General features: G+C 39.0%; 7 protein-coding genes and 1 long non-coding RNA gene across 20 annotated transcripts; 6 read left to right on the plus strand and 2 right to left on the minus strand.

The window, feature by feature from the left end:
• Positions 1–434: 434 nt before the first annotated feature.
• Positions 435–15,458, plus strand: lin54 (lin-54 DREAM MuvB core complex component). Of its 2 annotated transcripts, none has more exons than XM_040007156.1 (14): positions 435–557; positions 2,517–3,289; positions 4,905–5,016; positions 5,159–5,289; positions 7,789–7,944; positions 9,838–10,030; positions 10,126–10,199; positions 10,284–10,481; positions 11,421–11,512; positions 11,692–11,763; positions 13,052–13,154; positions 13,246–13,383; positions 13,485–13,687; positions 14,527–15,458. In XM_040007156.1, exons 2-14 carry the CDS (start codon positions 2,546–2,548, stop codon positions 14,726–14,728), a joined length of 2,418 nt encoding a protein of 805 aa, XP_039863090.1. In that variant the 5' UTR covers positions 435–557; positions 2,517–2,545; the 3' UTR covers positions 14,729–15,458. The 2 variants fall into 2 exon arrangements, with proteins under 2 accessions (XP_039863090.1, XP_039863091.1); XM_040007157.1 differs by lacking the exon at positions 435–557 and adding an exon at positions 601–2,008.
• A 3,409-nt stretch (positions 15,459–18,867) lies between these two features.
• Positions 18,868–48,375, plus strand: sec31a (SEC31 homolog A, COPII coat complex component). 7 transcript variants are annotated; one of them, XM_040007149.1, is made up of 28 exons: positions 18,868–19,089; positions 20,220–20,299; positions 22,317–22,440; positions 22,534–22,732; positions 22,833–22,928; positions 23,807–23,947; positions 24,054–24,196; positions 24,610–24,709; positions 24,829–24,990; positions 25,656–25,808; positions 25,907–26,137; positions 26,233–26,307; positions 26,401–26,442; positions 29,494–29,793; positions 30,705–30,819; positions 31,344–31,522; positions 31,605–31,731; positions 31,915–32,060; positions 32,851–33,024; positions 34,089–34,325; positions 35,200–35,301; positions 35,781–35,883; positions 41,816–42,217; positions 43,803–43,858; positions 44,961–45,209; positions 46,103–46,222; positions 46,309–46,380; positions 46,918–48,375. In XM_040007149.1, the coding sequence occupies exons 2-28, from the start codon at positions 20,221–20,223 to the stop codon at positions 47,095–47,097; spliced, it is 4,107 nt and encodes a 1,368-aa protein (XP_039863083.1). In that variant the 5' UTR covers positions 18,868–19,089; position 20,220; the 3' UTR covers positions 47,098–48,375. The 7 variants fall into 7 exon arrangements, with proteins under 7 accessions (XP_039863083.1, XP_039863084.1, XP_039863085.1 ...); XM_040007150.1 differs by having other exon boundaries at positions 44,964–45,209; XM_040007151.1 differs by having other exon boundaries at positions 41,816–42,172.
• Positions 48,376–49,996: 1,621 nt separating this feature from the next.
• tmem150c (transmembrane protein 150C) lies at positions 49,997–56,145 on the plus strand. Its single transcript, XM_040007164.1, has 8 exons — positions 49,997–50,131; positions 51,222–51,336; positions 52,434–52,487; positions 52,566–52,601; positions 52,698–52,765; positions 52,985–53,112; positions 53,226–53,403; positions 54,855–56,145. The coding sequence occupies exons 2-8, from the start codon at positions 51,263–51,265 to the stop codon at positions 55,040–55,042; spliced, it is 726 nt and encodes a 241-aa protein (XP_039863098.1). The 5' UTR covers positions 49,997–50,131; positions 51,222–51,262; the 3' UTR covers positions 55,043–56,145.
• A 331-nt stretch (positions 56,146–56,476) lies between these two features.
• LOC120718610 lies at positions 56,477–62,740 on the minus strand. Its single transcript, XR_005692530.1, has 4 exons — positions 59,790–62,740; positions 59,421–59,710; positions 57,981–58,803; positions 56,477–57,259 (listed from the first exon to the last, which is right to left on the minus strand). It is a non-coding gene; the product is annotated as an uncharacterized LOC120718610 (long non-coding RNA).
• Positions 62,741–62,778: 38 nt separating this feature from the next.
• On the plus strand, positions 62,779–66,541 carry enoph1 (enolase-phosphatase 1). Its single transcript, XM_040007163.1, has 6 exons — positions 62,779–63,083; positions 64,062–64,163; positions 64,461–64,663; positions 64,836–64,968; positions 65,188–65,311; positions 65,622–66,541. Exons 1-6 carry the CDS (start codon positions 63,000–63,002, stop codon positions 65,759–65,761), a joined length of 786 nt encoding a protein of 261 aa, XP_039863097.1. The 5' UTR covers positions 62,779–62,999; the 3' UTR covers positions 65,762–66,541.
• Positions 66,542–67,230: 689 nt separating this feature from the next.
• Positions 67,231–73,861, plus strand: hnrnpd (heterogeneous nuclear ribonucleoprotein D). Of its 5 annotated transcripts, XR_005692529.1 has the most exons (9): positions 67,231–67,770; positions 69,206–69,374; positions 69,739–69,900; positions 70,009–70,140; positions 71,322–71,418; positions 71,789–71,944; positions 72,030–72,123; positions 72,471–72,572; positions 73,373–73,861. XR_005692529.1 is itself a non-coding variant. In XM_040007161.1 (8 exons), exons 1-7 carry the CDS (start codon positions 67,604–67,606, stop codon positions 72,095–72,097), a joined length of 951 nt encoding a protein of 316 aa, XP_039863095.1. In that variant the 5' UTR covers positions 67,231–67,603; the 3' UTR covers positions 72,098–72,123; positions 72,471–73,861. The 5 variants fall into 5 exon arrangements, 3 of the variants coding, with proteins under 3 accessions (XP_039863095.1, XP_039863096.1, XP_039863094.1); XR_005692528.1 differs by having other exon boundaries at positions 72,030–72,572; XM_040007161.1 differs by having other exon boundaries at positions 72,471–73,861.
• On the minus strand, positions 72,881–76,250 carry si:ch73-234b20.5 (uncharacterized protein LOC449923 homolog). 2 transcript variants are annotated; one of them, XM_040007165.1, is made up of 4 exons: positions 76,124–76,250; positions 75,694–75,775; positions 75,142–75,312; positions 72,881–74,265 (listed from the first exon to the last, which is right to left on the minus strand). In XM_040007165.1, the coding sequence occupies exons 2-4, from the start codon at positions 75,694–75,696 to the stop codon at positions 74,128–74,130; spliced, it is 312 nt and encodes a 103-aa protein (XP_039863099.1). In that variant the 5' UTR covers positions 75,697–75,775; positions 76,124–76,250; the 3' UTR covers positions 72,881–74,127. The 2 variants fall into 2 exon arrangements, with proteins under 2 accessions (XP_039863099.1, XP_039863100.1); XM_040007166.1 differs by having other exon boundaries at positions 75,694–75,733; positions 76,124–76,235.
• A 1,799-nt stretch (positions 76,251–78,049) lies between these two features.
• Positions 78,050–82,817, plus strand: mat2al (methionine adenosyltransferase II, alpha-like). The gene is made up of 10 exons (XM_040007159.1): positions 78,050–78,178; positions 78,362–78,457; positions 79,391–79,468; positions 79,863–79,985; positions 80,085–80,197; positions 80,953–81,096; positions 81,206–81,424; positions 81,518–81,700; positions 81,821–81,954; positions 82,034–82,817. Exons 1-10 carry the CDS (start codon positions 78,172–78,174, stop codon positions 82,134–82,136), a joined length of 1,200 nt encoding a protein of 399 aa, XP_039863093.1. The 5' UTR covers positions 78,050–78,171; the 3' UTR covers positions 82,137–82,817.
• Positions 82,818–100,943: the final 18,126 nt, after the last annotated feature.

The following is a 100,943-nucleotide window of genomic DNA, read 5'->3' on the forward strand; positions in this document are numbered from 1 at the left end:
CCCTGGTGAAGACATTTTACTCCCATCTTGGCAGTAAAAACTGGAGGTTGAAGTCTATCTTGTCTGTTTTTCTGAAGTGCATTTCATGTGTTTTACCACTCTTATAGTAAGAGAAACTACAGGACATGTAAGTAAACATGTCCACCATCTTATTATTTACTGACTACCTGACAGTGGTACGTGAGACTGGGCACTTAGTGAGGCTACTGGGCAGTGCTCTGTCAGATTTCGGTAAATATCCAGCACACGAGCTCCAAGGCTGACTGTGTTGTTTGTTTTTTTATTAACTAATAATAGTTTTTATTTTCAAAAAAATATTTTGTAAAAAAAGAAGAAGAAGAAAAAAAGCATTAAATAGTTTTGTAGAAACAGTCATAACTTTGATAATGCAATTGTGCTGTAGCTTTAAGTGTTACGTCAGTGTTTCGTATCGCATGGAGGGCGTGGCCGGCCTGTGAAATGTCAGGGAGGAATGGCGCTCGGCGCGGTATTTTGAACAATCGTCTTTTCCTTTCCTCCCTTTTATCTGGAAACGCTGCTTAGCTTAAAAATTTGGGGTAAGCATGACTATGCAATGGCCCTTTCTAGGATTTAACACACTATATTCAACATAAACACTCACATTAAAGAATGTATTCAATGTTGAGATATAATGTTGTGCTAGCTAGCTCGGGTTAGCAAGCTCAGCAAGTTTGCTAGTACAGTTGTTCTGCCCGCTGGGCTGTCTAGATGAGACTGCTGTTGCTGTCTTTGATGATAACGATATTTAAGGATACACTCTGGTGAAAAAGCAGCATAATATTCCCAGGATTTGGTTTGGCAGAGTATTTACAGCGCTGAAGGAAAGTTTCTCGTGCACAAAACAGGGACTTTAATAACATGGTGTAAATATCATGTGAGCCGGCCGCTAAGTTTACTTACTGCAACGGCAAATGAAAAGTAAAAGCTAAGTTAGCTGCACATCGAGTTGTTTTGACATACTGGCGAAACGTCTAAAGGATCATAGATATTTTTATATGTATGTAAAATATTAGAAGGCACAAGTCAGCAGTTGCATTTGCTGTTAGTTGGTTTCATATTACTTTAGCTGTTGACCTCGTAACATTCTTGGAATTTACGCTTTTCTGGTTCATTCTCAGACTATAACTCAGTCAAAATATGACTTTCTTGAGGTTAAACTAAAACATCATTTTGAACTGGTTAGGCCACGCTAACTCCAGCCCTAAAACACAGACTGTAAATGCTGTTAAGGAGATCTATAATAGCAATCGCAATAATTGCATTGTGGAATTAAAATGTTGTATTTCCTCCTATGTCAAGTGACAGGAGAAATTATTGAAAGCAAGCATTGTTTACGTTGTCAGAGTCTGCAGAGTTTTGTTGTTGTTATTTGTGTGTGTGTGGGTGGGGGGGGTTTACTCGCTAGAAGCACCCTGTTAACGTCAAGTCTTATCTTCAGCGATTGTTTAGTTATGCTTGTTTTGCAGTGAACTGTCAGTGTAAGTGTCTCTGCTTGTTACCAATATTTATAAACGCTTCCCCTCAGCATAGCTTAGCGTTAGCCGGGCAGCTAACTAAGCTGATGACGAGGTAAAAATGGCGGATCTTTCGAAATCCAACCCCGGCCTGAAATAGTAACGCAGCCAGCAAAACAGCTTGTCGCTTTTTTTTCTCGCTCTTTGCCCCAGTCAGGACCACTTCTGGGCATTTTTAAAATAAACGAGTGCAACTCAGCACAGTTTTCTTTTGATGGCTTTCACCTGGGGACGTGAAGAGATTCAGCTCAGTCAGCTCTGCGTGTGAATGTGGTATGGAGTGGGTAGGGTTCATATGTGCGTTTCGGTGGATTAATGTTGAGTAGAGTGCAGCAGGACAAAGATACGGCAGAGATGATCGTTGCGGCCTAGCATCAGCTGTCTGCTTCAGTCAAAATCAGCACAAGTCAAACGTTACTCATTCCCACCTCCTTATTTATTACATCTCACGTAATTACTGAAGTCATTTACAGGTAAAGTTATGACAATCTGGCACTTCTACTGCACCTACATGGCTAGCTCGCTAGCTTGAACTATCTTGCTCTATATTCTCAGCACAGCTTTTAGCTGTCTGTCTGCATTATAATCCAGTTATGTATATTGTATAAATGAGTAGAGGAATACATTTTTTTAAATGAATTGCAAACACTGACTGCAATTAAATGCAACAGCTCTCTAAAATGATGAATGTATATCCTCAGAATTTTAAAATTGTATTATCTTTGTCTGTCTCTCCCTGTTCATGGTGCATCTAGTGCAGTAAAGGTAAGCTTCTAGGTCTTTCAAATAATATAAAAGTGATCAAATACAACAGAAAACCCTCCTGCCTAATATAATAGCCAGAAAAACAGATTTGACCTGCTGGAGTTTGAACATGTGTGCCTGTATTATAAGTTAAACTGACAGTGGTGTTAATGTTGTGGCTTACTAGTGTTTGTGATGTATTTTGCAATGACAATTAAATTGTATTGTTTTTTTCAGGATTAACAGAAAGCTGAGAGTTTGCAAGCATGGATGTAGTGTCACCAGAGCTCAACAGCCTCCTCCCAGATGAGATCATGGATACTGAGGATATAGAGGATGTTCCTCACTCTCAACCTGGCACCACTGCAGTCCACTCAGAGCCCAGTGATGATGCATCGGTCCCAATGGAAACTGATACACCCGTGGCTTCAGAGAACGTGAGCCTCTGTTCAGATGCCGCTTTAACCGAACCCACTAAGGCTATGACCACCTCCACGGCCACAGACTCCATGCTTAGTGCCAGCCCCAGAAGTCCGCCTCCTGTCTCAAATTCCAGCACATCGTCTCCTCTTCTTACCATCAAACCAGCCTTGGCTACTTCGACAGCCACAACCAAAACCACAGACAGTGTTACTGGAACTAGTGTGACTACAAGTGGATTACAGAAGCTCACAACTCCATTTACAATCTCTCCTGCAAATCGCCAGATTATTCTCAATAAGGTGGCTTCTCAAGCCTCAGAAGCAGCAAAGTCTGCAGGTAATTCACCCCAGGTCATCAAGCAGGATGGACAGAAACTTTTGGTTACAGCTATAGGAAAATCGGGGCAGCCTATAGTGCTTCAGTTACCCCACACAGGCAGCAAGCCTGGCATTTCACAGACTGCCGGAGACACCAAGTCTCAAGCTCCGCAGTTTAAAGTGGTGACTATAGGTGGGAGGCCAGACCTGAAGCCAGTGGTGGGCAACCAGGTGACCACATTACAGACCCAGCAGCTGAAGACTGTCCAGGTAACAATAACCTTTTGTATTATTAATACATTTTTACAAAAATATTGCTTGTCATGTTCCACATGTTACTGTTAAATTAAACATAATTACTACTGTAAATGATTGCTTCAATATCAATTGAACATACTGTGTACAAAGTTTTTCAAGTTATTAGATAAGATCTGCTTTGACCGTGATCTAGGCTGCCAGTAAATGTAAGCTAACAACCGTGTACTGACTAAGTACAGTTTGGTGTTTCAGAGAAGATGGAGTGGGACTGTGTCTCAGTAACCACTAGAACCACTAGGAATCTAGTGTGGAACTATAACGCACAGAGCTCAATTAAATGTTATTTATACAATTCCAGTCACCTCAAGGGACTTTGTATTGCAAGTTAAAGGCTTCTACAGCATTAGTGAGAGAATCCTGATGACATGATGATCACTTAGCACATGACGATGGTAAAGTAGAAAGTCTTTTTCTGAATAGAAAGAACCTGCTGGTAGAATCAGGCTCATGGAAAGCCTAACATGGGCTTTGACTGGTTGGGAGATGAAGGGAAGAGAAGGTTAAAAAAAAAAAAAAAAAAAAGGAGCACCACTTTGGTGAAGATTAAGAGGTTCAGCCATGTAGTTTGAATGTGGAATGTAAAGATTCCTTGGTGTTTAGATTTGTAATTCCAGGGTATTTTTTGTTAGGATCTGGTTAAAACCTCTTGGCAGGGGGTGGGAGTTGTCTGACTCATAAAGTACAGACGTAACAGGTTTACATTATAGGTTACAAACAAATTGGTAAATCTCCCCATTCAACTGTTCTTCGCCTGTCTGGACGTTGTTTAAATGAGCAGTTCTCATATTTGGATTAAAAATTGTTACCAGTGACTGCTTCACTCTGTGTATAAGGGGTAGAGCAAGCATATACACTTGGGCATGTTTGTTTGGGAGTTTTTATCCTCTTAAATAATTAAAAAATTTGTAGGGAAACAAGCACACTCACTCTCAGGGTTTAGATGAACATTATTAGTGCGCTATTTATTTAAGAACTGAAGTCAGATCATCTTAACAAGCATAAAAATTATATTTTTGTCTAAAATCATAGTTCAGAAGAGAAGGAAAGGTATATCCTCTTTTTATCCTACATGTAGGAGAATGGTTGCAATAATTTACCCCCAGTAAGATATTCAGATTTAAAAATTTTTTTTTAAAAAAAGCCACCGGTGTTGCTGTGAAATGAATACCTCAGCTGGCCTGTCTGGCTGCATAAAGTCATGTTGCAGAAGTGCTGATATTGTGTGTACATTGAAGAAAAAAAAAAGTGTCATAATTTCACAGTTGCTATATCAGAGCACTGACAAAGAATTGTCTTAATACTGCACATTGACCAGCTCAGTATGTAATCTTACAATATCACTGATGACCTTTTTCCCTACGAATATAAATTCAGTTATCACCCTCATAAATCCAGTATCAATTAAGTTGTGCAACTAGAGCTCAGGTATCAACATCAGTATCAGTAAATGAAAATGCAACAGAACTGACCAAGCTAGGACACGCCAGTAGTCGTCATCTGCAGAAAGAGGCAATGTTTGGATATTGAATGAATACGTTTAAACATTTCTGGCTAATTGTCTTTTCAGATTGCCAAGAAGACACCAGCATCCTCAGCTGCACCGATCAAGTTTATCATCACAAAAACTGTTAACAGCAAAGGTATAAGTGCCCAGACATCAATGCCTCCTGTGATCACAGGTAAGTCTAAGTAATAACTTTTTGAGGCTATTTTGTTGTTTCAGTTTTTAAATAATTATCAAACCACATAGTTTATTGCTGTTTGTTTTCTAATTATGTTGTAATTAGCTTTGTCATTAAACCTTGCACTGTCTGTTCATAGGACGGGTTCTGACCCAGAGTTCACCAGTGATGCCCCCGAGGACCATTACTCTCTCTGAGCCCCACAACACTAATTTACAAAGTATCCCTGGCAAAAAGATTGCCATTTCCCCTCTCAAGACTCCCAGCAAGGTGATATTATATTTTTCTATATTTACTTTAACTGAATATGATCAAGTGGCTAGAGACTAAAACTAATAAGTCTATAGTTTAATTGTCACATAATTACAACCTGTTACTGCAGGTAAAGCACGAGTGTAATAAATCACCTCGAAACCCCCTGCAATGTTTACTCAAAAATGTTTGGAATCACAATGATATAATAATGGTACTTTGATCAGAGAAGGATGTTTGCTAGCTATTCTTCTTTAAGGGCTTATCTGTTTACCCTCAGTTTAATTGAGAACTGACCTCAATTAAACTGAGGTGTAACACACTTTTGTAACACACTTTTCAAAATATTAAAACATTTAATAACACTTTGAAAACACATCAGATCTTAACTGGAAAAAAAAATCATGCTGAAACACAGGTAGAGAGTATTTTGTATGGGCCCCTACATGCTTGCATTCATGACTGACAACATTGAGGAATTAACCATAATGAGACGATAGATGGTGTACTGGTTAATATCTTCTTAGATGTGAACCAGTGCATCACTGAGCTCGTGGAAAGGAGGCAACATCGGATGGACAGAAACATGATGTCCCAGAGATGCTCTATTGAATTCAGGCGAGGATGGGGTCCAGTTAATGGTATCAGGGTATGGTCTGACAGTGGGTCTGGGGATTTTCTCCCAGTATGTAATCACACTCAGGGTGTAATGCCTAGCCTGTAGAGGTTTGTGCGTCCCTCCATTCCTTCTCAGACCATCACTGGGCCACTACCAAACTATGCAGAGTCTTTGCAACTCTGAAAGCCTTCGTGTGGTCAACAACACACACGTTATGCCCATATCGTGGTCTAAACCAATCAGAGAGAGAGATACTCAGTTAGAGGCGGGACCTCTCTGATTGGCCGTGGTCCAGATATTCCTGTAGGCCTACGTTTGAAAGTGCAAGCAGATAGAGAGAGGTGCGTAGCCTAGGCCTGATAGTGGATGTAGCTGTGGGTAATGAGAAAAGATGAAAAGATAACTTTTTTGTTAAGTTAAGGCCTGATCTGTTGAAATTCATAGCCAATGCTCTGACAACCTCTCAGGTTAAGTCTAACACTGGTGCAGAGACGGCATCGACCTCTGAGCCAGAGCACACTGAAAGTAAAAGGGGGAAAGTGCATACATTTCGAAGAGAGTGGCTTGACCAGTTTCCCTGGCTAAGATACAGTAAAGCTGCCAACATTATGCACTGCATTTACTGTCGTGCGTGTAGAAAGACCATGCCCGGCAATACTGCATTTGTGACTGGTGCAAATACGTTTTGAATTGAAACGCTGAAAAAGCACAGTGTATCTAGAAAACACATTATATGACACAATATAAATGCACTGCCCAAGTGTCCCCTCTCTCCACTGCCTTTCAGCGGCAGGCAGCAGCAAACAGGTCATCAGAGGAGGCCAAATGATGATTAAGTTTAACAGTGCCTACAATATTGCAAAGAAGAATTTCCATTCTCTAAGTTGAAGTCCGAAATAATTCTTCACAAGAAAAATGGCTTGAACGTAAACTCCACATACAGTAATGATGTCACGTGCGCCCAGTTTTTGTGAACCTAACTTTTGTGCTGATGCACAGGCGCACCAATGCAACCATGGCGAAAAGTTAGTCTAGAGCCCTGGGGTATTATCGTCACCCTACTGGGCAGGGGGGTGGCATGGACACCTACATTTGTGAATGGGATAACGTAGACGCTTCAAGTTAATACTATAGGTGTATGTACTAAAAATCTCAGAAGAGTTCAAATCTCAGTGACTTTGACCTTAAGGTCAAAGGTGAAGTTTTATGAAAATCTTGTGACTGCGTAAACTGGAGAATAAAATTATGTAGAATTTTGAAATTGATCCCATAGGTGTGTCTGCTAGGAAGCTGAGAGGTAGCGTTGGTGGTTGGGCCGATACTGTTGTTTAAAATAACAATTTGATTGTCTTTGTTTTTTGGAAATGTAGTTATTAAAAAATGCAGTAGATGTATTCACACTCTTTGAATATTTAGACAGCCCACAACGGATTGATGTGTCACAGTACATAAACATCAGCCTCTGGCACTAGTAATCATCATCGTATTTGCAGACAGGAGTTTATATTATATTATATTATATTATATTATATTGTATTATATTTAGTGCTGTCAGTGTTAATCTCGTTAAAATGACGAGTTATCGCGAATCGCCCGGTGCGTGGGGCTGGACGGCGTTAACGAGCTAACCGTGCTAACGCGTTGATGCTGTGTAGCCCCACGCACAGAGCGATTCATGAGATTAACACTGACAGCACTAATTATATTAGATATTTCTTTCACTCCCACTAATTAATGAATATGTATACATAGTGTTTGCAATTGCCTTGTTATAGAATGTTGGTTTATGTGACATTCCTGTTACCATACGTAATGGCAGCTATATTGCCATCCAACTAGGGTCTTTGTTTAATCAGGTGAAATTTTCACAGCTCATGCCGCTTGTCTGTTCCTGCCAGGTGACTGTGGTGTCTGTGGCTTCCCCGACCTCCGGTGCTTCTCAGAAGTCTGTAGCACTGCCTGTGAATGTAGCACTTGGCCAGCAGATCCTTACAGTCCAGCAGTCAACATCTGTATCTCCAGTCAAGGTGGCCACTAGCCAATCAACAACGCAGGTAACATGAAAGCACAGAACAGTCAGTTGTAGTTGATACCATCTGATCTGAGGGGAGAAAAGGAATTATTAAAAAAAAACGTATTCACCTTGTTTGTGCATAAGTGTCATTTCAGCTCCGTATGAGAGTCAAGGAGTTGCAGCATACTGCTGTGATGTGCAGTCATGCTATTTTCCTCCTCTCTTCTTTCTTGCTCTTGAGTGCACCTCATTTTACTGCTACACACAAACAGGCCGCATTTAGAATTGAGCTGACAGGAAGCAGGTGAAGACGGAGACAACTCACTGTTACTGCAAGTGCAGTTTTACAAAAACAGAACAAAACCTCCCAAACTTCCAAATAAGCATCACACTGATGAATGAAAACAAACATGGAGCAAACATGCAGTTAAAAGCTGTGGAAAGATAAAAATAGAGTGAAATGGCTTCTTCTGTGCTATGTTAGCTCTTGAAATAATAATTGCTGCTGTGTAGTGAACACAGAAAGGAAGTGAATAGATTTAATCACTTATATCCGATCCAACCTTTTTGGGTCAAAATGGAGGAAATCCGTTCCAAATATCAGATTGATACATCTGCAGTTGGTGGGATTGTTGTTTATAGTCTGACACAGTTTGTAGTAAACAGACTGCTCATTACTCAAAATGACTGGCTCAGTTGTGCACTGCATGCTTTGATTTAAAAAAAAAAAAAAAAAAAATTCTCTCAAATTTGTACCATTATGGAAATATTTCACTTTTTCTGGTAATAAAGTTCCATCTGTGAATCTCCACCTTATCGTGGTAGAGCAGCGGTCCCCAACCTTTTTTGCGCCACGGACCGGTTTATGCCCGACAATATTTTCACAGACCGGCCTTTAAGGTGTCACGGATAAATACAACAAAATAGAACTAGTACCGGTACCGAAAAAAAGATTTATTCATAACACACGTGAAAAGACCCAGGAAAACAGAGTTAACGATAAAAACGATAACAAAATAACGCTGAAAACTGATTAAAAACCCTGAAAACCATACATTTCACACCTGAGCCTCAACTCTTGCGGCCCGGTACCAAACGACTCACGGACCGGTACCTGTCCGAGGCCCGGGGGTTGGGGACCGGTGTGGTAGAGGATTCGCGTGGCCCAGGGATCCGAGCAGCTATGTTATTGGGTGTTCTTTCGCCCCCTGGCAGGATCTCCCAAGGCAAATTGGTCCTGGGTGAGGGACCAGACAACAGGCAATTCAAAAACCCCTATGAGTGAAACCGAGGAGGGTGCCTGAGGGCGAGCGCCTGTACATTGGAGTCCGGTTTTTCCCACTGCAATTTCTAGAGAAACTGAATTTTCTTCTTTGTATATAAAACAATAAGTTGTGCAGTTATTTTTGTTCAACTGACTGCATTGCTAAAGCCATGGCCATCTGATGCAGAAAAGGCAGGACAGACCGTGTCATGTTTATCTCAGTGCACTATGTGGGGCACCAATGATGATGACTTACTTCGCATGTAAATTTTACCTCCATACCAATATACATTTTTGCCAGAAATAAAATGGTTGTGTAAGATTGTTTCCAAGCAGATAGAAAGATAATTAATACTCAAAACAATTAAATGTTTTCATGTGACCACCTGCCCCAACAATGATATAAGATTGTTTTTATGCATTTTACATGTATAACAATAGATCAGCATTTGGGGAGCTTAATCCTGGCCTGCAAAAAAGAAACTGAAGTGCACTTTGAAGATTGTATTGCCAGTAAAACGGGCAGCTCTTAACAAACTGCTTTTAGGATGAGGTTCTTTAGGTTTTGTTGTTGTTGTTTGTTTGTTTGTTTGTTTGTTGTTGTTTTTTAAATTTTCTCTTCTATTACTGGCTTCAGTCTGTTTCTCCGTTTGATGTGAATGTTTTCAGAACATTAAACCTGTGGCTGTTGGAGGAGTGGGAGGTTCCCAGTTTAAAACAATCATACCCCTGGCCACCCAGCCCAACGTGCAGCAGATCCAGGTGCCTGGCAGCAGGTTCCACTACGTTCGCCTCGTCACAGCAACGACAGCGAGCAGCACAGGACAGCCCAGTGGTCCCAGTACCAGCTCTATACAGACAGGTGACCTATGAACTTGTTTTGTTTCCTCTGCTAACAAATACAGGCAGCACTTAGTAATTGCGCTGTACCAACTCGTGATGGTGCTTATTCCACAGCTAAACCTATGGTGGTCAGTACAGCAGCGGTCAGGATGTCTGTCCCAGTTGTCCCAGCACAGACCATGAAACAGGTAACCTGGGTATCCAAGTTCATTCAAAGAGAACTTTCTCTGAAATGTCCCTTGAGCTGCATTCATGGTTTTTATTCCCCGTAGGTGGCACCTAAGCCCTTAACATCAGGACCACAAGTAGTAACCACCACTCAGACTCAGCAACGTTTGATCATGCCTGCGACTCCACTACCCCAAATCCAGCCCAACTTCACCAACCTCCCTCCAGGCACCGTCCTGACACCAGCTCCAGGAGGAGGGAATGTGGGTTACGCGGTTGTGCCAGCACAATATGTCACACAGGTTAGTGAATTATCTTTGTGTGCTTTTTGGTTTGACGGGTTTTTTTTTTTTTGGTTTTTTTTTTTTATAATTCAAGTATTTATTAGATTTTGCATTTTATAACAGCAAATACAGAGATGCAGCAACCAAAAGCAAGAAGCAAACAAACAAAAACAAACAAACAATTTTTTTTTAAATAAATAAAATAAAAAAACAAAAAAAACCCCACAACAAAACAAAACAAGTGAGGTTTTAACATATGTTGTATTAAGCTCAAATGTCCAAGTCAGGTAGACATGTAGGTGCAAAAATTGTCCCACTGTTCCAGCGCAGCTTCCGTCACATGATGTATTTTTCCCAGCATCTTTTCGCATGCAACATTCCCAATCATTCTGTCTTTCCACATTTTAAGCGTTGGAGTATGGGAGTCCTTCCAGTGTTCCAAAATGACACGGGCACATGTTACCAATGCAGTACTTAACACTCTAAACTGGTGTTTATTTAATTGCAGCACCTCTCCTTTGTCTCCTAGTAAACATAATTTAGGTGATCTGGGTAGGTTACAAAGTGTCCACCCCTGCAAATAATTCAGTACAGTGTTCCAAACTGGAAAAACCAGCGGGCATTCCCAGAGTACATGTATCAGAGTACCTTTGGCTTGTTGGCATTTCCAACACAAGTCATCTCTACCAATCCCCATTCTATACAGCCTTGAAGGAGTATAATAGTATCTGTTAAGAATTTTGTATTGAATAAATTTCCCCCTGGCTTCCCTAATGTATAATCCATTGTTCGACAATATAGAATCCCATGTACCTTCATCCATTGTACGCCCTGGTTTGAAGGGTTTTTTTGTTTTGTTTTGGGTTTTGTTTTTTTGTTTTTTGTTTCTTTGTTTTTAAAAGATTGATTTCCTTTTCCTGAGTGAGTTTCAATATCGTGTTTCTGCTTTTCTCATAGATCCAGCAGCCACCATTTGTGACGCTTGCCAGCAGCTCTAGTTTTTCTGCATCCACTGGTATCCAGACTCAGGCCAGATTGCCTCTTAATGGGTAAGAAATGGTAGAAGCCATCTTACTATGACTTTTGTTTTTATATATATTGCATTGAAAGACCAACTAAATGATATCTGTTCTATTTAAAAAGATGTTTACCAAAATATTAAAGTGATTTTCTTCATTTGTTCTCGTGACTGTCTATAGTTTAATCTAATTAATGTTCATTGGTTCAGTTTGTCAGCAGCAGAAACAACCTCAAGACCAAGAAAACCATGTAACTGTACCAAGTCACAGTGCCTCAAACTGTAAGTGTAACTGTCACTGATAATGTTTATCCATTGGATAAATCTGTCCAGGTGTAGCTCAATAATTAATACATGTTTGTATACAAACTATATGTTTGTAATTTCAGCTGAATATTTTGTAAAGTCATCTGTGACATTATATTTTAGCTTTTTGTCTCTGAGTCAGAAAGAAGAAACCAAGTTCCTGTTTACGCTCCATAAATATTGATGCATATTTTTAATATTGTAAATATTTTTTTGCTCATCTGGCAGAGGGACAAGTCTCTTTCTTAAAAAACATTAAGACAAAAGTTCAGTGGACTTGAGCTTAATTTGATTTGTTGGTCAAAGTAGGGCTGGGTTTTTATTAATGAACCTGTAGAAGGATTATCAGTTGCCTGCAGCTGCCTTTGTCTCCAGATTGCTCAGGTTCTCTAACCTGGTATGCTTTCAGTATTTGTGACAGTTGGCTTTCTGCGTTGGCTCTCTGTTGTCTGCTTCCAGCTGCTGTGTAGGTCTCCTGAGGCTCACAAGCCCACTGCCACTTGCGGCTAGCTGTGTCCTTACCTGCACCCACAGGCGTCTTACAGTGGAGGCCAAAGGCTGGCAGGGAATCACGTGTGCCCTTGCAAAATGAGATTTATGGTCATAAACACCCCATGGTGTTTTTAACCCTCATTGTATTTAAAGTTCAATAAAATCTCAGTTCAGTGACTTTATTATGTTTACTTTAAGGAATAATCATTGTTAATAATATAGATAACAGTAATCAGTATTATTATGTTTGCACTAATCTAGCAGCTTGCAGTCATATTAATCTCATACACAAATGCCTGGGTAAAACTCTAAATTCATGACCTTTATTTCCAGGAGGTCAAAGAACAACTTTGCTATGAAATCACCATGGTAAATGATAAATGGACTGGTATTTATGGTTTTTATAAGTGCTTTATACAACATGCCTAATTCACCCTTTCACACAAGCACTTCTTTCTACACCTAAGTGCTCTCTGATGTGTTTCTTATTAACACTTGGAGCATAACTTGGGGTTCAGTATCTTGCCTAAGGATACTTTGGCATGCAGACTGGAGCAGCAAGAGATTTAACAAACAAACTTCCAATTAGCTGACCTGCTTAGCTGGTAATGGCTAGTTTAAAAAAATGCTAATACAGTATTATTTTGCGGTGGAAACCATTTTTCCTTTTTATCAGAGTTTAGGAAGCACTGAGAAACTTAATGTTGCTGAATCAAATTACAGTTGACATGGTTTTATTAAATGGTGGTTTTTTTTGTTTGCCTTCCTGTAGCTACTGTGACTGTTTTGCAAATGGAGAGTTCTGCAACAACTGTAACTGCAATAACTGCTTCAATAACCTGGAACATGAAACTGAACGTCTCAAAGCTATAAAGGTGAGGCAGAAGTCCACTTTCTGAATTCTGTTTTTGGGCTGAACTGCATCCTGTTTGACTCATAAATTGCTGCACAAACATGTTTTCACAGACTTGTCTGGACCGAAACCCAGAGGCCTTTAAACCTAAAATTGGTAAAGGCAAGGAGGGAGAGTCGGACCGTCGACACAGCAAGGGCTGCAACTGCAAACGCTCAGGCTGCCTGAAGAACTACTGCGAGTGCTACGAGGTAAGCTCTCCAGTTTTCTTTTTTTTACAGATTTTTTTTACACCTCCATTCATTCTTCTCTTATTGGCATTTATTTTCTTCATTTTTGTTTCTCTTCACAGGCGAAGATCATGTGTTCGTCCATTTGTAAATGCATCGGCTGCAAAAACTTTGAGGAGAGCCCGGAGAGGAAGACGCTAATGCATTTGGCAGATGCAGCAGAAGTGAGAGTTCAGCAGCAAACGGCAGCCAAGACCAAACTATCCTCACAGATCTCAGATTTGCTCATGCGGACGACGCCTGTGATTTCAAGTGGAAGTGGCAGGTACCTGAAACACAGTTCACACATTTTTCAACATAAAATCAAATCTGCAAAGAGCTTCTTTTACAGTAAGCATATGATATGTACTTTTGTAGAATCTTTAGCTTTAGCTAAAGTGTTGCACAAGTAAGGGCTGCAGGAGATTGACTGACAGATTGATACAGGATCTGCAGTGATGCGGACACAGTACCGCAAGAATTAGAAATGATCTTCTAGTGAAGGGTGGCTGGATACTCCTTTAGAGAGAGGGTGAGGAGCTCAGTCATTTGGGAGGGACTGGAGTTGCATCTTTTGATGGCTTATGAAGGCCTTTATGTCACCCTGCAAGAGGTGTGCAGGAAGAGGGAGGTTTGGGTGAATCTGGATCCTGATACTCAGGAGAGATGAGTGAATAAAGCACTTATCTTTTATTTTATTTCAACAATAATGGCTACATCCCAGATACATTGTAAGGAAGTCTTCTTTTCTTGCAAGGACCAACTTATGTCTAGGCATGCACCCTGGGCACCAAACCAATACCAGTGTTAAATTAATAAGCTGTATAGAAGAAGACACTCAGAATCTCTGTCATCTGCAATGCAACATCAAATTTGACCTAAACTACCTAAACTTTAAAACTTTAAGTAGAGACGTACGCGCTTTCAGAAACTGTGCAAAATGTGTGTGTTTCCTGTACAAGCTGCAGGAGTGTCAGCACATCTATATGAAGCTATGGAGGGGGTCATTAAAACTCGTGTCTGATTGACATGGAGTCTCCACGATCCATCTGCTTACTACTGCTGAGACCAGATAATGATGGCTTTGTTGTCAATACTCAGACTTTTATTTTGCTTTTCCCCCAGGCTCCCGTATACGTTTGTAACAAAGGAAGTGCTTGAAGCAACATGCGAGTGTCTGCTGGAGCAGGCCAAAAAAGCAGAACAGACTCACCAGCCTCAAGTTGAGGCAGAGAGGATGATTCTGGAGGAGTTTGGACACTGCCTCATGAGGATAATCAGCTCGGCAGGGAAAGCCAAATCAGACTGTGCCTCCATCAACTGCTAGGCCGAGGCCTGTAAAGGCTCTCCACCCTCTAACCCTCCTACCAGCTGTGGAGGCTAAGAGCATGGATTACTTTTTGCACTCTGTCCTAGACCCCAGGGTTTCTGGCCTGCAGGGAAACAGGTTGTCTCCTTCATCAAAAGGCAGAACAATGAACTGAAGGCAGGCAGATCCCACCCCCACCCCCCTGCCTTAGCCAAGCTGAGGCCAGCTGGAATAATAAAAAACATGGAGCAGTTGTTTGCACTGTTCACCTATGCTAACAGAAGGAGAAATGGACTGGCTTTGAAGACGTTACCATACTTGTCCACCTGAGTGTGATGCACACAAATGACTGAACAGGAATACAAATGTTCTTTCACTTGATTTTCTTTTTTTTTTTTTTTTTTCCCCCCCCCCAAATTTCCCTTCCAAACCTCTATCAAATGTTTCCTTCACATTTGCTCTTCCATTTCACTCTGGGGGTTTTTTTAGGTTTGTTTTGAGGTTTAAAAAAATGCCTGTAATTTTATGTAATCCGTATATTTGTGCTTTCAGTAGACAAAAAAAGAATATGTATCTTTTGATATTTATTTTCACAGGTATTTGTAATCATTGTCAGCGCTAATATTGTGTGGCTTCAAATGCTACAACATGTTAATTATTAACCAAGGCTAGGCTAAATTGTTTTAATGAGAAATAAGTAGATGCAATCTTTGGTTTTATCCTAAATCCAAATGTAAGATGAATGCATACACACACACACACACACACACACACACACACACACACACACACACACACACACACACAGTACAGAATAGTTGTAACTTGGTTACACTGACAGAGGTTCACATTTTTCCTGGTGCTGTTTTGTTTTCTTAGTTACATGCTTACTGTACATTAAAGACCAATTACACCCACGTGACTTGTTTAGTGTTCTTTCAGATATCTGGACACGATAGCCTGAGTGTTAGTGTTTTCCAGCCCTGTCCACACCTGTGTACCTTTAGACCCTCTGTCTCAGTTTTAGTCTGGCCTAAGCTATAAAGCTGAGACTTGTGAACAAGGGCTAGAAGAGCTGCTTGTTGTGCTTTTAAGTAAACAGATGTGGGCAAAGCTTGTTTTTATGTTTGTTTGGTTTTTTTTTCTATTTAGGTTATAAACTTCAAACAGAAAAGTTATTCACGGAGTTCCACGGGAACACTGTCCCAGTACTGTCAATGAAGCCAGACGACACAAATCAATTAAAATACAGGACACTCTGAGAAACATAAGTGTTGTAAAACCCATTTAAAAAGCATTCAGCTGATCCAAAACACTACATCAAGTATGCTAACAGGAAAAGAGATCATATTTCTCTTATATTGTTTTCTCTTTCTTGTTCTGCCTTTGAGCACCATTACAGACCTGCTAGTTCTATTATTTTTCATTAGTTCTCTCATGTACACACTCATATACAGACATGATATATCTGTCAGCATACATTCAAGTAATCACTTCAGGCTTCAGTCTGCTGAAGAAGGCTCATTAACCAAAGCATGCTACAGCATCTGCCAAACATGCTGGAGGTGGAAGCATTGCTATGGCAACTCTGTATACCTGCCATTGGAACTAAGTCACTGGTGTATATTGATTATGTGACTGCAGATAGAAGAATTCCTCACTCTCTGCTCAGACTCAGCCAAAACTGACCAGATGGTGTTTCACAGTGTAAATGGATAATTTCTTTGCAAAGAAATGGGCTGTCCTTCAAAGGATAGGTCAGTCGTCTGATCATACAGGTTACTGAAGAAAAAGGGGAAGCAGAGAGACGTTACTGTGTGCTGTGTTTTTTAAGAAAAAGAAAAGAAGAAATGTCAATTACTTCTAGACGTCAGGCAGTTGTTGACTGCAAAAGATCTTCATGCAACTAAAGAGTCCTTAAATTTGAAATGATGTCAATTTGTCCAATAACCTTTGAACATATAAAAATAGGCAACTTTGCAAAGAAATATTTGTAATTCCTAAAAAGTTAGCAGAAAATTGTTTTACAAGTCACTGAATTAAAGCTAAAAGTCTTATTATTAGGTAGACATGGTACATGCAGGTGCGATTACTGAGACAAAACAGTGCAACGTGTCGGATGTGTGAGGCAGAAAGAAAGAAGGTTGAGTAGATTTTAACTGGGTCTATTACAAATATAAAGCAACGGGGGTTATCAAGTTGTATTTCTTTATGTTGATTTTCTGTACCACTTGGTGGCGACAGTCATTGGTGGTGGCAATCCACCACTTCGTTGTTTGACCGTCGAAGAAGAAGAACAGCAAGAAGAAGACACGCAAAGAAGAAAAAGAAGCAGAAGGAGAACCATGAGTGTTGGTGTTGGCGGTCAGTATCATGGCTGGGAAAATAAGGCTCTCAGAGAAAATTAGTTTCTGAAATGCGAATTGTTATATGTACCTTAAATTGCATTATCTACACCATTCCTCTAGGTTAAATGTGTAGACGGTTTGGGGAGTTAGCTCACTTCTGAACGTGATTTGAAACGAGGTGTGCCATTGAACGTTAGCCCAACTACTCTGCACGTGTGGAGAGAGACTAGGTTGCAAACTTTGCTGATTTGGTGAAAAAGTAAAATGTTGATCAAGAGTCGCCGCCAGCAAAATAAGCCAACATTTTCTGAAACTGGAGTAAACGCGTAAAAAAAAAAATCGGCGCACATCCCATAATTGTAATTCTTTTTTTTTTTTTTTGCAAAATACAACTGTACGATAATCGTATTTTGCAGGCAACTTATGTTCTGATTCGTGTGCTGGTTTATATAGAAACTAATTGATTTTGTTTTCACAGGTTAGCTGCAGAAAAGAAGTTCCCTTGAAGTGAGCCACGTGTGGATGTGACTTGCATGTATGTATGTCTTCATGCCCAACAACATATTGTGAAATAAATATCCTTCCCAATGATTATACCAATCACTACCCATCTGACCCATTCATATGTCTGGGGAAGATTATACACACGCTTTCAAATGAGGGTGTTATCTTATATTTTCTTAACTAAAGTGCACCTCTACTGTTAAATTTAACAGTTTATTTTATTACTCCGATTGTTTTTACAGGGTTCAACTGCTGAAATGTTTCCCCGAGTTCAGGTGATGTATTGATATAGATGCATAATGACCTGACTGCTTTGCCTTCATGTTACTTTAAATTTGTTGTCAAATAAAATCAACTTGTCAAGAAAGTTTTGTTTTGTGACATTCATTGGCTGTTGCTACCTTTTTAGTACATATATTAAAACAATGCAGAAAAATACATTGCCTCTGATTCTCTTTACTGTTAGCATTGACAGAGTCAGACGGCTAATGTTGTAGATAAACTATAGTTACTCTAGCTCTATAGTTACGATTTTGTCCTACTGCTTTATCGCTATTTGGTGCTAATTTGTTAAAAAAAAAAATTGGATTAATCCCTCCCCAAGATATTTGAACAGTTGTTAAGTAGGTAACTGAACAAGATTTAATGACAATTTGAGTCAAAACAGGCAAAAATATTTTATAAAATGTTATTTTTGGCCTGTGAGACTTCTTTTGTAGACTCAGCAAATTTGGACCTTTTTCTTAATAGTCACTCTGTTAGTAACCAAGTTTCTAAAGATAGAATTTAAAATGTGCTCTTTTCTATTTTGTATGTTATGTGCAAAAAATTAAATTCCATGTAGTTTTTATGTATATAGCACCAAAATATACACCTGTTATTTATTCCTATCGCTTAGGTGCCCTTTTTATGAGTGTCAAGTGGCTTAAACAAACAAAAAGGAATCACTCCTTTCAAAATGGTGCCGTACAAGAACTGAATGTGACTGAAAAAATAAAACCCTAAAAGAACAGCAAGAATGCCGAGAAAACTACAGCTCGAGTCACTGGGAGCAAAATATAAATGAATGAGGGGTGGCTAAAGATTTTTGCATATTACTGTAAATGAAATGCTGAAATACTTTAAATGATATAAAGACCGGTTCGTTACTATTCCTACTCCTTAATAAAGAAACACTTTAAAATGATAAATGCTCACATAAAATAGTTATTACTAATATTTTTAGCGTTTATTATAAAAATCTTAACATTAGCATAAGTTAGCAAACAGGGAGAAGCTCCCCCGGAAGTCGTTCTTCTTCGTGGCAGGAGGAGGCTGTTGCTTAGTGCCACGTTGATGGAGACCAGTGGGGACGTGGAAATCTGTCTCGAGTCCGCAGCCGGGACCCGGTAGCCTCTTCTTCTGTTTCTACAGCTGTAAATCCCTGAGCAGAATCGAAAGGGGAACCTGTACGGGCGGAGACAGTTAGTGTTTGCCTACTGTTTTTTTAATGTGTGCGTTCATGTGAAAAGAAGAGAAGAAGAGAAGGTAAGCTGCTTTAGTGAAGTAATAAGATCTGTGTGCGGGTTTGTGTGAGTGTGTAACTGTTTCTTCTCTCATATGTTTCTGCAGGTAGCTAGCAGGCTTCTAAACGCAATATCTCATTGCAGCTGCATTAGTCCAAGCTGAACCATGTCGTAGTAAACATGTACAAGAAGTGACAATAAATTTACGCGCATTTCTCGTATTATTCGAGGCTCATAAACGACACGGCTGTGTGGCTTTTAATTGGTCCACCAGCTGTTAGCTTGCTGCTAGCAAGGACTTTTATTTTGTAATTTTAACCAAACGACTGCAAAACTTCTCGGAGCTTCTTTTAAAGCTAAATGTAGCATTTCTGATGTCCTTTCCCGACACAGCCCCGAGCTACACAAAGCGTGTGATAATTAGTGCCAGTCAGAGCAGGCCTTTGTTACTCTGTAACTAGTGTATTTATTACAGCAGCAAGATGAATGGGAAAGCGTGTGTAAAACTGTAACTACTTGTTTATTAAGCGGTCCGCTCCCCTCGATGTAAAAGAGACAGATTCACACTTTTGAAAGTCGTTATTATGGTATTAAATGGTATGGTATTAAAATTCTTTGATATTGTTAGCACACCTAACGGAAAATAATCCATAGCAGTCCTGCAATAAATGCAACTCCATGAAGGTGTTGTGTTGTGGTTGAACTGATAGAAAAGTCAACACATAAAAAGTTATCAATATAGATTTTTGTTTCCACAGCAGATTTCTGCTTATATATCCAGCCTGTCATAAGTGTCTAATGAACACTTAACAGTGTTTACAATGTGGTAAACGATGCTATAACTCAAATAAACAATTCAGTAAGATTCAGCTGGAACCTCTAAAGTGATCATACAACCAAGCCAGTACCTTGGGGAAACGCTAAGAAAAAACTGCACATGTTAACCTTTATAAAGCTACCATTAAAAAGCATTGTATTTAGCCACTTCATTTGAAACTGATCGTTTAAGCTCTTTTTTATTGTCATAGAAACTAAACTACATGAAAGGATTCAATATCTGGTTATTCTGAACGCTAAAGTGAGAGAAAAGTGTCATAAATAAATTGTAATAATCACTGCACAGTCGTTCAAACTATGCCCTTATTTCTCAAGGATGAAACTTAAAGTGATCAACCGCACAGCCATCCAGAGCTGGAGTCCTGCACAGCACCACCCCATCTACCTGGCAACAGGTATGAGCATGCAGAGAGCATCAGTACAGGCGTGCATCTGCTGCCGTCTGTCACTTTGACATGAAATTACATAATTTATGTCAGTTACTTCAGCCATTTTCACAGCCTCTTTAAGTGGAAAATGACATGTTTAGTGTTGTATATTTAGGGCTGCAAGCATGTGGGACATTTAATCATGTGAGGACGATGCAGGCTTCAGAATTCTCTATGAAGTTGTCCTTATTATGAAAATAGCAGGAGGCCAGGGCAAATATTTGTAAAAGTGGGTGCTATCAGTGAACTTTTAACCCATATTCACTAAATAAGAATGAATGATAAATCAACTCCGCACCTCTGGAGACAGAGTTGTTATGGTGTGACTGTACAAACTGTAGTTGGTGTTAATGAATAGAGCATTTTATCTGTAAATTACACTTAAATGTGATGCTACCACGTTTTCTATTGTCAGGACTGTAAGGCACATGAACTAATACAGTCTCTCACCATCCATTTCCATGGTCTTTAAAATGCTCCGCAGCTCTCGTCAGGTTTTTTTTGAATGTACACCAACAGAAAATGTTCTGTCCCATTTCAGCTGGGTTTTCTTCTGTTTCAATTTTAGCCATCATACTGTTGTTTAATCCCTGTTTTACATATTTGACATGATATAGTAAATGTATTAGATAGTAATTGATCATATGAGCTATTCTTATTAGTAAAATACACTTTTAAAAGAATTTAACTTATTTTTGCAGAAATAGCTGGAAGGTTTTTTTTCCTCAAATAATGAGCAGTACCATGCAGATATGTAATATCACAGTTTAAGAATGGATGGATACTAGAAAGGCAAAATTTGCCAAATAAATGATGCTGCACATCCCCAAGAATCAGTTGTATGAAGGATAAAATGCTCTGGACTGATGATATAAATAGAGCATTTATCTTAACAGCTTGTTTTGTTTCCTTGTTTGCATATTATTTTTCACACTTGATGCTGTTTCAGATCATCAAACAGGTTTTAATATTAGATAAAGATAACTCAAGTAAATACAAAATGCAGTTTTTAAATGATACAAAAACATTATCCAAACCTACCTGGCCCTTATCAACCGGGTTATGCAGCAGGACAATTTTCTAAAACATACCACAAAGTCCACTTCTGAAAGTCTGATTCAGATGGCAAGGAATCGGCTTGTTTAGTGACCTTAAGTACACAGTGAGATTAGGAACGCCTCAATCGCTACAAATAAATCTGGTAAAAGCCAGCACGTCTCTGGTAAACCACTTAGTATTAGTGTTACAGTTAGGCTGAATTTTATCTACATGCTGAACAAGCATAGTTTCTGTTACCTTTCACATCTAATTTCTTACATACATTTTGACTTTAGAATCCATTTGTTAGAATATTCCCCTACAGATGAAAATGAACGGTCGAAAAATAAACAAGAAAACAAAAAAATAAAAAACAAGTGAAAAGCTAACTTGCTTACTTAAGCATGGGTTCTCAGAAAGCTATGAGACACAGGAATGGAGATTTCCTCACTACTGCAAAAAACCTTTCTACATAGTATAAGAGTTTGAAAAAACAAGACAACTGCACTTAAAGTTTTGTGAAGATGTTTCATCTCTCATCCAACAGGCTTGTTCAGTTCTGTGCTTTGTGAGTTCATTATTAGGGAAGTAAAAAGAGGAAGAATGCTAAATGATCACAATAACAATCCCCTTCACAAATATTGAGTGATAGTGGATATATTCATCCAGTGGTGCAGCTATTGTTGAAGATCAGAAAGCAGTGACAAATATCCATAACAATTTTTAATAAAAAATGGGACTTAAAGGCTTTATTGTTTTTATTTTTATGTGATATTCTTCTAACTTCAATGTAGGACAAGAAAAAATGCAGATTTTTACAGCAAACCAAAGATTGTAAATTGTTTGGATTATGCGTTGGAAAAATGGCTTAATCTATAAACGTAGCTGCATATAGATTTTCTGTTGCTTTATTAATTGTTGATGTTTGATACCTGTATTCCTGCAGGAACATCAGCTCAGCAGCTGGATGCCTCCTTCAGTACCAATGCCTCCTTGGAGTTTTTTGAGCTGGATTTGGCTGAGCCATCTCTGGATATGAAATCATGTGGCAGCCTTTCCTCCAGTCACAGGTAGAATAAAGAACTCTCCACAGTAATATTACTGATTTTCTATTTTCCGTCCTGCTGTTAATCAGGGCTTCTTCTTCTTCTTCCTCCTCACAGATACCACAAGTTGGTGTGGGGTCCATATGGTATGGACTCCCAGGGTCATCCCTCTGGTGTTCTCATCGCAGGTGGGGAGAATGGCAATGTTATCCTGTATGACACTGCAAAGATAATGAGCGGAGAGAACGACGCCATCATCGTTGAGAGCGACAAGCATACAGGGCCAGTGAGAGCTCTGGATGTCAACCCTTTTCAAGTATGGTGCTTTTCACCTTGTGCAAAGGATTTCAGCTTGAAGCTGGGTTTAAACCCAAGGCAGTGACTCATTTGGTGTTTTGTGTCCTTTTTTCCTGCAGACAAACCTTGTTGCATCAGGTGGAAATGAGTCTGAAATCTATATCTGGGACATGAATAACTTTGGCTCTCCAATGACACCAGGACCTAAAACACAAGTATGAAGAATTTTAGCCCTTTTAGTCTAGAACTTACTCAGCTTGACTCGGCTCAGCTGAACTTGGTTTTTAGGGTTTTTTGATAGGTGGTAGTATCTCTTACTAAGTGCTTTTTTAGCACCTATTCGGCCGGGGTCTGAAGCGATCTGAATCAGTCTGAAAGTGTAACGTCAACAGATTGCACGTCACTGATTGGCCAGTCAGGGGGATCACTTGATGAGTCATAAGAATGACTCCTTCACAACAATCAAAACTGCCATTTTTTAAAACCTTCTAACAAGGGAAATGGCTATACAAAAACCAACACCGTGGTGCTCAGTTGTTTTAGAAAACAACCAAAACTGAGTTGAGCCGAGTAAGTATTAGTGGAAAAGGGCCATTACATAACAACAAAATAAATATCTACTAATGGCATTTTCCATTTTCACCCAGTTGCATTTTTAACCAATGTCAGTCTTCTAATGATCAAATATGACTAAAATGTTTTCCTTTTCAGAACTTTAACTCTTTAAATGTCAGTTTGTTTACAACATGCCATGGTTAATTTTCACTATACTAAATGTGAGGCTGAACATTTTGGGAGAATTACTACAGTTAGTGATAAATCCATAACTAGAATCAGCATTAATTTGGATGCTTTTTTGTTGTAAGGACTACACAGTACCTTTCCACTGTCATTTGTACATTTCGTATACTTAAATGTACCATTTAGTGCTTTTTTGGTATTATTCTGCTATTATATCATCATCTTTCAAATATTTTAGTTGTCAGTTTTATGTTGGGCACAGTTTTTCTCAATTCATGTATCTAATTAACATTTGTATATGACACTAATGAATGAACAGTCCATATGAATGTTTTATGTTTTTCTCTTAAAGCCAATGGAAGACATCAGCTGTGTGGCTTGGAACAAACAGGTCCAACACATCTTGGCCTCAGCCAGCCCGGGGGGTCGAGCTTCAGTGTGGGACCTCCGCAAAAATGACCTCATTATCAAAGTTAGCGACCACAGCAACAGAGTACGTTGTCAGAGAAACCCTCAACATGCTGCATTTTCTCCCAGTCCTTTGGCTCTGTCTACTCAACTTAAACAGTCTAAGATCACTGTTGCGTGTTTCTTTCCAGATGCATTGTTCTGGCTTGGCTTGGAACCCAGAGGTGGCCACTCAGCTGGTCTTGGCTTCGGAGGACGACAGGATGCCCGTCATCCAGATGTGGGACTTACGATTTGCTACCTCTCCTCTCAAGATTCTAGAGCATCACTCAAGGTAAGCACTGATAAATCAGTCTAAATCTAATCTGTTTTATACTTTTTCTTACTGATAACAAGTCTCCCTAAAGACCAAAGCAGACTAAATGTATCTTTATAACAAGCTTTATCTGCGTATCCAGAGCCCGATATATCATATTCCTTTGATCCATAAGCTAATATAATTCTAAGATATAGCAAACACTTGAGCCCACTTACTCTTTCTTGCTGCTGGAATACTCAATGTAGCATGATTGTTAAACTGCTGCCGACTAGTCCATAAAATACAGTTTCCTCCTGTCTGAGCTATGTTTGCGAAAACCTGCAGTGCTCAGCTGTACCATTAGAACCATTAGACCTTTAAATAGTGTTGATAATGTGAAAAAAAAGATTGTAACTGTGCTCTTTTTCATCTGACGGTTCATTTGACAGGGGTATCCTGGCCATTGCCTGGAGCTTAGCAGATCCTGAGCTGCTTCTGAGCTGTGGGAAGGATAGCAGGATTTTGTGCTGGAATCCAAACACAGCAGAGGTGAAAATTCTGTGTGTGTGTGTGTGTGTGTGTGTGTGTGTGTGTGTGTGTTTGTGAACTGACAATTATCATTTCATGATTGCCACTGAGGTTGGAAAGTCATTTTCTTGAATCCTCAGGTTCTGTACGAGTTGCCCACCAGCAGTCAGTGGTGTTTTGACATCCAGTGGTGTCCCAGAAACCCCGCTGTGTTGTCAGCCGCGGGCTTCGACGGACACATCGACATCTACTCCATCATGGGAGGGAGCAGCCAGGCACAGAGCCAGAGGCACGCTGACCAGGTAAGATTAAGTCTCCTGAAATAAAAGTATTGTTTGGTTTTTTTTTGGCATTTCGCCTTTATTGGATAGCAGTAGTGAAGATATCTCCAAAAGTTGATTCTGTTCATCTGGACGTAGCGTTTTCAGTGGGAGAAACGTTTCGTCACTCATCCAAGTGACTTCTTCAGTCTCAGCTGACTGCAGGTTTCCCCAATCTTATAAACAGTACATTTGCATAATGAATGAAACCAGCCCACTGAAAGAACAGTGGGCTGGGAGTGAATAGTGAAGATAGACAGGGAAGCGGAGAGGGAGGGAGAGTGGGGAAGACACGCAGCAAAAGGCTGCAAGTCAGACTCAAAAGCTCCCAGACTGAGCTAAACCGACGACTGTTAAAGTATTGTTTTAAAAACAACATTTAAACATTTAAAACAACTATAAGAGTAGCATCATTTATATTAGACTTACAGTTGGGTCCCTGAATATTTGGAAAATGACACAGTTTTTTATAGTAGCTTTGCCTTTGTACACCACCAGGGGGATTTTAAATAGTCCAGAGCAAACTTTCAGTTTAATGTCAGCTTGAAATTAACCACACTTATCCTTTCTCTCTTTTTTCAGAGCTGTGAATTATTTATTTTTGTTCATATTAATTTGTCTACCTCGGCTCTGTGTGTTTCTTACAGATTAGCAACTCGTTTGGGAACATGGATCCATTTGGGACAGGGCAAACATTGCCTCCCCTGCAGCTGCCTCAGACTCCAGCTACTCCAGCTGCAGTCAACCCCCTGAAGAAGCCACCCAAGTGGATTCGCCGACCTGTGGGAGCCTCGTTTGCAGTGAGTTCTGTTTCTTTAAGCTTTGATCAAAAGTACGGTGAGACTGCTTTTATTTTTTTAAGCACACTTGAAATCTTTTTTGATTTGTTTCCTTTTAGTTTGGTGGGAAGCTGATATCTTTGGAGAATACAAAACCAAACCCCCAGCAGCCTCAGCAGCCCACTTCTCACGTTGTGCACATGAGCCAGGTTGTTACAGAAACAGCTTTTCTGAAGCGCTCCGACCAGCTGCAGGCCACTCTGAGTTCAGGTAACTTCGTGGACTTCTGCCAGGAAAAGATCGACGTGGCTGAAAATGAGTTTGAAAAAACTGTTTGGTCTTTCCTTAAGGTATGAGGAAGCATTAAAAAACACAATTTTTAATCAATAATGTTTTTGCTGAAATTTGTGTGGATAATGCTAATGTGGATGTTATGTGTTTTAAGGTTAATTTTGAAAGTGACATCCGTAGCAAGTACCTGGAACTTCTGGGGTACAACAAAGAGGAGCTGGCTTTAAAGGTGCGACATGTTATCTGTTCATCTGTATGTGAAATATGATGCTACGCATGTTTTTCAGTTGAACTTGTGATTAATTTATCCATTTGTTGTCAGATTTCAGCAGCACTAGAGGAGCAGTCTGCCAATCCCCTGAAGGTAAGCTTGTCAAAGCAGCTAATCTTATATTGTGAATTTTAAAGGAGTATCTCAGCATTAAATCTCTTTATGGGGTATCAGAGATAAAGGATGCCACTCTGATGTGTGTCCTTTAAAAGTGAATAAAGATGAATGTGAAAGTCAATACTTAGTGTGATCACCTTTATCCTTTAACATAGCCTGAAGTTTGTTAGCAAGTTTTCTTGTCATTTCTTTAACTGCTCTTAGTAGCTTTTTTCCGTTCTTAGTTAAGATGATCCCACACTCCGCCAATAATGTTGAGATCTAGGTTCTAGGAATGCCAAACAACACTGATACTGATAGTGTTTTTCTATCCAGGTTTGCTTTTACTGCACTGGCAGTGTGTTTGGGATCATTGTTATGGTGAAAAATAAAGCTGGTGCAAATCAGATGCTTTCCAGGTGGTATTGCATGGTGAATCAGAATCTGACAGTACTTTTCTGTGTTCATAATTCCATCAGTTTTGACAAAATCCCCAGCACCACTCAGTGAAATGCAGGTCTAAACCATAACATATCCTCCTCCATGTTTTACAAAGGGCTGTAGACACTCTCTCCTAACCTCCTCTGTACAAATTGATAATGATGTGAGCCAAAGATTTTAAATTCAGTTCTTGTGTAATTTGGCATACCTCAGCCTTTTCTCCCTGTTTCCCCGCCTTCTTGAGAACATTTCTGATGAAGCTTTGTCAAACAGTAGACGGATTAACTGAAGGGCCAGATGTGTCTCTCAGGACCTGTGTCAGGTCTTTGCTGGATTTATTTCTAATTCTTAATAATGTGATTTTCCAATACTGTTTATCTGCTGAAGTTTTTTTGGGTTTTTTTAGATCTTCTTCTTTTGTCCTCCACTCTTCAGTTTCCTCAGTCTTTTAAAGGATACACTACACACAACCTGTGTAATAAATACTGTTTTATTCTTGTCAAACTGTAATATCTTTGACATTTTTCATAGATTTAACTTAAATATGAAATGGGAACAAATGATATGTTTTTGCGATGGGCTGCTAGTAACAAAGTGCATATGCATGTAGACAACACCCTGAATGAAAAGGAAGCAAAAAGTTTTTCTGGTACAAGGACTGATAATGTGTGAAAAAGCAGCCAATGTCCAAAGACATAGAGAAGCCCGGAGAAGTACTTCTCAAGGCCACTCATTGGAGAGCCAATGAGAGACTTTTGCACAGTACTGCATGCACAGGAAACTAGTGGGAAACACACTAACTAGCCAGCTAGCATCCTCCTTCAGATATTTTTATGTCTGTGCTTTCTGAGCTGTGCTTTCTGAGCAGTCCAAGTTTGAAGTTTTCCTTTGGTGTAAAATTGCTGGAAAAGGACTATTGGCTTGCCACATCAGATTTTCTTATTTAAACAAGCGTCATGGAGATTTGTAATTTTTAAGTCTCTCCTGAGACTCAGCCTATCCATTTATGTCCTCTGTAATGGACATTTGTTTTTGGTCTATATCTTTTGACTTAAGTCCCAGTGTGCTTTAAATAGGACATCCTGGCCTTTACAATTATATCTCATCTGTTTGCTCCAAATAGGCAGGAAATCACCAAAAAGTTAAACTGAAAGATATTTTTTCCCCTCAATCCTCACAAACAAAAGCAACTCAAAAAAGTCAAACCCTAATCCAACAAGAACTCCTGCTTTTTCAACTTTGGAATGAAACCTTTCCAGGCTTTTCCTAGTAGCAAGAAAGAAATATGGATATCAAAACATTATTGACATGATTCTGGCTCATCTGACATTTCATTCTGTGGGTAAAGCAGCAAAATTATATCTCAATTGGTGAAGTTAATAACAATTTGTAAAAAAAAAAATCATTAAACATAATGTTTGCAGTCTAATGATGAATAGTAGCAGTTTTATACTGGAAAATGTATCACTAAACCGCTGTTCAGGTTTCCAGACAAGGACTACACACACAGTGTCACCAGTTTCATAGCAGGAAGACTTAGCAGCTCAATAATGTAACATTTCCTTCAGGTTTTGTTGGACTCCAAAAACTGAACTGAAAGACCGTATCCCATCACGCTCACATTTATCAGGTGCACACAAATGCAACACTACATGCAACATTAAACATAATGAAAAGCTGCTACAAGGGTCAGCCTGCCTCTTTAAAAGGATGTAGCTGTTACCTTCTAAAAAACTTCCTATGGTCTTGAAATGTTTGTCTTTCCATTCCAAGACCATTTCTTAAATGAGCAAAGTTTTACATTGATGTAAACTTTTTATTTGCTCCTCACGTGTATTTTCACGACACTGCTATGCTATGCAGTCCATATTTCACCCCACATTGGTCTCCATTCAACTCAGCCTGTTCTGATCTGTTCGCATTTGTTCACTGACAGAAGAATAAAAAAGTCTGACTGATTGCTGCTGGCAGTAATTACAGCTTGTCAAAGCCTCAGTTCATGGCGGAAAAGATGTAAAGTGTTTGTCTCTGTCTTATGGTTTGCAATATGGGAAGTGTTGTAAGCAACAAAGTCGTGTTTCAATGCTATAAATTCAACTTCGCTTTTTGACATTACTCAGAGGAAGCTCGACATTTGAAAGTTACAATCACAGCAAAAAAGTGGAAATTCTTGAGTCTGCAGTGCCGCACACTTTAGGAAAGCACTCTGTCACACGCGCTTGTATGCACTGCTCACTTTCTGTATAAATGTATTGCAGTGTTTATGCATCTGCTTCCAGCAGTGACCTCAAATAGGAGCTTTACTCCAGTGCTAAATCTAGTGATTTTGCTTTTGTCTTCATTCTCTGAAATATGGAAAATAATATTGGTCTGACTTAGGTTCTGATCCCAGTTTGAAATTCACATTTCCCTAAATGTTGATTTAAATACACTTTTTTTTTTTTTTTTTTAGCTGAAACCAATTAAATAATATATGCCTGACCTGACTGCCCCCCAGTAAGCTGAATCCATACTGTTTCTGGTGATGCACACATCCCAGCCTCAGCCTGATGTGGCAGATCATATTATGCAGTTGACTCTGAATCCATCTCCGCCTCTTCTGTTCAGGTGGATGTGCCCGCTCCAGCCACGCTGCAGCCATTAGCAGACCTCAGCTTCATGCCGCCTGCTGACACTCCAGAGGCAGCATTTGACATGATTGCTGCTGTAAACCTTCAGCCTGCAGCCATGCTTGATCTCAATTCCACTCCTGAAGCAGAGGATGAGGATACAGCAGCACCAGCGGCAGATCCAGAAGATGCTCTTCGCAGTGAGCCATATGCAAATTTGGATCAGGTTCTCCCAGAGTTGGAGGTGGATGAGAATGAGAATGAGGAGGAAGAGGAGGAAGAGATCCCCTTAGCTCAGGTACACCTTTGTTTCCCCATTAAAAAGAGCTGAGCAGCAAAGTTACAGGAGTGCAAACTTTTTAGCTGTTTTCAGTAATGAACTTCAGATAATTTGAGGAGAATCAATACAGCATTATTTCCACAGCTGTCCATGAATTAGTAATAAAATGTGATTAAGATAATACATTGTTTAAATTTATAATAGAGAAAACTCACTGAACAAAAAATAATCCAAAATCATTTTGGCTGTAATGTGGAGCTGTCACCAAATATTAAAACAACCTATTGGAAACTGATTGAACACTACGGAAAGCTGAAAACACCTGTCTGGGTGTGCATATTTTTTTTTATAATTAATGAACCATGTAATCTGATTACTAACACTGTTTGACTCTTCATGCAGGAATAGATGGATTCTGGGTTGGTTTTAGGCATGCTCAAGGGGTTAGTCCAAACTGAAATATCTCAGAAAAAACTGTATGAATTGTTATAAAGTTTGGTACGTATACCCTTGTTGCTATGGCAACATTTACTTGATTGAAATAGCAAAAATTTGGCACGGGTATCCACTGTGCCAGGAAGGTGGAGGGCTCACTAAAGTTATCATGAGACTGGCAGTTGTTGTTTTAAATGAAATATCTCAGCATCTTTGGGGTGGCCTGTCATGAAGTTGTTGATCCCATGACTTTGCATAATCTTACATTTCTGAAATTTACAAAACTAAGGACATTTCAGTGAGTCTCAGCTGCACTTTATAATGCTAGTGAGCAAGTGTTGGCATGGTAACCTGCTAAATTATGATTATGAAACTGTACTGTTACTAAGTTTAGCCTCAGGGCCTTTCATTATGTTAGAAAATCTTTAGTATCCTGGAACACTTGAAGGCTGGAGAAAAGATTGAAGCATCATTACATGTTTCTGTTGTTACAGGAGATGACAGCATCAGTTGATGAGGAGCCCATTCCTGCTGAGACATTAGCCCCTATTGAGGTCCGAGCTCCAGCTCCAACACCAGCAGGAGGGGTCAATCTCAGCATTAGTCAAGGTAACAGCACTATCAGTGTTTCAACACATTAACTCAGTAATTTGTTGTTTGCCCTGGGATTTTAACCATCATCAAATTGTAACGGGTATGGATATGTGGCAGGATAAATCCAAAGGTGTGTATAGTAAGGCACCAGAGAGTTGAAAAAGAAATCCACTAGGAGGTGGATTTAAGTGGGAACTTATACTCTTCTGACTCATTATTACTAGTATTTTCTTCAATATTAAAGTAATCTAGTTAGAGATGTCTGAACTTTTAACAGCTAAGTCTGCTGCTTTTGAGGATTTACTTTTCTTTCAGTAGAGGAAGAAAAAGCAGCTCTTTATAAAAGAAAAGCTCAGACATACATTTAAAGCAGACAGCTGTTATATGATTATAAATTGGTTGAAGGTCTCACACCAGTAAAGACAGAAGCCATTCGAGGAGGGCTTTGTTTGTTGGACATGAAGATGTCACATTTATGAAGCTCACACCTGCCACTGGGTTTTTTCCTAAACATAATGGGGTTTTTTATTTCTTGCCAGATGTGGATGGGCTCATCACACAAGCTCTGCTGACTGGAGACTTTGAGGGAGCTGTGGAGCTTTGTCTCCATGACAACCGATTGGCGGACAGCATCATATTGGCCATTGCTGGAGGGCCAGAACTTTTAGAAAAAACCCAGAAGAAGTATTTTACAAAATCACACAGCAAGATAACCAAGGTGACAACTGGGGGAAACTTCCTTGAGTGTTTTTTGATTAAGAACGTGTTACTGGTGTTGTAATTGTGTATTTGTCCTGCAGCTGATCAATGCAGTGGTAATGAAAGACTGGCACGACATCCTGAAGACGTGTGACCTTCAGAACTGGAAGGAGGCTCTGGCAGCCGTCATGACCTACGCTCAGCCTGAGGAGTTCTCTTCCCTCTGCGGTTAGTTCACATGTATTTTGTTGTTGGATATCAGGGGGTCGATCACCTTTTTTAAGGTGAAGACTTACTGTTTGAATTTAGTATTTAGATTTCTTCTCTATCCAGGCATTTTGTAAATTCTATATAAATAAATCTATTTTCTTTACTTACATTCAGTCCATCCTGATTTTCAATTTTTTTAAGACCTTCTCGGGGACAGACTGGAGGCATCAGAAGATGCTAACCTACAATCCCAAGCCTGTTTGTGCTACATCTGTGCTGGCAATGTGGAGAAACTTGTCTCTTGCTGGACCAGAGTGCAGAACGGACACTTTCCTCTCTCACTGCAGGTATAGAAGCTCTGCTGCTCATGTTTTCTTTTTTAAATGTGTAGTGGCACATGTTTAGCTGCTTTGTAGGTGGCAGAAACAAGCTTATTAATGCTTTTCCTTTGATTGAACAAATTTGTCTTTTATCTTTCAGTTTTGTTTCTTCCAGGAATATGTCTGGCTTTTTAGCTGCTAAACACTCCTCTATGTTCACTAGCTCTCTCCAGCTGTGTCTTTCTGCTCTTTGTTGATTAGCAGGAATTAAACAGTGGCTTATTAGAGCTTTTACAGTGGGAATGAACCAAAACAATCCTATTTTGAGCTTAGGACAGTCACTACCTTTCATTTCGTCATTTTGCGTTATATTATGAACAAAAATATTCATTTTACTTTAAATCTGTGCTAACCAATAATTTTTGTATTAGTAATGACTCAAGTGATAAGTCATTGCAAAGAAATTCTGAGGAAAATCTTCACCTAACCCTGCAGTGTCCCTGCATTTCCATTCCAGGACAAAACTATATGCTACCACTCCAGCACCAAAGAGCACACAGACACAAGTAGCAACTGGCTGGTGAAGACTGTGAAGTGTTTAGCAGCTAAAGAGACAGTTTTCTGGAGACAAAAATAGAAAGCACCTCCTAAACATGAAGCCAAATTAAAGTAGATAAAGTTGCTGGTTAAGTAAACAGGGAGCTTGTGGATTATGAACTGTTTATAGTTGGTAATAAGCCAATATTTCTCGAAGTGACCATTGACATATTTAATTAATGACGTTGTCGTGCTCATATATTGTGCCTCTGTGCCTCAGGACCTGGTGGAGAAAGTGGTGGTGCTGCGGCGTGCAGTAGAGCAGACCCAGCGCTCTGGCCCCGCTGCTATCGGCATCCTGCTAGCTGAGAAGATGAGCCAGTATGCCAACCTGCTGGCCTCCCAGGGCAGTTTGGCCACTGCCATCACCTATCTGCCTGACAACAGCAACCAGGTATGTACACAGCTGCTGTTTGTTGCACCTGCTCTCTGAAAAGTGTGTGTGTTTTTTTAAATATTTTAATATTTGGGAGTATTTGTCCTTAATGAGATATAAATTTCCATGAATACACTCGGCCTAATCATCCCTGCTGTTTTTCATTGTTACTGGTTATAGGTTTGTTTTCATGACCATGAACAGGGTCTATGGTATTAATTAAAAGCATCAGTTTAAACGAAGCATCACTGAACTGGACTGCTCCACCATTTTAGTGCTGTTCTTACTTAGGATTACATGTCTGTCTGTGCAGTGCACCTGTACAGGTTGAAATGCTGCTTGCTCACCAAGCTTGTTAGTGTTGCTGTTAACAGGACTCTTAACAGTTTTACATTAATAAAGTTCTTCTCCATGCAAACATCCAGACATTTAAATGACAGTAAATGACCTTTTTCACGTTCAACAATAGAAATTTAGATTTTTATATAGTCAGTTTATATTTTTTTTATAGTCAGTTCTTATATTAAGACATCTGAGGGATTCAATGTGTTGTTAAACCTCTTAACATTGACAGGTTTGGTTCATTTAAGGTTAAAGGGGGCTCTATGAGACCCACAATGTGAAATGAGTTTGACATCACAGGTTTGGACCATCAGACCCCAGACAGACATGGTCAAATAGAGGGACTTAAGCGAAAAACCTTACTAAGCTCATTTCTTTTTTACTTAAATAACAAATGGAGTTATTTAATTTGTCTGTGTGCAAAGCAATAAAAATGTATAATGTTTTTCAGTCTGTTTAGTTTCATAATTCTTAATCTTTTTTTTTTCTTAAATAATAACAGAGGTACCAAACATACAAGCAGTAAAAAACATTTTATTCCAGTATTTTTTTGATGGCATGCACACTTTTTATTGTGCTCAGTTATTGGAAACTGCAGAAGGAAAAAAAAATGAAGTGATCAGTTGAGAAGTATTGCTGTTACTGGTGTTTTTTGAAATCATTTATTATAATTTAATATGCAATGTAGCTTTCCTCATCAAGAATGACAGGATCTAACCCAGGTCTTTTGCTCCATTCAGGTTGCCATTCAGCAGCTTCGTGACCGTCTCACTCGGGCTCTTGGGCAGCAGGGGTCGGCTCCTGGAGCTTCAGTGCAAACCCAGAGAACTCCATCTCAGCTGCCTGCCCCTCGGGCTCAGCTTCGGCATCCTTACACCCAGGTCCATCCCACCATGGTGCCTCAGCCCACCCCAGCAGCACCAGTCCCCATGCCTACATCCGCCTCCGCCCCAGCACAGCCACAGTATTACCAGCCAGTATGTTCCGCAGAGCTGCCACTACATCTCATAACAGTGTTTACACACAGATCTGATTTTCTTGGTTCTTATCTCTCTATCATTTACTCTGATTTGCATTTGTTATGATTTTATTGACAAATTTTTTATACAAATGTATAAACTACCCAAGAATAAGATTCTGAAATCCAGCATAAACATACACAGATGCATCGTCTTAACTACACTGTAATAAAAAATTGGATTTAAAAAATAGATACTGCAAGTAAGTGATCGCCACATTTTCCCACATTAATGAAAACAGATGTATAACCATTTTCATACAATACAATACAATTTCATAGAATATAGTTAACATAGTTTCTTTTCTTGGGAGTTTTGTTTATTCAACAATATCTGTCTTTAAATCTAGGAAATGAGAAGATCTCTCTCTCTTAGCCTTAATTTACAATTCCAGTTCATGTGTGTGGATTAATCTGTTCTTTGATGTGTTCATGTTGAATCTTGATTTAAGTTTATATCAGACCTGAGGGCAGACTGGTCTATTTCCTGTTCTTCCTCTAAATTTGACATCTCCACACTTACTAACTACCTGACAAAGTGCTCATTTTAATTTCCTGATGTGTTGTAGTCATTTCATCATTTGCCAGTCCATTCTTGCCAGGGTTTAAATGACAAGCTGTGGGTACTTTTATCAGCATCTGGGCAATTTTGTTATTGTGTCTAAACTTTCTTTCAGGATGTTGTGTTCTTGTAATTTGAACCTTGGCTCGTATAAAGTCCTCTCTTATGTCCACCCGTCCAATGTTTGTGCATTGTGGCGTTGTTTGGTGTGTGCTCCCCTCCCATGCTGCGGCCATCATTGGTATGTGCCGTGTGTTTCTGTGTGCTTCAGATGAGGGCAGCCTCCACTGTCACCTCCTGGAGTAACCAAACTCCCACAGCCCTCCCCAATGTCCCTCCTCCTCTTCAAGTAGGCAGCGCCTCTGACCAGAAGGTATACTGAGCATTACCGCCCATTCAACCTTGACACACACTTCTTTTTGCAATTTAAAAAGCTTCACTGAGCAGGCCAAAGGTCCACATCCCAAACCTTCCCATGGCTTCCAACCCTCATTGCTAGCTACCATCACTGAACTTCCTGTTAGTACTTCCGTGGCTACAGTGCATTCAAAAGCTTCATTCAATCTGTTTCTGCTGCCGCCTCATAATTAATGTGAATCACTGCATGATTTATAGCTTACTCTTCATGGTTTAAAACAAAATGCATGCCCTTCTGCACAAATTAAGCTTAACTGAAGTGCGGTTATTGCATCACTTTTATCTGTGAAAGCTCTTTTAACATAAGACTATTCTGCCCTCTAGCAAAACTAAGCTTTATTATAATCACTACATAACTTGCTTTTGTAGAGCACAGTGTTGATTCTCAGTGGACAGAGGAGGAAGAGTTCAGATTTGTTGTCCCTGCTTTTTCAGGTGGAGCCTTCAAACCCGATGTACGGGATTCCAGCCTCAGGCACGGCTGCAGCTCCTCCAGTCTCCTCCCCTCCTGCCTACATGTATTCTCATCAGTACCAGCGTAAGTGTTTTCACTTCCAGAACTTAGCTGTCTATCATGAGGGGCATTGGCTTACGAAAAAAATAGATTTCATTTTAGTAAAACAACCTTGTCTTGCACATTAGGCCCAAATTTATTAATATGTATATATATATATATATATATATATATATATATATATATATATATATATATATATTCTGTATTACTACATTAATACACACACATACCCTTGACAATACAATGCACAGTTTGTGCTTCATTTGGTGGTTTCAGTAAGAAACAGTTTACCAGCTTGCACATTTCAAACACATTTGATACAGTTTTATTCAAGTTTTTTTTTTTTTTGACCTAACAAACAGGAATATTCCTACAATATGATCCAGTTAGTAGGGGTGCAACGATACACAAAATTCACGGTTCGGTTCGGTTCGATACTTTGGTGTCACGGTTCGATATTTTTTCGATACAAAAAAAATGTTCATGCCTTTTTAATTTGTCATTTATTAAACTTATAAATATATATTTTAACTCAAAAGTACAGTTTTTAAATTTAATGTTGCTGAAACAAAAGTAATTAAAAAAATTAATATATCTCAGGGCTCTCAAAATGTCAAAATCCCTGGTAGCCCTTCGGGCAGGGACTCTTCAGTTTTTGGTAGCCCAAAATAAATGTAAGTAGCCCGAATAAAAAAGAGAGCAATTTTTTGATTGATGTTTTGTTTCCTTACAATATTACATTAAGTATACTTTAAGGAAACAAAACATTAATCAAAAAATTGTTGAAACACAAATTACAACATTGTATAAAAATTACAATCATCAACTCAAATACTTGGTTCTAATTGAACAGAAATTTCTATGAACTTGTAAGAACTGTGTAGGACATGAATCAGTCTGTGTCAGATCCTGAATTTGAAATTTGCCACTGAAGTCACAGGGTAAGAGGCAAGTGGAACCAAGATCGAGGCCATTTGCTTTTTGAAGTTTGCAAAGACTGCTAAATTTTGCCAGTGGTAGTTCACTCTTTGCAACATAGTACGCTGTTCTAAACAGATTTTTCAGGTTTATTTTTAGTATGTTATTTGCAATTGGTGTTTGTTCTGGGAAAGATATTGCAGACTGAGCAATAATGTGTTTCTTGCATTTCTCATGGGTTCTAATGGGGGCCTTTCTTAAAATGACTGGTCCCAGTAACAAAGGCGCTTGTCGACTCAGAAATCGAGAGAAAACCAACAACACACCCGGCAGAACATTATGTTATTTACACGGGTGCACATAAGTGGTCCGCATGTGCGCATTCGCTGTCAAAATAAAAGACGCGCACCAGATAAGAAGTTGCAACGCGCGTTCTCGTCCATATAAAAAGCACTGTTTTTGTCCGCTAGAGTGGGATTTTCACGACACATTCCGCACCACATCTCTGTGCGTTCATCATTTGTTTGAAGCCAGCTCACCTCCTGCAACCACTTTTCCGAGAATACGCGCTTCTTTTGTGGTTCGGACTCCTTCTGACATTTGTTTGGAGGTGGAGGAACACCAAAGTAATTGCTTAAAGGAGCTTCTTCGACATCTTTAAGAGTTCTAAACAAATGTCTGTCCTCCTCCAGAAAATCTTATGTATGCAAACACGCGTTGCAACTTCATATCTTGTGCGCGTTTTTTTTTTTTTTTGACAGCGAATGTGCACCTGCGGACCACTTATGTGCAGCCCTGGTTATATAGCTCGTCATATTGCAGCCACAGAAATTCTTTTGTCCATGAAACCATAAAGCTGCACTTTCTTTTTGCCTTATAGTCTGATTTGTCATAACTTTTCCGTTTTGTGGTAAGCTTTTCTTTGGCTGTCACTTCTTCACCCTGACCTGTCTTATTTGGCTCAGCAGAACTAAAATAAATATCCTGCTGCTTTTACACACACACACACACATAACGGTCAGCGATTCTCTGCGCGATCAACCTCTCACATGTTTAAGCTTGCTGCGGGAGATTTCACTTGTCATGTTTGCATAGTAAGCTAACGATTAATAAGACGATGTCAGAGGAATTGGTGCGCAAATTATCATCACTCACCAATCAGTGCTGTCGCTCTCTAGCGATTTTGCAAGCCCTGTATCTGATTGAGGAATCACTCATCTTTGGAAAAGAGAGTTTATTACAGAGAAATGGCGCTTTCCAAAATAAAAGCTATACTATACGCTTCTTCTGGGCTATATTCTCAGCAGCATATTGTAGCGGGTCAGGGCTGTTCGGGGTTCTGTTTGTACAGTTATGTTTTGTTTATGTTGCCATAGTGACGGGTGACGCCCTCTCGCTGCGACGGTGTGTCCTTCCGGGGTCAGAGGGCGCCTTGTGTGTTGTTGTTGTTGTTGCTGTGCGGTTGCCGCGCTGAGCAGTTAGCTAGCGGCAGTGTTCTTCTGCAGATGTCAATAAACGGCTGTGCTCCCTGGCTAGCTCACGGGAAGCAAAACCAAACGACACCTCAGTCTCCTCCTTGTCTGAGCTCGCCACATTGGTGTCAGAAGTGGGATGATGGTGGCACCCCATGTTCTGACCCGAGTGACTTTTCCCCCGCCGGTCGTGACCGGCTGGTGCGCTAAAAGAAGGCACCTGGACATTTGCAAAGTGAAAGCAAAAAACAAGCGCAAATTCAAACGCGATTTCAATATGTCACATATTGACAGTGGCTCACCGATGCCAATGACATAATTACCCAGCTACATTTCCGAAAGAATGCAAAAGCATTGACATATATTTTTCCTTCCTACAATAGCCCGACGGACAGGGCAGAGATAGATTTTGGTAGTACGACTGGAAAAATCGCTAGCCCCGGGACGTCGGGCTAGCGATTTTGCAAGCCCTGTGTTACAGGCATGGCCCTTTAAGGATGAAGCCTGATGGGAAATGTATTCGGGATGTGTGTAGCGGGACTGCCTGGTGTGTGTGTGAAGAGAGAGAGCGGAGAAGGGGAAAAAGTAACGGTTAGCTACAGAAGAGACGAAAAGAAAATAAATAAAAGGAATATAATAACTCCCTCGACAGCCAGAGTTGTGTCGGCGATGCTCGCTGTGAGTAAACTGTTTCAGCCCACTGTACGCGGTGTTCGTGCCTTAGAGAAGTAATAAAGTTCGGTGAAGCAGTTTCCTACGCCTCCTTCGATCTTTTTGCTAGCGGAGTTGACCTGTATAGTAAGCTGTTGCCGGCTACGAGTCAGTTACGGAACCTTCAAGTAACTGCCAGAGGTTTCCTTACTACGGTTCGGGGCCGCGGATCTGGCGCGGTAACACCTGTATCTGATTGAGGAATCACTCATCTTTGGAAAAGAGAGTTTATTACAGAGAAATGGCTCCTTCCAAAATAAAAGCAATACTATACACTTCTTCTGGGCTATATTCTCAGCAGCATATTGTAGCGGGTCAGGGCTGTTCGGGGTTCTGTTTGTACAGTTATGTTTTGTTTATGTTGCCATAGTGACGGGTGACGCCCTCTCGCTGCGACGGTGTGTCCTTCCGGGGTCAGAGGGCGCCCTGTGTTTTTTTTTTTTTTTAACTTTATTTAACAAACAATGAGTATACAACATACGAACAGATGAAGTATACAAAACAACAGAACATGAACACAAAAAGCCATGGGTAAAAGAAAAAGGTAACAATTATAGGAATACACGCAAAAATTCACATACATATATTGTTTTGAGAGCCTTTTTGTTGGTGGAGTCTGATATTGATTGTATGTACATTTCCACATGGGCGCCCTGTGTGTTGTTGTTGTTGCTGTGCGGTTGCCGCGCTGTGAGCAGTTAGCTAGCGGCAGTGAGCTAGCGGCAGTGTTCTTCTGCAGATGTCAATAAACGGCTGTGCTCCCTGGCTAGCTCACGGGAAGCAAGACCAAACGACACCTCCGTCTCCTCCTTGTCTGAGCTCGCCACATTGGTGTCAGAAGTGGGATGATGGTGGCACCCCATGTTCTGACCCGAGTGACTTTTCCCCCGCCGGTCGTGACCGGTCGGTGCGCCAAAAGAAGGCACCTGGACATTTGCAGGACTTTGTGTGGAGTAATGGGGTCGTCGGGGACGACTGACCCCTTAGGTGGGGGCTATGTAGCGGGTCAGGGCTGTTCGGGGTTCTGTTTGTACAGTTATGTTTTGTTTATGTTGCCATAGTGACGGGTGACGCCCTCTCGCTGCGACGGTGTGTCCTTCCGGGGTCAGAGGGCGCCCTGTGTGGTGTTGTTGTTGTTGCTGTGCGGTTGCCGCGCTGAGCAGTTAGCTAGCGGCAGTGTTCTTCTGCAGATGTCAATAAACGGCTGTGCTCCCTGGCTAGCTCACGGGAAGCAAGACCAAACGACACCTCCGTCTCCACCTTGTCTGAGCTCGCCACAATATTAAACATATCAGGTCCCCATAATGAGAATCATGTGCTAATGGCTGTCTAAATGACTCGGGTAAAGTTTGTAGCATGCATGCTTGCATACTTGTTGTTTTTGTCTGCTTCCACTTGTCTTTGCACTAGGATGATGTCGGAGTAAATGTGCAGTCATATTCGTTGTGTTCCCACTAGTGCTGTCAGCGTTAATCTCGTTGAAATGACGTTAACGCCACAACACGGCAAATCTCCGTTAACGAACTACCCCTGATCGCCCCATGCGTGGGGCTAGACGGCCAACACATTAACGAGCTAACTGCGCTAACACACTAGTTCCCACCCATGTAATTGAGCATTGCGTGGCACATCCAACATACTGTTTTACTTTAGTCCATGACTTCAGGGTCATACGTCACATGAAAACCAAAATAATTCCAAACGCCAGATCTGAATGAGGGTAGGGGAGGTTCAATTTGCCATGTTGCAAGGAGAGCTTAACTTCTGTCTCGCTAGCTTTCCCTGCGCTCTTCCTTCTGGCAATGCTGTCTGTGTTGAACGCTCAGTGGATCTGCACTTGACAGTGCAGCCTAGGCGGAGTAGTCGAACGCAGATTCACTGAGCGCTCAACACAGACAGCATTGTCAGAAGAAAAGTTGATAAAATAAATTACAAATTTTGTATTGTTCGATACATATGCGTACCGAACCGAAAGCACTGTATCGAACGGTTCAATATCGATACGAGTATCGTTGCACCCCTACCAGTTAGATGATCATGGGCTACGAAATTATATTTGTTGATAAAAGCTCATCGAATGGGCTCAATGTAATACCCGTTTTCAACTCCAGATACTAGAAATCTAATTACTATTTATCTTTAAAAGCCCCGAGTCATCTATCTGCAGTTCCGGCCTGCAGTGTAATCATCAGTGTACAGACAGTTATCTTTGGGTTACTGAAACCATGAGGAAAACTTCAAAACGTGATGATTATATAAAAGTTGCTTTTATTGTCTCCTTTCTGTGATTTCTGGCTACAGAAGCTATTATTCATTGATGATGCACACTGAGCTAATTTCATTGAACCAAATCAGACCAACATAATGAACACACAAGTTTGAGCTGTGCAGGTTTGATCATTTTTGGCATATTTTAAAGCTGCACTTACAAGAAAAAAAAAACTGGTGTTGAAGCGCTGTACTTGTGAACGAGGTTAGGTGGAGCATGCGCTCCTCCTTCAGGCTGCAGTGATGTATGGGAAAATGAATCAACAGTATCTAAATGTTGTATAAAGGAGACAGGATTCCACCAGTTAATCTATTTGTGTATTCTTTGAAACACTAACAAGTATTTTGCTGTTTAACACTAATGTCGGATCTCTTCTGTGCTGTCATACTTAATCTTAGTTACTAACAGGAAGTGAGAATGTTCAGTTTGTATATCTCTTTGTCCGTTGAGTGTTTTATAATCTACCAGCAAAACATTAAGTACTTCAGCATGCTCTGCACTGTAACCATCCTGTTGCATGGTGCACTTGGTTTAACATGCAACAGTTTTTTCACTAACAGAACATCCTCTGTGTGACTCCCAGCTTACCCCCAGGTCAACCAGTACCAGCATGGAGCTGGTGGCATGCCTCTCTTTCAGCCTCTTCAGTACTCCTCTGTTCCTCCTCATCCACCTCCTTCAGTAGAGCCATCCTCCCCTCCTCAGCCCCCTGGCTTTCTCTCTGAGTACACACAGCCCGTCCAGTCTCAGCCAATATCTTCAGTCTATCCTGGACAGCCTCCCATCAACCAGTGCCTGTCCTCCTCTGCTCCTTCCCAGCCTCTTTTCTTTCCTAGCTCTTCTTCCTACTCCACTCCTCCGTCCTCTGGAGTTTCTTTCCAGCATGGCGGGCCAGGATCTCCTGTGTCGTACATGCCTCCTCCACCGAGCGGAGTCTCAGGTACAAAGATAGACAACAAGCTGATCCCCGCCTCTCAGAGAACAGGTCTGCATGCCTCTAATCACCCTCACTGTCACTGTGCTCCTTACAAATTCTCTCAGCCTTTAAAACTAGTAGGATTCCAGTTTCCTTTGTTTACCTACACTAACAGTTAATATCATATCTAGTTACTAAATGAATTCATTTCATTAGTGTTAACCTGCAGTGCAGGTTATTAAATCTTACCTGCTATAATGTGAATAATAACAGACTTTTTCTGGTCACTATTAAATTAAATCTTAATTATCAAAGCAATTTGCATTTAAATGGTGCGCTGGTTATACCATAGTAAATATGTTTTCTGTTACTGTTTACAAAAAGGGAACATATTGGGTGTCTGAAGGTCATTTCTCACAATAAAAGCACTCAGAATGTATTATCCACATAGACAGTAACTTTAAACCCTAAATGGCAGATGTTTATGTTGTAAATGTAAATCTTACAATACTTACATGTCCCATACAATTATGGGTAGGTTTCATATTTAGCAATGATTTTCAATTTGCTTCTATTTACCTGTGTCATCTTAGTATATATGGCAGGAAGGTATGCACAAAAATCAATTAAATAATACTACAATGGAAATTGAATATGCTTTCTGCATTAAGCTAATATTACGCCTATACTTATTCCAGTGACATAGCACAACCAGATGATATTTTATTCAGATAGCAGTTCAAGTGTGAATCAATAGTGTCCTGCTCTAAAAGACTGCAAAAAGCAACAATGTCACAGGTTTTCAGCAAGACAGTGATAATCGAGACTGTCCTTTTCTGATTTGTTGGGAGAATTCACCAACTATGAACACGTAAACAAACCAGACTACTTTTTTTTCCCATAGATAATAGTAATCATACAGTTTAAACTGTGTAAAAATCAGTGTTGTCCTATGGCTGAAAACATTTCCAACTGAAGCTGAGAGAAATGCTAAATGCTCAGATGACAGAGTTGTTATGGACACAGCCAGGTAATCATACTTTTTACACTTTGCATGGCTCCACAGAGTATGAGAAAATCACGGGTATAATTGTGACCTGCTTACAATCACACGTGTAATAAAATCCATCTATTCTGGAAGTAATTTGCACAACTTTTTTGTTGATACGATGCAATCATCTTTAACATTCACAATAATTAATGAAAACCACAGTGAATACTTACTCTTTTAAACATAACAGAATCTAATGATTATACAAATCAAAGTTTGGTTAACAATGTGTTTTTGCACCTGTTTAGCATTTATAAGCAGTTTAATTCATGGTATGTAACACAAAATAATGTCACTTTTAAATGATAAAAGTTAAATTTTATTGAACAATGTCATAATAGGTGGCAGCTGTTTAAACATTTAAGGAATGGCACCGTAAAGCAGTGATAAGTGATTGTTTTCATGGCTGAAAAAAAGAATTAATGATAAATGCTGTGCATTAATAAAGAACTAAAAAAATGTTTATAGCTCCTTAGAGATATATCATAGTCTGTTATCCATAACCAATTAATGTGGTTATATTTTTTAAACTTCTTATAAATGCTAATAGGGGGACTTGTAATAAAAATTCAAAACATGAGACAGATTTGTTTTCCATTATAGGGCCTCAGAACGGCTGGAATGATCCTCCAGCCCTGACCCGAGCCCCTAAAAAGAAGGTAGGTTTCATTAATCAGAGTTTGAGTGACACATTTTAGAATTAAGACACATTTATATTACTCTGTTGCTGCTGTTCGACAGGCAGTTTGAGGAGGTAAATTGATTTATTTGTAGTTATTGAAATTGTTGGATGAGAAATGCTGTTTTGTGGTCTGTTTACACCTGATTCTGCCTAAATAATGTGAACATTTTGCCTGTCGTTGTTCCTCTGGACAAAGGTACCATTATCTGAAATATAGAGTGAAAATTGAAAAAACGCAATGCAAGCTAAAAACTGAGGCAGTTTTAGTTTTTATGGTAATATGAAACATTTTGAGGTAACTCAAGTTATATATATGTATATATGTGTGTGTGTGTGTGTGTGTGTGTGTGTGTGTGTATATATGTTTTAACACATAAAAGATCTTTGACAATTAGCTATTTTGAAGTATGTGCTATCATTGTATTGTTTGGCTCTATATTTTCTGTTAATACATAATAAGATTCATTATTTATTTTACCTATGACGACTGGCCTTGTATGGAGAATTATTGTTATGACAACAGACCCAGTACTGAAGTAAAGTCAGTAACAGAAAAGGAGTCTTTGTCAAAGAAATCATTTGAATGAAACCAACACATTTCAAAAGAGGCAACTTTTCCTTTGAACTCCCTCTTTTCTGGCTTATGCCAAGCTTCTTTAGAGTTCATTATGGATAATAGTACAAACTGATGTTTTGGTGTGCTGAATTTGCTTTGTCCAAAACAACAATAAGACAGGCAGAGTTTTTATATCATTTAGGCAGCATTAGCTTCTGATGAACAAGCTCACACGTGCTGATCTGTATTTGCATTTACACAAGTAGAACAGTGAAAGTATGAAATATGTCCGATGCTGTCAGTTCTAATTATAAAACTGCAACAACTGCAAAATAATTATACTTTAAACATGGCGTGGGTACAACGTTTGGCTAGCTAACTACTAGAACAGTTTGAGAATTGAAGATGGATTTCTGGACAGTAAGGAATTCCACATCTGTAAAGTTTACATCTATGTCTGTGTTTAAGTTACAGACAGACAGCCATGACAGAGTTTAAACAAACTGTGCTTACTTCTATTCAGCAGGTTCCACAGAGCTACAACCCTCCTATCCCCATCACTGCTCCCATAATGACCCCGCTGGGCACTGACCCTCAGGCACAGCCAATGTCCTCTGGGGCTCCTCTGGCCATGATGCAGGGCCAACCCGGTGTCCAGGTCCCCTACTCAGGCATGCAGCAGCAGCAGCTCTCCCCTCCACCTATGAACCCTGCAATGCCAAAGACCAGCATGGAGGGTGCACCAGGAGCACCCACTGGAGATGTGATCCAGGTAAATAACTCTCAGGTTTAACTAAATGTTAAACCATAGATTGTATATGATATACTGCAGATGGTTGTCTGGAGGAAATGATATATCTGTGTGTTTATTTTTAATTGTCTAGCACTGCTGCTTCTTACCAGATTTTCATTGCCCCAATAGACATACCTTAGAGTCAACTGTATTACATTATACATGCCCCAAAATGTATTTTGTAACGTATTCCGTTACGTTACTCAATGAGAGTAACGTATTCTGAATACTTTGGATTACTTAATATATTATCATGCTTTTTACAACTACATGAATGTACTATTGTTGTGTGATTTATTACTTTTACTGAAGGTTATTCGCCATACCAATAGCAACTAGATTTTTAAATCTTAATATAAAATGAGTAACAGTAGGGTGGACATTAGGTAAGGCTGCACTTTTTTCAGCGATCTTCCGCGCGTATATAAGACAGGTCCGCGACTCCGAACCGTAAAGGCATAAAACCGTAAAGGGACCTCTGGCTAATACGTCGGGCTCTGTGTCGGGCTCGTAGCCGAAAACTAGCTTTACTTTCTTGTCTGGGTCAACTTTCTATATATATATTATATATTTACATGCTTCTATCTCCCGTTTCTGGTGGGTGACATCTCTTACTTTTCGACTCTTTTTCTCCCTCCCTCGCGCTCACAGACACATAACGGGTATGGCAGTCCATTCTCCCTGCAGCACGGACTACACTGCCCATGAGGCTACATTCTTTAGGGCGATGCCTGTAACACTCTGCCTGTTGCCTTCATATTAAATCATTTTTGTGAATAAGTTTTTGAAATTTATTCTTTTAATGATGAATGATTCACATTTTTATATTTTTGGTAAATACTAGTTGACACGCCTCTTACTTTACCCTTCAGCCTCTGCAGTCCATCCCTGCTGAGAAGATCATGAAGAAACCCATACCTGACGAGCACCTCGTCCTAAAGACTACATTCGAGGGGCTGATCCAGAAATGCTTGGCTGTAGCTACTGACCCTGTGAGTCTATGTAATGAAATTAACAGTGCAGTTCAACAAAGTGAGCCCTTGGATGAGTAACTGAGTGTTCTTTGATCTTTTCACAGCAAACTAAGAGGAAGCTTGATGACGCGAACAAACGTTTGGAGGCACTCTATGACAAACTCAGAGAGCAGACAGTGAGTATCCAGCACACCACTGCAGAGGTCAACAGTGAAGCTTGCCTTTAACAAGAGTGTGAAATGGTTGTTTGATCTGTAAAATGTAAAGAAAATAGTGAAAAATTTCTCACAGCCTAAAATCATTTTCTGTATTTAAATTTAGTCATCATAGGGTTAGTGTGATACTCCATGCATACATCTGCAAGTGCCTTGATATGCTGTGAATTTACAATGTGCACATTGTCTCTAAGCAGACTAGAAACATAATGAGAACCACTTAGTGGTGAAAGTAAATTCTGATGTTTTGACCAATAGTCAAAACATGAAGAAATTTGACCTCCGGAGTTTAAACAACTCAGCAGATTTTCACATGAGAAGCTCCTTCTAAAAAGAGGTGTTTCATGTTTAAAGAAATAAACATATTATAAAATGTAGTCTCAGTCAAAAATTCATGCCATCAACTGGCTTATAATGACTGTTTCCCAATTGGTGTTTTGCATTGATTTGCTACAGTTGGCCATTCTACTGACGTAACTCTGCTGTTCCTCTGTGCAGCTCTCCCCTGCCATTGTAGGAGGACTGCACAACATAGCCAGGAGCATAGAGTCCCGATCCTACACAGAGGGCCTCAACATCCACACCCACATAGTGAGCAACAGCAACTTCAGCGAGACTTCAGCGTTCATGCCTGTACTCAAGGTGGTGCTGACGCAAGCCAACAAACTCGGTATCTGATGAGGCTGAAAGTGCCAGCAGCTCATTTGAGTGCTGGACCACAGGTGGAGAGAGGCCGGACATGGGTCGATCTGAGTATTAAAAAATAGTTTAACGGGAAGCTTGTTCAATGCAAGCAATGAAGAATTATGTATGAAAATACTGTTAAATTCTTCTTTGTGCCATTCACGTTTCTCAAACAGAAGCCATGCTGTCAGTTGCACTCAGTGGTGAAAGTAAATTCTGAGCCAGTTAGGGGGCTACCTATCGACTGGCTGACAAGCAGACACTAAGCATTTATTTTTAAATCAGTCAACAATTAATACACAAATGTGAAAGATATGAATCAGGAATAAAAACTGGATAAAGCAAAATAAAGATAATGAATTTTAAGGGCATTCCTGTCTGTTGATAATCAGTGAATCGTGGCAGACTCCTGACGCATGCTGTTGGCTCAAAATTTATGCAGCTGTATCGGCCTGTTCATCTTTAAAGTCTTTGAACTTTTGTGCACTACACTAATGCATATATACCTTTAATTCATAAATATATCTAAATTTTTCTCAAAACTACAAAGTAACACTTTAGTTGTACATACAAATGCATCATTACTTGCATGCATTTTGCAGTTGACCTGCAAATAAGATTGCAGATATAATCACTCATTTTACCAGATAGAACATGAATTTGTTAAAAACATGGCATTATAGTGACAGTTAGGGTTAAAGCAATACTACGTGTCACATGTATTTAGAGTAAAATCAGTGCGTATCAAATGCCAGTTATTTTTAATGCATCTACTATGACTTTTGTTTAAACTTTAAACCCTTTTTTCTGCTTTCACTGACTTACTTTCACCACTAGTGTTACTACATACAACACATTGGACCAAGATACAGTAAGTGTGTGGGATATTTCAGTGCAGAGCAGTGTAATCCCAGGTGTTGAGGACATTGATGTTTTACTTCTTTTGTTTGTTTGTTTTTCAGTGTAATAATAAAGCTCAGCAGAGTGCAATGGACCTTTCAAAAACAGGCTGTGCTTTTATTGAGTTTTTAAGTATGCATGCGTAAACAAATGCTAGCAATCGCCTTCCCTGGCATTGGAATTAATTATCTGCTAATTAATCAGACCTCAAACGAAACTGGAAGGAGACTTGTACTTGATTTTCATTCCAATTTTGATGAGGGCTGAAGTCTGAGTGGTCAAGCTCACGTTTATGTTGTTGATAAAACGAAAACAAGTCTTTGTTTTTGATTGACGACATGCAATATTTTCAATAAATAGTATTTATTTACAGTTTGCATTGTTTTTTATTTTGTTTGTGAAATGAAAGATCATTGGTGAAACAGTTGCAGAAATTCTGGTCATTTATATGTGTTTGTGTTTATAACACAATCAGAGTTTAAAATATAACGCACTGTTACACATGCAACTTATTGTTAATGCAATTGTTTTTTGGAACACTTCGGGCCCCTTATTACCAACTGACTATCTTTTAAACATCACAGCCTAGCTGAGTATTGTTACTAACAATATTCATTTCTTTATGCCCACAGTGTACTGATCTTTACATTATACTGCCGGTGCCACGTCACAAAGCTCAAATCATCTCAAACAGTTTAAGACAAGCTGCAGAACACAGGTCATTCTTAAATGTCCTCCATACAATGTACAAAAGACTTTCATGATAATACACCAAACTTTATTTATTTATTCACAAAAGGTTTATCCAGTCCAAAAAAACAATAAGAGCTCAAATAAAAAAAATAAAAAAAACACTGCTGAGTGCAATTTTAGCTGTATAAACTGACACAATTACAATCAATAAGAAAACTCTCTTGTCTCTCCAACAGGGTACTAAAGAACACGTTATTGTTCACACACTGTTTACATTCATTTAAAGCCAGAGCATGCAATACTTAAATGATAAACGATTAGGCGTTAAATGAGGGAATTCCATCAGCTTAAATAGCAAGTAGCTCAGATCATTTCCAACAGGTAAGTTTGTCATCGCCAGGTGTGCTGACAGCAGAAGCAGGAAACGGAGCAAGGACCCACCTCTGCAACAGAAGGTGTGGTTAACCACACACACACACACACACACACACACACACACACACACACACACACACACAGGGGAAGCTGGAAGGAAAATGAAGAGGAGGCAGGGACAGAGTGAGCAGCACAGAGACTGCAGGACCACGACAGTATCCCCCTCTTAACTGGAGCATCCCGGTGATCCACCTGGCTTGTCAGGCTGTTTCGGGTGAAATTCTTCTGTCCAGGAGAGCAGACATTGGAATCCGTGATTCCTGATCTTTCCACACGAACACACTGTTCCCAGTCCACAAGTAGAAAGTCAATTTTTTTTACCAAGAAGCTGGGAGCTAGAGTCTGATGATGGTCAGCAAGGTCCTTTGTCCTGAGGAGGGTGGTCCAAGGGGCCATCCAGATGCATAGACAGCGACAGAACTCTCACCTTCGAGAGAACAGAGGAGGTTGATTGCCCAGTTCATTTAGTCTGCCTGTTAGTCTACAGATGGAAGCCAAATAATAGACTAACCTGGACCGTGATGCAGACAGACAGAAAGCTCTCGAGGTTGGTGAGTATTCGGGAGTCCGTGCCAAACAGCAGGAAGTTAGTAATTCAATTTAAACTTATCAAAAAAAAAAATAAAGTGAGCGCTTGGACCAAAATCAACATGATGAAACAAACTAATAATGGCAGAAAGATGCAGCTGATGTGCACTCCTATCCACCAGAGGGCGGTGGATGTGGTACAACCAGTCTGTGTTAGCCTTGGTAACGCCCTTCTTCCCTTCTTCTCGGCTCTTGTGGCTCACTGACGACAGCACAGACGCCCACAGACCGGTTGTACCACATACTTTGCACACTGCCCCCATGCGACAGCAGGGCGCTCTGCGGGCACACAGACAGCACCGCGGGCGGACAGTCCCGGGACTGCCAGCGGACTGTGAACACGATATACCTGCGGGACCATCAAGTCCGCTCCTCGGTGCGCTGTTTCGGGGATTATCCGCCACAGAGACAGGTATGCTCCACAGTTTGATATGCGCTAACCGATCAGAACAGCCTGCTATCTGCTTGTAATGTTTTCGTGCAGATGTCCTAACTCTATCTGACAGTACTACACAACTCGCTTCCTGATGGTCCTAAAATACGTATACAGTGTTTCTTCTTCTGTCTTCCCACTGAGAGACACGTCGCAAGGAAAAGGGAGATTTAAGAATTTAGAAATAGTTAAAATGACTTCGTCATCGCCTTCCTCGTGAATATAAAAGTATACATGTCTCAAACAACCCTGGTCACAAACCAGTTGCACATTTGCTACAAGGAAATTAAAATGAGATCCTACGGATTTAAGTCACTGTGTCTGAAAGTCTGATTCCAAATAACTTGTTATTGTCCTCATAAGATTTTCCAAAAAAAGATAACCTAACCCCCCCCCAACAGTCGTGTGTTGTGGGGTCAGGGATTCGTGAAATCTAACTGTGCTCCTTCCAGCGCTCGCTCACATGTCACACACATTTAAGGTTTAGATCTACTATGTAAATTTAAGATTAATTTTGATGTTAAACATTTGTAAATGCTGTGAAAAATATAACATCGCATTTTTTAAACGTTGTTTGGAGCTAAATTTGCTAATATGTCGCTTTAAAGGGTGCATTTGTAGTGCAGAAAAGCTTAACAGCTATATGTATTTATGACAGCATATCATGATTTCCCACGCGTCCTGTTAACGGTTTTCCTTGTCCCTCCTGTGTCACCCCATCATAACATAATAATAAACATACCTCAGGTCAGTAGGTCACATGGCAAGGTCCAGCTGTAGATCCTTAATGGAGTTAGCAAAAAAAGTCATTTCAGGAAATCTAATACAAAAGCATTGTGTAGCCAGGCTGGATCTGTAATTTAGCTGCTTCTTCCGCTTTCAGGTAATACAAGCTAAAGTAAGAAAACGCAAAATTAATGCAAGAGGTAACTCAGAAGTAGTTCTTGAAAGTATTTCCTGCTGTATCCCTTCTGGACCCTGCTATTGTCTCCACCTGAACGACTTTGTCTATTAATCTCCATCTCCTTTACACTTCAAATATATTAAACAAATACATGTTATCATGCAGACTAACACAGCATCTTCATCTGTGGATTGAGAGAGGGCAAGATGGTGAATTTCAGCCTGTGGGCTCTTCTGCCTCCCATCTACTCTGTTTGTACTGCTGCTGGACTGTTGATGGTGTAAGTTTTGTTCTTTTTAGGAACACATTAACCTCATATATACACTCAGAGAGGTATATGAACAGTTAAAAAGAGCCAAAAAAGCAACAAAGATAACCAGATTAACTGGTTATTATCTGTGTACACTCTGTACTATTCAATTCAATTCAATGAAATTCAATTTTATTTATATAGCACCAAATCACAACAACAGTCGCCTCAAGGCACTTATACTATACAGATACCCAATAAAAGAAAACCATGAAGACACCAAAAAGGATCACTTGCAACACAAAACAGCACTGACACAAATATCTATGTCTGATAAGCAACTAAAAAAACACAATATCAACACAGAGACATAACGACTAGAAAGAAATGTGTAAAATGAGCAACAGGAAGTCAAATATTAGGGACGAATAAGATTAACCAAAGAGAGATTAAAAATGATAAGAAAAACATGTGACACACAAATCAGAAACTACGGTAACAAGAAGCACTCCGACAGCCCAAACCTGCACCAAGGCAGCTCACTCTCTGAGGAGTATTTACTTTTAACAGAACCGCTTTGTATTTTGGTTTTCTTTGTTCTTTTTAAATGGACTTGAAGAAGTTTGTAGTGCAATAAAAATGCATTTTGGTTTCAACTTGTACGAAAGGCAAATTTTCTATATGTTGACAATAGACACCACACGTATAAGAGTCATAGTTTTGAAGTTATAAGGCTTTTTGTCACTTTCCACCCCACCCTACACCTACAAAGTTTTATCAGGATTCATTCAAAACGTTTTGATCGATCATGTTCCCAGACAGAATGACACGCGTGTGCACACCCAACCTGCTAGGGAGGGTGGGTTATGTTTACCAGTAGGTTACCAGTGAAAGACTACAAGAAAGGGAACAAAAATGGGAAATGAAGATGATAACCAGATGATAAGAGACTATGAACGCTGGCATTACATGAAAGTATGTATGTAGACGAGCAGTTCATGATCGAAATATTTCAAACCAGACTAGTTAAAAAAACAAACAAACACACACACCTCAGTATTGCTTCCACTTTTGTTACAGAATGTTTTATTCATTATGTTTCTTTCTGTGTTGCTGCCTTTAAACAGGTACTTCATAGCTGTTTACAATAAGAACATAACGCCGCTGGGTTCACAATACAGGTTTGAATTCATATATTTTATACACTGCAGGTATTTCTTTTGATGTATCTCTGGATTCATGCTGTTCATTTGCTTTAGGAGAAGAAATGGCTCCCTTTATCCCCCCTACATCAGGTGTGTGCTGTGCTCTCCGTTTCATATCATATTAACAATAAAAAACGTTTAATTTAAGAATAGCAAATGTGATTTTTCTCCTGCTTCCTGTCTCAGTATTGCAGGCAACTTTCCTCCAGCCAGCTGTGTCTTCAGTGAAGTCATGAACCTAGCAGCATTTGTAGGTAATGGAAACATTGCTCTAGAGCTTTCATTAAAAGACAGCGATGGAGCTCATAAGAAAAAACGTATATCAAGCTTTGGATACATAGACAGTACATTAGTTTGCTGTTTTCATTGATTCAGAACATCTTTCAGCTCATTTTAAAAAAAGAAAGAAAAAGAAATCTTGTTTTTAAACTACTCGCTGTGTGCTGAGAGGTTTTTTCTTCTCCTGGTTTCAGGGTTTTTTATTGCCGTTTTCAGATACCTGCAGCTGAAGGGCAAAATTGACAAACCTTGGCTGAACATTTCTAGTTTGGTGGTTTTTTCTATTAGCTCCTTTGGAATGACCATTGTAGGGAATTTTCAGGTAGCTACACACAAACATACACACGCTCATACATACACCACGTCATCTGGTGGTTAATTTTCCGACTTAATAACTGAAGTCTGGGTTTACTGGCTGACTTCTTTTTGTGTTAGTTATTCACTGAGGAAAACATTCACAACGTCGGCACCCTTATGGTGTTTGGACTTGGAACCTTGTTCTGCTGGCTGCAGTCCTATATCACCCTGAGAGTTAACCTGAAGAATGAGGGGAAGATGGCTGCCATCGCTCGATTCCTGTTGTCTGGATCCATCACTCTTTGCATGATACTTTGTATTCTTTCACTTGGTATAAATAAGAAGAATACACTCATTTGAGTGAGATGCCCATTTTTCACATGAAATGCAAAAGAGCAAAAACGCTCCCTTACTGTCATTCAAGAACGAATTACAACTCCAGGTCCCACAGAGTTTTGCACCTTTTGTGTAAAAGGTAAATGAAAACAGTATGCAATGATTTGCAAATCTCAGAAACCCATATTCTATTTACAGAAGAACACAGAAACATAGCAAGTGTTTAAGCTGAGGCATTTTACGTGAAAAATATGAGCTCATTTTGACGTTTAATGGCAGCGACAGGTCCCCAAAAAAGGGCAACAAGAGGCTGGAAAAGTAAGAGGTACTAAAAAGAAGCAGCTCCAAAAACATTTTGCAACTAATACAGTGAACTGGCAACAGGTCAGTAACATGACTGGGTATACTGTAAGAGGCAGAGATTCTTGGAAGTAAAAACTGGCAGAGGTTCAGCAGTCTGTGGAAAAAACTGTCTAAAGTTGTGGAGTATTTTCAGAATAATATTTCTAAACACAAAGTTGCAAAGACTTTGATCAGAAGATTTCAAGAATCTAGAGAAATGTCTGTGCATAAGAGGAAAGGCTGAAATTCAGTACTGGATACCCATGCTTTTTATGCCTTTAAGCAGCACTGCATAAAAAACAGCCATGATTCTGCATTGATAATCGCATGCATGGCCTCAGAAACACTTTCAGGAAGTTTGTTATTGTCTGTGGACAAAGCCGTGCCATCCATAAATGCAGGTAAAAGCTCTGTCGTGCAAAGAAGAAGCCATAAGTGAGAATGATCCGGAAACCCTGCAGACTTTAAAATGGACTGAGGCATTGTCCACTGTTCTGTGGTCAGGGGAATCGAAATTTGAGTCTCATGGACACTGCGCTCTCCAGACTAAAGAGAAGTGATATCACCATAATATATAATACATACTTTATCTGATATTTGTTTGATGCCCGGAAACATGTAAGTGTGACACATATGCAAAAAAATAAGAAGGGGGGGGCACTCTGTTTATTTGAAATGACAGTTTATTTGGGTTTGTATCGTTAATGCTTCATCTTTAGAATTTCCTGATATACATATATTCTAAAATTTAATGTTTTAATTTGATAGATTTTGTATTTTCTCTTGGCTTTGGTCTTTAAACCTTTTATGTTTTTTTATCAAATTGATCTGATTATGATCTGATTATGATTATGATCTATTACTGATCTCTTTATCTGATCTCTTTATCTGATTCTCTACCTAATAAGGAGCTATAAAAATACTTTCAGACCGTCTCTCTGCTCTTAGTTTGGATGGAGTTTATTTTCTCCCCAGCTCAGCAGATGAATAGCACATAATTCTGGTAGAGAACTGTAACAATATAATGCGATGTTCATTTTTCATGTGCTCACACCTTCACTCTCTGAACCCTTAACTCCATCGACACAGACTTCTCCCTGATGTCTCAACGCCTTCATATGCATGCAAGTCGATGCCAGTGGGCACTCGTCATGATGTTGCTCATCTTCATCAGCACTTTTGCCATCGAGTTTCGTCACAGCAGCTTCAGTATTCTGTGCACAGACAGACCAGGGTATCCCTTCCATCACTCAGAAATCTCTGAAGGGCCTATGTAGCTGCTCAGTGAGCTGTACACAGGCTAATGTATAAGGTCTGATGTTGCATTTACAAGTACATACTTATTACTCAGTTACAGCTCTTTTTCAGGGGCGGATCTAGAGAAATTTTCTTAGGGCGGCATGAGGGTGAAATCAAATGGGGTGGAAAAATTACACGTTACATTCTGTAATACGCATTATATATGGGTGTAATACATCAAATGCAGTAAGTACACACGTTTCATATAAATATACATATTTTCTTTAACCTACATAATTAAACATTTCAGTTACGTAAAAAACATGCAAATTTTGATTTATTGTACTGTATATACTAAATAAGTATGTAGTCCAGTAAGTGTAAAATCCAGAGAGCGACGCAACATGGGGTGGTTCATTTCCACACACAAGTCTAACTTCACTTTCACACTCTTTTTGTTTATTAGAAATACTGTAATCAAATTGTGAAATGCTTAAATTTACACAAAATGCCAGAAATCTGCAATGTCTCAAACACCAACATCTGAAAAATATTAAAGATAAAAGGTGAGTGGATGGAATGACCACTACATTAAACAGTTTAAAGGTAATGTTTGAAAAGCACATGTCATCTGAGAGTGTAATGAACAAAACAAAACCTTAAACACTGCATTCTTGGTGGATTTTAATTGACTTGGTACTAGCAATCATTGCCAGTATGATTATTTGTGTTATTATGCACTCTGTGTGTTAATGTGTTTTATCATCTTTTATAGGTTTCCTATTCATTTTCAGTTATATGAAATACATAAATAAAAAAATTCAGTGAAGTAATAAAACTGATGTTTCTGACAGTATTCATCTTTGCTGAGGCTCCACATAACTGCACTGTAGCACAGCTGTGTACATACAGATGTCACTGTATCTGTAAGCCTCAATAATGTGGTCAGGGGATTCTCTGAATGTTCCAACAACCAATAAACACAAAATATAAAAACTTTGAATTGGCCATCATCTTCCAAGGTGGATGGCACTATTCCCACTATAGCTGGTTAAACCATTAAAATTGTGTAATTGTAGCAGTGTAGCCATGTGAAGAAAATACAGGCAGAACTACGTAGATCCAGTTTTTCTGTGAAAAACATTGGGCCTCGTTCAGTATGTGTATGGAAACATTGTTATCCTGAGCAAAAAACACAAGCGCACACAGAATTACAGAAAACCTGTGCAAATTTTGTTCATGCCACTGTGTGTTTGTTAGTGACTCTGAATCATCCATATAGTGCCATGCTTCTACTACTCTTTGCAAAGAAGCAAGTTTACCTCAAGGTGAAGTGGAGAAAGTGATGATAGTGTAAGCCTGCATCATCAAAGCAAGAAAACAGGAGGAGATATAACTAAAGAAACTGAAACAGTCTCACAAGTCAGTGATTCATCTATATTTTAATGAATGAATCTGTTGGTGTTCTACACACAGATTTAGAAGACACGATGAAGGTCTATAACTCTTCGTAACATTATTATTAATGCCGCTGTTGTAGTTATCATTTGATCATTATTTACATTTCCAAAACACCATGTGCCAAACAATTCTTAGAATTACAATTAAATTTTAAAAAAGTTCTGAAAATGGCCATAAGGCTCTTGTTCTTTCCTGGTTGGCACATCTCTGCAACATAGTTTGGAAGTCTGGTGGTGGAACACGGCACCAGCACTTTATCCTCTGAAGAACAGTGTCGACAAGTTTGCCCAATTGGTCAATATGTGTGTGTGTTTTCGGACTTGGAGGCCGCATTTAACTGCATCTCTTAGGGCTGTTTTGTAGCATGAGGCATCATGTCTGTTGTTACAAACTGGGCATTAGTAGAGTTGCAGTGACAGCTTCAGGTTCACATTGTTGGAATGATTCTGTTGATGGTTTTTGAACAGAACTTCTACGTACATACATTGGTGTAAAAAAGTGTTTCAGATCATTGAACAAATTTAAATATTAGACAATGATAACACAACTAAAGACAAAATGCAGTTTCTAAACCAAAGTGTTTATTATTTATGTCAAGGTGCGTGGTGAGAACAGGACCCAAATAACTAACTCGATAACTGAACGATCCAGCGTTGACTCAAGCTCAGTCAAACAGTTTAGTAACCACTTTGCGAAAGTGATCAGCAGCACCTGGAATCTAGATGGAAGACAGGTGTGGCTGGCTTCAGCGTGGGAAAGACCTTCTGGCCTGATGACACCCATAAACTGGCACACTGGAAAACACACATACAGTTTAGGAGAGAAAATCCAAACCCTACATCGTAGAGAGAAATTTGAGCTAGACAGCTAAAGCCCCTATGTAGCACTTATGTCACTGTAAGACACACAAGTTACTAGACCAGTTCTAGGTTGCAGGAGTGGTGGAGCACAGCACAGTGAAGAGACCAGAACCAGAAATTAAAAATGAAAAGCCAGCATCTTTAATAAAACAAAAAACATACTAAACAAAATCTGTGTAATTTAATGAGAGAAATTATTTTGTGTGGTTTCTCTTTTTTCCCTCCTTTTCTTCTGACTTTTAAAAGCAAAAAGCAACAATAAAAGTTAAAATTTAAAGATGTTTTCTAACATTTTGGGACATTTTAGAGACAACAGCAAACATTAATAATAATAATGGATTGGCTTTATATAGCGCTTTTCAAAGCACCCAAAGCGCTTTACAATGCCACTATTCATTCACTCTCACATTCACACACTGGTGGAGGCAGCTACAGTTTTAGCCACAGCTGCCCTGGGGCAGACTGACAGAAGCGAGGCTGCCATATCGCGCCATCGGCCCCTCTGGCCAACGCCAGTAGGCAAGTAGGGTAAAGTGTCTTAACCCAAGGACACAACGACCAGGACAGAGAGCCCAGGGATCGAACCGGCGACCTTCCGGTTGCAGATGCGATTCCCAACCCCCCTGAGCCACGGTCGCCCGTACTTATTACTCACCACTTTCTTGATTCTTGCTGATGTCTAAGATGCAGCAGAGGATAATTTACACTTGGCACTGTCTTTGTGGATCCTTACGTCATTTTGCACCGATTTACAGTTGGCTCTACAATAGATGTCCCTGGTTCAACATCCAGTCACAGCCCTGCCATATGTCCAACGCAGTTGACGGAATCAATGCCAAAGTCTTAAAACTTAAAGAGTCTTGAGAAAATAAGTTCTCCAGGGAAGGCTTCAGTTTCCTTGGTAGAGTGGGGCTCCTGCTCTCGTCCTCTATAGCCTCTCTCTTCGCACCCTGTCCAAACATCTTTAGAAACTGGCAGAACTCCGACATGATAACTCTGCCTCTGAGCTGTAGTCCGTGACTCTCCAGTGGTTTATCATCTCACTGTCTTCTGTGCGATCAAGAGCAGAGATGACTCTGGTGACGATGAGGCCGTCACCAAGGTGTGGACACAGTTCCTCCGGTCTGTATTCAGTGCATAAATATCCACCTTGTCTGGAAGTACAGGAGTCAGGATCTGAGAATGTAAGTGGCACCCTGCAGGCAGCACCATCATACCAGCTGATGAGCTTGTAGAAGGAGATTGAGTGGTGTTCTCCCTCTGACTCGTCAGCACAGCAGTAAAAGTTGTCGTCATCTGCTCTGAGTGAAACAATCCCTTTACTGTAATATGAGGAAACTCCTTGGACCCCATAACCAGGTCATGGTAAAGGGAGAGGATTTGATTGTTTATAGAGTCCAAATGGCTGCTGCTTAAAGGCTGGTTCCTCAAATTTGTGACGACCATCTGACGTAGACTGACTGGACTCACCAGCTCAGCTATGAGAAATAAAAATGTCATCCATGTTAATCATGACATAATCAGATAAATTAAGGATTTAAATGTCAAGACATGGCTTTAGTTCATCATATGCTATTTCCACAAACAGGCAATGAGAGGCCCACAGCAGAACTCATTCTTTATAAAACCCTTACAGGCTGTACACTCTGCAATGACCTAATTAAAGTACCCCCTCCTAAAAATGCTTAAATGTGTTAATTAATGCCTAAAAACATGTCATTATACTGAACTTAGTTCTATTAAGTTATTTAACTGTATTTAGGAAAAACCAAACAGAACTTTGCAGCTCCAACTTGACTTAAATTAGTGTGGCAATCACTTGATTTTATTTCACTTAATTTGCTTTAACTGGTATAACCGTAGTAGTTTTCCTTCCTCTTTAATTGGGTTTAATGTTTAACAGTTTTCACTAAAGAGCAAATAAGTAGGAAAAGTGGTTCTATTTCACTCTTACATTAATAAGATTACAGCTGGTGTTTTTCTATGCTGTGTTAATATCATCAAATCTTATTTAAAGAGCAAACCAACAACAAATGGACTCTGTAGCAGAAAAGAACTACACATACCAGGTTTTGGAGAAACAGAAAATACTTACATATGGCACACAACCCTTATGACAGCTCTCATTTCCCCCTCTTTCATGCCAATCTTTGTTACATTCTCCATTTGTCACAGCAGGGTAGCCAGTACAACAGGCTGGAATGCAGACAGAGGTGGAGGCTGAGTGATTTTCCCCAAAATTGAATATTTATTCATAAAGAAAAAAAAAAAAAAAAAAAAATTAAAATTAAAACTACAAAATATAGCTATATGTGATTCTAGTGATGTCAATTATGGTACAGCGCAGGAAGGGGATCAGGATACAAGGTGCTGGGGTCAGAGGCTCTGTAACAGAGGAGACAGGTATCAGGTGGGCTTCAGGAGGTAAGACAAGTAAACAGGTGGAAACAAGTTTCTGCCTTACTTGTGAGCAGGTCGGAGGAAGCGTGGGGGGAAAACTGCCAGCGGGTTCAGGGTGAGTGTCCATTTGGCTGTGATCCAGAGAGTCCAGAGTTCCACAGTGTTCCAAGACCAGAGGTGACAGCAGGGGGGGCAGGCAGGTGGAGCAGGTTATCTGAATGACGGAGTGACCAGCAATGAAAAGGTAGGTGAGGAACTGCACAGATGAGTGAATGGTCTGAGAGGTACTTTGACACAAGAAACGATAAGTTAACGCAACAAGAATGAATAACGATAAGTACGCAAATTGAAGGCCCAGCACTAACTAATGTTAGCAGACATTCTGGTGAAGACTCACTGAGAGCGCTGGTCTTAAATACCGTCAGCTGAATTGCCAACAGGTGTGGAGAATAGTTGGGCTAATATGGCTCCACATGGGGGTGGATACCTAGAGCTGCTGGAGAAGCACTGCAACTCACAACAGACATGACGCCATTTTTATTTTTCCCCCTTCCCTGACTGACATAAAACAAAAACCTCATATGAACAATTTGAAAGCTGCTAAAACATATTCAGACATAGTTTCCAAAGACCATTAGTAGCTCAATGTCTGGATCAAAAACATTCCAGTTCTGTTGATGGTTGCGGACAAAAACCCTTGTTCCAAGTGTTCTGCAGTTCCATTTCAAGGTTACACTAAACAGTCTTTCAGTGCGCCTCTGTTTTCTTGCAATTTCTTGTCTGAACTCAAGTAGCTCAACTGTAGCTCAACACCAGTGAGTAAAGGAGGCCAAACAACATGGCGACTACATTTGCAATGTTACCAAGGTCATGGAGCACTTCAACACTTTCAATGATTAGCCCAACATTTTCAAGTTTGTCTGTGGGTTCTGGACCTGGTGCATTCCCTAATGGTTGTTCTCAAAATTAAAAGAAATAAATCTTTAGCCAGAACACAAACCTGCAAAAAAACATTCTCTTTGCTTCCACAAAGCAAAGCTGTGGAAAGCAGAGGCCACTAAACTTACAGTGTCCTCCTTTATGAGAGTTTCTGGGTCTTCACTGAGATAAACAATTCGTGCTTTCAGTACACGAGCTCTTTTAGTTTCAATGGCAGCAGCCTGCAGCAAAGAAAAGGGCAGTGTGTAAGCTTATTGTTGTATTGTGCCATAAAGAACACAAGTAAAAAAAAAAATAAAAGGAAAAAACACAAAAAGTAATCACTGAAAAGTCCACAATACCCAAAACTTTTAATAGTTTCCGCAGCTGAAAGTATCACTTTAAACAGTTTAAATCTTAGGTTTAGGGAGATTTTTCCAAATCTACTTACTTTGTAAAAAAAATCTCTTGAGAAAAGGTTATTACAGAAAGAATAACAGGAACAAATGCCAGAAGTTATAGCACCCAAAAATAACCCGCACAGAATTCTAGCTGCTGCATGAATTTGGATGTAGGACAGTGGTGATGTGGGCAAACTCTGCTTCCACCTACAAACATGTAATAATTACAGTAAAATGTGAAAAAAGTATTTGGTGGACCACAGCAATCTGATGTAGGATAATGATAACAACAATGAAATCCATGAAATGCATTTTTATTTTCTGATTCATTTTAGTTAAAACAAGTCAAAATAATCAGAAATGGCAGTGGTGCTCTTTCTTAACTACAAACCAAATTTGAAAATGACAATTTCCAGCTCTGGGTGAATATTCACGAAAGATCTGAACCCTTTACAATTTTTTTGTTGTTGTTTTTTAATGGAGTAATCAAGACAATATAATGATAATAATACCTCACGCTCAGAAAAGAGAGCTGGCCACCTTCTTTTGAAATCAGCAATGAAAAGCTTGTCTTTAATCACCCTGCCAGGAATCTACTGATCTCTGCAATGTCTGATCAACATGTGATCTACATAGGTAACTTTGGAGTGCATTTCAAGCTTTAAAGGTGCATGGATAAGGGTGTCTGTGGCCAAAGTGGCCGTGGTTTAACCTGCAGTGCTTCAATAACTGAGATCTTGTAGTCTCTTGTGCTGCACACTCTTTACACTTCCACATTCATGTTAGTGAAATTGAAACAAAACAAAAAGACACTACATCATATATTACTTATTACTTAAAATATCCTCACAGAAAGTGTAAAGATACACTCTGACCCTTCATCATGATCTTGAAGATGAATACTTCTAAACACTTAATGGTGATGGAATTTTACTTGCACTATGTAAGTATCACCAATAAATTGAATTGTTCCTGTCCAGCCTTTAAGTTTGGAGATGCTTTTCAAAAAAGAGATGTGTTGTAATAACATATTAACCAAACTTGTGGTTATAAAATAGAAAATGTACAACAAGCCCTATTTTAGTTTTACAGTACTAACTACATTAAAACATTACAATAATAGCTGATTCATTACATGTCAAACTCAAGACCACCATCACAGTATTTAGTTATAAGACTGGTGAAAGTGTATATGAGTTGAAAAGTTTCATAGAGACTTAAAATCAGCTCATCAGCTCTGTGCAGACTTATTCACCTTTGTTCACTCATGTTTGGTTTATTTAAGATAGCCCTTTTATAGCCCTGTAATTTTTTATCTTGAAAGGGGCTATACAAATAAAATTTTAGTTTACTTACTTGGCTAATTAGATATTTGTGTTAATGATCAGTTAACAGGTGTACCTTATACTACTACCTCTGCATTACAGTGTTGCTCTGGCATAGTTTCAGTATTGCTGTTGTAGGACAAATAAAACACTTTCATATAAAATAGCCCCCTGTTGTCTTCGCACGTTTCTTTATACTGGCATAAATGTTAACCAATAAATAATACCAAATGCAAAACATGCTTTCATTTAATAAAATGGCACAGACAAGTAAACTGAGTGTTGGAATAGCGATTTTAAATAATGTTTTAAACAAATAAACAAATTCTTATTGTTGTTTTACTTGTTGTTCATTATTAAGGTACCGCCGCCTACTGGCGTGGAGTCTGAACTGACGGAGCTGGCCATGTGTGCATATTACTGCCCTGTTTGTTAGCTGTGAAGTGATTGCTAGTTAGTGGCTTACCACCAGAGAAATTTGTTAGCGCGTGCATAATCTGTAGTCTGCTTGATCTGTTAGTCTTGTAAAAACAGCGAGGACCGGGTCCAGCCTGGTTCTTCCACCGCGGTGCTGCTAATTAGTAAGCTAACGTCAGCTAACAAGAGCCGTTGCAGACTCACCCAGTAAAAATGGCCACTGTTTCTATTCCTGCCTGCAGTAGTGCCCTGCTGCTCGACATTGAAGGCACCACCACACCGATTACATTTGTGAAGGTAAGCAGCGTGAAATGCAAACGAAGTCTGCACGGTTGTGCGGCTATGCTAACAGCTGCCTGTCACCGGTAGCACACATCTAAACCAACAAAACTTCACAGGGTCTCTCTATCTTCTGAATATAATGCAATTTTATTGATTTGCTTCTACAAATGTCTATATTTGCTTTATGTAACCAGAAATACCGTTTGACAACGAACACACCTAACGCTGCGTTCATGTCACACAAGAAGTGTTGTAATTAGCAGTTTCATGTAATGTTTTTACTTTCATGGAAGCCTCTTTGCTGTGTGTCTTAGAATACGGAAGTGCGTTAGAAATAGACATGGACATGTGAAGTCACCATTCACAATGCTCATCAACATTGAGCTACACACTGTTGGGTTTTTCAAGAACTACACTGAACCACATTTGCGTAGGTTAAAAAAACTCCTCTCTGGGTAGGCAAATGTCTGTGCAAACAGACACAACAGCTGTACCATAAATGAAGGAAAAGGCTTTTAAAACAGGAATCAATAAACATTGTTCTGTTGGTATTTTCCAACTAGAGAGACTGAATTAGAGCCTAACCATATAAGATGTCTAAGAACAACATGGTGATTTAACAATCCCGTTTTCAAGTTCATCGGCTTTCCAACACGGGAAACAATCATATTTCTCTAACGTTGGTTGTATGTTGTTATTTATTTACTCATGTATGCTGCCTGACTGCTCAGATCAGCTGGTTGTTGTTTGTTGCATTGTAAGTCTTTGTAAGCCCCCCTGGTGGACAAACTATGGACATCAACTCTGGTTGAAGGATGTTTCTCCCGTCTCTTCTGTAGTTTCTGTTATTAAAATTTAAATTTATTCGCTGCTATAAATACAGATTGGCAGATAGGTGATATCGATCTGCTGACAAATCACTCAGGCTCTAGTGTGGGTTTTATGTTTTATTTATTTATTTTTGCTGTCATGTGTCCATATTTTCATTTCTAGGATATCCTTTTTCCGTACATCAAAGAGCATCTTGAGGATTACCTGTCCACTCACTGGGAAGAAGACGAGTGCAAACAAGATGTTCATCTACTAAAGAAACAGGTAGCTAGCAAACATGTTTTTCAGTGTGATTCCCTACTGGAAGAATGAAATCCAGGCTGTTACTCAGCCTGGCAGGAATGCAGTTTGTTATTTATCAGCAGCTAGTGAACAAAGGAGGGAAAACCTTTATTTGGGTACTGAAGAATTCTTACATATTCAGCTTCTATCCTTTATTTTCTGAATTGCTTGCCTTTTTTTTTTTTTTAATGAATATTGACATACCTGTTTTAATCCACCAAGTAAACCAGGGAACATGCCTTAGTGCTCTTTTAACAAAAAGGCTGACTGTCACGGCAGATTGAAGAGGACATGAAACAGAACCGGGCGTGTCCTGTGCACACTGTGGACCAGACAGTTCACACAGATGAGGAGAAGGCCATTAGGGAAGTAGTAGAAAATGTTCTGTGGCAGATGGCAGCAGACAGGAAGTCCACAGCGCTCAAACAGTTTCAGGGTCACATGTGGAGGTCAGCTTATGCATCTGGGAGAATCAAAGGCGAGTAAGTACACTGATCATTTTCCTCACTTTTAAAATTCATATACGCTTTACTCAGGTTTGGGTCATAATTTGGTTTGTTTGTCAGAAGTAGAGATAACCCCCCCCACCACCACCACCCCACAAAAACATAATAATAAGCTGCTTTTTCCCCCCCCATCCCTTTTTAAAACCAGGGTCTATCAGGATGTAGTTCCATCTATCAGAACATGGAGAGCACGTGGCCTGAAAGTCTACATCTACTCTTCTGGAAGCGTGGAGGCACAGAAACTTCTATTTGGATACTCTGTTGAAGGAGATCTTCTAGAAGTTTGTTCCCCTTTCCTACTTTAGTGCAAACACAACCTTTGCTTACACATAGTTTCTATTTTTATTTTATTTAATTTTGTTTATTATTTTTTTATAAGAAGGTAACATTTTTGTATTGGAGGGGCTGTTAATGGCTAAAACAAATTGTAAGCTCTTGTTGTTTTTGTTATTGATATTGTCTAATCTGATGGTTTGATTTTTTTTTTTTTTTCTTTTCAGTTATTTGACGGTCACTTTGACACCAGTATAGGGGCTAAAGTGGACGCAAAGAGCTATGAGAGAATTGCAGAGAGGATTGGCTGTCAGCCTGAGGAAATCACATTCCTGACAGACGTCACCCGGGGTAAGTATGTTAGCAATGATAATATTCTCCGTTTGGTCTGGTGTTTGTCTGCTAGTAAGATAACATAAAGACTACCAGGATGAATAGATCGGTGGGACGAAGGCAGTGATCGGCAAAGTGAGGCTTTGTGAAACACTGAAATGTTCAAAGTAGTCGTTTTGTGTTGAGGTTTTGAATCCGTCTGACACCCGTCTTCAAAGAGACTCCTATTGGCCACTTCTGTTTATTGTCACGTCTTGATAATAATATTCTGTTAAGGGCAAAAAACTGTGTACTTTCTTTTTTAACGTGACTGCATTTGTCATTGCAGAGGCCAAAGCTGCAGAAGAAGCTGGCATTAATGTTGTGGTGGTGGTCAGGCCTGGAAACATGGAGCTGACAGATGAGGAGAGGGGCCATTATAACCTCATTACCTCCTTTAGCCAACTTCAGCTTACAGGACATGCTTAACAAAGTGCGTAGACGGATGACTTCGTGATGACCTCTCCTCTTATTTTGCCCCCATCTTTTTTGCAATTCTAGTGTTTTATTGTTTTGGGGGGTTTTTTTCTTCCACATTGATGGGTGACGAGGGACTGGCGATGCTGCTGGGACTGCTGGCAATCAATGGGGCTGATTATGAAATTCCAGTCTTTAAAGGTGGCTCACCATCCAGTTCTTTCAGGATGCTTTTCTCATCAATAGAAACGGATGCACCAAGCATTATAGGAACACAAATGGGACGTCAATGTCATTGGACCATTTGATTGAATGGGAAGCTGTTGCTTTACATTTACAAGCCTGAAGGAAACTGCACATGACATGTGAGACTAGCTTTTTACCTTTTAGATGAACTGTATTTGACTGCCACTCTCCAAATGTATATGCGTGAACTGTATTTCTTAACCATTTTGTAAATGTTCATGTACCATTTTCCTTCCTCTCTACCCAAACAAATGTGTCGCAGACGTATGAAGTCCTGTGCAGTGAGTGAACTGTCTCATTTTAGAAAGTATAATTACAGTATAGATGCACTCAGCAGAATGAGTCTTCATTTGAAACTTTGTTTGAATGTCTTAATTAATCCCCCTCACAGGTGATGGTGTCTATTTAAATGTGCCATACTTGTTGTTCATTTGTAATGTTGATCTTGGGAAGTGAAAATACTGAAACATTGCCAGACTTTGTGTGAAACATTGTTGGTATTATTCAGGAAATGGACTTCTAATAAATGCCTTGTCTCCCCCAGAAGCCTGACTTCTTCTTCTTCAGTCCAAACTGTTTTTAAAAAGTGCTTCCAAATTGAACAGTAAGGATCACAAATGGCTAAACCACAAAAAAGAAAGGAAAACAAAAAACCCTTAAAGGTGCAATTTAAAATTGGTGCTTTGATAAGTAGCTTGTGTCAACATAACACTGGTTTGTCCCAATAGGTAAGTGATTTTAACAAGCGGCAGAAACATGCGTCTTCAGAAAACCTTGAAGTTTTGCTCAAGATTACTTAAAAACTGACAAAAGTCTGGCTCCTTGGAAGAAAAATATAAATAAATGAGGGGTGAGACTTTTGCACAGTACTGTAGTCATGACATTAATTAATTAATCAATTTTAGGACTGTTAGATTCTGCATCTTATGATATTCTTTAACATGCTGATGGGTGGGTTGGTTATTTGATTCATCAATCATGATGAATCTACTTTTTGTCTTTGGTATATTATTGACCAAAAATTTGTTCAGAGTATAAATTACTAACTGAAAAATGTCTTTTACATAATTCTACTTTTTGGTTTGCTCTGTTCCTTATTTTTTGCCTCAATTATTTCCTTTTTTTTCATCTGTATTTTTGCAAACGGCTCTACAAAAAAGAGGGAATTAAGCCCAAAATGTACTATTTGTTACATAAAGAAGGGGGCGCGGTCTAGCTTTCACGTCGGTTTGACAGCCGTTTTTAACCGACGAAGAAGAAGATGACGGCGACGAAAACAAAGCGACGCTCATAAGTCACCTCTCAATATTATCGTAACTTCAACCTAATTTTTTTTTTTCATGCCGAGCGTTGTTTTCTCCAAATTCATACTAACCCCACATTGGATTCACGTAACCCGACCAGTTAGCTTGTTCTAACTAGGGACGGACATTTTATTTAACAGCATATGATATCAAAATATTAGCCAGCGACTAGCCTGTCATCAGTTAGCTGACAGAAGCCAGACAGTTAGCTTAGCTCCAGCAGAGATATCTGACGTAGCTTTGATTTCAGAGCCCTTTAGGGGTGAAACTTTAGTTTAAGTCTTGTTCCAGAAAAACCCGAAACATGTCGGATGATTATGAATTAAGCGACGACCCGAACATGATGAGAATGGAGGAGGATGGAGAGGCAAACAGTGACGACCCGATGTCAGCAGCGGGGGACTGTGGCCTTATGGGGGGCGAGGCCGAAGGATCAAGGATCGACGCCAGTAAAAACGAGGAGGATGAAGGGTATGGTGATGGTGAAGGGTGGATAGACTCAGGTTCACTGTTGATAATCGAAAAGATGCTGTAGCTGCAGGACCGGATTTTTGCAGGACCTGGCATTGTTATTGCTGGGTACTACTTTATTCATTAGGAGGGGTGATTATTTTAACAAGCATTCATAAACTAAACATTACACTAGAATGATTTCCGAGGTGTTTGAGTGTTACCGGTTTGCTATTTTAAAAGCTTGGGTTTTAAAAGGAAATGTTAGACTAAAGTAAGTGATATTTTCAAATATCATTTACTTTTGAATGTTTGTTATTATTTTCAGTTTTCTGTTTAGAAAAACAGAAACCGTTGTTCAGAAAATCAAAGTATGGATGCATATACAGAGTATTGGTTTGTTATTGTCCTGTGGTGTGACAGAAAATGATGCAAAGAATAGGGTGAAGTATAGGCAGATTATCCGTTTTAGCGACGTCCAACGGGAGCACTAAAAAGAAGAAGATTGCATTAGATTACCAATCATTGATATTAGCAAATGTTTAAGTGTTGGCAATATCAATCAAAAGTGGAGCTAATGGTTCCAAAATTGTATGAAGAGCATACATTACAGTGCAGGATTTTTGTTTCCCTTTTTAGAAAAGGTGGGAAATAAAACCCAAAATAAAGTCACAAGACTTACAAAATATATATATCGCCATCAGCTGTGAGTCACAGTCCTTTTATATCAACCTGGTCACTGAATCCCTTAATTAAAAAGAATTAGAACAGGTTCAGTTTAGGGAATATCTTAACATTTTATCACTGCAGTTGTAAACAAAACCATCTTTCTTGATAATAACACTGCACTGGTTGGTTGCAGGTCTACAGTACTTCACTGGTGGATTTATATGCATGGTTTTCCTTGCAATAAAGTGATTGACTGATTCTGATATAGAAAGGGGTTTTGGACTTACACCATTTAAAAATCACCGTCACTTTAAAATAACAAAACAATTACCCCACGTTTTATGATTATAGTTGAATTTACTCAAGAATAAATACATTTCTCTTTATCAAATGGTCACAAACAACAGAAAGATGTTAACAGACTTCTGTTAAGAAAGGGAACAGATTCTTTGCCCTATTTTAATATGGACAAAACATGTTTATATGTGAAGGCCCATTTTGAGCTAGGAAAAACCATTGTATGTGTTCACATTTTGGTTGCACATAAAAGATGAAATCAGGTCCTCATTAGTCACCTAATGAATGGAGGATCTGCTGTGTTTGATATTGTATTGTCTGGATGTAAATTGATGATAAATTACTTACTAAGCAAGTTACATAGATTACTTGTAGCAAATGAGGGGACCTTTGAGCAGCCCAGCTGTTTAAAGAAGCTTGCATAGATATCTTATAAAGCAGTCTCAACACATAGACACCACCTGCTTATTTTTGTGTGATTTGTCAACAGGAAGATGTTTGTTGGAGGCCTCAGCTGGGACACGACTAAGAAGGACCTGAAAGATTACTTTTCAAAGTTTGGGGAAGTGGTAGACTGCACATTAAAGCTGGACCCCATGACTGGACGGTCAAGGGGTTTTGGGTTTGTGCTCTTCAAAGAACCTGAAAGTGTTGATAAGGTATTATCCTGTTCACATAAGTGGATGTGTGTGTGTGTTGTTTTTTTTTAATTACCAGTGAATTTGCTTTTCTAACAGACGTGAACTTGCTGTGATTGTGCAGTTTCATGTCTGTGTGGGTGGTTTTTTTTTTTTTCAGTTTTATTTAATGATTAGCAGAAAATTTTAATATTTGGCCTTTTTTGGCAATTTGGATTTAAATTAGAATGAATGTAACTATACTACTGCGCGGTTTATGAATACAAGCTATAAAGTTTGATCTCAATGATGCCCAAACAATCAAACATCCGTTCCGCTAAATCAAAATGAAAGATGAAATATTCACGTATGTACATTTTTGTCAATGGTCTATATTGCTTTACAGGTTGCCTCACAGAAAGAACATAAACTTAATGGGAAGGTGATTGACCCCAAAAAAGCCAAGGCCATGAAGAGCAAGGAGCCAGTAAAGAAGATCTTTGTTGGTGGTCTCTCTCCTGACACTCCTGAAGAGAAAGTCAGAGAGTATTTTGGTGCCTTCGGAGAGGTGAGTGACTTATGAAAATTAGATTTTGTTTGATCTTTTTCCCCACTTGTTCTGTGTGGCTATGCAGGGCTCCTATTTGCCCATTAAATTATGTCTTAATGTGAACAGGTGGAGTCCGTTGAGCTTCCCATGGAGAACAAAACAAACAAAAGGAGAGGCTTCTGTTTCATCACATTCAAGGAGGAGGAGCCAGTAAAGAAGATTATGGAAAAAAAGTACCACAATATTGGATTAAGCAAGGTACAGTCCTTTTCTTTTAGATCCTATATTATGTGCTTTTATTTTTCAGAATTTCCCCCCTTTTTATATGTAGAAAAAAGTCTGCGATGCATATGTTGAAAAGCTGTATGTCTTCTCTCACTCGGTCTCTCCCCCACCGTTCTGTCTCTATTACAAATAAATAAATGAAACATTAATTTTAAAAAACCCTGTTAGTTTACCTGAACTGAGGCAACTCTTATTGTCTTATCAAAGCAGCCAGACTCCACTTATAAATTTTATAGCTGATCAACCTGTTGCTTTACTGCTGCATCAAAAGGTTCGTTTATGTGACTTTGGTGTTTTAACATGATAATTATGAATCAAACTAAGGTGTTAAACACCAGAGCCACACAACAGCGACGTGACAGCAACTAAAGCAGCCCTGTTCTTTTCAAATGTAGATAATGTGGCTAACATAATTGTTAGCTTTGACTGTATACACAGATTGCGTGTCAAAGCTCTGGGGAAAAAGAAATGCTGAGGAATGATAGTGACTTTGTGGAATTTTTACAGACAGATTAGTAACCTTTTAAAAAGTACTGTGTGGGTGTTACTTTATATGCTTCAGTGCACTTAAACTCATCTGGCTTTCTGTTAGCATTTACATCTGTTTGCTTCTTTTCTAATCTCTGTACTCATTCAAATTCACAATAACTGTGCACTCATGGGTATATTTTTTGGTTTCTGTTGTCAGACAAGAGAACTACTTTGAAACATTGACTTTAATGTGGTCCATTACTAACGGAGAGCTGTTTACCAACAGGCTGCTCTCCACCAATGAAATTTCGATTTTTGTAACTGCAGCACTTTGTTGGACAAACTTTGCATTTATATATGTGAAAAAACAAAGAATTTGGCTGCATTTTAAAGTAAGAGTGGTGTGCAGGGAGAAAGTTGGAAGCTACAGTGTGTCTCATTCTGGTCTGTTTTGACAGCAATAGTGTACTAAATGAGCTGGGCTGCTCCTATTGGCTGCTTCTGTCACTCACAGACCCTTCTTTAAAGGGGCTGATGCACAATGTGTGTGTATGTATGGAGAGAGAGAGAGAGAGAGATTTATATATATATACATATAAAATGTGTACGAACATGGAAGACTAATGTGAATTTGTGGTGAATTATGGGACCTTAATTTGATTTAATCTGGTAATTTCTTATAGTGTGAAATAAAAGTGGCGATGTCTAAGGAGCAGTACCAACAGCAGCAGTATTGGGGTGGCAGAGGAGGATATTCATCTAGGTCTCGGGGAAGAGGTGGTGAGTGTAGACTGTTTTGCATAACTTCTTGCAGGTAAAGATATTTATAAAGCTTACTTGTACAAACTGCGTGTGTTTTCTGTTCTTAAAGATAACAAAGCTTTCTCCTCTGTTAGACTTGTTATGTAAATGTGACGGTAAAACAGTAATTAAAAAACAAACAAACTAAAAACACACACATACAAAATTCTTAACTGATTTACATTTCTGGGATGTAAATCACAAAATTAGCAGTTAAGTCTGCTCTCAATCTAACAGTCTGATTTAATAATAGAAGATGAGGTTTGACTGTTGCGTTTTTAGTTTGAAACACAGGTCAGTTTATGTCAACTTGGTGTCTGTTTTTTTTTTTGTTTTGTTTTAATTTCAGGCCCAAATCAAAATTGGAACCAGGGTTATGGCAACTACTGGAATCAAGGCTATGGAAATTATGGCAACTATGGTTACAGTAATCAAGGCTATGGAGGATATGGTGGCTATGATTACTCTGGTTACAACAACTATTATGGCTATGGTGACTACAACAGTGAGTATAGTTTTACGGCCAGTTTTTTTTTCTACTTTTGGAACAATACAAACGTGTGAAATTCCCACTTTGTTCACATGTGTAGATCAATCTGGTGGTTATGGCAAGTCGCCACGACGTGGTGGTCACACGAACAGTTACAAGCCGTATTAATAGGGGAAACCCTCCTCTTGAAATAGGTATGTAATAGCACATATATACTTTTTTGCTTTTAAACTTAAAGTAGTTTTATATTTACTTTGATGTTTGGTAACATTATGCATAATTTCCTCCATAAATTTCTTTTTCTCAGCACCCTGAAGTGCTTTACAGTAGTGGTAACATAGAGGCTACGCTCTTGTGGCGATTATTTTAACAGCCGGCTTCTGCTGCCTCTTTTGCATCTTCTCTTTTTTTTTTAAACTGTAAAGTTAACAGGTAATGTACTGCTACTACAGTAAATGGATGCCAAAGTTAAGGATGTGCAAGGAAACAGAAGGAAGTATGTTGTCTCCTAACTCTGACATACCTTGTTTGTACCTGCCAGCGGAGCTTCCTTGCAGGCCATGAGCTGACTCCCAGATACTCTCAGGGCCCGCTCAATGCGGACCGGGTATGAGAAGCATACGCTCTCGAATGCTGCCATTTGGTATGGTCTTCCAACATCCTGTATCAGCATTTCTAAACTAAACAATATGGGACACGTCCAGCTTTGTCATCTTTCTTTCCATTTTTTAATTTCTTTGCAATTGTTTGTAATGTAAAACGTAAAATATACATATGTAATTGTCATTTTTTACAGGCCCTTACTCCCCCACAAGTAATAATTATAAATCTGAAAAAATAACTTTGTTTTTTAAAGGATACATACAGCTTTCTCTGGACTTTCCAGTTCCTAATGTTAATATATGCATCCCTAATCTTAATTAAAATGCTTGTTTCTTTATTTAGCTCTTGTAGCCAGTAGTCCATGAGCTAAAACCTGGTTCGTATTTGGACTCTACTGTGCTGGGGGATAAAGTGCTTTAATTTGTGTACATGTATTGTTCTGTTTTGTGTTACTCACAGCGATGGAAAAGGCTCCTCCTTTTGTTAATTTTCCTGTAACAAATTTTCCTCTTATAACCTTTGGTAAAATGAGAAGAATCAAAGTGTCACTACATCTCCAGAAAATTTGCATGTAATGCTTTCTTTAATGTGTATTTTTGACCAATTTGAACATTTCTTCCATTTAGTATTTTGGCTTTGACTTCTTCAATTTAATGCACTTCAAGATCTCTAGCTTAACTTTCTAACTTTTTATGTAATATGTTAAAATAATCAGTTTGTTTTTTTTCTTATAGTTTTTTTATTACATTGGACATTATAAACACAGGGGATTCCTATTGTTTTGCAATCTTACCCTCTTTGTTTGTCTATAGCTGATTTATTGTTGTTTGTTTTTCATAGGTTTCAGAGTGATGAAAGTCTACCGTGCGCTGTTGGAGCGTTGGCCAGAGAGATGATGGTATCCAGCAAAGATTACTTAGCTAGTTGTAAGACAGTAATTGAAGAACACCAAGACCTACAGTACATTTTCTCCTATACCTACTGAGTATTTCATTGTTATGCATTTATTTGGATTGCTGCAATGTTTGATCAGTTTGCTTTCCTCATCCCTTCGTTTTTTGTACTTATGTCCAAATGCTAACTTGTGAACTGCTTCATATATTCCATGACTGAAATGTAACATTGGTTGGAACAAATCACTCACATATTCAGTAATGTGGTAGCAAAGATACAAAATGTGTTATTACAATTCATTATCTTTATCATAGTCATCAATCATATATTAAATATGTTATTACAGAGTTTGACAGTCATAAACATACAATATATATATACAGTGTATTGGACATGAAGAAATGCGACAAATAAAAATAAACACATTTGAATTTCTGTTCCATTAATAGAGTGGTTTTATGTCACACATGTAAGACTGTTGGAGTGTTAAAGTATTTCAGCTAACTTGATATCACTTCAATCTCTGCTGCTCTCAATTTCTTTTTCACATTATGTTGTCACAAAATAACATAATCAACAATCATTAGCCCTTTAAATTTACATGTCTTTGCTTAAGCTGAAGTGATCACTTGCAAGAGTAATTCAAATGCCGGTAAGCGCCATGTTTGTAGCTTTCAGCCTTGAGTAGGTAAACGTGGAATTTATATAACTTTTGTGGCAGCAAGGATGATGAGGATGATGATGATCAGCACAATCACACCGATTAGGATCATCATTTTAACATTTTTCCACCAGTATTTTCTGGCCACCCTTGTGGATGTTCTCTGGAATGAGTCAGCCTGAAAAGAAAAAAAACTGCCAAATTAAACCCTGATATTTGAGGAAGCACATGCGTCGTTTAAAGACGCGCAATCTCCAGAAGCCCTATAAAGCATCAACCATTTGCAAGCTTTAGAGATGAACACGAGGGTTTCTGATTGAGTGATTACAAAGTGATGAAGAATGATGAATGGATAATTAAAACAGGAACCCTAAAATATTAGAAGAACAAACTGAATCTTTGTTGCCCAAGGATGGTTACATGTATTGCAAAGATGTAAATGTGCATGAAATACTGAAATATTAAGTATCTAGTGAGAACAAGTTACCATACATATATAAATAATTGAGATGAAATAGATACTAAACTAAAGGGGTGACCGCAGTAGTGTATAACTGTTTAAACATCCTAGCTAAAAGTAACAATAAAACATTTAAAAGTGGGTGAGCGGTAAAAAAGAAATGTAGATGAATAGCTGAAACAGGTAGCAATGTGTGGGTTATTTTACAAATTTGGTCTGTAAATGAAAGCAAAAGAAAACAAAGGTTTATAGGGGAACTGGAAACTGCTAGGGACGTTTCCCTAATCAGACAACAAACTGTAAAGGTTGGGAAACTGCTTTAGTGTCAAATAAGGCATTTTATTACCACTATATGTATCAGGAGCAGGATTTTCTTTTTAAATCTCAACCCGTCTAGTTACAAACATACCATACTATCCCCAGAAATCATGAAATCACTCAAAGTATCTGAAAGCTTTACTTTATGAACAAAAAGCATAAATATGCTTTGTAGCACAGCTAAACATAATATCTTCATATATGATAAAAGATAAAATGGCTTCAAGCTCTCCCCCCCCCCCCCCCCCCCCCCCCCGCCCACGATCAGATACTTACAGACGCCTGCAGGTCATCCGTCTTGCCAATCAGATCATCTAATCTGTCGCCTCTCTCCAGCACTTTGTTGATGTTGTCTGTCAGAATAACTTTAACCTCATTTACCTGACCTTGCACTTGGTCAAGCTTAGAGGCCGGAACAGCGGGAGTTGGCTGAGAATGTTGGTCAGCCTGTGAAAAATGGTGGAAATTGATTCACTTTTAGTGCTGTTGGTCCCTTATCCAAACATTTACTACCATGTGTATGCCACTACAGGTCTGCCGGGCAAATGGCGGTGTTACAGTCCCTGTATAAGTTATTTCTAAGAACCAAACCTTACTTCCTGCAACTGTGCTAACAGGAAAAAGTGCTGTCAAGTGTCGGTAAGTTTACCAAGGCCTGTGTCACTGCCAGATGAGCACCATTGTCACAAAGTAAATTTTACTTACAAAATTTTGATACGGGATTGTTCAATAATGTCAAGATTGACATCAAGTCACCCTCAGTCATCAATAGAAGAGCAGTATATTAGGCAAAAATGAAGTTATAGTCTAAAAATAACATCGACTTACCATAGCAACACTGTTTCCTGGTCAAAACAGCAAAATCCAGCTTCGAACAAAAAAAGGAAATCTTCAGACGAGTTCAGTCCAACTAATTTAATAAACAAACATAGAGATCTGTGTTTCGGGTCATACAGCAAAAGCTGGACAAACGTTTCCTGAAGGTTGCACCTCTTCACAGTTACTTATTAACTAACAGTTGCCTCAATCAAAGTCTCACTGTTTTACCAGAACAAGTCGCCATCACCAGAGAGAACTAAATTTAGTCGAACATGAACATGCAGTACTTTCATTTCCTGCTTTTGAGGAACTAGGCTGCTATATGATCACTACATAAGAGCAAAAACAGCCACCCTGTTTAGTTATTACAGACAAAGAAGATTGAAGTTAAGCTGGTAAATAAGTGTCTACTGGTTTTAGTTCTGTGTGGTTTACATACCATCAGCTGTCAGAGTGGTAAATGCAGGCCAGTGTTGAGCTGATATGTCTGGGCAAAGTACTCTGTGTTTGCGGCAGAGGGATATTTGCAAGGCAATAAAGGGGTGTATTCACTCGGTTGCTCCACTTCATTTCCTCATCCTGTGTTGTGCAGTTTGTTATTTCACCAGTGTAGCAGCCCACACATGACAGTTTCAAAGTCCTGTTGTGAAATTATGCTTCATTCTAACATATTCAAGCGTCGGTTTAGTGCAGGTTAGCCCCTTTTTATGTAATTACTAGAAAACTTTTGAAAATATGTTATATAAAACAGGTCACAAGACGCACTATTTACCAGTGTCTGTAAGCTGTCTCATCAATGTATCATATCTATTTCTGGTCATTTTTGCATGGCCTTTGCCTTTTTAAATTGTCTTCGGTGATTCAGAAATAAAGCTGCAATATGGGATACAAGTTGAATATTATTTTAACAATATAACCGTTAGATTAACACAGTGGGTTAGCCTGCGGGGCCTGGATATGTTATGTGTGTAGGTTTTGTATGTCTTGTTTTCACACCAAATTGTGCTTCATTTACAGTTTTTTTTTTTTTTTTTTGCTGTTTCAGCTTTCTTCCCCCACAGTGCAACACAGTAGTGTTTGTGTGCTCGTTTGTGTGTCATTGTTCTGCTGAAAGGACAAGGAATAACTGAAGATTGTGTAGCAGTCAAAGAAAAATAAAGCATTAATAACACATAAATACTGAAGCCATTCAACCATTAATTCTATTCTATTCTATTTACTGAGCTCAGGATGTACTTCTCTAATAAAGAGGATCTGGGTGTGAGTTGTGGGAACTGATCATTGAGAGGGGGAATGCTTGCCAAATACTAACAGTAGCTGTGGATTACTGAAGTGGAAATAATAAAGACAAATCTTTAAGTGTGCATCAATGCTGGCTTGCTTGAAGTCACTGGTACAAAAAAGGTAGCCTTAGGCTGAAAGGGAGAGGACAGATACAGGTTGGTTACTTGCCAGATGAAGTAATGGGTAGGACTGCAAACTGAGGGGTAAAGGGAAGCAGGTGTGTGAATGGGTGTGGCTACAGATCATGGGTTAGTGCAGATAAGTGAATCAGGTGACTGCGTGAGGAGCAAAGTCTGATGGCATCTGGTGGACAGATGGAGAACACCGGAGAGGAGCTAAAAGAGTGAATACTGAACAGCTAAATCACAGAAGAAACTAATATTACAAGTCTTTGCATCACTAAACATTATGTTTCTTTTCTTTAATATAAAGCATTAAAAAAAGTTGTATCCATGGTCTTAATAGGCTTATCCAGCTACAATCACAATGGAAGCAAGTATTCATAATTAGTTGAGTTACACACAGTAAGAGATTTGAGTAAATTGCCTCTGTGTATTTCTCTTTGGAGCGCATGCTTTTATAGAACCAGCGTTTTGTCTGTAGTTTTATTATTACATGATGAACAATTAATCTAGAAAACGTGGCTCTAGAAAACTTTACATTGGCGGCAAAGAGGTCTAGGCAGTGTCGCACATGTCTCTTCAGTGAAGTAGTAAAAATCCCCTTTATGCAAATGGGGTCAACAAAATATCCACAAAAACACTTTAAAACGATTTATTCTAATATAATCTCTTCTAAGAAAACAAACCCGATTTTTTAGGTAGGTAAGTTAAAACAGTTAGTTTTTAAAAGTAACTTTTAAGGACATAAAAGTGTAAGTGGGGGGTGGGTTCAGCTGGTGGGCACCTGTAGATCCGCCCCTGCCCTGTTAAGTGGCTCAGTCTAAATATATTCCATATAATTTTAGAAGCTGGGAATGTGTTTTCTAGAAAAGTCTTCATTTGTTAGCCCAAAGCTGTGAGATACATGGAGTGGGAGTGACAAGTTCAATATAAAAAAGAAAATGCGTCCCAACAGTGCCATCTTGCGGCTGCCCGAGCTTGCAAACATTCCTTCTTCAGCCATTACAGCTGTTTGCAGATCCTGAAACGGAAATTACTTCTACGGTGTGCTGATGTATCATGTTTTCCTGCACGACTACTGATGAAAGGTTTCATCAGTTGCTTTCTGGAGTTTCTAAATCACAGTTATCTTCAACCTTCAGAGTTAATCATTGCTTTATATAATCGGCGCCGGCGAACATCACAGGCAGCTTTCACTTTATAAAGCAAACCTACATCGGTACGATTGCCCTTTGCTTCATTTTAACCCGCTGAATTCAACTTTTCTGCAGCGACTGTCGACGAGCAGAAGATGAACCAAGGTAGCGGAACCCGCAGCGGGAAGACTTTCCTGTTCACGTCGGAGTCTGTTGGAGAAGGACACTCCGGTAGGCTAGTGCTGTACTCATGTCTCACAGTGTAACGAACAATGTCCAGCTAGACATTCACACATGGATGTATCAGAGACACTTGGACATGTCTGGACATGCACACATACATTGTCTGTCCTTGTAACTCACCACAGCCGTGATGTTAGCAAACTACACAAGTGTATGGAAGATCATTTTACTCAAAACTGATATTGGGGGCAAATAATGATGATCAATTAACACTTCAGTTATTTCCGTTAAATGAGAATATGAATGTTAAAATATTCAAAAATTTATTTTTGCGGCAGAATAATTAAATGTTATATCCTAAATTCAATTTTTTTTTAAATATAAATAAAATGAGAACCTTAAATAATTAAGATGTTTTTTATAACTAACACTAGCGCGTGAAATATAATTTAAAACAAAATTGAAATTAAATATGCAAATTGCCAAAAATGTGACATAAAAATTTATTTAAAATAGTTTTAATATTTAAACAAGATTGAAGCTTCAATACTAAACATACTTTAAACATCTTTGAAAAAAAAAGAAAAGAAAGCATGATAATCTCAAAAGGTGGGAGGAGAAAAAAAATTATTTATTGGAAAAGTTCAGCATTTTAGAAAATATGTTAAGTGGTTTTCTTGGTATGATTAAGTATATAATTATGATGCAAACTAAGTAGCTTGTAGAATCGCCTTTATTAGCAGTGACTTGAAATAATCTATGACTTAATTTTTCATCATTGTGGAGGAATTTTGACCCACACTTCTTTAATACATCGCTTAGTAAAAATAAACATTGTTATCATATTTTATATATTATTATCCTTCTACAACATATCAGGATTCAAATTGAATACAAATCTGCAGAATGTATTTATTTTATTTCACTTTACTTTATTGTTGCCCAATTAGAATTTTTTACATACTGATTTTGTGTTCACAGATAAAATGTGTGATCAGATTAGTGATGCTGTGCTCGATGCGTACCTAAGTCAAGACCCTGACTCTAAAGTGGCCTGTGGTAAGTTTCCAGTTTTATTAGATTGGCGTGATAACGTTTTCACTATTTAGTAAGATTTCCGTCAGGAATTCAACACAGAAATTCCAAATCATCTGCTATTGTTATGTGAACGATGAGATAAGCAGTTGGACCATGGATCGTGATGTGTCAGAACTAATAGTACTAACAGATCTTTAGAGTGAATAAAGTTCAATTAGTTTTGAATGTAGCTGCAAAGGTAGGCTAATTTGGTAACTAATAATTAAACAGTGTTTGCCTTTTAGATCAAAGTTCAGGTCAGCATTTTTCTTCTGGGTTCCTCTTGGATGACGAAATAAATGCAGTTTCAGATAACAAACCATCGTCTTCCTCTCTTCCTGAGACTCGCTCACAGTATTCGTTTCAATTTTTACAGAATGTGTGGCAAAGACTGGCATGATTTTACTAGTTGGAGAAGTAACATCCAAAGCCACGGTAGACCTCCAGACAGTCGTGCGAAACACCGTTAAGAAGATTGGCTATGATGACTCCTCAAAAGGTAAACTATGGATGAAATTGGTATTCTTTTGATTACGTGATTTTACAGAAAGTCAGAGTCAAAGAGTGTTGCTGATATTTTTTCAACTGTGATGTGCAGGCTTTGACTACAAGACCTGCAATGTACTAGTGGCTCTGGAGCCACAGTGTGCGGAGATCTCAGACTGTGTGTTCGAAGGCAGGGATCAGGAGGATATCGGTGCAGGGGACCAGGTTCAGTATTTGATTTTCAGCTACTATGTTTGAATAAGTATTTTGGAGTTGGGGCTAGGATTAGGAGGCCAATAATAAACACATTAATCCTTTTTTTTATGTTTTTGGTTCAGCAGCAAAGGCATAGGAAATTCATAAATCAACAATTTTGTAATTTAAAGATGAAAATATTGAAAAAAGTCATAATTCTGATTGTAACTCTTTTGACATTCAAATACTGAAAACTACCCATAAGAAACGACGTCACAACTTTCATACATATTTTTGTGTAACTCTTACTGTTTCTGATCTCTTTAATGAAGTAGAACTATTTCTTCCCAAGTAAATTATTATTTACATTTTTTTTGCTATAATATTCATAAGAGATTAATGTGTGTGTGTGTGTGTGTGTATATCATGTAACCACAAGGAATTTCCAGTTTTTCAGAAATCGTGAATAAACTGATGATTGGCGCTACTCCCTCGCCTCCCTTTAGAATTTTTAAATGGTGTATTCACCGAAGGACTGTTTGAAAAACTTGATTTTTAGCACTAAATAAAAAATATGGGAAAAGGGGGTCAAGGCATTACCTTCACTACAGGGTTTCATTTACTTGGAATGACTGTGTAAGCTTATTTGTTGAGATATTCAAGTGGCAAACCAAGCAACAACTTATTTGCAAAACACTTCATATTTTTCAGAGACATAATTTGTAAATATTTGCAATTAAAGATTTAAATACAAACTTTTATGTAACTGGCCTTTCACCCTTAAGGGCTTGATGTTTGGCTATGCCACGGATGAGACTGAGGAGTGCATGCCGTTGACCCTGCTTCTGGCTCATAAACTAAACTACAGGATGAAGGAGCTGTCGCGGAATGGAGCGTGTCCTTGGATACAGCCAGACTCCAAATCACAGGTAAGCTTTTTCACAAGGAAAATCTTGCACACTTCATCTTTTTTGTGTTTTTCCTTTAATATTATGGATGAAACTATACCCTCTCCGCTTTTTGGTTTCTCTTCTGTAGGTCACCGTGGAGTATCGAGACAACATGGGAGCCATGGAGCCCCTGCGTGTCCACACTGTGGTGATCTCAGTACAGCACAGCCCTGACATCACCCTGGAGGAGATCAGATGCAACCTAATGGAGAAGGTGGTGAAGGCTGTCATTCCTGCCAAGTACCTGGATGATAACACCATCTACCATCTGCTGCCGAGTGGGAAATTCCTTATTGGGGGTCCACAGGTTAGGAATGACTAAAGCCTGGAGTAAATTATGATTTTCATCCGATGTGAGGGCATGAATGATATGCCTTTGACATTTTTTATACATCAACAGGGAGATGCGGGACTCACAGGACGTAAAATCATAGTGGACACCTACGGAGGATGGGGTGGGCACGGAGGAGGGGCTTTCTCTGGAAAGGACTATTCCAAAGTAGATCGGTCTGGAGCTTATGCAGCACGTTGGGTAGCCAAGTCACTTGTCAAGGCTGGACTGTGCAGGCGAGCTCTCGTTCAGGTGACAATCGAATGGCATTAAGGGGATCAACGTGTAAAGAAAGTATTTCACTGTTTATTCGCATCACTGTTTTTGTGTCTAACGTGTGATGATTGGTGTCCACTCTGCCATGCTCTTAAGATCTCCTATGCTATTGGTGTGAGCCATCCACTCTCCATCTCAGTGTTTCACTACGGCACATCTAACAGAGACGAAGACGAGCTGCTGCAGATCGTACAGAAGAACTTTGATCTGAGGCCTGGAGTGATTGTGAAGTATGTGCAGTTTGTCCTAGTTGCATCTGATAAAGATAAGAGATTCTTTTATTAACAGTGTAGCACTTCGCTTTTACAGAGAGCTGGGACTGAAGAAGCCAATTTACCAGGCCACTGCCTGCTACGGTCATTTTGGCAGGAAGGAGTTCCCTTGGGAAAAGCCGAAGACTCTGGTGTTTTGAGTTTAGTGTTGAGTGTTTTCTAGTTGTGTCCTAGTAAAGTCCGCTTAGTGTCACATAATCAATAATGTCTAAATTCACCTGTTTAAATGTCTTCTCTCTGTTTAAGTGTCTGCTCATTTCTGGCTTCAAACTGCAAAAGCCGTGGCCACCACCTTTTATAACAAAGATTAATTACTATTTTTTTAATTAGAAAAAAGAAACACATTGATGTATTGTTGTATGATGGTTACTGTAAAACATCTGAAGATAAGTGTCACTTTTATACACACTGTCAAAATTCTGAATCTATATCTGTACTAAACATTTATTGATTAAAAGGCTGCAATAAAAACAGACTTTTATTATAATATCATGTAACACTAATACACTAATTTGAAATACTTCAAAGATGGAGTGACCAATAAAGTATGATCTGTATCATGTAACCACCCACAAATATATACAGATACTAACCAGTCTGCATATTCACTCTAAAAAAATATTGCTTTGGCTCTACCAAGTGGACATGAACATCCATCTACTTTTTCCACTTACCTAACTCCGGATGAACTTATCCCCGACATAGGGAGACAGCCATTCACAGTCCCATTAACACCTATGTGCACGTCTTTGGACTGTAAGAGGAAGCTCGAGAAAACATGCAGGGAAGAGGGTGAACATGCAAACTCTACACAGGAAGGCCCCAGCTTGCTCCTGGAGTCAAACCAGGACCTTCTTACTTCTTACTTAGTCCACAGTACCAACTGCCGAGCTGTCCTGGTTATGAACAGTCAAACAATCATTTTGAGATGCACGGTGAGAACAAACAGTACACTGGCAAGGAGACATTGTTTATTATACCCGTTGCTAAATTCCAAATGACTCCACGAATGGACTGATAGTGATGTTCTGCAGATGCCATGCCTGGAGATGGCGCTGTTGCATCATGTGTGGGGTGGATTGACCCTTTGGCCTTGTAGCCACTCTGCTTGGTGAGTAATGTCCCCCAGAGGAAATTCTTCTTGTTGATGCAAAAACATGACATACACCCACAGAGTGAACACTTACATCGGGTGTTTCCATGAAAGTGCAGCGCACAGAGAGATGAATAATACCACCATGTTGTCAGATTTCAGTCCAGAGGGGGAGTGAGTTGGAAATGTGGGGAAAAGAGAAAAACATTCATTTAGTGATACTGACTTTTAAGTTCATGCAAAACGCCCTACATTTTACCATGCAGCTAAAGAACAGCCAGTTTGCAGCAAACTGGATGAATTTAATGGTTGGGAAGTGTAAAAGCTGAAACTTGTGTTTTTTTTTCTTTTCTTCATTTTTATGATCACTGTGCCAAAAAGTATGTGAAAGGAAATCAGTCCAGCGAGGTGTGCAGAGGCATGAAGCAGCCACTCTGTCCTCAAGTACAGCCTTGTTTATCTAATGTGTCATCCATGCTAATGGAGAGAACAGGAGGATACTGGGTAACTCGTTATATTAAACCTTTTAAAACAATTAGACTATCATATTTAAAGGAACATAAATCACAATCTTAATATTCTGTAAATGTTAGCTTAAAAATCACAGAAATATGTCCTCTTGTAAAACAATTTATCTGAAAAGGACATCTTCATCTTTATATCGTCAATACAAAATTATACAATATTTATAATCATGGAGCTAAATTAATTTGCTGAAATCTAGATTTACATATATTGGATTTATTTATTTAGTAGTTTTTTGTTAGACAGAAGGACATAAAAACACTAACAGTTGCAGTAAGCCAGGTTTTATGCATTGTGTAAACAGCTGATTCTACCTCATTGCAACATGAGAATTTTGCATAACAAACACGGTGTTTAACTTTTCTTTTTATACTAAAAATTTATAATTTATAATTTATAATTTGCACTCAGGTTTTAGCTGTGTTGAAACATTAAACTAACAGGTATTGGTAATATGACTGTATTTAGCATTTGTGGTATTATTTTGTCACAAGATTTTTTACTATTGAGTTTAGTTCAGTGGTATATGCTTAAATCATTTTATTTCTGTTAAATCACTAACAAAAATCCTATTCAGTATATAAAAAACATTTATTGTATTTTGTATTATACTGTAAATGGTTTTTAGTCTAAACCTTAATAGTGGAAGTACTATATTGGTAAAGGTTACACTCACATGTGCAAAAGAATTCTTGTGATTTCCCTTTGATATATTTCAGAGGTGTTAAAACGACCGACTTTAGCCTTTATGCACCTATAACACCTTATAGCATTTTTCATTTAATTTCATAGCAATAACATCTCATTTGTATCCACAGCACTTGAATATTACTGACACTTTATTCGGCACATCTTGCTAATACTCTTTTACTCTAATACACTTTTTATTTTTAGAGGTGGCCATCTGATGTTGGTCCATGTTGACATGATAACATCACTCATTTGCTGCAGATTGTGCCAGTGGATCAGCCATGCTGTGTTCAGAGTCACTTAAATCACCATTCTTCCTCATTCTGCTGTTTGATTAGAACTTGACCATGGTTGCATACCTGAATGTGTTGCTTTCATATGATTGAGTCGTTAATATTTGCATTAACAAGGAGCTGAATAAGTATACCTTATATAGTGAGTATACAAAGAGCTTACATTTCTAATCAAGATCATGTTAACACTTATTAATGCCACTGATTCTATGAACATCCTTTAAGTTTTAATTTCAGACTGCTTTCTGTATAAATCAGCTTCCACACACTTCACATATTTTCCAGGCATTTCTCAAACGCATGAACAAATGAAATGGAACAAACGCATTTCATTTTTGCAGCAGCTGAAGATAATGTATTTTAAAAAGAAAGACCTACACTGTGCTTTTATTATGAAATCTCACCTTCGTTATCACATTTTACCACTCCGTCCTTCTTAACAAGAGAGACACATTTGTGTGAGACTTACTCTGTCAAAGAAATTATTCATAGTTTTCAATCAGCAGTTCGTCAGTGTTTAACAGTAATTGAATTTTGATATGGGGGCAATTATTCATCATTTAAGGTTATTTGCATTAATTTGGAATATTAATGGGTTCTTTCGGGGTGAAAGAGGAGATGAGTATTTGGTCACAGAGGAGCTACACCACTCCAGGCAGCACATGGGAGAAGTTTGCCTTAAATTCTCTCTATCAGACAGGTTCTGTAAGATGTGATTAATTATGTTAAAAAGTTGTTGTTGTTTTTTTAACCTGAGCTGTTGTCATTTTCTAACCCTAACTAAACTGAAATATAAAATATTTTTTAAAACCCCGAAGGCTAAGTTCTCCTTGCCTTCAGGTCCAGGTCACTCAACACTGCTACTATCTGCAGATTGTTTTTCCTTGAAAATAATTATTCAGAAAATTAAGTCTTTCTGGGAACAGGGCCAGAAGAGCTTAAGAAAATCATTCAGTGTTTCTCGATATCTTCTCAGAATTAGAATTGATTATTTATTTATTTTTATAAAAATTTTCTGGATATTTTCCTCCAATGAAGGACATACATGTTGTCATAGTTACCATTTCCTTTAAGCTCATGCTCAATGATTGCTCAGCATCTACAAGATGACCTGCTATTATTATTATTATTATTATTTTTTTTTTAAATAACAAAATTTGTGTCTCTGTTGCATAGGCAGTGGTTTGAGGCCTGGGTGTGGTTTCTCCAGATAGTCACTTTGTGTTCTTTAAATTGGTCAATAATGACCAGGAGCTGGACCTCTCCACCGTGTTTTATCTAAAAACAGACATAGCCGTTATAGCATCCCGCACAGGATTTTGAGCTTCCGTTTTTGAACTATAGACTGCATTTTAATATGACGCTCTACTGGGTTTGACTGACTTTTGAAGCAGCCTCAAGTGGCACCCAGAGGAACTGAAGCTTTTCACAGTACTTCTGCCTTGGCTTAATCTTTCAGCGTTGCAGTTTCCCCTTGAATAAGCTGAGTCTCGCTTAGTAGTATGTGGTTATAAGAAAAGTTAAATGCTTTTCAGCATTCGGTTTTGCGTTACTGAATTCATAATAGTAGTAATTTTTAATTCCAGCCCCACTAATACTAACATTTGCATTCAGCACAGAGGTATGTTTTGAGTTTTGCAGAAAACTTAGCATGGCTGTAGACTCTCTCTCTCTCTCTTCCCTTCTTTTTCGATTTCCCTCCAAGTAGCAGATGATAAGAGGTAATCCTATGGTGCTACATTTTCCCCTCAAATTTCAAGTGTAATGAGATTTTTCGGACTGGGCACACAGCAAGGTTACAGTATAAGGACAGCAGCTGTGAGGGTGTGAGATAAGAACAGATTGGCTTGGTGATAGAAGAGACGAGACGGTTTCAGTCTGGAATAGCTGATTTTCTGATTCAGAGCTCAGAGCTCTTTGATTGTTTTGACAACCTGCTAAGATATTCAGGAGAAGGACCGCTACAGCTCATGAAATTTGCAGATCCTGATTGACTGTAGGATATTTTCATAGAGGCCATCCATATGTATGGTGTGTGTGTGTGTGTGTGTGTGTGTGTGTGTGTGTGTGTGTGTGTGTGTGTGTGTGTGTGTGTGTGTGTGTGTGTTGGCATATGTGAACCGGTTTAAGCTGAGCTGGAGGTGGAGGACTTGGATTTCTTTCTCAGCTGGTCTCTTATAGGATTTTCAAAAGGATGGGAAGACTTCTCCATCCATCTCTCTCTCACACACATTAAGCAGACACACAGATTTTGTATATTTTTTTAAAGACCCCTCTGTCTGGTTATACTTGACTTTACTTGGTCTTTGCACATTGTGACAAGACGCCAGAGGCTTTTCCACAAGTCTGAATTTGCTTAATTGACCACACAGGGCTCTAGTAGGATTCTATAGAAGCCAGGAAGCCATGAGTTCCAGTATCCAAATACCACCACAGTAGCTCACAAAATGAAAATATAAGTTTAATTATAAAAATGTATTTCCAAGTTTAAAAGTTAACATTGTGGCAAATTTATTGCAAAGCCAGGTGATGAGTAATTTGAAAGCAACAAATATCACCCCCCCCCCCCCCCCACACACACAAACAAAATACAACAGAAAAACCCTGTAAACATAACATTGATTAAGAGATAATTGTTAATACCACTTTATTAAGGTAAACGTCTTAGCAAATAATTGTATTTTTATACTTGCAGTAGTTTATGTCTAATAGTCAGAGAAGCACTTAAATAGCACTACAGAAGAAGTGCAAGCATACAGGGAGTAACATTTTTAAAGTTGAAAGGTAATTTCAAATGCAAAATGTCTAATTGATCAGCGAATTTCGGCAAACACACTACACAAACACAATGTGTGCAGTTTGTCAACATCATGTCTGCTAGCTAAAGTTATGGCTGCTGTTGTTTCCCAGGGAGAAAAAAGAATCCGAGGTTTCTAAATATAAAGAAAGACAGAAGAGGAGAAGAAAAGAGGAAATTATTTTTAAAGGTAAACACCCTTCAGTAACATTTGATAAACTAGGAATTTAAAGCTTACATGTCCTAATTGATTTTAAAGGTTTTTGAACATATATCTACACATGATGTGTTGCTGAAGGGTTTTTTTCATATTGTGAAATGTTTTGCAAAACAAATCGAAGTATTTGAACTCTGTGTTATTCATAGGTTGCATGAATATACTAGGCAGTTTAGTGCAGGCCAAACAGGTTGGTTTGGACTGCATTGTACTTTGTACTTTGGTTGCATTATGCTGGTCTAGTACAGAGAAGATGTGGTATTCATAATCAATGTTAGCTTACATTAGGAGTAGCAGACATATAATTTGAATGTGAGCTGATGATGTTGGTTAGAGTCACTCACTGAATTCCACCTTTGCACTAGCTTTATACTAGGGTTTGGAAAGCAGTCATGATATAGCTCATGTATTGCCAGCTTATAGATTGTTAAATTCAGTTGGCTAAATCCACAAAAGAGCAGTAAATCTCAGAATGGTAGCAGCACACGTCAGCTGATGACAACCTGCATACAAAGAAACGCTGCTGGAGCTCAAAATAGAAATGATTGTGAGTTATTTCTATTTGTTTTTTTTACCTGCCTTTTTTACCCACTGCAGCTAAACTTTGGATTCCATCTGACAAATCCAATTTTAACACCTAACTGTGCTCATTTGTATGTTTAGGGAGGCAAAGCCATTCATCTAAAATGTCGGGAATAGGAAATTGATTCACTGAATAAGTACTTGAGTATTTTTCACACAGTATATATATTTCTGTGTAAGTGAAGAATGTACTTTTTGCCATCGCTGCCAATATTATCACCTTCTTCTTCAGCTTGAACTGAGCGGTACCACTAATATACTCCTCTCTAATCATGTTCATTCTGATTAGTACAAACAAAAATCTTAGCATCTTCAGCTCCACCTCCTGTCTTTTTGTCACTGCCACCATCTCTGAACCATACATCAGAACAGGTCTGACTACCATCTTGTAAACCTTCCCTTTCACACTTGCTGCTATCCTTATCTCACAAGTCACCCCTGACGCTCGTCACCACCCACTCCACTCTTCCTGCGCTTTCTTCTTCACCTCTCTCCTGTAAAGATTTTCCTGTTGAGTTTATGAGCTCTGCCACTCATCTCAAGTCATATTGAATCCGTTTTGTAAATTCTAAGTTTAAGAATGGATGATTTAGTCTTCTGCTGCGTCAAGCTTTGATGTGTAGTGCATTCACAGATACTGTTCTGGATACTTTGGTTGTAATGATTGGTATCAACAAGATCCCAGAGAACTTACTGGATATTTCCTGTTTTACCAAACATTGTCTGTCAACCATAGAGGTGGTTGTATGGAAAAATCCCAATGGACATTGGTGAGTGCTCAATCATCCCAAAATTAGATATATAGCATCCTGAAAAATAACATTGTCTTCTAATATTATCTTTTCCCAACTTGTCCACTGGAAACAGGTTACAATGAAAATAAGCCCAGTCTTGGTTATATATATTTATTCTATAAATAGCACCAAAAATGTAATGTAGGCCAGATTGTTAGAGATTATTAGTTAATTAAGCTTTCTGAGTTATAAGTCTGTTGGTATATCACTAGTTGCAAACCAAGGAGCAGGTGTACTTTGTTAGCTTCCTGTTCTGCTCGAATTGAGCTTCAGTTTTTGTTTATATTACAGCAGAGCTCTAGAGATTAAGTCAGAGTGATGTTACCTGTCAGTGGCCAGCAGCAGTCTAGTTCAGTAAGAATATTTTTAGTGAAGTGATTATAAATGAGCCTTTTATTGGGTGGTAAATTCTGTTTCACTGTTACATTTACTTTTTGGTGTCAGCACAAAGCTTGAAAGAGGAGGATCGAAAAGGTTAGAAGAGAGCTGGATGACAGCAAAAGGAGAGAGAGCAAAAAGAAACAGGTACGAGTGGAATAAAAGTCAACAAAATTATAAAGATGTAATATTTTCACACTCTAAACCAAACATATGAATTGATATGAACGGTACCATTTAACAGGATCCATTTCATTATACATTGACTTGAACAGGATAGTTTCCATTATGTTGAAGTGACAGACTACAAATCTATTCTTCACCCCATATCTGCATATCTGATATCCCGTGTTAATTCTGTACATTAAAGGGAGGATTTATATGTGTTAGAAAACTTTAATGTGAAAGAAATTCTATTACTAGTTTGCATTTTGTCCAGATGGAGTGGCAATGTATGTGTGTGTATTTTTTAATTAAATTAATAAATTAATGCTATATTGAAAACTGTCATTATTCATACTGAAACATTCTTAGACACTACTGTAGGTCAACCAATTAGATTGCTTTTGAATATTTGCAACATTTTAATGTGTACCCAGTTGAATTTAGGTTTGCAAAGGTGAAAGGGACTGAATATGTTTGCAAGCAGCATATTCCATTAATATTAATAGCAAGACAATATATGCATATTATGATTAAAGGCTGAGCCCTTCCTAAAGGTTTGATCCTAGATCAGTAGTAGTAGTTTCTTCAATGGTAAATGGCCTGTATTTGTATAGCCCCAAAACATTTTACATTCAGTCCACCCATTCACACACACTGGTGATGACAAGCTACATTGCAGCCACAGGTACCCTGGGGCGCACTGACAGAAGCAAGGCTGCCGGACACCGGCGCCACCGGGCCCTCTGACCACCACCAGTAGGCAACGGGTGAAGTGCCCAAAGACACAACGACCGAGACTGTCAGAGCCGGGGCTTGAACCGGCAACTTTCTGGTTACAAGGCGAACTGCCAACTCTTGAGCCACAATGGCCCACACTCAAACTAGCTCATCTTGCACCAACAACCACGTCATATTCAAAGTCACTTAAATCACCTTTCCTGGCTGATTGATTGGCTGACAGATATTTGTGTTAACCAGGAGTTGAACAGGTGTATTCAATAAAATGAGTATTTTGATTTAATCAGATCCAAGGTTCTTTTTTTGTCAGATGTGTAGTCATACAAGTACAATGCACAGTGACTGTACAAAACATTATAAACAATCAGGCTTCCAACATCTAGTTATTGTATCTGAACCATCATGTTAGTGTGTTCTGTCTTAAATGCTTAATGCAATGCGCAAAATCAGTTTCCCTGTAAGAAAAAAAACTGAAGAACATAATTGTTATTTTATCAGAAATTTGCATATATTATTAATAATATATGTGCAAAAGACAAAGAAAGGGGTTTTTCATCTAGATGCAGGCGTAAATAATAATTTTAGTCATTTGACTCCATTCATACCTTGAGGGCCTCTATTGCAACCCCAGTTGAACTGCAATCAATGTTGGGTGTAACAGGATTAAGAGAAGGTGAAATGTGTCTTCTAGATCTACTCTGAACGTTAGCATACATACATGCTAAAATGTTAACAAGAAAAATGGAGACCTGTTGGTAGTGGTGGTGTAAATTAACTACAGTCTTTAAGGTTTATCATCATAGTAACAAAAACATCTGTACACACTGTGATGGCAGTGATCTGAAAGGGCTCTGTGCCCTGTTTCTTTACTTCTTCTGAGTTTCTACCATCAAGTATTCAGTAGCTGACTTTGTGAAGTCAGAACGATTCATTTCCACATCTTAAATCTGCCATCCACTCACAAAATCCACCAAGAGAAATCCTGCTGACTTCACTGACTGAAAGATGTTGGCTAATATGCAGATCAGGGGCTGGAGCAGACACTTTCCCCTCCTTAAACTTTTCTCTTTTAATGTATCACCTTGAAATCCACAGGGCATCCTCCCAGGAGTCCCTTTGTCTATGAATGCTAATGGGATCTCTCTATGTTAATAATAAATAGCTGCTGATAAAATAATAAATTTCTAATGTCCCTCTCAGACCTTATTCCTGCTCCTCCATCTCAGATTAGTTTATCAGGGCTTTGCTGCCCCCCCAAACACTTTGAGCTTAATTATTTAAAAAGCCTGAAAAATTCATATCCTTCTTTTTTGGGGGTGCAAAAGCCATCGTTCAGCCTGTGAAAATTTGGAAAAAGGCAGAGGGGGATGAAATATTAAGTAGCGCACAGGCCCTTCAATTATTTTTTAAGATGCATGAATGTTAAAAAACACATGCAGCATTTTCGAGGCAGAATTATTCTTATAGCAATATAATACGGCATTGTTAATTATTTAGGGCTAAATCTCCCTGCCGAGACTTTACACATTTAAGTTTAATCACCTTTAGGGAATTTGGATACAATCGCTCGCCTTTCATTTATTTTGTTCACCCTCAAGCTATAAAATTACGTATAAAAATATATATATTTTATGCTGCAAATATTAAAAAAGTGGCCATTTGGGAACGCACCCTAGTGGCTTCCAGTCTTTTCACTAGCTTTTCTTTTGGATGGTCAGACACTGGAACGCTGTCGCCATCCTCTCTCATTAATGTTTAACAGACAACAAAACGTATAAAAAAAGATGTTTCCATTCTCGTCTGTAATTCAAGCATTCCTCTGCCTCTATCCTATCCCCAGTATCGTTCCTTCACAGCACAAATGCTTTTGTTTGCTGGCTATCATTGCGCTGTATTATTTAGAGGACGAACAACAGAAAGCCTTTCGCCATCTTCTTCTCCTTTTCTTAATTCATTTGAACACTGGCTCCTCAGGCCTGTCAGCGCATCTACCACTGGGATCAATTTCACCACTGCAAACCTGCTAGATCAGATCAGATGGGAGGTACACGCTTAAAAACGCCCTCGCTATCTTTGGTACTGGCCCTCTGAGGGTGAAATCTTCTGGGGGAGCTTTCCTCTCACTGAAAGAGAGAAAAAAAAACTTTCAGGAGAAGAGGTTCTAGATTAATAACAGTTTAAAACTCCTTCATGTAATTGAAAAGAACATAAATGGCAATGAGAGTTAAATGATGGGCTTGGAGACGTATTTGAGTCTCAAATTAATTTTAATGGCTTCGTGACATGCCCAGAGGTTCTGGGTCAGTTTTTTCTTTTTTTCCCCTCCCTCTGTCTTCTTCTCTGTCCCTGTTTTACGTACTATTTAACTAAAGAACACAGGACTGAAAAGATCTGAAGATAAAACTTTAGAATGAAATATTGAACATAATTGGTATTAAAAGTCAAAAGAAGTTATATTAAATGTTATTTTATGTGTTTTTTTTTGCAAACCTTTTGGTGTTTGGATTATTGAACAGAATCTGAGAAAAGGATCGGGATCAAATTTGTGTCAGTACATCTTAACAGTAAAATGATACAATAGGACTATATTTAAATGCAACATCCATGCCTTTCATTGACTCGTCTGTCTCTTCTGTGGACACCTTTTCCAATTTCTCTGTCAGTTTTTAGTTTCAGTTCTTTCTTAAAGAGACAGGTCAATGGACTGCAAGTGCAACTAGTGGTAAGGCTAATTTCACCCAGCACCTTCTTTTACCTTCAAATTTAATGCATGGGAAAAGCCTTTAATTTTCATTCAGCTGCTTTGAATTACAAATGCCACATGCTGTGATGCAAACATGTAAGAAGTGTGTCAAAATATCCTTGGGCGTGATATTAAACCCCAAGTTGCTCTCTGATTTGTCCATCGGAGGATGAATGGGTGTGAATGTTAGAAAGCACTTGTTTGAGTATAGGTGAATGAGACATGTAGTATAAAAAGCTTTGAGTGTTCCAGTAGAAAAGAACCAGTTGATTTACCATCTCAGGAGGACGTTTCTTTGCAGCCTTCTTGAGTCCAGTGCTGGTGAACCCAAAGATGTAGCTGAGTCAGATTCATGTCCTCAGACTAACAGTAGTGTATTTGCTTTAGGTTGTGGTCAAATAAGATAACATCAAGCTGTGCTTTTTATTCTTCATCTAGAGCTCATTAGTTGTTACAACAACAACAACAACAACAACAACAACAACAATTTTCCTGTTTAAAATAAAACTGTATAAGATATCCAACCATTACACTAGTCAGTCAAGAGAAATGTGTGAATGTGTGATGTTTTTCGTGTTTAGGCTGTCATGACAGAGACTCCAGCTTTAGTTTTTAGTTTTAATTTCAGCACCCATTAGATTGTTAAAGTCTTAAGTTACACAGAGATTGTGATCATAGGGACATAACAACAAAGATTGACTGATAAATCAACAGTTAAAAAAAAAATCCAACAGATGTCTTGACTCCCCCTTAGGGACAGGGTGAGGAGCTTGGTCCTTCAATGGGGTTTCAGAGTAGAGTTGCTTCTCCTCATCAAAAGGAGCCAGTTACAGCATCTGACCTGGATGCCTCCCGGGCGCCTCCTAGCTGAAGTGTTTTGAGCATGTCCTACTAGGAGGAAGCCTCAGGGCAGAGTCGGGACGTTGGGATTACATTTCTCAACTGGCTTGGTGTTCCCTCTGAAAAAGATGAATGAGATGGCTGGGGAGAAGGAAGTCTTGGTGTCTGTGCAGACTGCTGCCCCTGTGACCAGGACCCTGAGTGGGAGAAGATGGATGGATGGATCAATGGATGGATGATTTCTTTTTTATTTATTTTTTAATTTTATAACCCATTTTAACATGGGTTATGTGTGTAACTAATGCACACAGTTTGTCTGCTCAGGGCAAAGATGCTGCTTTGTCAGCCTCTGCATCATCCCTCAGACAGACACAGTCCTCCTCATCCCTCTCTGGCCTTTTTCCATAAGACTGCATAACAGGCAGAACACATAACACTATTACCTACATTATTTTCACATCGGCCATCAGGTTAACTTTAAATAAATAAAATAAAATCCAGTAAGTTGGGCATGTGCATTTTTTCATTCTCACACACAACTCTGCAAGGTAATACTGAGAAAACTTGAGGGCTACGGTGCATGTGAAAACAGCTATGGAAGAATTTGGTGGACTTAAATACTTATTGCTTTTTCACAAAAATCAAAAGGCAGTGGGGGTGGAGTAATAGTGTAATACATCACTGATCACAAAATAACACCTTCAGAGCTGATATGTGAGGTTACTGTAATCATCTTTAGGACTTTAGCATTCTTTTGTCCACCTATGAGGACAATCAACAATAAAAATAAGTGCTAATTGTCATTTTCGAATGAGTAAGTCCACAACACGTCTTATCTTTGTGAATACAATCCATTCTCTCAGATTAGATGTAGGAAAAATTGTTCTGTTTAAAAAGAGAAAACTTTCAGTATCACGTGGACAACAATAAAGACATTAAAGTTATGGAACAATTGCTGTTTGAAATGAACAGCTGCCTGCCACATCTCAGTCATAGCTGATGTATTTTAACACAAACCATTTTTTCCAACATAACTAAATGCTTTAAAAACCAATAAAACCAAGAGAAACAGCACCAATCAAAGCAGTAATTCTGCATACAACAAATAACAGTGTTACCAAATAATATTACAAGACTGTTTAAAAGTGTATTGTTTAAATAATATGTGCACGTTCCTGATAGTATCAATAATGGTGATTGGCTGCTATTTTAATAAAATATATGAAATATTAAAGTGTATTAAAGTATATTCTAATGAAGTATGTACATCACGACTATTTATTTTCACTAGTCCGACCCACTTAAGATCAAAGTATCCTATACAGGGAGTGCAGAATTATTAGGCAAGTTGTATTTTTGAGGAATAATTTTATTATTGAACAACAACCATGTTCTCAATGAACCCAAAAAACTCATTAATATCAAAGCTGAATGTTTTTGGAAGTAGTTTTTAGTTTGTTTTTAGTTTTAGCTATTTTAGGGGGATATCTGTGTGTGCAGGTGACTATTACTGTGCATAATTATTAGGCAACTTAACAAAAAACAAATATATACCCATTTCAATTATTTATTTTTACCAGTGAAACCAATATAACATCTCCACATTCACAAATATACATTTCTGACATTCAGAAACAAAACAAAAACAAATCAGCGACCAATATAGCCACCTTTCTTTGCAAGGACACTCAAAAGCCTGCCATCCATGGATTCTGTCAGTGTTTTGATCTGTTCACCATCAACATTGCGTGCAGCAGCAACCACAGCCTCCCAGACACTGTTCAGAGAGGTGTACTGTTTTCCCTCCTTGTAAATCTCACATATGATGATGGACCACAGGTTCTCAATGGGGTTCAGATCAGGTGAACAAGGAGGCCATGTCATTAGTTTTTCTTCTTTTATACCCTTTCTTGCCAGCCACGCTGTGGAGTACTTGGACGCGTGTGATGGAGCATTGTGCTGCATGAAAATCACGTTTTTCTTGAAGGATGCAGACTTCTTCCTGTACCACTGCTTGAAGAAGGTGTCTTCCAGAAACTAGCAGTAGGACTGGGAGTTGAGCTTGACTCCATCCTCAACCCGAAAAGGCCCCACAAGCTCATCTTTGATGATACCAGCCCAAACCAGTACTCCACCTCCACCTTGCTGGCGTCTGAGTCGGACTGGAGCTCTCTGCCCTTTACCAATCCAGCCACGGGCCCATCCATCTGGCCCATCAAGACTCACTCTCATTTCATCAGTCCATACAACCTTAGAAAAACCAGTCTTGAGATATTTCTTGGCCCAGTCTTGACGTTTCAGCTTGTGTGTCTTGTTCAGTGGTGGTCGTCTTTCAGCCTTTCTTACCTTGGCCATGTCTCTGAGTATTGCACACCTTGTGCTTTTGGGCACTCCAGTGATGTTGCAGCTCTGAAATATGGCCAAACTGGTGGCAAGTGGCATCTTGGCAGCTGCACGCTTGACTTTTCTCAGTTCATGGGCAGTTATTTTGCGCCTTGGTTTTTCCACACGCTTCTTGCGACCCTGTTGACTATTTTGAATGAAACGCTTGATTGTTCGATGATCACGCTTCAGAAGCTTTGCAATTTTGAGACTGCTGCATCCCTCTGCAAGATATCTCACTATTTTTGACTTTTCTGAGCCTGTCAAGTCCTTCTTTTGACCCATTTTGCCAAAGGAAAGGAAGTTGCCTAATAATTATGCACACCTGATATAGGGTGTTGATGTCATTAGACCACACCCCTTCTCATTACAGAGATGCACATCACCTAATATGCTTAATTGGTAGTAGGCTTTCAATCACATAGCTACATTTATCACATTATATTGTCAAAATAACTTTGACCTGGAAGTCCCGAGGACAAAATGGGAGATGCCCCCTAGGGTGGTCGAGAATGACCATGGTAAGATCCTGTGCGACCTCCAGATACAGATCTCTAATATGGTTAACCATACAACTCTGGGAGTGAGCAGCCAATCAGAAAAAAGTTGGCTTAAAAGAAGAGTAACTAATAGTTTGTTTCAAACAACAACAAGAACAACAATAATAATTATAATAATAATGAACAACGAAACAGTATATATAAACACATTGTTAACCATACCTTAAACTAGGTAGCAAAGAAACTTGAATAAACAAAAGTAAGTAAATTTGTATTTGAATGATTATTTCATTGGCGCATACCATAAAACTCGTACTGTTGGAAAGCCATTTTATTTCCCTTTAAACGATGCCACATTTGTAAGGAAAATGCATTTGTGGGTTGTGCACACTAAAAACTTGCCAAATGTTCTCTGTCAGTGCCGACCAACTCATTCTGTTATTTACTCATGTTTTGAGCTGCTGGCAACCCAGGTGCTGATAATCTGGTGCTTGATTAACAGGTGATTAGCATAGACCCAGCTACAACAATCTGTTGGTGCCTGCTCCAAGCATGCAATACTTGACTGATCTGGATAGCGTCTGTGATACTGGAGAACTTCAAGCTGTTTAGCAAAACCACGTTGCAGAAAAATTTGAATGAGCCCTAGCACCATCTCCAAACTAAAGGCCAAGTTCCATGTCAATCTCCAGTCTCATAGGGCTGTCAAGAGGCCTGCCATCAGTGCTATTCACCACCAGATACCTTTACACTGAACATACGGAGGAATGTTATGTCCAGCGATGAGTCCAGATTCTGTCTATGGAAGTCAGATCATAGGGTCAAAGTACGGAAAAAATGCAGAGAATGCTAAGCTGACTGTTTCACTGACAGGCTAACAGCTTTTTGTGGAGGCTGTGTGATGGTGTGTGGTGACAACTCCCTCACTGTAAAAACAAGGCTTTTTCACCACGGTCATCATCATCAACGGAGGTAATCTCAACGCAGAGAGATATGGAGATGAGATTCTGGAATCAGTAGCAATCCAATGTCTCCACAGTCTGGGGTTGAACTCTATTCTCAACGATTACAACACTCTGTAACAGGGTGCGGTTTATTAGGCACTAACTTTATTTAAGGAAAAGTTGACTTATAAAAATTAAACAACATTTAGAAAAAAACACTTATTCAGTTGACTTAATCAAGTGAAAAGGCAGTGACATGTGAGAAATGTAAATCTGCTCTAGTAGTGTACAAGAATAGAGTGGGAATCAAAGGTCCCCTTTAAACCATATAATTTAAAGGCACTAACTGGGAGAATAAGTACTATCTGCTGTTTATCTCAATAGACCAACCTTAAAAACCCACATAGATAGGACACAGAAGTAGGTATTAATTTGCATTTACATTTGCAGATTTTCTTTAAATTTGGGTGTAGTTTGCATTAAACTTCAATAAAAACATGCCTGTTGTTTGCTGTTACTACAGGAATTTATATTCTTAAAAAAATCATTTTCATATCATTTTTCAGAGCAGGTCTGCCCTACGTATTGTAGAAATATATTAGTGATGAAAGGACAGTGAGCTGCATAAAGAAAGGGGATGACAGAAACAGGAAAGGAAGCACAGACAGAAGGAAATACGTACAGAAATATGTTTTAAACATTAGGACTGCTGCACCAGTGATGAACCATTGATGAGCTGTGGGTACTGTTACTGCGAATGTGTAATGTGTTTTACTGTATGTACACACACACACACACACACACACACACAACCTTTAATCCCAGCAGACCCTGGGGCCTCGCTCTAAGGCCCCTCAACTGGGTGACAACAAACCTGCCTGTCTGATTTATGGAAATGCAGATGGAATTTTTATTACGCCTCTTCAAGATACACACACACACACACACGCACACACACACACACACACACACACACACACACACACACACAGACACACAGACACACACACACACACACGTTGTGTTCAGCTTAAAGAAGGACAAAAGAGGGTCAAATGCTGTAAGAAAAGTGAATACTCTCCGCATAAAAAACCCATCTCCTCTGTGTGTACTTGTATTATTAGTATTACGCATGTTGTGGAAGCAACATGCGTAATACTAATAATATGTTCACTCTAGTGTGTTGTGTCAGTGTCTGCCACTTCTGAAGTGATGAAAACACATCTGTCTGTGCATAAAGATGTCTTCATATTTATTAATTGTAACCCACATTTACCATAAATTATGAAGTATTTCCTATAGCTATTATCCATAATCAGGTCAGTGTGTTTCAGTAGGTATTATTAAATATTTATGTATACATTTCCATCCATGGCTTTTCTACAGTTTGGACATTCTTTGATTTTTTTTCTGCAGAAAAAAATATCTCCTGATACATTACCTATTAAAGAAACAAACACAATAAATTCATTTATAAAAAACATTGCTTTGCTAACTCATGGATCAACATGTAAACATCATTTAATCATCCTAGCTGCCTCCAAAAGAGCTAGTTTGAACTATTATATACACATACATATAGATAGTTTAGTAGAGTGGCCTCTATTTTTCTCTGACATTTGCTTTATTTTTTATTGAGCTTTATACATTACCTCCTATTTCTGCCCATAAAATACATTTAATAAAGTCTGATAATTTACCATCTTGGGACCAGACGTTATTGTTTTAATCCATCCAGCAATTTTCTTCTGCTTATAGAATTCAGGGTTGCAGGGGGACAAGAGTCTATCCAAGCTGACATGGGTGAGAGGTGCAGTACCCTGGACAGTTGCCAGTCTATCATTTCTATTTTTCTTAATATAATATAAATATAACATAATATAGATATAAAATCTAATATTAAATTAAATATAAAACATAATATTACAATAAAATATTTATCTAGCAAGTAACTTGTAGCCTCACCTTTAGCCTGAAAGTATAGCTTCCTCCTCTGAAAGAGGAGCCACTACTGGTTTATGAGTGCATATGTCATTTTTCTTCTTGTGTTTTCACAGCAAGACAGAATTAGCTGTGCAGCCCTAAAACATTTAAACATTAATCATCAGATAGAAATGTGGATTCCCCCTAAATAAAAGAAAAGCACACTGATAATGGGTAAACAGCAACAATCTTTTTTGTATTACTTACCCTATAAAGCAGCCCCCACAAAACAAAACACAAAACCATGAAACAGAGGTATTAAGAAGAAGAGGAACGTTTACCTCTGAACATTTATGCCTCTGCTCTGACTGGAGGGGGTTGAGGGTGGGGGGGATCAGAGGTGTAAAAGACAACCAAATGAGATTGTATTTGTTTCTTTTAGATGAATATTCATAACCTTCAAATTATCTCATCATCAGCATCAAAGTAAGGGAAGGAGCACCTTAAAGGGGGGAGGTAAAGGTTTTCATTATCAGGTAACACTATCCCCTTTATGAACAATACTCGCTGTCACCCTTTAAAGACGACGTTGAACAAAAGGAGAAAGTGGGGAAATGTGAGCGAGTGAAGGATAAGGAGGGCTAACAGGGAGGGGAGGGTGTTTCGATTGTCTGCAAACTTCACCATTCATCTGCTGCTCATGTGGAGATGCCCCCACCAGATCAACTGTGCTTAATATGAGAAACTCAGTAAACTCTATTCCTTTACATCTTCTTTTCATCAGCCCCCTCCTACTTTTTTTTATCCTCTTTGCATCCATTGGCTGCATGCTTTCTTCATTTTTCACTTCAGTTTCTTTTCTCTTCCTCACCCCATCCTCTCTGGAGTGCTCTTTGTCCCCCCAGTCCTCAGTCAGTATCCTCCCTCCCTGCCTCCACTCTCTCTCATCTCATCCCCACATCCCCACCCCTCAGCATTTAGTGATTAATGCGAGTTTTAATTGTCATGCTCACTCTTATGCTCATTAAAGTGTATTATGCAGCAGTTAGGGTATTAAAGTTCAGCGAGAAATTTCATGCATACTGATGAGAATGCAAATGAGCCCAGCATGAACAGATACGATGGTTTGTATTGTGCATGTGTGTGTATATGTGTGTGTGTGTGATTATCCCCAGGAGTGAGCCAGAGTGTCATTGTCACCCTTACTAGCCATTTTAGCTAAGCGGGGAGAGTCCACCCATAGAAATCATGTTAATGGAAGTCTTAAAGCATTCTTTGTGGCTAAATACCTGGATAGTATTTAATATATAAATATTTCCAATGATCTGGATGGAAAATATTCA

This window comes from Simochromis diagramma, unplaced genomic scaffold (genome assembly GCF_900408965.1).
Source record: "Simochromis diagramma unplaced genomic scaffold, fSimDia1.1 OVJJ01000682.1, whole genome shotgun sequence".
Taxonomy (NCBI): domain Eukaryota; kingdom Metazoa; phylum Chordata; class Actinopteri; order Cichliformes; family Cichlidae; genus Simochromis; species Simochromis diagramma.

What these genes read in the sequence shown, in the direction of transcription:
- lin54 (XM_040007156.1), top strand. Translation starts at nt 2,546, where the DNA reads ATGGATGTAGTGTCACCAGAGCTCAACAGCCTCCTCCCAGATGAGATC. An exon ending in AGCAGCTGAAGACTGTCCAG is followed by an intron (nt 3,290 to 4,904) that starts GTAACAATAACC and finishes TTGTCTTTTCAG; the next exon opens with ATTGCCAAGAAGACACCAGC. An exon ending in GCCAGATTGCCTCTTAATGG is followed by an intron (nt 11,513 to 11,691) that starts GTAAGAAATGGT and finishes TCATTGGTTCAG; the next exon opens with TTTGTCAGCAGCAGAAACAA.
- sec31a (XM_040007149.1), top strand. Translation starts at nt 20,221, where the DNA reads ATGAAACTTAAAGTGATCAACCGCACAGCCATCCAGAGCTGGAGTCCT. An exon ending in GGAGTTCTCTTCCCTCTGCG is followed by an intron (nt 31,732 to 31,914) that starts GTTAGTTCACAT and finishes AATTTTTTTAAG; the next exon opens with ACCTTCTCGGGGACAGACTG. An exon ending in CCCGAGCCCCTAAAAAGAAG is followed by an intron (nt 43,859 to 44,960) that starts GTAGGTTTCATT and finishes ACTTCTATTCAG; the next exon opens with CAGGTTCCACAGAGCTACAA.
- tmem150c (XM_040007164.1), top strand. Translation starts at nt 51,263, where the DNA reads ATGGTGAATTTCAGCCTGTGGGCTCTTCTGCCTCCCATCTACTCTGTT. An exon ending in CCGCTGGGTTCACAATACAG is followed by an intron (nt 52,488 to 52,565) that starts GTTTGAATTCAT and finishes CATTTGCTTTAG; the next exon opens with GAGAAGAAATGGCTCCCTTT. An exon ending in CACTCTTTGCATGATACTTT is followed by an intron (nt 53,404 to 54,854) that starts GTATTCTTTCAC and finishes CCATCGACACAG; the next exon opens with ACTTCTCCCTGATGTCTCAA.
- enoph1 (XM_040007163.1), top strand. Translation starts at nt 63,000, where the DNA reads ATGGCCACTGTTTCTATTCCTGCCTGCAGTAGTGCCCTGCTGCTCGAC. An exon ending in CACCGATTACATTTGTGAAG is followed by an intron (nt 63,084 to 64,061) that starts GTAAGCAGCGTG and finishes TTTCATTTCTAG; the next exon opens with GATATCCTTTTTCCGTACAT. An exon ending in TTGAAGGAGATCTTCTAGAA is followed by an intron (nt 64,969 to 65,187) that starts GTTTGTTCCCCT and finishes TTTTCTTTTCAG; the next exon opens with TTATTTGACGGTCACTTTGA.
- hnrnpd (XM_040007160.1), top strand. Translation starts at nt 67,604, where the DNA reads ATGTCGGATGATTATGAATTAAGCGACGACCCGAACATGATGAGAATG. An exon ending in AAAAACGAGGAGGATGAAGG is followed by an intron (nt 67,771 to 69,205) that starts GTATGGTGATGG and finishes ATTTGTCAACAG; the next exon opens with GAAGATGTTTGTTGGAGGCC. An exon ending in AACCTGAAAGTGTTGATAAG is followed by an intron (nt 69,375 to 69,738) that starts GTATTATCCTGT and finishes ATTGCTTTACAG; the next exon opens with GTTGCCTCACAGAAAGAACA.
- si:ch73-234b20.5 (XM_040007165.1), bottom strand. An exon ending in CGGATGACCTGCAGGCGTCT is followed by an intron (nt 74,266 to 75,141) that starts GTAAGTATCTGA and finishes TTTTCTTTTCAG; the next exon opens with GCTGACTCATTCCAGAGAAC.
- mat2al (XM_040007159.1), top strand. An exon ending in TCCTTATTGGGGGTCCACAG is followed by an intron (nt 81,425 to 81,517) that starts GTTAGGAATGAC and finishes ATACATCAACAG; the next exon opens with GGAGATGCGGGACTCACAGG. An exon ending in AGGCCTGGAGTGATTGTGAA is followed by an intron (nt 81,955 to 82,033) that starts GTATGTGCAGTT and finishes TCGCTTTTACAG; the next exon opens with AGAGCTGGGACTGAAGAAGC.